Source organism: Panthera tigris, chromosome D2 (genome assembly GCF_018350195.1).
Source record: "Panthera tigris isolate Pti1 chromosome D2, P.tigris_Pti1_mat1.1, whole genome shotgun sequence".
NCBI lineage: Eukaryota > Metazoa > Chordata > Mammalia > Carnivora > Felidae > Panthera > Panthera tigris.
Window position 1 is genome coordinate 83339207 of NC_056670.1, and position 144179 is coordinate 83483385.

Consider the following 144179-nt stretch of genomic DNA (forward strand, 5'->3'; position numbering starts at 1 on the left):
CCTGGAGCCTGCTTCCAATTCTGTGTCTCCCTCCCTCTCTGCCCCTTCCCTGTTCACATTCTGTGTGTCTTTCTCTCTCAAAAATGAACAAACATTAAAATAATAATAATAATAATAAAAGAAAGAAAGAAAGAAGAAAGGAAAGCACAAAGCACAGAGGGGTTGAGTAACTTGTCCGCATCACACAGCTTATACACAGAAGAGCTGGGTGTCTCCAGGACTGTTTCCTATGCCCATAGGCTGCTATCTCCTTTGTGGGTCCATCAGTCCTGCGGGGAGTAATTACTGCTTTCTTCCCTGGCCGCGTAATGTTCTTCTTTGTAACTAGGAGTCTGCGCAGAGCATTTCTTCCTCCCGAACGAACCATGCTTCTGCGGTGGCAGGCCCTCCCTGAGCCCGAGCCCTGTGCACGGCTAACTCTGTCCACCTCTGGGTCCTCTCCAGCCCTAGCTGCCTTCCTGAGCCCGCATCTGGGCAGGCCTGGAAATTGCCAGCTTTGCAGGAGGCGTGTTAATTGCTTATTTACTTGGGTCTCCCGGTACGATAAGCTCCCTGAGGTACCAGCTCTGTCTGTCCTGCTCATTATCATATCCCTGTTGACACGTGGCTCACATGCACGCATGCGTGCACACACACACACACACACACTTCAACTGACCTTGAAAGATATTCTCTATCTTGCAAAAAATCCAACTGATGCCCATATGCCATAAAGTTCATCTCTTTCTTTATGTCATTAATCTCTCCGAACAAATACGGAATTTTTCTCAAACTGATTTTCACAAGGTACTATACCAAAGAGGAGGATAGAGAGGGGCGCGGGTTAGCACCTTTCCCAATGCACATGATCGTGCTCAGTGGTGAAGGCCAGGCCTCCTTGGCATGAACGAGGGTCTTGGTACGAGGGTCCTAGGGCTCACCTCCACCTTGGGGAGCTGGTCAAAAATCAAACCAAAACAGCATTTGGAGATAAAATTGGAATGAGGCTACAAGAACCATAGGATTCTCCTTTATAGAAATGAAGGAAGAGGTGTTCTGAGGTGAGAGCTGGAGTCAATAAATGAGTGAATGAGTGACTAGGTTAATTTAATGTCGTTAGTATGGTTCTATTTACTAAGTTTAATAATTTCTGTGGCATAGCTTCAAAATATCTAAGGCAACCTATAACATCAAATACCATCTGAAATGTGACATTTAAATTAAAAAGTCCAAGTTGATATCGAGCTTAATGAGAGGGTGAGGCTATTGCACCAGAAAGGCAGCGAGAGAACTTTCTGCCTGCCGCAGACCTTATGCTGCTCGGGAACATGGTTGCTTCCTCTCCTTCTCCTTCCAACCACATGGTAGGACCACATGCCCTCTCCCCCTTGAAATGTGAAATGTTAGCAGAATCTTATGAAATATTAACAAAAGGGACATGTCACTTCCAACGAAAGCCTCAAGACTGAGGGCGTGCTTCACCAAGTTCTCTCCTTCCCTCTGCCATGAGAGGAGAGCAGACGGCATCCCAGAGAGAAGCTGCCATGTCAGCCTGGGTCCCCACAAGCCTTGGAGAGGCAAACAACATTAGCAAGAAATACACCTCATGGTGCCTGGGTGGCTCAGTCCATTAAGCGTCTGACTCTTGATCTCACAGTTTGTGAGACTGAGTCCCACGTCAAGCTCTGCACTGACAGTGCGGAGCCTGCTTCGGACGCTCTCTCTCCTTTCTCTCCACCCCTCCCCCTGCTTATGTGCACACATTCTCTCTCTCTCTCCCTCCCTCTCTCTCTCTCTCTCTCTCTCTCTCAAAATAAATAAACATTTTTTAAAAAAGAAATACACCTCAGTTGTTTTAAGGCTTTAAAATTGGGGGGCTGTTTGTTACTGCAGCACAACCAAGCTTATTGTAACTGTTATACTGACACAGAGCAATAAATTTAACTGTGAGATTCCAGCAGCCAAGGAGAGCACATAGCATGCACCTATGCAATTCTTCTCTTTCCTGAGAAAAGGTAATACAAAAGTCCCTTAGGAGCTAGTGCTGAATCTCAGAATTGCTTTACTGGGATTTTTAAACAGGAGACAATAAGGAACCAAATAAATGTTTCACAGTAGGTGGTCTCTTCCCACTCCTCAATATTCGAATTAAGAAGTAGAGATATCACCTCCCTTCCAGAATTGGGATGAGGGACATTCCGAGCCATCTGACTGGCCTTCACTGACCCTGATTACCTGTCTCTGTCATCTGTCTGAGGCCACAGCAGCCTGTCGTGTTGGATGGGGACAACAGCTGTACATAAGTTGTCATCAAGACAGTGGCTAAAGTCTGCAAATGGTGTGATTATTCATACAGACGGGAACATGTTAAAATTATAGCTATTACTCCTCTCAGGGTCTGATATTATCTTGAGAGAAGGGACTGTTGCAACTCAAGTCATGAACACATGTGGTGATATCATGGACCGTGTGTCCCCTGCAGAAGAGAGTGCCGAGGGCCACAGCTCTTACAAGACGAGTGAGTTGAGTACAGCAGGGACCCGAATTTACTATAAATCGCCCAGATTCCGTGACCCAGAATTGGAGTTCACTCATTCGCCTGGACAAAACTGGTTCGCTCATTTCCTGGAGGTGTGAGACGAGGACCACCCAAGTCCTGGCAGACAGCAGGGATATCAGGAGGGTCTCCATCGGATCACTTTTCTATGACAGAAAAAAAATCAAATTAAAACATTCATCCAATTAGTAAAATATATGGGTAGAAATGATGAACCGTTTTTGGATTTTTCTGACTTCCATGATCCCTTCGGAATTCAATTCATCATCTTCAACAACGTCAAATCCACCCACTCAGACCCCGGTGCATAAGTTAATGATATTTCAGCTGGAGAATTTGGGAGAATTGTGAAATTTATAAAAGAGATATTTGAAACTCTTCATAATTATGTCAAGTATGTCTAGATTTATCAGAACCGCCTACATTTTGGGAAGAGAAAATGTAATCTTTAACAGATAAGTTAATTAGCCCGATAGCCTGAGCATTGGCCAGGGAGTCAGAAACTTTAGACTGATTCCTCCTTCCAAAGTCTTCAGGTAGTGCAATGTGACCACAGCCTTGTCACCTTACCCAGGCCTGCATCAGGGATTCTAGAAAATACCTTTTAGGAGCACCTGGGTTGCACAGTGGTTAAGCATCGACTCTTGATTTCAGCTCAGGTCATGGTCTCAGGGCTCGTGAGATCAAGCACCACGCCGGGCTCTGCACTAACAGCACAGAGCCTGCTTGGGATTCTCTCTCTCTCTCTCTCTCTCTCTCTCTCTCTCTTCTCTCTCTCCCTCTGCCCCCTCTCCCACTCACACACTCACACACTCGCTCTCTTGCAATAAATAAATAAACATTAAAAAAATACCTTTTAAAGAATTGCATGTACAACATGGATGATCTTATTAAGGTAAGGCTACCTGCTTCTGGACTGATGGACTCTCCAAGGGACAAGGAGGGAGGGTGCCCTCCTGACAGGTGGACAGGGCAGATCTCAAAGCCTCCATACAGAGCGCAGTCTCCTTCCACATGCTGGGCCTGGGAACTTATCCAGGCAAAGGGCCCCCCTCTGCAGTGAAGGTTTCATGTGCTTTATGAATGAATTACCGAAAGGAAGGAAGGACAGATATCAAAGTGCATCTCCCTACAGAAAGCTATTAATAATAATCTTTATTAAGCTCTATCTGGTGGTGTATTTCCCTATATTCAAAATTTTATCAGACCTACTTTAAGAATTAAAATCCTTGCACATTGGCTATTGTGGGATTATGTTTCAATTTTCGGTTTTTGCCACTCTTCTTTATATGGGATGCTGCAGAGAATGATACATGGTGCTTTAAAGTTATTATTATTGAAATTTAAGGCGGTATGCTTTTGAGCGTGTATAGCATTGCTTTGTTATTTATTTAGAGGTGTTGAAAAATCTGTGTTGAAATTAAAAATGCAATATATAAATCCATCTTTCTTTGTTTATTAAAATGTTTTGCTGCACACCCGATCTGAGACAGTCACCACACTAGTTTTTGGAAACATCAGAAAGAAATACATGTTTTGTTTTGTTTTGTTTTTCAGTTTTCTTGCCTCACACTTCCAAGTTCTTCATACCTTCTTACGTTTGAAAAGTTACAAACAGCTCCAAACACTGTTTCCCGTTCTTTTCCTTCCTGTTTTACTTTTATCCCAACGTGTCAGTTGACACGAGAGACTTCTGTAGTTAATATTCCTAATTAATATCTGTTAGCTGAGAATTGCCAACCTCCTCAAACCATCATCTATAAAGTACCTTTATAGGACTAATTTGTTTTTACTTTCATTTAGGTGCACTAATGCAAATTAAAGACATTAACTGATCAGGCATGAGAATAATTTATAAAGAAAAAGAAAGGGGCATGTCTTTTCCAACATAAAGTATATGGAATTGCTACAGAAATGACCCAAGTGAGCCCTACTGGTTTATTCAATAAGGGTCCTCTCAAATTCCATCTGTGAACATTTGGTCAGTCCTTTTATGGAGAAAAGACATTTCTCCAGGTTCATATTAATTTTTGTGCACATCTGCGCATTCACCTAATCCCTACCCACATACCACTTCAATTAAAATTAACGGAAGTCAAATCCTTGAGTGGTTTTAATTGCAATATGTAGATTATAAATGGCGCCCATCTTTAACCACACAAAAATTATTTTTTTTTCTTGGCTTCTCTCTCAGGAATAATATTGAGGTATAGGGTTAGTTATCGTGAAAGAATTTTCATTTATTGTGTGGCCCCTGCAAATGATACTGAGACCTTACCAGTGGGCAAAAGGCCAATCAAAATTAATGCAAAAGTACAATTAAGAAGTATTTTAAAGAAATGCCTTTTCATTCTATCCAAGGGCATACGGGGATACACATTGCCAGAAAGAGGGTAATGTTGGGCATGCTTTAATGAGGCAAGCATAATTATATGTCAGCTCTATAAATGATGCAGTAAATGGTTTTCTCTCTTAAGTAGGTTAAATATTGTCCTTACATCTGGTTTACAATAGTCTCAAAATACTCCTCTCGCAGATTTTTCAAAGATAGACCTTAGACCAGGCTGCATCCAAATATCTGTCCTTTAAATCAGCAGAATATGATTTCATGTTCTCTTACCTCGCTTTTATGCACACCCCATGTTCTTTTGTGAAATGATTTCAGCCACACGCCAGTCAACCACCTAGAATCTTGTTTATACGCTCAAATTAAAACAAGGGACAAAACCACCATTACGAGCTCCGCCTTTGTTTTTGTTTGTTTGTTGTGTGTTTGTTTCAGCCAGAGCCAAAACTTCTTCCGTGTCCACAGCCCCCCAAAAGCAACAAGTAATTTCCTTTCTGTCCATTACGAGCAGAATCAGTAGTGCATATCGCATCAGCATTTTTTATCTTCAAGCAATTACGGCGTCTGGAATAATAAGCTAAGATAAATAGAATCGGCCATTGAAACAAAATATTATCAGGAAAGAAAAAGTCAAAGATGTCAGCAAGAAATGTCAGCTAGGTTAATCACACTTAATTTGAAAAGATGACTGTAACTTTAAGAATGTAGTTAGCTAGAGTTGGAGCTTAGGTTTTTATTTTACTACTTTATAGCCCGCTTCACAACTACTTGGACAAATACAAAACAAGAATTACAGTGCACCATAAGTTATTTTAATATCCTGTAGTGGTGCATACTTCCAATGAAATCCCAAGACTATTATTACGGTTCTCTGTTTGTGTGAAAATGTCAAGTTGTTTCGAGTGACTACATACTCTAAATTATATATAACTGTTACTTTATAGCTAATAGGCACTAAAATTACTTTAAAACAGAAATGTAAAGTTATATTTTCATCCTTTTTGACAGATAATAAAGCTTATTTATGAGACACAATTTTTCAAGCATTAAAACATCTCATGTTTACAAAAACATTAAAAATATTATTACTTGATATTTAAAGGAATGAAAACAGCAAAACCATTATGAAAATATTTGTCCTGTTCGGCGACGTCTCTATTCCGTCAAGCTGTCGTAACTTCATTTATGAAAGTCACGGGCTTAAATACTTCTAAAATTAAAAATATTTGCAAGTTCAACCAGAGGCCAATGATTTAATGTCTGTCTTGTTCCCGCATCTGCGGGCACGCACACGTGCCCTTCATACGCATGGCAGATGAAAGGTCGACACGTTTGTCTTCATTTTCACCTGCACCCCAAGAAGCAGCTCCACTGACTTCTCCTACAGCTACATCACTGGGTGGAGTTCAGTGTATCTGGGTTTGCTTGCAAACAAAGTTTCTCATTCCCCCTTCTCCCGTGGGACTGACTGCTTGATTATCCCTTGGGGCCTTGTCTTCTCCAATCCGTCCATCTGTCCCCGGTGCCCAGGGAGAAGAGCCAGGGAGGCCAGGCGAGACAGCACCACCTCCTGCCCATGTCAACTGTTCACGTTGTAGAGGAGGAAACAGAAAAAGTTGAACCCTCTCCCAAAGCCACACAGATCCCAGCGGCACGTTCCGCTCTTTGAACAGTAGTAAACGGTGATGCCACTTCCTAGCAAGGAGTGGAAGTCAACCTTCATAGGAGGTTCCAGCCTACAAGAGTGATGCTGGAAAGTTACTCTACCCGGAAATCAATGTCGACCTGCTGTGGCTTCCCAGGCCATGGCTACCTTTCTCCAGCTGAGTCAGCCTGGCTGGGGCAAAGCACGAATAGAGAAGCCAGCCAGCCACAGCATGAGGCCCGTGTTCTTTCAGCAAATCATGTGCTGAGCTAAGCCTCTGAGCCAGCTCCAGGCACTTGCTGGGAACGTGCAACGTGCCATATGGGTGACGGCTTTGTTTCCAGCACTTCAGGCCCTCTGCATCTAAAGCCATCCCTACTGTGTGTCCAAAGCAAAATGCAAAGGGAAAAAATACACCAACAAAGGATTCCAGGAAAAGTAATCCCTTCCAGAGGGACGTGAAGGAAAACCACTTCCAAGGGTCATAGGGTGGATGTTTGGGGCTCTTGGCTGCCCACCGTCCGTGCCCTTCGCAACAGCACCCGGGTTTCCTTCAGAACATCGCTTCCTTCCCGGTGGATAACATCAAACTCTCCTGTCCGGGAACACGAAAATAGAGGCTATGGAGTTTTCCCTAAACACAGAGGCGTCTGCACCATGTCAGACCCCCTGCTTGGAGAATGCCCTTGTGTTTCCTGTTCCTGGTGTTCTGGAGAGAAGGTTCATCCTGGAACCCCCAGGTCCTACCAGGGAACCCGTTTTTCTGCACAAAGGAGCCAGAGCTGCATCAGACCCCCTGTGGCTCTCCTGGCATCTCTCCCGCATCATCAGCTTCCTGGCAAAATGGCAGCCTGGCATTCTTTGCAGCTGAACATCACACAGGGAAAGGAGAGACCCCCTGCTTCTCCCGGGCTCAACTGCCTGGAGACTGAACCGGGTCCTTTGCAGAGCCCATGTCTCAGGGCGTCCACTAACGAAGGAGCACTGAATCCTAGAACGTCCCTCCCAACAGCTAGTGTGAAGGCTACCACACCCACATCCACACCGAATCCTCTCAAGTTGTAAGTTGCAAGTTCAAGGACCTTTCTGTGTTGGTTTTGACACCATACCCTTCACTCCGAGCCTACTGGGGTCTCTGTCTCTGGAAGGTCAATGTTCTCCAAGCTGCCCCGCTACTGTCAGGGTCACTTCCGCCCACCCCCAGGCTCCTCCAGTGACTTTCCATCAGGAAGATGTTTTCATGAACTCCCCATCTCATCTGCCTCTTTTGGGTAGGCCCATGCCCCCCTTTCCCATGGCAGGAAGGCAAAGTGCAGCCCCTGAGAAGGACAGGCCTGGCCACAATCTGATCAGCGGAAGGCTCTAGCACAGGAAGGCTACCCATCCCCAGCACCGTCTGGGTCCACCCAGCCACCAGGAATCTCGGCTCCGCTGCCCAGGGCAGGGGATCTGTGCTCTAACACCACCGTCTCTGCAGGAGGCCCAGCAGGAGGCCAGTGAGCAGCTAAACAGGGACAAAATGTTTAGCTGTGTTTTAAAAGACTAATCTCTGATCACACCCCACAGACTTTGTTCCTCCTCCCAAGGCTTCATTAACTATTAATCCAGCTCACGGGCAGGGGAAGGGAAACCGATCTCTTCTGTATAGCAGGAGGGAAAAAATCATAACGTTGCAGAATTCTGAAACAAACAAAAAATGCTAGGAAGACATAAACATTGTCAAATCCCTTTCGAAGTTCACCAGAACACAGATGCACAAGTCTTTATGTGTGTGTTTCCACATGCACAGGTGTGAGCCCCAGAAGGCAGTGGATTCTGGAAATACCCAGAAACCAAAATAATTCTTAACCAGTGCTAAGGAATCCTTTGATCTGATATCAAGTTAATATTGGGTGAACTGGAGAAGCAGGGAGATTTACCTGTTGAGTTAACCTGGGGTTGTGTTCAGTCTATAATGGCAAACATAACAATTTCACATCCCAAGATTTCATGAGGGAAAACATGATTTTCTCGGGAGTTAGAACATATCCGATTATTATTGGCTAGCTCCAATGAGGGGTTAGTGAATAGGTGCCATCAGCCAAGGTGAAACGTGGTATAATGCAACCAAGTGTGTCTGGAATTTAGGTAAATAAAGGTACTACTCCAAGTCACAAGACACAGAGACATTCAAATAAAAGCTCATGAAATATATCTACTTAATAAAAGAAACAGAGTTGAAATCTTTGTGTTTCCCATGTCTAGCTCTTCAGAGGTATGAAGACTGCGTCTCTCCTGGTCTTTGATGCCTAGAGAGTTGTTTGCACCTCGACTTTTCCCGTCAGCCCAGAGAACAGGACTCCTCATCTGGTGGGATCTGTTCCATGGCCAGTAGGGCTGACCATGCCATCCCAGCACAGGGATGGCCCCCTGCCTGGGCCCAGACCGTCAGGGCTCATCTTGCAGCTGTGTAACTGGTCCTGTGGTGGTCACGGCACACACGTCCCTCAGGTCAGAGCTATCTCTGGGACGTTAGCTGAACGTCCAATTCCTTGACTACGGTATGCATGGCCATGTTTTCTGTTGGGGCAGGGCAGGGGGAAGGAATGACGCTAACACTGTTGAAGAAAACAGAACCCAGAGATGAAAAAAAACAAATAGGTTTTCAGCACTACACATTCAGTCTCTGATGCAGCCATATTCCTGGACCAGTCCTAGCCAAGTCCTGCTTTTGTATAGGGAGTCGTGACAGGGGACTCAGTCACTTGCAACCAAGAGGACCCACGGCAGGTCGTCCTTCGTAAGCCTTTCTTTCTCCCTCTGTGGCTTCTTTCATGATGCCACAAACTGTTCACTGACCCAACAGTTAATGTACCTCCTTTGTTAAACGGCTGCCTCGATTTACAATTTACTGTGATAACCACCAAGAAAACCAAACACACTCCTTTCTTAAGCAGATTAGGGGAGAGCTTAACTATGAATAACAAAAGGTGTTACCCTTCATGACAGTTTATCAAGTTTATGTTCATAAAACATTGAAATTAGACGTCAATCAAATCTTAACAGAATCATCGCTAACTGTGCATCGAGACTGATTCGGGCGGAGAACTTGTACAAGATTGAAATCCAAGAGAGTGTATTAGGAGGTGGGCATTTGCTCCTCGGTGATAGGGAACTCCATTGAACCAGAGTCCAAATTTTTGGAACCGGCAGGGTCCCTGACGGCAGAACTTGTCCCGGGTTCTAGAGCAGAGTCCTGAAGTGATGCTCCAAGCAGTGCCGTGAGCACAGAGGCCGTGCGATGCAGTTTCCCTGTCCGCAGGCTGTGCCGAGGGACCCTGCAGACACGGACGGTGCAGGGGGAGAGAACTGAAGTGAGTCAGAGCTCAGGAGTATGAACAGGAAGACACGTCGGTTAGTTTAATCCTAAACCTTGCCCCTAACAGATGGAGAGTCAGCCCAGGGCTGCTAGCGACTCCGTGTCCGCAAGTCAAACATAGACGGGGGGATGGATGGCCCCCAGCCCAGCGTTTGATTCGCCATCTAACTCAAAGCCCTGAAGCCACAGGGAGTAACACCTTACAGATCGCAGTGCTGGGACGACACTGGGGCCCATGGAACAGTCGTACAGGAAACTTTGGTAAGTGACTGAGTCACGTTTACCCAACGGGATTCCTAACGGACGATGTCAGAGGCACACGTGAGGTCCGTATCTGCCTGGGAGACCTGATTCTTCCTTTAGAGCAAATTAAACCTGAGAAGCACAGAGAAGTGGACCAGAAGGCTTGATGGAGGTTTATGAGCATGTGACGCAGGTTGTTACCCGACGGTGGGGTGGCCTCCGAGCGCGGGCTCCTGAGTCCTATCTGAAGGGAGGAGAGTGAACTACGAGAGGAAACAAATGCACAAGTAATCTTTAGTAGACATCTTTTGGCTACACACTTCTTTTAAAAGCAATATATATCCTTCTTGAAGGATGGCGAAGAAATTATGAAAGCAACACCTAACTTTTCTTAAGAAATTGTTCCAATTTCTGTGAAAAATCTCCTTTCACACATACTCACACGCAAATGCACACACACACATAAACACACGCACGTGTACATGCACGCACGTATGCACATGCACACACACGTGCACACACACACCCCTCCTGTTTGCTCCTGAGCTTCTTCCTGTGTTTGCCTCTCAGCTTTCTTTCCTTCGAGTCACATAAACCCGCTTGCTTCCGCCTGCCTTGGGGCCCCGCTCTCCAGCTACCGTGTCGCACCCACACCTGCTGCCTCGAGTCTGTCCCCTCCTGCATGTCCTGACACTCTGGTCTAAACGCGGTACCAAGTCGGGGCCACAATCAACACCCTGCAACATGGGAGCATGCCTTCACGCCTCCTCCCTTCCACGCTTGCCCACGCGCAGGAGGCTGGTGCACAGATTTGAGCCACACTGTGGCCTCTCTGAAGCGTGGACGGCCCTGCGGTGGCCACCGTCCTTCCCTGCTCTGCTTGCTCGGGGCAGGGGGGTTGGCATCCCTGACCTAACACTCCCTGCTGAAGACCCACCACAAGGAGTGTGCACTCCTGCCCCTAAGAAGAGAAACGGTATGAGGCTGGTGCTCCAGACCCTGAGCACTGACGCTGGTCCTCCTTCTGTGCACCTTCCTGAGCCCAAGTGTGCACCTCGGAAGGCCAGAGGGAACATGGGGACTCGCCCAAGAGTTTTTGAACACACGTGTATTTAGGAGGCAGTGATGTGCAGCCCACACCAGGCCCACGACGGTTCTCACAGCTGCGACACAGAACAAGCCTCCTGGGGGGGCCGAGGCTGCCCTGACTCTTCTTCTAAACGTGTGACAGCCCCGTGTGCCCAGCCTCAACACAGCCTTCCTCTGAACTTGATTCTTTGTGTCAGATGATGAGTTCTGAGATTTAGCAGAATCCCCCAAAACTGATGACATAGGCTTTCAGTGGCTGATTAAATAGATTAAAAGTTTTAAATTTGTTTTTTAATGTTTACGTATTTTTGAGAGACAGAGAGAGAGAGAGAGAGAGAGAGTACTAGTGGGGGAGGCACAGAGAGAGAGAGAGAGGGAGACACAGAATCCGAAGCAGGCTCCAGGCTCCGAGCTGTCAGCACAGAGACCCACGCAGGGCTCGAACTCACAAATCGCGAGATCATGACCTGAGACAAAGTCAGCCGCTCAACCGACTGAGCCACCCAGGCACCCCAAGATTCAAACAGATTTAAAGGAGTTTGTGTCATCCAAGTTTCTTCTGCAAGTTTCCTTGAGAAACAAACCAATGTTTTTGCCTGGGACCAGCTACAATTCCTTCCAAACTTAGTAGGAACCAAAATGCATACAATTATGTGGCAAACACTTACCTGAGAAGGTGTAAGTGTGGGGTCGACAGGCAGACGCAGCCACCTGTCAGTTGACCGTGACCGTGACCGGTCTGGCAGGGAGGTCCATGTGCACCTCACGCTGCCGGTGACACAGGTCCCCCAGGGCTGTGAACCTCAGTCCTACCCAGCCACACCATTGCGCCTTTTCTCCAGGGGGCAGGCCTGAGTTCCTACACCCTACTTCATCTGGCCCTGATAAATCAGCCCCAAATGCAAGCTCCGCGAAGACCGATTTCCTGATGAAATAAGAAATGATGTCAGCACTCAGACAGAGCTTAAATTCAGGCCTTTCAGTGATTTTAAAGATGTATGAATAAAGGGATTCCCAGCAAATCCTGGGCACTTCATTGATTATATGGAAAGCTTTTAAAATAAAGTTACAAATACTTTAAGATGAGAGAATAAAGACTGTACTAGTTTAAGACACTGTTTTTGAAACTTTAAAAGCTTATCCTATTAGCCAAAAATACAGCCTTTCACTGGAGAACCTCCGACAGGTAGGATTGAGGGCATTTGCGTCTTCATGATATTTTGCTGGACTTCGAGAGTTTTCTGTGAAAAGGATGACTTTTCCTTGTAAACAGGGAAAAAAATATTAAATCGCAAAACTGTCGTAAATTATAAACTACTAACAAAGCTAAGACTCACTCAAGTTGGAGGAAAACTTCCAGCAATACTTAGGTGATGATATATACTCGGGACGTGATTTCTAGGGCAACAATTATTTTATTTCTTTCCAAGTTGGTAAAGTTTGGGGAAAGAATATTTCTCTCTAAATATTGCACTTGCCATAGAAACTCACTAACTGTGTCTTTAGAAAGCGTGTTTCTCTTGTCACTTTGGTGTGTAATTGCTCATATTTAAAAATGTGGACTGCAGTCACGGAACGTAGTGTTTAAGATGTATTCAACTCACACCTTGTCCTTGCAAGCGGTAGTTATCTGTCTCTGTCCTCTGAGGAAGCGCATGGTATGCTGAGCAAAACCCGAAGGGTAATAAAGAAGGATGATGTGCAAATCATCACAAAATGAACCCAGCTCCATCCCATCAATTAAATAGACTGGGTACTAACTATCTTATTTGATAGAGAAATTTAAAAAAAGAAAAGAATATGCAACTCAAAACACCTGCTATCCTATGCACGATTGTCTGTCCCTTACAATGACATACTTTAGATGAAAAGTTGATCATGTATTTCAAGGGTTCAAAACATCCATTTCCTGAGCTCTGGAGGCCTGCAGGTGGCAGGGGCCCCTGGGACACAAGTGTCACCCTCCTGGCTGGTGGCTGGTTTTCAGGGAGCTTTGAATGGCTCACACAGGGGAAATATTGTTTTAGATGTCGACAGTGACACTCTCGTGACATCACTGGTAATATTCTTCACATGTACTTGTCTTAGCAATTCTCAGCAAGTTCATGGAGTAAGTCGTCAGACCCCAGTGAGGACATTCAGCCCGGAAATTTCATCACGACCTACTCCAACAGGAGTGCTATTATTCCCACAGAATACTAACTAACGTATGAGATGAAATGCACCACCATGAAGCCACCTTCTCAGTTGGGACCCCACGTAGGGTCCTACAACTGCTAAGGAGACCTCAAGAGTCACCTGTCCTGACAGGGCTTCCAGGGACGGCCTGGGCTGGAGTCACCTTGCCCCTGGACACACTTCTGGTTCCTCCTCCTGCTGGGGATGCCCGTGCAGGAAGAGCCATGTTCCTGAGAATGCCAGAAGGCATTCTCCACCCGGCCCAGGTGGAGACAGGGGAGGCCAGGGAGTGCAAATGAGAGAGGAGAGACAAGGTCCTGACTGTTGGCGCCTTCCAGGCAGTGGGAAGGAATTCCTTCTCAGAGTCGCTTCCAGCTATGACACACACACACACCCATACCACTCCCGCCTTCCTGAGGGAACAGCACAGTTCACATGCCAGGAGGAGGCAAGAGATTCTGAATGAAGCCTAAGGCTGGAAGATTTTACTCCCAATTCTCACAGTCTGGCTTTGCCCCAATCCCCAGCCGAAAGGAGACCTTTGAGAAGCCCCAGGATAAAACCATTTACAGCTTGAATTTCTCTCTAGACTTGAGGGAGCCAGGAGCTCCCACTGGCCAGCGAGGCCGAGGCCGGGTGGGGCTGAAGGAGGTCACCCGGGGAGGCACTGGAATAATGCTTCACCAACTCTTGGTCTGGGGGAACCCTGAGATTGTTCTTTGGGAACAAGCCCCAGGTAGCGCTGCCATTGCTGGCCACCCTTTGAGAACCATCTAGAAGACGATGGATATTTTAGGAACTCTAGAGTTTATAGAACAATTGGTGAGTTTTTTTTCCCTTCTTTTTTCTTTGCTTTTCTTTTCATTCTTTCATTTAACAAATAAATCTTCTAGGGAACCAGTGGGTCAAATGGGTCAAATATGGGATTTTCCTCAAAGACACGGCGTTTAAATTCATTAATTCTAAACCCATGTTCTCTTTACAGAGGACGGTAAAGTACCTATACTATAGCTAAAATCATCAGTATTTGGTAACTATTAACTGTGTGGTGACAGGTGATAATGGGCAGTTAACACTTAGCTTGAATCCCATGAATATATGGTAATATAAATTATCTGGGTCCTGAGCCTAAACAGGACAGGCTTACTGGCAAAGCAGTGACATCAGAAGCAACTGTTTGAGACCATGTGCTCTGTATGCAATTCACACTTGTCACCACAGTGGCCAGTCACACGGAACATTCAGGAAAGGACTTCTCTTAAGGTCACCTCATTAGTCAAAAGGCCATGAGAGCTTCCAGAGTGAGGGAGTTTGGGGGAAGCGGCAAGATCCCTGGGAGGGCCATACAGAGGAGCTATTCATTTGCACATAAAAACTTTTTGGTTCAGAAGCAAAGGAAGAGGCAGAGGGAAAGTCATTTAAAAGAGCTCGGCCGCACAAAATCACCTGCAAGCGAACAAGTGGGCCGGACCACATGAACCCCAGCACAAAAGCTCATCTCCAAAGAACACACACAGCTTCCCCCATCAGGGATTTCTACGCAAGATGGTGAGCGCATACCATTTCTGTGAGTTGAAATTCACGTGGCACGCCTTTTCAATATTGAAAACGAAATCGCTGGCCAGGCTCCCTAAGACAGCCTCTTCTCCTTGACGAGACGGGCAATGGTACTGACATGGAGACTTATGGGATAGGAAGGCATGGCAGCCCCGTCGCTCTCCTCCCTGGAAAATGCCAGGAGCAGAGGGGAGCCCATTTGTTGTCAACCAAAGAACAAGTCATGGGAGACCAATTTGATTGTGCCTCCCTGATAGAATTTCAAGATTCACCAGTGCCGAGTGCAATCCACATATTCCAGTAAAAGTTTAACAAAGCATTTGACAATAAGATCTATTAGATTGCAGAACAGACTTCCAGAAGAAGTTGTGGGAGTGTTCTCTCCAGGGACCTTTCAAATCACACAAGACAACCCATTCGAGGAAGCATATTGCAGAGGACAATTTTTTCTCCCTCCAGGTTCCTTGATTTAACTGGACCACTTAACATATCTTGGGTGGAAATATGATAAGCACCATTGAAACAAGTCCCTTTTCCAAAGGAAAGCATAATCATAAATACAGATTTATTGAAACACATTTTCCCCTCACTTAGACAGAGGAGAGAGGGCTCTTCCTGCAAGGCCCCACTTACGTAAGATACAGAGAGCCAGGGAGCCATCAGCCACACCCGAGGAAGGCACAGGTGAAACTCACCCATGCCACCCCACCGGCATCGCTGGGTGTCCAAAGGGAGCACAGTGCCTCCTACATCCGGCTCCACTGCCAACCCAACCAGCCTGGTGGGGCATCCAGTGACGTCCTCTACCGGAAGATAAACACGGATGGCCGCCATAGGTGGGCATTTTACACAACAAGCACACACAGTAGTTTGAAACCCCTGAAGCCCCTGTGTGTCCGATACAATCAAATTATACAACGGCGTGCCATTTCTATCATACCTTTGCTTTAACCAGTCGTACAAATATTTATAAGCCGGAAAATTCCAAAACCATGTTTGTCTAGGATATAAACACTAATTGCTTCCCTAGCTGCACTGTACTACTTTTGAGGGAGGAAAAAAAAAATGATTCTCTTTAAACCTTGCTACAAAATATATGCAGAATTTGTTTTCCAATGAACGGCTAATAAGGCTACCTCTTAAGTCTAGATATGTAAAAAATTGCCCTTTTCACAGCTGATAAAATACAAATTAATCCTTAGAGGATTTAATATGTGTCTATTTATTACTTTCAATCTGAATATACCATGGCAATTAATATGGCTTCCATTAGCCTGTGAGGAAATCAGTAACTTTGCCTTTGAAACTAGAAATACATGCAAAGTTGACCCTGTTTTAAATGCCTCCTACCTGTGTGCGTGCATGAGCGCGTATTTACTTTCAAATGTGCTGCGAGAGGTGCGATTTGATGCCCTTCAGAAGATCACAATTGCCAAAGCCCCTCTATAGTCACAGCATTGCTTCTAGAATCCATTTGAGTTCCAAAAGCTTTAAATTGCAGTGTCTTCGGGGTATGAAATAATGTTGTTTGCATGCAATTGCAAGTTCAGTTTATTATGAGAAATGAAAACATTTTAAAAATTAAAGAAACATTTTTCTTTGTGTTTACAGTTCATTGTGTTAGTTTAACCCCCACACTTAACCTCCACAGTTCATTTTATAAACGCGCCTTTCATTTATTTTTGCATGCATGCAGACTTAACCCTTGGTTACCTGGCTCCTTTTCAGGTAAATGCAGACGCTTGAAAGCAAATGTGCGTTCCTCCCATGCCCCGTGGGTGTGTGGTCAGTGGGCTGCCCAGCCGCGTCGTTATAGCTGCAGAAATGTGAAAATCCCTCCCTTCCTAACTTAGCTTTCTTAAAGAGCCACTGGTGTCTATTTTCACCCTCGTTTCATTCAGCATTTGTGCTTCGGTTTTCTCAGTTGGGTCCAAAACCTCTGAGGCCATAACAACTTACAACCCAAGCCAGACTGAAGTTTAAATCCAGGTAATAATGGTATCCAGTCACATTTCTTGTTGTTGGTATCGAGTACTTTCCAAAATGAGCTCCACTTTTTTTTTTCATCTTGGGCTCAAAATTTTATTTTTTTTTAAGTTTATTTATTTATTTTGAGAGAGAGAGAGAGAGAGAGAGAGAGTAGGGGAAGGAAAGAGAGAGAGGGAAAGAGAATCCCAAGCAGGTTCTGCACTGTCTGCACAGAGCCCAACGCAGGGCTTGAACCCACGAACCGTGAGATCATGACCTGAGCCAAAATCAACGCTTAACTGACTGAGCCACCCAGGCACCCCTTGGACGCAAAATCCGAGTCGAAAGCTAAAAGGATCACCTCGTTTTCTTTTTCAAAAATGAGCCCTTCTAATTACCCTGGCACTTACACTTTAAGTGCATGGTAATGGGGCAGGTTTTATTAACATTTTTTTAAAGCCAGGATGCCTGTTTAATATTTTGCTTTTGTGTATCCTTCAGCAAAAGCGTATACAATTTCCTGCAGCGGTCGAGGTTTATGTACGGTTCCAGCGGTCGTGGGTGTTCAGGCTTAAGGACACCTCTGCGGAGTTGAGGAGAGCAGCCCTCTTTGCTCTGAGAATTATGTCACCTCCTCTGTCCCATTTCAGCCACGGAGTTCTTTTGACAGACAGCAGGAACAAATCTGCATAAGGAAAAGTAAGTGACAGCTGGGGTCAGACTCTCTCTGTTTAATGACACTGCCAGTTACACATTTTGAATTGTTTAAATATGAGTCTCCCGTCCTCACAATCATCATCTCACTGGTTCCACGCTTCATACCCAACAGCCAGGAAACTGACACGTAATTACACACTTGCTGATGGTATCGCCGGGGCCGATAATTAAAACTGCCACCCGAGGATTACGATTGCTAGTCTGCAGCTGCGTGTTGTCAGGAGGCGGCAACTCCAGCAGCTTTTAACACCACCTCCTTACAGGTGGACCTCGGGTCTCAGCGCTGGAGGGTCCGGCCGGCCTCCGCACATCATTTGCAACGTCTCGCACAAATGAAGAAAATCTATTAACAATCCAATAAGTGAAATACAAACACGATGACCCAAGGGTTAAACTGTCTGCTTGGACTCAGAAGTTGGATCTATTAGGCATTGTTCTTTTTTTCCTTCCTTTTTGCCGCGTTTACCGAAAAGATCACCAAATGCCTTCCCACCTCAAGTTTTCCCTGGTGAAGCAACTAGGATTCAAAGAAACGGACGGCCCGGCGGCATGGTTTCGTGCCTGCGCCTGAGAAAAGAAATAGGGGAGACTCTGGAAAAAGACCAGCAACATGAACAGAAGTTTAAACCCTTCCACGTTTATGGACTACAAGTAGGTTTCATCCTCTGGAAGGAAACGAGATTAGGGTAGAAGAAGGCTGGGGTGGGGACCGTGGGGGTTAAGGAGTCCCCACGCTTCTGCCCAAGGAAGCAGTCACACTGATGGCACAACATCTGGTGACTTCTGACGTCCTGGTTTCTCCTTCATCCACGCAAGGACGCACAGAGGGGGCAGAAGTGTGAAGAGTTGCTAAAATAATCTAAATAGGGCAGGCAGGGAATGCACAAAAGAGAAAGACAGGAGCCATCATGAGTAGGCAAGAGCTGTAGGTTTATGAATGCTAAACATTAAAATATTAGAAAAAGGTAACCGGAAAAGTGAAAGCTGCCGTAGACCAACGATAATCCAAATTTTAATAGGCCCGACAGCATGGCAGAAGCAGCTTGGCCTGGAATGAACTATATTTATTCAACTCAAAAATGAACAATTTATTCCTTGTATTGGGCCCAAACCTATTCATCAGCATGCATTCGTGTGTCTCCCCCGACTACCTGCCTTCCAGACTAGCCTCCCAGCACGTCCCCACTGGGAGATGAAGACAAGACCCCTACCTGAGCTCTGAGCCAAGAGTAAGGGGTAACAGTCGCACAGCACAATTAATTCTACCCCGTACGTGGGGAGGGGCTCTCCTGACACCTGTCGGCTGGGCTGAGCAGCCTCCCTGGTTTTCTGGGACTTGAGACATTTATGCTAACACCCAAAAGTCCCAGACCATCCAGGAAAAGTCGGCCAGCGGCCCATTCCACTCCCATGATATTAAAGATGAAGTTAATTGGTTTTTGTTGCTGATTTTTTTTTTTTACCTTCTTAAACTCTGAGGCAGAATTACAGAATTATGGGTTTGAGGCTACTAGGTCTGTACCCCAGAAATAACTGGCATGACCACAATGCACTTTCTAAAAGCACTCATTTTAATCTGCTGTCATGTAAAATGTCTTAACCTTGAAACCACAAGGATAACTCGCGCACTAGAAAACAAAATCACATGAACTTTTGGAAGAAAGACACATTTTCAGAGGGTTTCTGCTGTCCGGGCGGGATGGACAGCCAAGGTCAACACACACCTGGGGCCTATTCCTGGCTGCATTTGAGCAGTGCTGATCCAGCCCACATTTCCTATCCCCCTCCAGGCTACAGAGGAGAAGGGCAAGCCCAGGGGCACATCGCGACTTTTCTCCTAAGACCCAGGACTCCTTCCTGTGTCTTCCTCTCCAGACCTCTATATCTGCTAAGGATTCTGGGAGCAGGCAACATGTCCAGGCAGGCAACGCTCAGCCCTTCCCTGCCCTGTGATCACCAGCAGGACCGATGGTCCTTATCTATAAATGGTGATGATACTGGCCTTCAAGGAGGTGCCGGGAGGATTGATGAGCTCTAACAAATGTGAAGTCTGTGTTCGTGCTATCCGGCGATATGCTGACAGTCCGTGCTTTAAGAGGAAGAAGTGACTGACCTATTTAATGCACACCCACTTTACAAATTTGAAATGTCATATTGATCATGATCATCACGGAAATCTCGTCAAGTTCTTACCAACTGGTGTTTTCTTAAAGTGCAAGGACGCGAGGAACCTCACTGGTCAGCTCTCTGCTAACACCCAGGGAACGGCAGCACATGTGGCCTGGGATGTTTTCACAATGTCGCTTACGTGTACCACATATATGTTTGTCCTGACAACCAGGCTGTGTGTCTCCCTAAGACTCCAAATGGATCCAGGGCCCAAAAGTTAAATTGTTTTAAAAACTTTTCATAATGAATCACTATTTTTAATATTTAATAAACATAAAATAAAACTGAATTTACTTTGTTTTAAAAAATAAATAGTATTTTTATTAACTAGTCTTTTTTTTTTAATTTTTAATAAGAAATAAAAGCCTGAATCCTCCAACATGAAGATGTTAATGGAGGACAGGACCCCCGTGCAAGTCCAGACGATGATTTGTATCAAGATTCCAAAAGTAGTCGAGCGCTATTAGGAGGAGGAGGAGGATTATCTGAAAACTGACCTTTACCGACCTGCCGATCGCACGTTGCTACATCCAGTGTCTCATGAGGATTCTCAGTTAGTGGCACTGAGGCATCGAAGGAGGAAAACACCAAAACCACAAAAGCAGCATTCGGGATCACAGCTTCCGGCAGAAAGAGGTCAAGTCACCCTCAAAGTAAGGATCCTGTAAATCTGGCCACTGCTTAATGACAGATATCATGGTTGGAGAACGAGAAGAGTGGGCTGTGTGGGAAATTCCTTCACAGTCGCACTCATGGATGTCATGCATGCGGCATCAGTGCACTTACCACCCCCGTGCCCTGCAGCGTCTCACTGCATCTCTCTGGCAGTGCTGGGAGGGAGGCACGCGGGCCCCAGGCTGCGTGCAGACCCCCAGCCCCACAGGCAGCTCAGAGTCAGCAGGGACATCTTGAGAAGAACGTCCATGTGTGTTTAATCATTATCTTGTGAGTGACGATGCAGACAATACAGATTAGTGAGGAAGTATAGAAGTCCACCTTGGTGGGGCAAGTGAGAGGTCACATCAGAAGCCTGCTTCACACAAGTCGCTTCACTCCCGGGGACTCACAGATCTCCGGCCTTGACTCGAGGTTAAAGAAAATAGTAAGATTGTGAATATGATCCAACACAGAGCAGTGGAACAGTGAGGTCCTCGTGGAGGGTTCAAAGTGAAAGATGAAATAAAAGCTTTTCTGACACGCCATTAAAGGCCATCGTCTGCTCATTGAAACAACCTCACTGAGGGATATATTCGGTATTTTGAATGGCTCTAGTCTGTCACTTTAGAACTAGAATGCATGTTCCATATGAAGGAAAGAAATGTTCAAATTCTCAGTAAGACCAAACTGTAGGATAAACAGCTCATTCAACAGAAGTTTGACTCTTTCCAAACAATTGATGCTTTCTTGCACTGTATTGCACAAGAGAAACTAATGACATGCTTTAGGGAGCATGTTTTAAAACCACATGTAGATATAGAAACAGGGTGTGTTAAATTACATTCCGATCCAAAGGCAACCACACATTGGGTTTGGCACTCTTTTCCCAAACTGGAAGATTTGACCTATTTGTAAATGACTGGGGCGCACCAGCCCAGCACATAGGGCCCCCGGAAGTCCTTGGGGAGAAAAGGCACCTTTCCGCAACTGTCGAACCCAACTGGCACCCGGTGACCAGACCGCGTGCAGGTCACAGAGATCTGCAAGCCCAGAGATCACTGGGCTTTCTACAACTGAACCCTAGCCAGAAGCAATGCATGGCCCGTTGCAACAACCTCACTGCAGCACTGTCTAGTTTGGAATTTGCAGGGATGAAAACTGAAAGTGTCCAAAGCTGACCTAACAAAAGTCCCAGCTGCCACTGTTAAGTTGTTAGTTACTGTTAAGACCAGGTCCCTCCGTTAATAATATTGTCAACGGCCTGCAGAGTAAGTGTGCTTGTGGAAAGGAAGACACAACGCTTTGAAATGTGCATTGGGTTTCCATAGTTTTCAGCATACAGATCTTTTACATCCTTGGTTACATTTATTCCTCGGTATTTTATGATTCTTGGTACAATTGTGAATGGGATCAGTTTCTTTATTTGTCTTTCTGTTGCTTCATTATTAGTGTATAAGAATGCAACTGATTTCTTTACATTGATTTTGTATCCTGTGACTTTGCTGAATTCATGTATCATTTCTAGCAGACTTTTAGTGGAGTCTGTCGGGTTTTCCATGTATAATAACATATCATCTGCAAAAAGTGAAAGCTTGACTTCATCTTTGCCAATTTTTATGCCTTATGAAGGAAATTGAAGAAGATATAAAGAAATGGAAAAACATCCCGTGCTCATGGGTTGGAAGAATAAATGTTGTTAAAATGTCAATACTACCCAAAGCTATCTACACATTCAATGCAATCCCAATCAAAATTGCACCAGCATTCTTCTCAAAGCTAGAACAAGCAATCCTAAAATGTGTACGGAACCACAAAAGACCCTGAATAGCCAAAGTAATATTGAAGAAGATGACCAAAGCGGGAGGCATCACAATCCTAGACTTTAACCTCTACTACAAAGCTATAATCATCAAGACAGCATGGTATTGGCACAAAAACAGACACATAGACCAATGGAATAGAATAGAGACTCCAGAATTGGACCCACAAAAGTATGGCCAACTAATCTTTGACAAAGCAGGAAAGAATATCCAATGGAAAAAAGACAGTCTCTTTAACAAATGATGCTGGGAGAACTTAACAGCAACATGCAGAAGAATGAAACTAGACCACTTTCTTACACCACTCATAAAAATAAACTCAAAATGGATAAAGGACCTGAATGTGAGATGGGAAACCATCAAAACCCTAGAGGAGAAAGCAGGAAAAAACCTCTCTGACCTCAGCCACAGCGACTTCTTACTCAACACATCCCCAAAGGCAAGGGAATTAAAAGCAAAAATGAACTCTTGGGACCTCATGAAGATAAAAAGCTTCTGCACTGCAAAGGAAACAATCAACAAAACTAAAAGGCAACCAATGGAATCGGAAAAGGTATTTGCAAATGACATATCGGACAAAGGGCTAGTATCCAAAATCTATAAAGAGCTCACCAAACTCCACACCAAAAAGCAAATAGTCCAGTGAAGAAATGGGCAGAAAACATGAATAGACACTTCCCTAAAGAAGACATCCAGATGGCCAACAGGCACATGAAAAGATGCTCAACGCCACTCCTCATCAGGGAAACACAAATCAAAACTACAATGAGATATCACCTCATGCTGGTCAGAGTGGCTAAAAGGAACAAATCAGGAGACTATAGATGCTGGAGAGGATGTGGAGAAATGGGAACCCTCCTGCACTGTTGGTAGGAATGCAAACTGGTGCAGCCGCTCTGGAAAACAGTGTGGAGGTTCCTCAAAAAATTAAAAATAGATCTACCCTATGACAGCAATAACACTGCTAGGAATTTACCCATGGGGTACAGGAGTGTTGATGCATAGGGGCACTTGTACCCCAATGTTTACAGCAGCACTTTCAACAATAGCCAAATTATGGGAAGAGCCTAAATGCCCATCAACTGATGAATGAATAAAGAAATTGTGGTTTATATACACAAGGGAATACTACTTGGCAATGAGAAAGAATGAAATATGGCTTTTTGTAGCAACGTGGATGGAACTGGAGGGTATTATGTTAAGTGAAATAAGTCAGACAGAGAAAGACAGATACCATATGTTTTCACTCTTATGTGGATCCTGAGAAACTTAACAGAAGACCGTGTTGGGGGGGGGAGGGGAAGGGAGGAAAAAGTTACAGAGAGGGAAGGAGGCAAACCATAAGAGACTCTTAAAAACTGAGAATAAACTGAGGGTTGATGGTGGGGTGGGAGGGAGGGGAAAGTGGGTGATGGGCATTGAGGAGGACACCTGTTGGGATGAGCCCTGGGTGTTGTATGGAAACCAATCTGACAATAAATTTCATTTAAAAAAAATAAATAAATATAAAAAAATAAATAGATAGATAGATAAAAAAAAAATGTACATGGGGATGCATCATTTTCATTAGCCGAAATTCCAGAACCTTTGTTCTATACGTTGAATTGGGACCATTCTGTGCACTGGAAATCTGGGTCTGAGTCTTAAACCATCAAAAACAGAGACAGGCCCCAGTGCCCACATTTAAGTCACTCTCTAGATGCAGCCGAACAAAAACCACACATGTGACTGCGCATTTGTGGATTTTATGGGATTTTTCTTTTTGAATCTGGCAGTCAAAGTAGCCATCCAGCCAAAGAGAAGATCTACAGGGAGAAGAGATACATGCACGTAAGCACAGCGAGTCACGAGAAGCCGTTAACGTCTGTGTCTGCTGCACTTGTGGGATCGTTCATTCACTGACGCCACTACAAACCACCCCCCACCCGCCCACTTTGGGTCCCGTCAGGCCAGCAGGTGCTGTGCAACTCCCCAGGCAGTCACCCAGCCACCTGCCACCTGGATTGCCCTCGGACGGACCGCCCAGAAGAGCAACTTCCCCTGTGAGGACTTAACAATAAACAAGTGAGCAAAACACACAACGACAAGACTCCATCCCATGCAGGAGAGCTGGCAATGAGAAAAGGCAAAATGTAAAGCCTGCACACCTCCATCGATCCCCGTGATCAGAGGCAAAGCATGAATTCAGGGCTTCTGCTCCTGCCAGGGTTCTGGGTGAGATGTGAGCGCCTTTAAAATGGGTGCAGCGGTGCCACATTCTTGGAGACCTTCTTTTATTTTCCTTAAACTGTGACTGGAGGTGTCTGGCCAGGGGGTGAGGTGGGACGGGCTCCTGTTCCTCCTACTCAAGCCCTCTAGGGGCCCCTTTCCTGTGCGGTCCCTGTGCACCCAACCTTCCACCAGGGCCCGCCAGCAGGGGTCACACAGAGGCACAAGGCAGGAGCACCGGGGACCGGAAGGTGTGCCGGAGGCACCACTCTTCCCAGCAAGGCAAAGTCAGAGGCTGCAGGCAAGGAGACTGTTAACGCTGGGGCACGTGTCCACGGTGGCAGGCCTGATGTTTCGCCCAGCTGAGGGCAGCTCGGTCGGCTGGGTGGGTCGTGGAGACCCACTAGCAGCTTGGGGTCTCGGGATGGAGGAGAAAGAACATTGCCTTGGGAGATGCTTTTCCATGGGGACATCAGTCCTGCCCGGGTGCCCCAGCCTCAGCCAGCTGGCCCCGTTAGGAGTCCTACAGCGGAAGTTTCCCCCAACGTGGCGTTCCAAGCGGCATTTCTGCATCATCCAGAACAGTTGGCATATGAGATCAGGTGGTGCCTCCAGAACTAGAGATTTCAGAAGAGCAGGGAGTTTTTCTCAGAAGGAACACATTTTAATTATTATCGGGCACACAGCAGAAGCAGCAGGCCGGACGCAGATAGAGGATGATATTTCAGAGGGTCTGTCTCTTAGGGCCAGGGTTTCTTCCCGTGACTCACCTTTTCCCTCCCTTCAAATGAGCTCTGTAAAAGACTCTCTAAACGTGCACAGTAAATACGCAGTCCCGGCAAGACTGAGAATATTCATAGCATCACCACCACCATGAATAACGCGCCTCCTATTTGCAAACAGCTTAGGATGACGCGTCCTTAATCTGTACACTCTGCCTGCTTCTATCCACCATCATCCCTCTTACCAGAGGTGAGAGAAAACCACAGAAAGCTGAGTTAGGCAGGTCTCACAGAGGAGTTTAGCAATAAGCCAGGCCTGCCCGTGAACACAGCGAGACTGTCCTGTCCTAGATCTGGGCTCATTTCCCAAAACAACCTTGAATCAATCCGAATAGATTAACCGAACCTCCCAGAACAGGAGGCACGGGGACTGGGAAATACGCAGAGATCTCTACAGAGAGGTGAGTTCGTCAGGTGTCAGCTGTCTGTTAAATAATAGTTCTCTGTGGCCCCAGCAGCTTTGCAAATGAAGCAGGGGAGGAAACGCTGTGTTCCAGAGGAGGAACCCCCACTTGGGACAGAGGGCTCAGAAGACGTGAGGTCCACGCACAGCATCCAGAATTACAGGGATCAGGACTGGAGCGGTCATTAGGAAGCTGCTTGGACAGACACTGTGTCCGCAAACACTGGGCCCTGCAGGTTTGGCTTTGATTCTGGTGAGGAAGGGGCTGGCTTGTCCTCTTCTACCTAAGGAAACAGTAACAAAGGTCCCATCGGGACCCCATGCCTGTCTGCGTCCTGTCTCCAGACTCAGCGTCTCCTTCTGCCCGCAGCACCCTCCGCACTGACTCCCTGGGGAAAGGTGTCTACGGGCCGCTCACCCCCACCCGCCAGCTCCTGGGGACCCTGATGTGCATCCTTGTCCAAGACCCCTAAGTCCAAAGTAGGACTTCTGTACCTCGTGACTTCTGTACACTGTTTCGTCTTGTCTATTCCCCCCACCCATTTTTTATTCTGAAAATTTTCGAACATAAAGCAAAGTTAGAAGAGTAGTGCAGCGAACACGCCCTTACTCATACCCAGGTTCGCCAACTTTTAACAGTTTGCATTTGTTAACATTTGTTGAGCTGTTTGAAAGGTGATCACTCTGTCCCTAAAATGGTCCACGTGTCATTAATGGTGATGAGCACTGAGTAATGTATAGAAGTGTTGAATCACTATATTTCACACCTGAGACTAATGTAACACCACGTGTTAACGATACTGGAATTTATCTACACGAATAAGGTATAAAATTCAGAAAATAAAAGGTTTAAAGAGAAAAATAAAAACCTCCTATAATTAAAAAAAAAAGCACTTCAGTGTCTCCTCTAAGAATATGAGGGTTTTTTTTTTTAAGAAATAGAATCTTCCAGGGTTCTATGCCCACCTTTCAAATATACATCATTTTTCTTTTAAGTCGTGGAGGGTGTGGCTTAGATTTCTGTGCCTTCTGTGGAACTGGCGGTCGGGGGGCGGGGGTCCGTGGCTTAGGGACTACTGACATTTGTCCTGGGCACGAAGGCCCCCGATTTCAACAAAACCAGGAACGGTGTCCACAGAATGAGCACCTGGAACTCCTCATAGCAATTTTAGCACCAAATGAACTACAAGGGCAAGTGGATGAGACTGAGACAAGCCATGTCTATCAGTAAAGGTTTCTTCTGAGTTGTTTGCCTGGTGACGAACACCTTCCAGATCAACAAAATAGGCACTTCGAGAAGTAACTCTGGACAGTGATATTTGCAAAGAGAAAACCTGGAGGACGATGCATTGTTGTGTTGGCTGCAAGGGTACTTACTATAGACCTCAAAATTGGAAGGGGCGGGGTTCGATGTCCCTTCTTTTATAAGATAACCAGAGCGGGAAGCAGAGGGTTGTAGACCTGTTCCTTATCCCCTATCCCCTTCTCCCCACAAAGGAATCTTTTTTTTTCTTTAAGGTTTATTTATTTTGTGAGAGAGAGGGCAAGTAGGGGAGGGGCAGAGAGAGAGAGAGAGAGAGAGAGAGAGAGAAACAGAGGACCTGAAGCAGGCTTCGTGCTGACAGCAGAGAGAGCCCAATGTGAGACTTGCACTCGTAAACCATGAGATCGTGACCTGAGCCGAAGTCAGACGCCCAACTGACTGAGCCACCTAGGTGCCCCACAAAGGGGATCTTTCTTAGAGCAAACAAGTAAAGGCCCCTTTTACAAAGATCACACATAGATCCAAACATCTTAAGCTTCCCCTTCCAGGACTCACACCAGCTCCTGACTGATGGGTGAAGTTGGGCAGGGCTCTGCCCAGGAACATGGGCCACACCAGTCGCATCCCACCTGCCCAGCTCTGTGCTCACCCCTTTCCTCCACAGCCTATACCCGCTAAAAACTTCCTTTGGGAAAAGTCTTGGTGCTCATTCATACTATGGTGTAAACAGCTTAGTATAATCTTCCTAAATGATTTACATTTTGGAAGGTATCAAACTCTTAAGCTAAAGAACTATTTCCCTAGGGGGCACCTGGGAGGTTCAGTAGGTTAGGTGTCCAACTTCGGCTCAGATCATGATCTCACAGTTCGGGAGCTCAAGCCATACATCAGGCTCTCTGCCGTCAGCATGGAGCCCTCTTGGGATCCTCTGTCCCCCTCTCTCTGTTCCTCCCTTGCACGTGCACACATGCTCTCCCTTAAAAGTAAACAAATGTTAAGAATTTTTTTTATTTTTTTTTTACAGTTTTTTCCCTAAAAGTCACATGAAGAGTCAGACTATATTCATTTAACCCACCGGCGGAATATGCCCAAGCACCCCAAAAGCTCCCTGGAGAAGTGATACACAAAAGAAAGACGGGGTGGCCATACTGACCCTGGCAGGGACAGAAGGAAAGAGGAACGGGCCAGGGCCTTTGGCTCTGCCCTGGAGCCCCTCTGGAAACCTCACTCACCCCCAGCCGTCCTGCGGGCAGCCAGTTGGCATCCATTCCCTCCGATCCTCTGTGACACTGGAGTCCCGGCTGAAGGATGCCCTTCAGACGCAAGAAGGCAGTGGCGTCTTGCCAGCCACCAGAGCCTGGTTCCCTCAACCAAACGATGAGCAACTGCGGTCACAGGTGGCCACAGCCCATTGGACAAAGGTGACAGGGCATCCGGCTGCACACAGGATGCCTGCGGGGACCGCAGCAAGTGACCAGTGCACGCAAGGCGCGGGATGCTCACAGCCACATCCCAGCACTGCGGACAGTACCCCTTGCCCCCAAGGCAGCATAGTCCCTGCTGCCACCCATCTGGGGCAAAACTGAGCCCACCCAGTGCCCACCCAGCGGGGCTCCGGCAGGAATGGTGGCAGCTTCACAAGAAACAAGGTCAGCGGACCTCCACCCACCTGGCCAGTGCCCAGCGAAGAAAAGGCAAACCTCTCTTGCCTCCCATCTTCCAGGCTCTGGGCTCCTCTGCACAGGAGGCCAGCCCCAGGCTGCCAGGGCACCTGGACCTGCAGGGAAAAAATCGGGGGCTCTCACAGACACTCTGGCCACCAGAGTACTGACAGGGGATCTCCCTCCTCTTTGAACCTCCTCCCCTTTGAATAGGGACATGGTCAGGATGTACCTGCTCCCCTGCTTTTTGTTCCTGCTTCCAGCTCAGGACCAACCAGAGGAAGCCACACACGCCCCCAAGTGAATCACGTAGGATGGGGTGCTTCTAGAAGGCCGCCTCCAGCTTTCTAGGCCGGCAGCTTCCAGGCAGGCCCACCTGACGCCATCCCTTTGTTGCTATAAACTTTCCTGCTCCCCTGGCTGCCTCTGAGTCTCTGACAAATGCAAGTGATGGAGGCTGAGACCCTCGCTGTGGCAAACTCTGAGCAAACACCCTCTGTTTGTTCTCATTTGGGTGATCTTTAGTTTATCTCCAAAAAGGACATGCAAAGACCTCAAATAATACACATTAACTTCTCCTTATCGTAATAGAATAAGAGGATAAACCATCAACTCGGAGAAAATATTTGCAAATTACATACCTGGTAAAGTACTTAGTTCTAGAATATACCAAGAACTCTCAAAATTCAACAATAAGAAAACGAACAACTCAGTAAAAAATGGGCAAAAATTTGAACAGACATCTAACTTAACAAGATACACAAATGCGAGGGGTGGGGGGGCACTGGGTGGTTCGGTTGGTTGAGCATCTGACTCTTAATTTTGGCCCAGGTCATGATCCCAGAGTCGTGGGATTAAGCCCCACATCAGGCTCCATGCTAAGCATAAAGCCTGCTTGGGATTCTCCCAATCTCTCTCTCTCTCTCTCTCTCTCTCTCTCTCTCTCTCTCTCTCCCCTTCTCCCCCATTTACATGCTCTCTCTCTCTAAAAAATATTAAATTAAAGAAAAAGACACACAAGGGCGCCTGGGTGGCTCAGTCAGTTGAGCGTCCGACTTCGGCTCAGGTCATGATCTCACAGTCCCCCCGCGTAGGGCTCTGTCCTGACAGCTCAGATCCTGGAACCTGCTTCGGATTCTGTGTCTCCCTCTCTCTCTGCCCCTCCCCTGCTCATGAGTCTCTCTGTCTCAAAAATAAATTAAAAATACATTAAAAAAATAATTTAACAAAAAGACACAAATGGCTATACCCCTATTAGGATGGCCAAAATCAAAAATACTGGCAATGCCTGGTACTGATGGGGCTGAGGATGCCTGCAGCTCTCATTCATTGCTGGTGGGGGTGCAAAACAAGTCACTTTGGAGAACAGGCTGGCCACTGCTTATACAGTTAACCATAACCCACCATCTGACCTATCTAGCCCAATGCTAGGTTTTTATCCAAGAAAAATGAAAACTTATGTTCACACACACAAAAATCTGTACCTTGAAACCCTGAACGGTTTTATTTATAATCACCCCAACCTGAAAACAGTCCAATGGGAAAGCAAACTGCGGTCCATCCATACAATAAAAAGAAAGCAGGTTCTGATACGTGCCACCATATGGATGCATTGCAAACACCAGTGAAAGAAGCCAGGCCCAGAGTCCCATCGTGTGAGATTCCAGTTACACGGTGTCCCAGGGAAGGCAGGGCTGGGGGGCCAGGAAACAGAGCCATGACCACCAGGGACTGGGAAAGAGAAAGCCATTTGCTACAAAGGCACAGCGCTAGGGACATTTGGGGGGGGGGGTGACGGGACAGATCTGTATGGTCACTGAGGAGGCCTTGTGCCTCCAAGCACTCATCCAAACCTAGAACAGCGTCTCTCTAGTGAGGATCTTACTGCAGGGAGGTTTACAAGGAAATAAGTGACATTTTTAAATTTTTTTTTAACGTTTATTTATTTTTGAGACAGAGAGAGACAGCACGAACGGGGGAGGGGCAGAGAGAGAGGGAGACACAGAATCGGAAGCAAGCTCCAGGCTCTGAGCCATCAGCCCAGAGCCCGACGCAGGGCTCGAACTCGTGGACCGCAAGATCGTGACCTGAGCTGAAGTCGGACGCTTAACCGACTGAGCCACCCAGGCGCCTCAATAGGTGACATTTTTAAAAAATCCTCTCTAGCAATATGGCTTTTAGGATGCTTGTTTCCAGCAAGTTCTGAGGCAATCATGATACCCTGTGGTCAGCACGTTGCACTTTTTATGCTAAAAGGCCATCAGTAATGGAGTCCAACACTGACTGCAAAAACGGAGAAAATAACGGAAGCTTCTGCTTCCCACCAACATTGAATCCCCTCTTTGTGCACCCACACCCAGCACGCCTCCCAGCCTATCGATTTCCTTGGATTTACAACACACTGTTTTCTAACAACCAAGGTAGTATATACTCACAATAGAAAATGTTAAAAAGAGGAAGACTCAGAGGTGCCTGGGTGGCTCCGTAGGTGAAGCATCTGACTCTTGATTTCAACTCAGGTCGTGATCTCAGGGTTCGTGAGATTGAGTCTCTAGTTGGGCTCTGTAGAGCCTACGTGGGATTCCCTCTCTCTCCTTCTCCTGTGGTTGTGTGTATGCTCCCTCTAAAGGAGGGAAGGAAGGAAGGAAGGAAGGAAGGAAGGAAGGAAGGAGGAAAGGAAGGGAGGAGGGAAAGAAGGAAAGAAGGAAGGAAAGGAAGAAGGGGAAGAGGGAAGGAGGGAAGGAAGGAAGGAGGGAAAGAAGGAAAGAAGGAAGGAAAGGAAGAAGGAGAAGAGGGAAGGAGAGAAGGAAGGAAGGAAGGAAGGAAGGAAGGGAGGGAAGGAGGGAGGAGGGAAGGAAGGGGGGAGGGAGGGAGACACAAATAGTACCAACGGTACCACTACAACTTGACCTAACCTGTGGCTTTCTTTTTTGGAATCTTTATTTTGTTTTTCCTTGAATGAAGTTATTGCTACCATTACCGAAACACTGAAGCTCATCACAAACACAAGATATGTGTAAAATGAACATAATGAAAATAAAACAAGTTGACTACCTTGTAAGATTAAGCTTAAAAATAAAAAAAAAATAGGTAGTGCTGCAGCTAAATAATTTCTCTAAAACACGTACTCGAAAATGAGGTCCTCAGTAAAGAGAATGGACCTGGTTGCAATGGGTCACGAGAGAAGGGCTCTCTGGCCGCCCCCGCGGGAGTTGCCGAATCAGCAGGCCGGGGCAAAGTCTGAGAATCTGAGCTTCTGTTAAACTCTCAGGTGTGGCTGCCACTGCTGCTCTGGGGACCCCACTTGGAGAAGCCGTGCTCTAAGATGTATTCCTGTCTTCCAGGCTATTTCAGTTTTCATCCTGAACATAAGTACCGAGAAAATCGATCTCATTTTCACATTCTCAGAAATATTTAACCAATGCACCGTGGTAATGGTGAATACCGAGAATTCTTAACAAAACGGCATAAATAACTTGGGGTTTAAGGCACAACCTTCGGCATCTGCCCCTCTGAATAAATGATGTGGTCGGATCCTGGAGGTGATGACACCACTCCTGTCACGTGGGGAAACATTCATGAATACCTTTTGTCAAGTCTTTCAAGGGTGCCTTCATAATGTTCAAAATATGTCAGTGGGTTCTTCAGACGAGTTCGTAGCCAGGTCGTCTATACAAGGAGAAAAATCCCACCCCCGCCAGTGGCCAGAGCCCTCCCTCTGCCTTCCCGTCCCCACCTTCACTTGTCCCGCACATGGAATACTGATGTCAGCTTAAGCTGCCTTCTCGGGATGAATGTAGGTTGTTCAAATGAGCTAATATGTCTGCAAGATATGCTAATTTGCAAAGCCGGCTGTAATCATGCATACAATCTCCCAGTTTGGAGATTTCATCCAGAAAGCTCTCAAAACACAAATAGAGTGAGGACTTTTTCAGGCCAAGTCCAGGAGGCATCCTTATTAAAGGGGGGCTCTCTCTAGTCCCTGCCTGTCCTGCCTCCTCTTACCATGACAGACCGTTCAAGTCTGTTAGCACCTCTCTTCTGTCCCCAAGTCTATCTGGGGTTTCCCTGTGTGTGCTTCAGGGTGGTGGTGTCATATCCACAGCATCCATTTGGCATCTGTACAGTCAGACAGAGGGCTGGGACCTCCACATTGCCTCCAAAGGGGAACATTAGCCTCAGCCCAAGTGACAGTTGCCAAAACCGTCAGTTAGATATGCTCATTGCACATTTTTTTTACTAAATTCATTATACTACATATCAGTATTAACATATTTTAAAGTTCTTTACATGCTAAAATTCATTTCACACCATCAGTGGTAAGCATTAAGGCCTCATAGTATTACATTAAAAAAATACACCTTCCTGGATAATTTTAAGAAAAAATGTGAGAGTGACCAAGGTCACAGACAAATTAAAGGTAAAAATAATCCCAGGAGAATATAATCTAATCAAGCCATTATAATCTTATAAGAAAGAATTCCTTGAGCCAAGATTCAATAAATATGTTCATTTCCACATTTATTTTTAAAGTATTTGGTCCCTGCATTCTTTCATCCACTTTGAGTAATAAATGATGGTGTATGGAAAGATAGATGGATGGATGGATGGACGGATGGATGGATGGATGGATGCGTGGATGGATGGATGGATGGATGTGGATGGAAGGATGGATGGATGTGGATGGATGGATGGATGGATATACATGGATGGATGATGATGAAGCAGAATTATCATTAGATCTGGAAACAGATCTGCCTCTCCTGCTTGACAGTTGTATAATTTTGGTCAAGTCACTTTAGCCCTCGGTATCCCCGGTTTTAACCAAAAGCACAATAATTGCTGTCCTACTGACATTTTGGGGTTATGGTGAGAACCCATTTTCCCAAAGAAACTAGGACACAGTAAGATTAAGCGACTTGCCCATAATCATGCATCAGAGCCAAGGCGCAGACCCAGCTGCCTGGCCATACGAGCACGTAACCACTATGAGCTCATATTTGGGGTCACACAGACTTGTGTTGGAGGACTGGATCCATGACATACAAGCTGCATAACTTTACTTAGACTCTAACCTACTTCCTCAGTCATCTTTAAAATAGGTATAATATTTGTATTTTACACAATTTTATGGATTAAATGAGATGACACATGTAACTTGTTTAGCACCTCATCCGGCACACAATAAGAACTAAAGGTTGTCTGGGCGCCTGTGTGGCTCAGTCCTGGAGCATCTGACATCGGCTCAGTTCATGATGTCACAGTTCATGAGTTCCAGTCCCACATCGAGTGAGCACAAGTCCCGCTTCAGGTGAGCCCCGCTTCTCAGTCTCTCTGTGTCTTCCCCCCTCTCTCTGCCCCTCACTCACTTGCACCCTCTCCCCCGCCAAAAAAATAATGAGAACTAAAAGTCTGAATTTTTAAAAATATTTAAGACAGGACACTGTTAGTCAACTGAATTACTGAGCACAGTTTCAGCAATACATATCTGAATGCATATCTGAACATCCATCCAGTTCACCTGTTGCTGAACAAAGAGATGGGAAAGTGTTAGAATTCTGTGTGCACACATGCCTATGAACTTGTGTGTGTGTGTGTGTGTGTGTGTGTGTGCACGCGCGCGCATGCATGCATGCACAGGCTCATGGGCTTTCCTTCAGCTGAGTTGCTACCATGATTATCTCATCAAGAAGAAACTTTGGAACCAAAACAAAAACACTAACACACTTCTGCAGCTGTGTCAGGAATTTCAATAAACTGCGTCCCACGTTCAGAGCAGACTTTAAAATGCCTGCAGACTCGCAAATGGGGGACCAAAGGAGGCATTTTCTGAATGCTTATCCAATCGTTGCTTCCTCAAACTCTTCCAAATAGTTTTTGGGTGATTTTTTTGGAGATTAGGTAGTCATAAATGAGCTCACCTGTGTTTCCTCTTCCAGCTTCTCAAAGAGCCCGATGACTGACCCACCCAGGCTGCAGAGCTGATGTTCGCCACCTTCCTCCAGCGAACCCAGATAACTCACTCACAATTCAGGCCAGCAAGAGAAGATGCCAACCGGCCTTTGTTCCAGATGGTGAAGTGGAGGTGGGCAACTCCACGGCAACCCCAGCCTTTCAAACTGTGTTAATTTATGGGTCAGTTTCCCATCGGTGCTCTAATAAATTACACAAACTTAAGGGCCTCGAGCAACACCGACGTATTACTTCACAGCTGTACAGGGCGGAAGTCTGATGTGGGGGTCACTGGGAGACAACCAAGGCAGGCGTTCTTGGCTCCTTCCTCCATCCTCGAGGCGAACAACAGTGAGCTGAGTCCTTCTCACATCACATCACCCTGACTCACTTTCCTGCCTTCCTCTCCCACATTTAAAGACGCGTGATGTCACCGGGCCCACCCAGTTGATCCAGCACAATCCCCCTGCATAAGGGTAAGCCGATGAGCAACCTTCATTCCACAGGCAACCATATTTCCCCTCCGCCACAAAACATAAAATATCCAGTTTCCAGAGATTAGAATGAGGCATTTCACTGCCTCCTAGAATCTACTATCTCCTTCAACTCTTGCACCTCCTGTAACTCTTCCTCAAGTAAAAGAAATTCTCAGCGGGGGGTGGGTAATCTGACACATAAGAAACCATAACAAAGCAGGTTTTAGACATTGGCTTTTCACAGAGTATCTGTTCTTTGCAGAAAGACACGGTACCGCATCTGTGATGGACACTTGGAATAAATCTGAGCAAAAGGGATGAATCTCTAACTGTAGAGTGAAGGGCGGTAGAATTATGAGAGAGTAAGCTGTTCTTCAAGGGTATGTGTGGTGATTTAAAAGCCACTGCCTATCACTCATTCATTCACTCACTCACTCAGACAACATTTACTGAACACCCGTGACCTCTAGCACATGTGTGTATGCTGGGGAGCTGAGCCAGTTAAGATGATCGTGGTCCAAGGTCCCAAAGAGTCCCTGATTCACCCTATGGGGAGACTTGAAAGGGGCTTTAAAAGGTATGAGGTGCCTGTACGCCCCCAGCACAGCACTGTCTGTAGCCCGGCAGCTTTAACCAGGATGAAACAGGTCCATGAGACGCACCACTTGTCTTAACTGCTGTCCTAACCCTTTCCATCCATACTCTCAACCCTTAGATAAGATCACGGGGTAACCTCTGTGTTAACACATTCATAAAGACGAGCACGATGGCAAATCTTTTATTCACGTGGACCCCAGGAAGGGCAAACGCTGCCGAGAAGGGCAAGAAACAGCAATAGAGGCGTGTCAGACCTCAGGGTGCAAGGGAACTAGCAGTTGCTTCAGACAGGATCCCAGTAGGAACGCACCCTCCAGCATGCTTCCTGGTGCACAAAATGGAGACAATCATACCCAGCGAGTAGGGGTGTTGTGACGATTAAATTGAATGATAACAGATGTAAAGCAATCATCACCTAGTAGGTATCCATTAAATGTTGGTTTTCTCTGCCTCCAGCAGTTACTCACAAATTATCAGCATTTGCTGAATCCTGAAACACCAGCAAGTTACTCAAAACAAATCATTATAAACACTATGCTCGTGCTGGCTGTAACTTCTTTCCAATTTTGGCAAAATCATATAAGAACCACTCGGGGACATACGGATCTAGCATGAGGTGTATTTTGACTGGGCACAGTTCCATCATTGGGTCCAACCCAACAGCCAACTGGACTTCCCTCCACTTTGTCAAAGTTGCCCCAGTAAAAAAGGGTGAAGTCAGGTTCCTTGTGGGAAACCCATCAAAAAAGCAAAACTGATGGAAAATAAGTAAGTTTCATGGAAGGTAGGACATGATGGCAACTGCAAGGAATAGATTATGGGTCGGAGAAACCCATGGCCACGTCTGGGCTAGACACTCAAAGTCACCACACCTCCCTGCAGAGCCGGGGCAGCGGTCAGGTGTCACAAAAAGTGAGAGGGTCTGGAACACTCTGGAAAGAAACAGGATGGAAGGAAGGCCGAGCTGAGGATGGGTAATCTGGAAAACACTATTAGCTCTTGAGGGCCGACTTGAGAAGAAGCATGAAGCTGAGGTAGGACCTAGGGGGGAGGGGAAAGTGACAATCAGTTTTGCAGCTACTTACCAGAGATGAGCTGATACTAACTAAATGACAAAAAACAACTATATCTAGATCTAGATATACATATACATATACATATAGATGATATCGATGATATCGATATATAGATATATAGATATAGATATAGATATATAGATATAGATATAGATATAGATATAGATATAGATATAGATATAGATACAATGTGCGCTTAACTGTGTGCATTCCTGGATGCACCGAAGTGAGGAACGGGGCAGATGTAGAAATCCCAGCTCTGGACGAAGAGCATGCACAACAGCCACCAGCTCACTAGCTCGCCTCCGAGGTGCGGCCCCTCTTATCTTTGAGTAGATGGTGGGGCCCCCCAGAACTGTCCTCACTCGAAGGTTTAATGAAGATAGGACCCACATGCAAAATGGAACGTCTAGAAAAAGGCTGACGGAGGTCATGCTTTCAAAGAATTGCTCTAAAACCAGGCGAAAACAGTTGCAGGCACACATTTCTTTACATTCTTGGGTAACCCTAAGAGAGAATGGAATATGGAAGAGAAGAGCTATATGGGGTAAGAGACAGAACATCACAAATAAAGATGAAAATAAAGAATGAGAAGTGGGTACATGTTAAACTAACAGGACTCACTTTTACAGAAGTGAAACCTCTTAAAACAGCATGAATTTGGACAACGTCGAGAACATAGGAACACGGACAAGCCTGTGGAACATTCCAACAAATGAGGTGGGAAAGTAAAGGGTCGTAAGGGAAAGGTGATGGAGACGTAGAACAGATTGAGGATTCCAGTGTAGACCCATCGGATCCAACGTAGATGTGGTTGTTCCACTCACTCATTCCTCCATTCACTAACTCATTGATTCATTCATTTTTCCATCCTAAAGTTCTCTGAGTGAGTCCCGACTACGTGTGGCTGCTGGACATAAGCAGTGGGGAAGCCCCACGCCCACCACAGTCTGGGGACAAGACAGGACAGAAGCAGGAAATGGGGAGCTCAATGCCAATCACTGCCGGGAAGACAACACACACATGAGCCTCTCGTGGGAAACGTGGCTGGATGCAATCTAGGCAAACAAGTCAGGAAATTAGGAGTACAAGTGAACAGAACAGGTAGCAGACAATGAGCGTATCCAGCCATAGAACCAGGAGAAAGCAATTGCAAGAATTGTGAAGAAAAAGCAGAAAGTGTGTATTTTAAAAGAAACAATATTAAAATTAAAATATAACTAGCAAAAATCCAGAGATGGGAAAGGAAAAAAGGTAAGGCCACATATTTCCCCACCTCTCGTCATCTCATAGGTTGGGGCAGATCAGTGTTATTTGACACTGATTGATCAAGAACTAGAAAGGCAAGCAATTTTTTTGTTATAAAAGTGCCCACTAGAAGAACCAAAATGAAATTTAATCTTTGTAAGTACTAGACAGCCTCTGTCTCCTCTCCAGTTTGACCCCCCTCTCTCTCTCCCTCTCTCTGTCTTCTCTCTCTGTCTCTGTTTCTTTCAGTCTCTCTCTCCATCTCTCTCTATCTCCTTCTTTCTGTCTCTCTCTGTCTCTCTTTCACACACACACACACACACACACACACACACACCGAGGAGTGTTTATTCCAGATAAAATACAGAGAAAGCATTCTGTATGCAAAGCCTTGGTCTTTGCTCTCTCTGTGCATTGTTTTAATTCTCTCAACAAATATATGATGTAGGTTTCTTTTACTCCAATTTTACAGATGAGGAAACCGTTTCAGAGAGGCTAAGTAGCGTAGCAAGCGAACAGAAAAGCCAAGATGGGAACGGAGTTTCTTTCACATCATGGCTTATGCTGTAAAGCAGCGTCCTTGTTCTTGCCTTCCTTTTGTTTGCAATAATGGGAGAATGGAAACAGTGTCAACATCTATTAGCGGAGGACAAGTTAGACGACTTGGTTTCTGGAATACTAAGCAGGATTAAGTTTCATCAGCTTCCACTTATGTATAGCAATGAAAAACATGTCTGAGATCTGTTAAGTGAAGGAAACGGAGCCCATGTATATAAAAGGCGACTCTTGTGTACGTGCCCAGCCACTGCCTGGGAGGGGACAGCAGAAAGTCAGACCTGGACCAGAGGAGAGGCCAGGACAAGGGGAAATGGGCCGGTGGCAGGGGTGGGGCTGGTTAACTTTTAGTTTAACATATTTTGTATTCTTTGCTTCCTTGAATAATAAGCGTGTCTTTCTTTTATGCTTTTTAAAAAAAAAAACTAATTTTGAAATAAAGAATAAACATTTCCTGGATACTTCCCCAGGATATGATCTGTTCCAAGAGGTACACACCCAAATCAGGAGGGCTGGCAACATTCTGACAATAGGATTTCTAGAAAGAGAGGAAAAAATGACTTCAAGATGTGATGTTTCCTTATAAACAAGAGGCAGTCACAGCTGAACTCCTGGCTTGATATTTGAATGTCCCCGTGGCATTTTTTCCCCCAACTATTATAAAGAGAGATGTTATGAAGTCCTGCTTGAGGAGGGCTTCAGCTTGGAGCACGGGTCCTTGTTTTCACAGGGTGTCAAGCCTGACTTCCCCTCCGCCGCTCATTTCGACATGAACGAACCCCCAGCTCATGGAGCAAGAGGCGAGCACTTGTCTATACATCTTGTATTTTCCCGCTGGACATGCTCCCCACTCCCTGGGAGGCATTCGACAGCTAAAGGCAGGTCTGTTTATCCCCTTTCGATGAGGACAGCCTCTCAAAGGAAAAACTGCAAAATTACCAGGGATGGTTCTATGTAGTCGGCCACCCCTTTACTCTGGAGGAAGACTTTCAAAAGATTTAACTAGAAGCTTCGTGGAGGAGAAAGGGTAATACTTTGGGTAAACCACCGGGCCCAATCTACGGTGGCATTTTTACAAAAGGAATTAGGATGTCATCACGCAGGGCTTGTGAGAACAGGAGCTGTGTTTCAACACCATGTCCTAAACATAAATACCGGTGATGTGGTCATTTGCCTGTTTGTGAATTTCCATTACGGATAATTAAAGAACAAACCCCACTTCAGTTAGGGAAGATATACAACCTCTTATCGGAGGACTGTAGATGTTCTCTTTAACAGTGTACAGAAACGAAGATTAAATTTCAGAGAGAGATTTATTTTGTGCTATTGTCCCGTTATTCACCAGAGAATTCTGCAATGCAAGTAATCTGATCAGAATAATGCATAGGGACATATTTCAGAAAACCAATAATTGTGGTAACACTGGGCTCTGCAAGGTGCCAAAATAAAGTCCAGAATCACTCTAACCTTCTCCCTCAATTCCTTAATCAAAGCTTCCTGAGATGGTGTGATGTCGTCCATTACAGGCACAAGCTGGCAGAAATCACTATTGGACTCTTAGAGATTTATTTTAATTTGAGATCTATAACACTTCTCTAGACCTAAAATCAAAATGGTATTTTACAGACGAGCCCTACAAAGATTTTACAGCTTTCGTATCTTAAGAATTCTTTCGTCCTTGGTTAGACACTGCAGGTTGCTTTTTTTTTATTATTATTATTATGTTACAAAGCCGTTAAGTCAAACAATAGAAAAATTACTAAAACTGGCTGTATTTAAATTCTGTTTACTTCTTTAACCTTTTGACTTACCTCCATAAAAGGTAATCTTTCAAGAACAAGTCCCAAACAGAATCATTGCCACTTTGCTTTCCTCAAATCCTTACGGAATAAACAGAATCTGTAACAAGATCCCTTTAACCATTTTTTATTCTGCTCCTATTTGCAATGATTTTATAACAGACGGCCGGTTTGCCTCCTCACATTATCACAATCAGTGCATCCTGGGATTAAAAACCATTTAGAGCCCAAGTCTTAAACATACTCCCCACACAGCAGTATAATGAACATTATGCATTGTTTCTTTTTATTGTTGCCAGCTTTACTGGTTCAACCAAGAAGCTGGGGAGGTTGGTCCTCATTTTGAAGCAGGGGAGAAATCCGCTTACCAACATGGAAAGTGGCATCCAATGAGATTGCTAAGGTGGCAGGGAACTAAATGCATGAGCCCTTGATGGCCACCATCCCCATTTTATCATCAAATGGTCACGCACTAGATACCTCTCCAGAGACTTTTCCTGGGAATATTTTCTTTACAAACATGGACTGGTGTCCAAATTGCTCAAGAACAAATACGTTGAGTCCCTGAAAAATTGCATTAAGAAGAGCAAGGCAATCTAACAAGTGGCTCAGAAGCCTAATCAGAGGGGAAGTTGCAGGCAATTCTGGGGAAGTCCATTCAGCTGCCCGTGGATGGATTAGAGGTATGAGTGGGTCCCAGGAGGAGGTGCCACCCCACCCACCTGTGGTGTGCTGGTCCACCCAAAGGGCAGGGCACCTCTCCTTGGGCGTGGCATCTCCAATAATGAAATTACGGAGGAGAGGTCAGCTACATCCACACAGCATCTCCTTCCAGGTTCCCCCAGCATGAAACACGGGTGGGGGGCTGGAGGAACCGGGCCCTGATCAGCCACAATTTCCCAGCCTTAGGTCAAAGATAGAAATGACTCTGCAGGGACTGAGCACCAGGTAAGATCCCAAGTAGCCCCTTTCGTTGTTACTCACCTAAATATACCTCCCAAAGATGGTGAGGCTTGAAATCTAAGGTGAACTTGAATTTAGATGATGAGATCAGAGGATATTTTAGTAAGTCTGTGTTTCTTGCACCGGTTTTCTACGCCTACCTAAGAATGACTCCCTTGCAAACAGTTAACAGAGGAGGAAAGAAACTCCATCTCGAGAGTCAGTATTAATCTTTAGTTTATCCATGAAAATGAGAAGCGAGTGCTTTTTAAGGAAATGAATGCCTTCTGATCCTCACATTAAGAATACTAATTTAGTCTATCTTAGTAATAAATAACATGGCCACCTAATTTCTGTATAGTGTTTTACAGTCATTGTATTACTTCTGTTTCTTAACTATGTGAACCAGGTAGGTATTATAATCTCCATTTTAGATGATAAAAGTGAAGCTATGGACAAATATTAACTTTATTATTGTTAAAATTAGAAATAAAGCAAAGATGTCTATTGTGACTGACTGTTTAAAACGGTTCTATCAGATTTTCCCAATGCAATGACATGTTGAAATGTAAATATGTATACATATATATTTCCCATACATAGAAACCTTAGTATTAATTTGAGGACGAAGTAAAGTAGCCAGAAACAAGTTAAATGTAGAAAAATTAATCTCTAACTTATTGGAAAATAGATTGGGAGAAAATTACTCCTATAATAGCAAACAAGAACATAAAATACAAGGATGAATCCTAACAAAAATTGCACAGAATTTGCAACAGGAAAACCACAAGTATTTCCCGAGAGACAGAAAGACATTTTATAGAAATATATCATGGCCATTGATAGGAAGGCCGAATATGGAAAAGATGAATATTTTTCCCAATTAATTTAAAAGACACAGAAACACAGTCGTAGCCACCTTGGGCTGGGGTGGGGGGAGAGGCAGGGAGGGGGAGGGGGAAGAGGCATTGCGTTGACCCCTCTCAGAATCGTTCCAAAACCTGTATCAGAAATAAATGGGAAGAACTAAGATGTGAGAGGGGAAGAGCCGTATGGGGAAATTTCCCTGTCAAAAAATCCCATTTAACTAATGACTTTTTCACTTACAAGGGAGAATTAAAACTATGGGACAGGAATGTGTGTATAATAGATATATTTAGTAGTTTGGGCAGAAATGTCCATGTGTTAAAAAAAAATGGACATACCTCACATGATATGACAAAATAAATTCCCAATAAAAGTAACCTAGTAAGTAAATAAAAAATAAATATGCAAAGTGTTAATAGCAAAATGTTTTAAATATATTTGTAGACTGTGCATTCAAAGACAAGAGAATCATGTCTGCCTTTCTGAATGAATGCATGAACGAACGAATGAAAAAAAAACCACCAAAATAATGGGGGCAAGATCAGAAAGAATGTAGGAAATGTGATGATTTAAAATATTTTTTTTAAATAAGAGGCAAACCTAGAAAAAGATTGTAACTAATATGGTCATGGATTGATATTCTAAATACTTAGTGATTTTATTAGTCAATACGGAAAGGACAATTTGAGAAAAGTGGAGAACATTTCAAATTGTGGTTTGGGACAGTCAAGAGGGACATAAGCTGTGACATTATGCAGCTCTGAGCCTGGTCAGTGACATAAATTTATCCTGGTCATCATCTTCAGGGTTCTGGGATTTTCTCCATCAGCCTAGACACAGAAACACCAATCCAAACACACTTTCAATACTTTAACATCATTATCTAGAGATGGTGTTGCCTTACCAAGATTCCTTGATAAATACATACTTTCATCCACTTTTTACTAAGCTGAGGTTTTGTAAAATCATCTTTACAAAAAAAAAAAAAAAAAAGCTGGAATTCCATGCTAACTTGGCTCACAAAATTAAGACAGAATAGTTTTTTCTCTTCTGTGAAAATTAATCCATTTATCTTATACATAAATTACAAATTATTATGCAAGAATGATATAAATCTACTATATTGTCAGTTATGTGGTTGAGGTTCCAAAAAAAAAACCTCTATCTTAAAAGTTTCCAAACATATGTGCACATGGAAAATTAAAAATGGAAGGGAGCAGGAAACAATAAAAAAAATAGTAAATTGTCCAATTCACAGGCATAATTCAGGAAAAAGAAATAGAGAAGTATGCAAAAAAATCGTTTTCCTCTAAAAAGATTTAAAAAAATAATACATGACATGATGCATAAGGGCAAGCCTGTCTTACAATTTTGTTTTGTATTTCTGCTTTACTAACAGAATAGACGTTCTTTATTTAAAAATTACCAAACAGGACTCGGATTGTGATGGCAGGCTGAGTCGTATTTTTCTCTCATGGCTCTCCAAACCCTATTGAAATCACTGAATTTTAATCCATTATAATACTGGAAGATAAGTACCCCATCAATAGATAGAAACAGGAAGGAAATTCTGGAAAATTCAGAGCACATGGAAATTGATCACCAATAAGTTGAAGTGCTAGCAACACCAGACAGACAAAAATAAAAAGTGTGGTCATGAAAAGAAGTTTCCCAGGAGAACACCATACGACCCCAAAATAGAATAGTAAGATGATCAAGTCATGGATGGTCAGCCCAGAAATTATTTAAAGGCTACTCTCCCAAGTTGCCCAAATGAGCAGCTCTCCCAGTGTCCACTTCCTCGCAAAGACAGCCTTTCCACAACCAAGGCTTCCAAGATCAGAGTTGGCTTTCACTGCCAAGGTGACGGAGGAAACATAGCACAGTCATCAATAACATCTGGCTTACAGTCTCATCTACGAAACGAATGGTGAAGAATCATCATACATTGAAGGAAAGCAGCCTGGAAGAGCCAGTCAGAGGGTAAAAGAAGAGTAAAAAGGAAAACATGAGAAAATTCTGAAACAAGTCAAGTTAACGAGCTCTGAAATATGAAAGGATACCTGTTGATTCATTTAAAATGGACTCTAATACAATTTTTGAACATTAAAAATATGATTTTCAGGGTGAAAATCTCAACAAAAAGAATAAATAGACAAAGCTGAATAACAAATTAGAAAAGGGGAAGACTGGGGGTCTCCCAAAACTCAATCCAGAAAGACAGAGGCTTGTTATGACAGACTCGTAAGTTCCAATACCCGTCCAACAAAGTTTTCCGGACAAAACAAAGATATTGGTGGGGAGAAAATAAACAAAGCATTACTGAAGCAATTCTCCTTATGTGGAAAAGTGTCTTGAGGGTTTTTTGTTTTGTTTTGTTTTGTCATATTCAAAGGGTTTACTAAGTGCTGTGCAAAAAGAATGAAAAATGACCCATTCCTAGATTCATCCTCAAAGTGTCCAGAGAGGAAAAGGCAGATTATCTACAGGAAACAAAACATCAGCTTGGCATCAGCTCTCTGACCTGCAAAAATAGGCCCTAGAAGATAAGGGAGCAGTGTTTCCAGGACGAGGAAAAGGAATTCTCACCTAGAATTTCATACCTAGCCTAAATATCAGTCATCCGTATGGCAAAATAAGCGTATCAGACATTCGGTGACTCAGGTTTGCTAACCTTGGACATTTACACAGGCAAATTTGAAAAATAAATTAATAAAGAGGAAGTTAGTATATAGAAGAAATAATGGTAAGAAAAATAATCAAAAAGAAATAATTCCTTCTTTAAAAAAAATTACTTTCATAATATAGCCATAGATGGCATGATTGTTTTTAATGGTAAAAGCATAGTGCAAACAATATAATATGGTACCACATCATACATACAGCAACAAAGCATAGAAGAGGGAGAAATAGAAATCACAAGAGAAAGTCTTGTCATATTTGGGGAAGCTGAAGCTTAGAACAAAAACATCAGGACAGAGAGGACATTTAAGACAAGGAATCATATTTTTATATAAAAGTATATCCTTTGACTAATAACATGGAATCCCATACATTGAACAACAGAACACCAGAATATAGAAAGAAATATATATAATAAATAAATACCACAAAATAGAATTTATTAAATATATTTTTAAAAACCAGGAAAAAATAGAAGAAACTAGCTTGTTCACAGACACAAAGTGAGATTTTAAGTGACCTCTTTAAAAATTACAAAGGGGAACGTGAATAAGGAGACAGAAGATGAAAATAACAACTTAAAACCTTGATGAAAAGGCAGAAAGAGAGCTTTTCCCACAATATATGGAGAAGTGGCTGTCAAACATTTGTGGAATATTTATTTTAAAAAATATGCCCAAGTTCTAGTGTGTAAAGAAAATTCAAAAGATTCCACACAAGTATATAGAAATCACAGAGACCAAAGCAATGAAACTGGAAACTAATGACCAAGGGATGGTCCCAAAATGTCAATCCACTCAAAAACGTGGACCAGAACCTCTGGATAACTTATGAATGCAAGAGACAATAAAAACTGAAATTTAAAAATGCTTAAAAATGAGAGCATTCCATGTTAAAAGCTGGGGGCACAGGCAAAGAAGTCCTCAGAGGAAAATTGAGAGCTTTGGTGGACTTCTAGAATATAAGAAAATCTAAAAGTGAATTAACTAAGTATTCCATTTGACAATACTCAAAAATCTCAAGTAAATATGAGGAAATAATTCATGACAGAAATCAGAGCCCCCCCCCATGTCTAAAATCACACACTAAGTTATTTGGAACAAACCTTCCCCTGAAAACAACTTGGAGTGATGAATAATTTTAACACTCCTTTTAACACGCATGAAAAAGCTGTCAATATCATAAGGTAATACCACCCAAAATCTAAGAGAGAGATCTGAAAGAAGTAAACTGAGCCCAAAGAACCAAGTTTACTTTTACCCTAATTGGTTTGACAGTTTGGGTGGCCCTCCAGGTCAAGGGGGACAGAAATCAAGGTCCAAGGCCCACCCATGGTGGGACGTTCTTGGAATTCAATTGAGTGGTATTTGGTAAATTCAGATTTAAGCAATGCCCTATGATCCAGCAATTCTACCCTGAGATGTGTACTCCAGAGAATCGTGCACACCAGGATGTGAGCAAGAATATGCATAGTTTGTGCGATTTTAGTAGCCAAAAGCTGAAACAGCCAAATATTCATCAATAGGAAAAAAGATAAATAACTTGCAAATGTTACAGTGCAAGACTACGTGGTATCAGAGCGAACCAAGAATAGCTCTACACCCCGACATGGGTATATTTCAGATACCTTGCTGAGTGGAAGAGGCCAGAGAGGGAAGAAAGAATATATTCAGTATGATTCCAATCCAACATTTCAAATATCAAAATTAAGAAAAGCTCAACGAGTTTTGCCTAGGAATGAAGACCTAAGCAAGGACATTATTTTCACTAAAGTCAGGGAAGGGACTACCTCTGGAGGGAGGAAGGAGGCGGGTATGTCCTGGTTATTGGTATGTCATAGTGTAAGTCCATTTATATGGGTTTCTTGTTCTCTTTTCTGCCACCAAAAGGAAAAGCTGAGTAATTAGGAAAGTATGAAACATGTCAACACAAAGAGTAACTTTGGACAGAAGCAAGTGTTCTTTGAAAAGGTCATCAAAATTGCCAAGGTTTTGTAAGTCCGGTCAAGCGAAAGGAGAGGAGACATAGAATCATCCAAGGGCATCATCCATGGTACCAACTTTCAAGGTACTACAGTGTATGTAATTTTGCAGCAAAAAAATTTAAACGCTGACAAAATGGTCACTTGTGGGTTTTGTTTTAATTCTGAAAATTTGACAATTGACCAGAGAAATGGAGAAAACCAGAACCCACCATCGTCTACAAAAGTAACTGAAAAGCAACCAAATATACGTAACCCACTTCCCACCAGTCCTGCCAGTGTCCCGGCATGGATATCTCCTGCACTGGGTAAACTGTGCCTGGGAGCAGGAGCTGGACACCTTCTCGGCTCATACACGGGACCGCGTACGCCTTCATGCAATCCTGTCCTTGTCACCTGTGCTGGGCACTCCTGTCCTTGTCACCTGTCCTGGGCATTCCCGTCCATGTCACACCTGGCCAGCTTTTGAGTGGTATCTATAAGCTGTTTATTTTCATCTTTGGCGATAGAGGTACCTCATGATAGAAGTTCCTCCACACCTTAGTTCGGCTAGATCTCATAGACCCTGAATACTGCTTTCCTTCGAATAGTCTTAGAAATTCTGCAATTGTATTTATTTCCCCTTTGACCCAAGAGCTGTTAAATAGACAGTTTTGTTTTTCCAGGTGGAAGTGCCTTTTTGTTTTTTTATTTTCTTATTAATTCCTAGTTTTATTGCATGTAGTCAGGGAGGGTGGTTTATGTTGCTTATATTTTTTTGGAATTTATTGAGGTTTGCTTTACAGCCTAACATATGGCCATTTTTGTGTGTGAATTTGTACTTGAAAAGAAGGCATGCTCTCTATTACAGTGGTATGAAATTTTAAATGTATCCACAAAGCCTACCTTATTCACTCCACTGCGTAAGCCCTCTACTTAAACAAGGTGGACAACAATTATCCATACTGACTGTTGTCTCAGTCTGCCCAGGCCTGAAACGGTCAATTGTCCGACAACCTCGGCCTGTTTCTGCCATTCTAACACATTTTTGTTTATTTCTTCTTTTCTCTCGCATTCTTTCCGTGACGTGAAGCTTGCTTCTGTGTAATCGAATGCATCAATATAATAATTTTTATGTCTTCGTTGTGAACTGTGGCCTTCCACAGTATAAAATATCCTTTCTTTTCCATGTAAGCTCTATTGGCTTGAATTCTACCTTGCCTATCATCAAATTGTAGCATCGGCTTTATTTCGGTCGGTATTTGCGTCCTTACCTGCCTTTTATTGGTCTTTCCCACGTACTTTGTTTTAGGCATCTCTTTTGGATGCAGCTTTGAGTTATACTTTGCTTTGTGAGCCAATCAGACATCTTTCCCTTTTAATGAGTGAGTTTAAAAGCATCCACACGTACTGATGTGACAGTATGCTTTCCTATTGCTTCATGTGATATTATATACATGTATGTTTGAATGTCTGTAGGCACATGCATGTTAAGTGTATTATGATACACACACATGTGCACACAAAGGCTTTCTCTATGGAATCGTTTTCCTCACTATTCTGGTATCATGTACCAGAATTTTGGTAAATTCATTTTGGCACTTAGGAAAACTCACAGTTTTCTTCTAGTGTTTTGTTTGTTGGTGATGTCTGCATGATACCCTAGTCAGTCAATCTCAGTACAGCCTAAATAAATAGACAATGTTGAATATCAGATTTTGTGAGAGAATCGAGCATCTAGCATAGATTTCAAAAACAGACATCTCTAAAGCATCTAAACTGACGCATAGCCAGTACCATCCAAGGGAGAAGGGAGAAAATCAAATAATTTTCAGGCAGGCTACGTTGCTCCCAAAATCCAGATCAAGAATGGTTCTGGGTTATGAAAATAGACACTAACAAGTAACTAGTAACTCTTCCCTTTTCCTGGGCCTCTTCCCCACCACCAAATTATCAGACCCAGGTATCTGTGTTAATCCTTACTCCTCACGTCTGTAAGATTTCACTACTTGATTTACCCATCACAGGTGACACTTCACTTCTAGCAAACAGGTGTGGTGTAGTCAGTGAGGGTCTCCACTTCCCTCGGTCTCCTGGCCATCTCTCCGTCACCGCCCTGGTGCCCTGGTGCCCTGGGTCCATTTGCTCAAGTGTCACTGCCCTTTCTGGTATGTGGACTAAAGTCCCCCTTTATCTCAGGGAACTGGATGGCTCAAGACATGGTATCTGTGTAACCAACCACTCTTCTCCACATTAAGAATATTTCTTCTTCCAGTTCTGGGTTTCCTACGGCCCTACAGGCCTTACTCTCAAGAAGCTTCTCACCTGTAGACTTTGGGTTTGGTTGTTAGACTATCTGCTGGGAGAGGCTCCCCTGGGCTGTCCCTCCATGCTGCAGGAACCTTCTCTTCCCCTTCCCTCATTGCGATGCCCGGCTCCATGCGGCATCTGACTCCATCCCTGCACAAGCAAGCTTCTGCCACCAGCTCGGAGATGCCCCAGGGCCAGCCTGTGCCGCACGTCTGATGCAGCAGAGCCCTGATGGTCATCTCCGCTCTCACCGGCAACTCAGCCTCAGAGAGCCACCAGTCTGGCCATCGTGGCTAGAACTGCATGTTCAGAGTGAGATGCGTGGTTTGGGGGAAAGGTTTAGTTTCCACGAATCACAGAGGCATGACCTCAGCCCCTTCCCCTGTCTGAACAATTAATCCCCCACAGCCTTGGCTGAGGGGAGGGTGGTTTGGCCACACCTGTCCTTGTGCTGGGGTTTCGTAGCAGTCTCCTGGTCACCGAGGTGTTGTTGTCTGTAGTTTTGTAGCCTTCACTACTCCATCTAGTTGATTTGGGTCCCAGAAAGCACCTTAGAGAGATTCAAAACCACAGTGGGGCCATGTCTCCAATGCCACAGTCTGATGGACTTTTAAATATTGATGGAATGAACTGTGCTCTAAAAAATTTTGATATTCCATAACTTACTGAGGAAAATACAAAAAACTAGTGGTGCCTGGGTGGCTCACTTTGTTAAGCGTCTGAGTCTTGATCTCAGGGTCGTGAGTTCAAGCCCCGTGTCAGGTTCCATACTGGGCATGGAGCCTACTTAAAAGAAAAGAGAAAAAGAAAAAGAAAGTACAAAAAACTTGCATATAACAATCACCATATTAAGTCTTTCCATCCAGAACATTCTATGTCTCTTTATTTGTTCAAACCTTATTGTTACCTTTCCTAGCAAAATTTTGTGGGTTTCTTTCTTCGATTCTAATTTATTCTTCCTAATATTTTTCCTAAGTACTTTATATTCTAGGTTGTCTTTGTGAATGGGAACTTCTTTTTCACTAATTGTGCTGATTATGGCTAATATGTAAGATTACTATTGATTGCTACATATAGATGTAAGATCAACACACTTTTATATTTCCTTGGCTGGATAAGATAAAAGATAAAATAGATTTTCAGTACAAAGACAAAGATCAAACATATTTATTCACTGAAATGAAATATCAATGGGGAATTTAGAGAATATGATATTAATGACCAATTTTCAAATCAAGGATCTTTTTTATTTTATGGTTTATGTTCATAATCTTCAGATAAATCACAACTGATTTAATCAGCAGAATTTAATCAGGAGAAATATATAAGGATTTGATCCACTGGTCTAAAATACCTTCGAAAATGGCATAATTCTTTGTAATAACACATTGCTCTTTGAGTAGGATCTTGTAAATGGCCCCTTTGGAGATGTTCTAAGAAATTGTATCTGTTTATAATCTGGTATTGGAATATGAACAGAAGTTTGCATAGCAGAAAAAGAAATTATTTGGAAAATTCATCCTGCATAGTTTTGACTATAAAAATTCTGTGAATCAAATAATGAAAACACGTTGGACCATCGAAGCAACCGCCATCCACTTAAGTAGAAAAGACCCAAAGAAGTATGTGCCTCTTTTGTATCCGACCTGAACCGCAGTCTACCCTGAGAACGCTCCAGGGGGCATGGAAGGTGCCTGTCCTGTAGGCTTGTCCTTGAGCAAGTATAGGCGGCCTGAGGGGGCCTGTTCCCAAGCAAACAGGAAGCTAATCCTGAGTGGAAGGGAGACACAAAATTAAGGTACTTCCAAAAATAAAGAGCAGAAGACAAGAGAGGAGACTCAACAGGGCAGCAGTGGATGCCAACTTTGCGCCCATAAAGTCAGTGGTGAGTACAAGTGAGGCAGGAGCACCCCTAGTCAGCCGAGACCCCGCGCCGTGTCTGTGGGGAGGAGCCGCGGTAAGGAACTGAACCACATGGATGGCACCTAAAATCACAGTTGTCGCTAAATCACCTCTCAGGCTTTGGCTTTAAGGGTTCATCTTGACGCCTCGACTCAGAATATCTCTGCTAGAACCCAGGCCTGCTCTGGGGTTGGAACCACGGTCACCTAACCTTGAATCCCAGACCCTCATTAACCCTCACTGACCGCGTGTGGACCGCTAGTCAGTCTCCTCAACTATAAAATGACAAGTTTAGACTAAATGAGCATCGTTGGCACATTTCATCTCGGACGTCCCGTAAGGCTCTGAAATCCATAAAGAGGTTCATGGACTCACGTTCACTCAGTGGACAATTTCCTACAGAGTACAAGCAACCAGCAAGGCAGGTTGCAAGCCTGTAGCCCGAAGGGTAAATGGGGGTGGGGGTGACTGCAGAGGAACACAAGCTTCCTCTTTGGGCAGATGGAAATGCCCTCCAATTACGAAACGGGGGAGGTTCCGCAACTTTCTAAACGCACTAACAGATAACTGGGCCCTTAGAATGAGTACATTTTATGGTATGTAAATTATGTCTCAAGAAAGCCATTACAAAGAAGGAAAAGAAAAAAGAAAAAACAGGCTTGGCCTTGTCCTACAATGCCTGCAAAAGAAAGGCAGCATGGGTGTCTGTCACAGCAAAGGATGGTCACGGGGACGGATGGTCACGGGGACAGTGACAGACCCGTATCAGCCTGGGAAGCAAAGCAGCCCTCGAGTTAGTGGTGACTTGGTGTCTCTCAAACCATTTTTTTTTTTTAGACCACACTCCCTGCCTGAATGTCAAGGCCTGCACGGACACCGGCTGGTAAAATAAAGGCTGACTTCTGTCTCTGGGGCGAGCCTCCAGCCAGGCTGGCGACCATCCAACAAATTGTTCACGTTGAAAGGCAGTTCGTCTCCTCCGCCTCCTTTTCACGTCCCCCAGGAAAACGATACCAGGAAGGTAAACCTCTGAGGGCAAGCGTACATAAGACTCCTAAAATGGCTACTCATTACAATGTTTGCAATTATTTCAAATTTGGATTTTCATAATAACTCTTCATGGCTGTGTTGACCAGAGGGAAATTTTATTCCCAAATGTGCCCGTGTCAAATTTGCCATTATCTTCCAGGAAAAAAAAAAAAAATCAAATGGAAAGTCTTTTAAAAAGAGATAAAGTTTACTCATTGGAAATTAGAAATGAATATTTATTGTCAGATCTCTGTCTAGATTAAAACCTTTTATTTAACACCAGTTGAAAGTGTAAATTATTCACATGTTTATATTTCAGTGACTTCTGTTCTCTAATGATTCCATTTTCTAGAGTGTATTACTGGTAAGATAATGAAATGCCTCATCAGCCTGGAGTATTAAGCAAACAACGAACTTCAACTTTTTCAACAATGAATAAAAAAGAGTGGTCCCCAACAACTCGCTTTGCCAGTTTAATGCAAAATGCAGCGAACTTCCCAAAATGTAGCAGTACTGAGAGGCCTGCCAACAGCTGTGGAAATGAGTTCCAGTCTCCCGTAGACATGCAATGGGGCCATGATAACAAACACCCTGCTCTCACACAAATCATGACTTTTGGCAAGAGTCGTCTTTGCCAGAAGGGAGGAGAATTTTTGAAAAGAGAGAAAAGCGTGGTGTTCTCTGCTTCTCCAGCCAGCAAAGATGCGCTCTTGCTGTCCGAATGACGTTATATAATTGTTTCACTCTGTCCTTCTCTCTCAGGTTATTACTTAATGTCAGGAAATTTTGTCATGAAGAACAATAATCCCTCATCTGTTTCTGGTGCTTTGAGTTTACAAAACACTTGAACATAGGCTGTCTCGTTTGAGTGATGTCCTCTTTCTGAAATATTGGAAGAATCGTTAAACGCCAAGAGATCAATGAATGTACACACTGAAATGCGAGAATTGTATAAAACAAATCCATTTTCCAGAACTTTCCATGAGAATATTTTACAAGTCCTTTAATAGTGCAGTGTTGTGCTATACATTTAAGTGCTAATAGCCTCTGAGATTTTATACATTCCATATTAAATAAATCTCTATTTCTACGGAAATGACAGTGAATTTCTTTTGTTACGCCAAGCATAGCTGCTGGCCTGGAATAAGTCAGAGAGGTGCTTTTCTTTTTTTTTTTTTTTAGAATTAATAGCCATTGTGGTTAAAGAGTTAAGACGTAACACCTATTCAAAATACTCACAATCTAAACTGGGAAAGTAAAACATTCGTAAAATGAAAACAAAACGTGGTGATGAGGAGGAATGACTGAGTGGCAGAGAAAGTTCCAGAAGGATTCCTCCACAGGGGATGCGCTGGAGGAGTCCTTGCTGACTGCCTGCAAGGTTGGGTGCTGCTCAGAGAAAGTGAGCACAAGGGCATCGGGCAGGACTTGGAGGGGCTCCAGAGCTGCCTGGGTGAGAAGGTACCAGGCACCTGAGGTCGGAGGGCGTGGCCTCATGCAGGTGGATCATTTATTTCAAGCAAAAGGGATAGTAAAGGGTTAAGGTGTTGCATAGACTGCAGCGCTATGTGAAGTACCTTCCATTACAAGCTGCAGTTTTCATTTGATCTCAAAAGTTAATCAGGAGTTCCAAAAAAGAGAGAGAAATTTAAGCAATATTTTAGCACTGTCAATCCGAAAAGGTGAGGGAGATGAATGGAAGGAGAAAGAAGTTTTGTGTGTGTGTGTGGGGGGGGGGGGGGGAGGAACCAACTGTGACAGCCTTGTAATGATTTCAGCATCAGGTGAGCACGACCGACACCGGGTTGCCAGTGATGGGAGGGCAGGAGACGGGTGCTCGTGTTCTGCACTGGACAAGGAGATGGTGAGTGAGGGGAGGAGCTCTTGGACTCCAAAGGTCCCAAGGTAGGTGCCTGGAAATAAATGACGGAGCCGGAGCCGGCCTGACTGAGCAGGGACGGAAGGGGTTTCCAGAAGTCAGTGGTTTCCAAAAACGCCTCGTCTAGTGTCACACCGACCCCAGTTATTCTGTGTGGGGGTGCAGGTGCTGATTTCCATTTTTAGCCCCAAATCGACCTTTTGACCCTTTAAATCAAATATGACATAATGTGTAGAATAAAATTTACCAGATTAAGATATTCTTCTGTCATTTCCTAGGTCATTAACATGCAGCTTTTCATCTAATAGGATATGCAAGACGTTCAGTGTCTTTCCTTTGACCTCCTATGAAATAAATTTAGCCAAACTAGCTCTATCCTGGAACATCTCTTTAATATGCAGAGGAGCCTTTCAACTGCAGAAGGAAAAAATCACCTTTCGAAACAGAGCCTTCTGTGAAAAGTGGTGCTAGAGAGGCTGGTCCGAAATGGTTCTGGTCCGAATGGTCCCCAGCGGGCCACGTGCCATCCGGTACTGGGCGCCCAGCCGTCCTCGGGGAGCCCAGAGCCAGGCGCTGCCTGGGGGCTGCATCCTGGGGTCCCCTAATTGCCTCCCCGCTGGCTGGCTCTCCATGTCCTGACATGGTCCACACCACACTGCTGCCAGGGCCCGTGGACCCGCTCGAGATCCAAGCACAGCGCATCACCACCAAGGGGACTCCCATTTGTCCCTGTGCTCAAGCCATTCTTCTCCTGCAGCCCACCCCCTGCCATCATCGCTGGAATGCTCAAACACAAGCAGGTATGAACCTTGATGATTGATCATTGGTCCCTGTGGTCCCCGTAAAGCTCTGTGGTCTGTCGTCACCTCTGAGTCTCTCTAGACTTCGTGGGGGTTGCAGCCTCCAGACTCCCTGAGCCACTTCCGAGTTTACTGTCCACACAGGCGTGGCGCTCTATCACACTTGTTGTGTTTGTGGTTACTTCCCGCATCTGCCACATTTCCCCCCAAGTGGCCCCTAATGTCTTTGCTGTAAAGATGGTGTCTTACGCTTAGCATTCCAGAACCCCAGCACGTCAGAGTGGGAGGAGCCGGGCCAGGCTCCTGCATTAAAGCCCACTTCATGAAGGACGCAGGGCTAGACAGGATACAGGGCAAGCCGGTGGCAAGAAGGCTGACAATAAGCCAACCCCCACTTCGGGGCTCTTCCCCCTCACGCTGTTCCGTCTCTTGTTTGGGGAGGGGGGGGTGCACAGGGTGTCTTCTTTGAAAATTGCTGCGAGGCTATTTGGAAATCTTTATGAGGGAGTCACGAAGGCAAAACCTCTTGGCGATGTGTGACTCACAGTGAGGGAACTGTTATTTTTGGACGAGAACAATCGCTAAAGATACAACTGGGCCCAGAGGGAATGGTCTTCCATTTCCTGGCACTGACCCTTTAAATCAGCACTGGGGTCGCCCGAAGCAGTCGGCTTGGGAAAAGGAGCCAGAATCCTTTTCCATGGACCTCTTCCCTGTTCATCCCCGTCAGGCCCTTCCTTCAGCCCCAGGCCCGCTTTGCTGGTCCCCCCTGGACAGAAGCTCCCTCACCGCCTCCCTCCTGGCCAGGGCGATCCTGTGCCCCAAGTGTCCAGGATACTTCTGTTTTGTGCCTTCTCCACCATGTCAAAAATGTCTGCTTTGGGTAATAAATTAAAAGCCGACTGTTTATAGCTCATGCAGTCAAGAGTTAAATGTGTATCAGACTAGTTAAGCAAGAAACTCATACTAGATGTTTTCTCCTTTTAATTTTTTTAATGTTTATTTTTGAGAGGGGGGAGGGGCAGAGAGAGAGAGAGAGAGAATCGGAAGCAGCTCCAGGCTCTGAGCTGTGAGCCCAGAGCCCGACACGGGGCTCCAACTCGCAAACCGTGAGATCAGGACCTGAGCCGAAGTCGGACACTCAAATCGACTGAGCCACCGAGGTGCCCCCCAGATGCATCTTTCTCCTGTCAGATCCAGAGCCCACCCTGTGCCCCACTTCTCATGGGAAGCCTAGCGGTTCTCACGGGAACCTGCACCCACCGTGTGGTGGTCATGTGGCCAGAGCTGGGCCTGCTCACGCAAGCCAGCAAACGTCCATTCTGGAAACGAAGCTAGCAGAGGTCGGCTTACCAAAGAGGAGCCTCATAACAGAGAACGCCTGTCATGCTCCACCACGTTTTTCACCACACGTTTGCAGTCTCACCCCGTACCTTCCGTTAGGCTCTGTTTACGCACAGGACTTGAGTTTTTGTTCTTAACTTCGTTAACTCTTCACTTCAAGTTGCTTCCTGAACTTCCTCACAGCCCATCTTCAATGAAAGCATAATTTGCTTCACATGGGGCCCTGGGAGGGTTGCTCCCTTTTGTTGTAGTGGGTGGGCATGTGTACAGGGGAGTCTTTCAAATTGGAAGAAAGAGAGTGGCTGAGTGACAATGGGAAGGATCTAGCAGAGAGGACGGGGACACAGAATAGAAAAGAGGAGATAATTAGGTGCCAGGACTGAGGACGTAGAAAAGACAGAGCCCAGAGCCTTGATGAATGGATGCTCCCTCGTGTTCAGTGGGGAAGAGCCAATCAGAGTCCTTCCCTGGGACTCTCTGAGGCAGTGGGATGGTGGGAAAGAGCCCACTGCAGAGATGCGTACAGGTGTGGGGCTCGCACGCCGAGGGTGGCGGTCACAGCTGCTTCTTAAACGTGTGTACAATTAATCATCACACTTTCTTCAATTGCACTAACCTGGAGGTCGGAGAAGGGAATACGCATTCTTCCACGATCTGCCACGTGGAGCACATCTGAATCTTCCTCTGATGCAAAATGTGAAGGATTTGGATGGAGGCTCACTAGAGATGTGCAAACTACCAGGTCTCATTTTTCTTAGTATCTTATCGATTCTTTAACCTTGTGTATACTTCATAGTGCTACCAATATATATACATATATATATATATATACATACATATATGTGTATATATACATATATATATACACACACACATATATATATACATACATATATGTATATATATATATATACACACACACATATATATACATATTTATATTTATATTTCCTGATGCCTTTTTTATGGAATAGCAAAGGAGAAAGTCTTTAAAGAGTCATTTTCACTGGTTTTCGGCTCTTTGGCCGCTCTGTATGTATTTAGAGCAATTTTACCCCTGACCAAGGCCATCCTGATTACTACACTGTGACTTGCATCACACTTTGTAATAAGAAAAGCATCCCAGGCTTATGGCACCGCCTCCGGTCTTGCCCCTGAGCCTTAGCTTACGGGTTCACACTTGACTGCCACAGGGTGAGAATCAAGACAGAATGAAAATAAGCAGTCTTTGGTTTCTCCGCTCTTCGAGAACTTACTCTCCCTCCACGCGTTTCATTCCAAAGTGATATATATTCATAAGCATGCGTAAATAAATAAATAAAGTGCAGTGATTAGGAGAGGGTTATACGAGATAAACACGGGGGAAATTTTGTTACCAAAGGGACTATCAGTCATAGGGGTCGGGCAATCAGATCAGGGCTCTGGGGAGGGCACGAGGGATTTCAACTTGGCTGCAAACGCATATGGAGGCAAAACAGTCGTTGGCTTCCAAGGATCTGTCACTGGCATTACAGTAAAGCTAAACAAAAGTTATTATTCTTTTCTTTTTGTCTGCACTTTGGAAAATTATTTATACACCATTTTTCTAGACCCAAATGCCATTTGGATATTTGATGCTAATCTGTATCACTGTATAAATCGTATTTCAATTAGGGAACAATGCATAAAGATGCATGTATTGTGTTATATGTTTGTATAAAAGTGCTTTTTTTTTAATGAATAAACTTCTTCTGGAACAAAAAACAGCACTTAGGGTTTTCGGTGTGTTTTTTAATGTTTCTGGGCAAGTATTCATTCTTTTGATCCCGACTGTTCAATTGAACTGCAAAAGATCCGAAACGTCCTTAATTAGGAAGTCACATCACTTTTTCACCATTGCAGTGTTGTGTTTGTGGGTGAGTTAGGTGACTCAGGGGCAGGGGCGGAGGGGGGGTAATCAACTGATAGGACTTGGTGTCGGTTAAAGGTAGCCCCCAAAAGGACAGGCTTTTACATTTGTATGGTTTCTCATTAAATAGAGACAGTGACTTTGGAAGGAGTAAAATAAATTCTTCGGCTCTGCAAAGACGGAACTCATTTGACTGGACATTCACCTCACCACACCACCTTGCCTCTCCTCCTGGAAATAAGCACATTTACTGTGCACAATAACTAAACTGGCATTTTACCCTCATGCATGCACTCGCTTTTTAATTTAAAAGAATCTTGAAAAACACGAAGCAGCGGGATTTTGGCATGCTCTTCAGAATGCACATAAATAAATCTTTTTCAGCAAATCTCCAAGGGTTTTAGGCAAAACTTTGTGAATGCCAGAGCAGAAAGCTAAAAACAATTTTGGGTTTGTTTGTTGAGCCAAAAAAGTGGACATATCATGTCCAAAGTACAATTTAAAGCATTATTTTTTGTGTTAAAGAATTTAGTAGAGTGCACTTCCAACTCAAGAATTTGTCTGCAGAGTTTCCCAGGCACATACTGCTTCTCCAAGTTTTTAACTCTTAACAGAGAAAGGCAAACAGAACGGGCTCTAGTGAATATCAATATTTCTGTGGGAGCCTCTTTGACTGAAGAAGTATCCAAGGGCACTGCGCTCAGGTTTTTCTCTGAGATGACTCAAAACCACGACAGAAACTGCCGTGGGCACAATTTCTCTTTTCCCAGATCCTCATGACCTGTTTTCTTCCTGTTAAAGGGGAATGAGTATCGTCATGTAGGACAGGACACCGCATTTAATACTTGTTTCATAAGTATTTGTTGAACAAAAACATATAAAAACCAGAGATAACAAATTGTGCTTGCCTTTTGTTAATCTTTTTTTTTTTGAGATATGATTGCCATTCAAAAAGCTGTAGTTGTTTAATGCACATGTGTTTGGAGATAACGATACTATATAGTACACTTAACAATGTGCTAAGAGGGTAGATATTATGTTAAGTGTGCTTGCCTTCTATGATTGATCTGTTTTTCATGCTTATAAGAAAACCACAAGTGCGTCGTAAAAAGAATTTTTAAATGTGGAAAGAAAAAAGAGGAAACAGAAATCTCAAGCATCCCTTGAGCTCCGAAGAAATGCTTTTCTTCCTCTGTCCTCCATGGTCCACTTGAACCTCCTCTCTGGCCCTCCCCTTCTCCACACTGCCATGATTGCCTCTTGGGATGTCTGACCTTCCTGCAGAGGGAAGATTCTTTGTCGGAGTCATCTCCAAGTCCTTTTCCGCCACGTCCAAGGTGGCAAGTACAATGGTTACACCTGGAAGGCACTCAGCAAATGTCTGCCGAGTAAATAATCTCATTATTCTAATTTTACACGTGTACTGGCTCACACTGTAAGTAGAAATGCACAAACATGCCCAAGAAATGCATTTAAACTCCTCCCTTCAGTGCCTCTGGAAGAATGGAAGCATTCATACAAATATTTCAAAGTTGCTGATGTTATTTCTACATACCATGAAAGATTTCCATCACATATTTATGTAATGTGCATCGTCCATAGTTGTCCACTTAGGTCTTTATTTGAACATCTGGTTTTCTGCCGGAGCCTCCCTGTGGCTGGATGGAAGCCACTTTGAAACCTGGAAGCAACGCCTGGTGCTCACTAATTACCTATTTTTCCCTCAAATAGAAATAAAATTGAGTGCAAGAAAATTCGGCAATATCTCATTTGTATATTGCTCTGATAATTCTTTTAGCCCAATTTCATCTGTTCTATGTAACTTACATCAAAGAAAGTTTTGATGATTTAAGGACATCGCCCAAAAAACTGCCTGGTTTCATTTCAAATTCATTGCTGTTAGACCTAATCTTAATCACAATGTGAAAAGCCCCTGCACTTTCTGTCCCTGCACTGCCACCCATATGATCTCCATGCCCCATCTTGCTCTCTACACTCCAGCCACACCGTTACACAGCTATCCTGTTTCCAGCATCGAGCACTGGCCCACACTGCTCTGTCTGAACACGACTTCCCACATCCATTGCCTCATTTAACCTACTTTGACTTTAAATCTCAACTCAAGGGCCATTGGCTCTGATAAATTATTTCTTACACCTACACAAGGTCAAGTTCCTCTGTTATACGTTCTTGTAGAATCAATCGTTTCTATTATCTCACAACACTTGTTTCCTAGCTTATAGTCATGTATGTGTCACTGTGATTATTTGACCAATATCTATCAACAGTACAGTCTCATAGCTTCACAGGAGCAGAGATCATGCCTTTTTTGCCCACACAGAAGACACTCAAATATTTGTTGAATCAATGCATGATGAAGGAATGAATGAATGGGCAATCAATATATCCCATAACTTAGTCCTCTAGAATGTTCACTTTCTCACTCATCACAATAAATGTCATATCTTCTCTTTTCTCCTCAAGCTTATGATACTTTTTTTCCTTCACACTCTTCCTCCCCTGACGACCCTACCACACATTTCATGGAGAATATATGAGCTAAACCCATAATCTGTTGTCTTTCCACCACCCAACCTATAATTCAATATACATTTGCTCCCACATTTTCCTCAAAACATATGGAACAAATAGGAAAAGTACAGCAAATGGAAGACCTAAATACAACCTCATACTAGCTACAGTAAATGTAAATGGACTAAAACTCCAACTAAAAAGCTGATACTGTAAGACAGGGAATGAAAAATCACTTAGGCTCAACTATATTATGTCTAGAACAGATGCATTATAAATATGAAGACACAAATAACTGAAATTAAAAATAGGAAAACATAAGCCACACAAACTGTAAACATAAAAAAAATCAACTAACCACATTAGGTAAAAATACCCTTTACTATATATTACTTATTGACATCAGCAAATAGACTTTAAACAAAGTAGCAGTACCAGAGATTAAGGAGGACATTTTATAATGATAAAAAGGTCACTCTGTCAGGAGGACATAACAATTATAAATGTGTATTTCCCAATGACAGACCTTCAAATACATGAAAAAAAATTAACAGAAAAAAGAGAGAAATAGGCAAATCAACCATTATATGGATGTCCACAGCCTCTGACCAGCAATGCATAGAACAACTAAACAAAAATTCAATCAGTAAATTGACCTCATATGTAAAGTCTACAGATTCACATTCTTTTTTTTTTTTTTTTTTGATGTTTATTTATTTTTGAGAGAGAGAAACAGAATGCAAACAGGGGAGAAGCAGAAAGAGAGGGAGACACAGAATTCAAAGCAGGCTGCAGGATCCCAGCTGTCAGCACAGAGCCCGAGGCGGGGCTAAAACCCACAAACCGTGAGATCCTGACTTGATCCGGAGAGTCAGGTTGAGATGCTTAACCAACTGAGCCATCCAGGCGCCCCTACAGATTAACATTTATGATCAGTATACCCAATACAACAGAATTCTTTCAACTGCAGATATAATGTTCAACAAGATAGACCATGTACTGGGGTACAAACAAGGCTTAATAAATCTGAAAAGATGAAAATCACACAGTATATTTTCTCACCACAATGGAATTATATTCAAAACACCCAATAGTAAGATATCTTTTTAAAGCCCCAAATATTTGGAAATTAAACAGTACATTTCTACATAACCTATGGTTCAAGGAAAAAATCAAAAGGGAAATTAGAAAACCTTTCAAATTAAATGATAATGAAAATACAAGAAATCAAATTTATGACTTGTCACCAAAACAGAAATAAGAAGGAGGTTTATACCTTTAAAGGCTGATATTAGAAAGATTTTTTAAAGGGGCTTTAAAATTCTGAGTTTCTATGTTAAAAAGCCACCAAACGTTGAGTAACCTAAAATTAAAGTAAGTTTTAAGAAGAAAATTCTAAAGGTAAGAAAAAAAAATCCCACATATGATATCATATGATTTTACTCATGTGGAATTTGAGAAACACAACAGATGAACATAGGGGAGGGAAGGAAAAATAAAATAGAAACAGAGAGGGAGGTAAACCATAAGAGACTCATAAATTCAGAGAACACACTGATGGTTTCTGGAAGGGAGGTGGGTGGGAAGATGGGTTAAATGAGTGATGGGCATTGAGGAGGGCACTTTTGGGGATGAGCACTGGGTGTTATATAAGAGATGAGTCACTGGGTTCTACTCCTGAAACCAAGACTGCACTGTATGTTAACTTATTTGAATTTAAATAAAAAATAAAATAAAATAAAGCTCTGGATTAACAATAAAATAAAAGATAAGAACAAAGATCAATAAAATGGAAAACAGAAGAAACAAAAGAGAATTAACGAGGTTAAAAATTAGTTCTTAGAGGGGCAACTGGGTGGCTCAGTCGGTTGAGCGTCCGACTTCAGGTCAGGTCATGATCTCGTGGTTCGTGAATTCAAGCCCTGCATCAGGCTCTGTGCTGACAGCTAGGAGCCTGGAGCCTGCTTCAGATTTGGTGTCTTCCTCTCTCTCTGCCTCTCCCTGCTTGTGCTCTCTCTGTTTCTCTCTCAAAAATGAATAAACATTAACAAAAAATTAGTTCTTTGAGAAGGTTAGTAGAATTTATAAACTCATCACAAGACTGATCAAGGAAAAAAGAGAAAACAAAAACAAAAACAACTTACCCTTATCATAAATAAAAGAAGTAACATGATAAAAATCCTATAAATGTTAAGGAAATAATAAAGAAATGTTATAGGTAACTATTTTGCCAATAATGAAACTGACACTGAATGAAATAGAAATTCTGAAGAGTCTATCTCCATGAAAGAAATTGAATTCATACTAATTAAACTCTTAAAAAGAAAACAACACAAAGACATTATGAAGTAAAATATGGGCTAATATTCCCCATTAATAAGGATGAAAAATTCTTAACAAAATGTTAGTAAATTAAATATCATATTACACAAATTAACAATGTATTATGACCTAATGGGGTTTATTCCAGAAGAGGAAGGCTGGTTTAACATTTGGAAATCAGTAAGATGTCATTAACTGTATTAATAGAATGAGAAAGAAAAATTATGGTCCTCTCAAGAATACTGAAAAACATTTGACAAAATCCAATACATATTGTAGATTAAAACTCTCAGCAAACAAGGTATAGAAAGAAAAGGGGTGCCTGGGTGGCTCAGTCGGTTGAGCATCCAACTTCGGCTCAGGTGATAATCTTGCGGTTCATGAGTTTGAGCCCTGCGTCAGGCTCAGAGCCTGGAGCCTGTTTCAGATTCTGTGTCTCCCTCTCTCTCTGCCCCTCCCCCACTTGCTCATGCTCTCTCTCTCTTTCTCTCTCTCTCAAACATAAATAAACATTTAAAAAAAATTAGAAAAAAGAATTATGAGGTTCAGACGTCACCACAATGGTGGTGTACGAGACCCCAACCTCCACCCTTTCACAAAAAATCTGAAAATGTAGAGCTCGTAGAAACAGAGTAGACTGGTGGTTCCCCAGGACTTAGAGAGTTGGGGGAAGAAATTGGGAGATACTGGTCAATTAGTATGAACTTTCACTTATAAGATGATTAAGTTCCAGGGATCTAATGTACAGCATGGTGGCTGTAGTTAGCAATACTGTATTGTGTCCTTGAAAGTTGCCAGGAAAGTAGATCATAAATGTTCTCACCCTAACAACAGCACAGTCGTTGTGAGAGGTAAAGAATGTGCTAACCCCCTCTACTGTGGTAAACTTCTCATACTGTCTACACATATCGGATCATCACATGGTACACCTTGAATTTATACGATATTCTATGTCAGCCATTCCTCATGAAAGCTTAGGGGAGAAGCCGGCTGAGAACAACAATAATAAAGAGGGGTTACAGAGCGAGCAGGGGTTCAGGTGTGACGAGATGGCAGGATGTTCGTGATCGTCAAAACTGGGTCCTGGGTACGTCAAGATCCATTGCACTATCCTATTTATTTTCTATGCATTTGAAATTTTACATAATAATAAAAACTTTTAACTACTGGTAAAAATTCAAGTTGTCTTTCAAAATAATTGCCTTATAACAGGCCAGGGACAACGCTAAAGATGAAAACATATTGGAAACAGTTGAAACTAGTTTATATATCACCCGGCAAAACATCTCTCAGAGCTGATGCTCACACCAGATAGAATGGGTCACGTATGGAGAGACAGCACATGCAGCCACATGCTATAGCAGAGAATGCACATGTGTGCTTGCATGTAGGGAGCATGGGGACCACAGCGAGTCTTGCTGTAGAAGAATGCCCTTCTCAAGAAGAGATCTAAGGGGCGCCTGGGTGGCTCAGTCGATTGAGCTTCCGACTTCAGCTCAGGTCATGATCTTGCAGTTCATGAGTTCAAGCCCTGCATCGGGCTCTGTGCTGACAGCTCAGATCCTGGAGCCTGTTTCAGATTCGGTGTCTCTTTCAGTCTCTCTGCCCTCCCCCACTCACACTCTTTCTCTCTCTCAAAAATAAACATCAAAAAAAATTTTTTTCAGATTGAAAAGAAATAAGGAAGTGTTTGCCTTTGTTTTGTCTAAATACACTTATAGCAATAAGAATCTATTTTATTTTGAAATTCCTGCAGGAAAAAATCATTTTGCTACTGTAAGCTCAAATCTAGCCCCTACCTGCCTTCCCCCATTGAATTATTTATTCCTGGAATGAAAATTTTTATGAAAACAGCTTTTTAGGAAAGTGTAATCATCCTATCATAGCAGAGGAGAATGCACTTAAAATGAAGCAAAACAGAATTCTAACTACTCAATAGAAAGAGTAAACCAGTTGCCCAGGTGATATCAGCAAGTCTTAAATGTAATTGATTCACTGGAAGAAAATTAAACCAGCCGATACAGTTGTTACTATCTGATAATCGGAATCAGGGTGTCTGTGACCTGGACAGAAGCACATTGATTTGTTCTGTCTCTAGTGTGTAGACAGAGGCCACCCTGTGTAGACACTGGGTATTTCTGAGCTGTCCTGCAGGGGAACGCTCATCACATAAACAGAAGTGTTCCCAGGGTCTGGGGGGCAAGAGGGAGTTTAGGACCAAGTGGAACTCAGGCATGTGACCTAACTTGGGCTCTCATGAAAATCAGCAGAAAGGAGGATGCCAGAGCCTGCCTGGGAGAGAGCCCCTTGGAATTGTCCTTACTGATGGATGATAACTGGATTAGATGCTCCCCAATTAAACCAGCTGAGCACCAGCCCTCAGGCTTTGAGCCAGGCAAGACTTGTCTAGAAATTCACTTTTCCAATCTAGCTTTAACAAGAAAAGAAATTTATAAATGGAGATGTCAAAACAATTGTAAAGGAAAATGTCAAACGGAAATTTAGATAATTCTGCTCCTTTAGTGGGAGTTCTAAAGCTGCAGATAACATGTCCAAAGCAAAGGAGGCTGGAGCCGAAACGGACTTCACCAAGATGAGTCATTACTGCAATTTCCAGATCTACCACTCATCCGAGAAAGCTCGTCACCGAAAAGAGTGCCGTGCACACAGCCGGGCCCTTGGGGTCTACATGGCCTCACCCAGAAATACATGCTGTGGTCTGAAGTATCAGGATGTCTGCACATTCCAGGACAGATGACACGTGCCATGATCAAAGACACCGGAAGAAAGGAAGGAGCACAGCAGACAAGGCAAAGAGCCTTCCCAGAAGGCCTGATGGCAATCATGTACTAATGAGAGGGTCCATGTGACTGGGAGTGACACACCGCGAGTGTCCTTCCCGAGGAGAGGTCGGAAATGATGAAATTATAGCCTCGGTGGTTGAAGGGAAGACAAACTGGGAGCTTATTCTTGTTCAAGTGTGTCAAACATAAGTTAATAATCACCATGACCACAGGTACCTTCACCCACCACTGATGATTAAAGTCCTGATGCAGCTGTCATTCACGTTGGGCCCACGGGTGATTATGTTGTTGTGTCTTAGTGAGGTATTGTAGATGAGAAGTTCAACACCAAGTACCCATCAATTTTTATTTATTTATTTTTTTTTTTTTTTACCAGATGCACAAGCAGTAGGTCTACACAGCAGCAGCCGGGATGTCTGGGAGTTGCAAAGACTTGATAGCTGAAAATTACCCTAAAACGTGCAAGCAGAAGATAAACGAGGTGAAGCCCACACTTCTCCATAATTCTCCACTGCTGGTTAACTCTGCAATGGGCAGGTCAGCTGGCTTCTTGGAGTGGCTCACGTGGCTCACTTATAAAAACACACCACTGATACCTGAAGGCAGGGGCTGGAGCAAGTGACCTCCGAGAGTCCTATCGACTACCTCCTTCCTGAGCAGCCATTGTGCCAGGTGTGGGGGGGAGGGGAGGGGATGCATCTGGAACAAGGAGACTTTGTTCCCATCTCCAAGAATCTTACCACCCAACTGGGGAGAACAGATGGTAATAACTATAACAAAGCAGAAAAAGAAATCTAATACAATAGAGACACAAAATACTACAGAAATACAAAGTCAGGGGAGATTAATTCCATCTGGACCACAGGGGACAGTTTCATGAAAGAGGTGGCATGTGAGCTGACGATTATTAGGAAGGAAATAACAAGGACCCTAACTAGGATGAAAGCACTAACACGGAACAGGAGGAATGGATCCATGATGTTCTAGAAAGACAGGGCAGGCAAGCCCTGGTGAAGAAGAGGGTAGACATCACCCCAGCTCCCAGTGCATAAGCAAATTCTTTTTGGCTGAGGGTCTTAACTCCTTATAACCCATGACTCTGAAAACCAGGTTATGGCAGACAAGCTGAATTGAAACTTAACTCAAAGTAAGTAATGTAATTTGTGCTTTATTTCAGATAATTGTAACGTAGCGATATAACTAATGACGATGATTAACTGTATATACACAAATGTAAAGTAATTATAAATAGGTGTGTAAGAATATAACTGGTGAAGGAGGGAGGAATATAAACTCGTGCCATTTATTTGCTCTTAACACTTTAGAAGTTTTGACTGGCGTGTGACGTTTGAGACTGAAATACAGAGGACGATTCTCAAGAGTTAAGTATTAAGTCATCTCACAGATGGTGATGGGTGAAAAAAAAAAAAAACATTGAATTGTTTGATGGTGAAATAATTACCTTGTTCCAACTGCTTACGGTCTTAATTCTAGAGAAAGAAAGCAGCCAATGAGATCGACGATAAAATGAATAAAGAGATTAAGTCCACTGGAGGAACAAACAAACACCCCAAACCCCAGCCGCCACATCGCTGCCCCAAAGCTGCTGTGCCATGAAGCTACCTGAGAGAAAACCAGAGGGCGGCGTGAGGGGGACAGCACATCCTGTCTGCTCCTGTCTGTTCCCACTCCCGAACGACCCTGCAGCCAGCACCATGCTTTGTGACAGATCCAGGCTGGTGGACTTTCAGAATGTCACGCTGGTGGCTAAAGAGAAGCTCTTTATATAAACAAAGGGTTGGCATGGACAGGACCCACTACATTTGTTCTGCAGCCTCACAGAGAACCAGGGTCACTGGGGAGAAAGACAAGGGAGGAGACTTACTTCTGTGGAGTACACAGAGGAGCATCTAGCATCCAAGATTTCCTCTTTCCAGACAGCAGAGTCTGCCAATGGAGACGTCCAAGCAAAGGCCGTACATACTTTGTATTTCCCAAGCACTGCCCTTGGGTGCGTTACAAATATTAATGTATTTAATTTGTATAAAACCATAAGAGGCAGGGACCCTTATGATCCTCATATTACAGACGAGAAAAAATAGGCACAGAGAGGTTACACGACCTTCCTAAAGTCACCCAGCTGGTAGGCCACACAAGCCGTCTGACTCCAGCGACCATGCTGTCAATCATCATGCAGCTATGAGGCGCTTAGCAGAAACACTGCTGCGGAGAGTCAAATCATGGATGGGTGACTGGCACAAATCAAACTTATGACCGCATGAGTCTGCAGAAGTGTCACGATATCGCCACATGATTAAGAAGCATGGCAGACCATTTGGAATCTAAAGACCAAAGCAATCAAGCGTTTTGAAGACGGTGATGATGATAAAAACAATTCTAGGCGTCCCTGAGCTATTCATCACTTATTTTATAAACATCTTCGAATTCTCTGTCCTTTTATTACTTGGTGTGATTTTGAAGAAGGACCATAGAGAAGTCCATCTCTGATTTCAGTCAACCAGAAAATATTAGCAATGATCATGTAGGAAAACAAAGACCACCATCAGAATACAGAAAAAAGCTTGAACACGATAACCTTCCATGGTTTCAAAATAGCACTGCTTATAAGGTCTTAAATGTTTCCTTCATCTCCTATAAAATTAAGGAAGTCTCAGTGTGATAGAGAGACTAATTTCTCAGTACCTTGAACGTCCCTCCAATAGTCACAGCTGAATATTAAGTTTGAGTATGTTTTTCATTTCAAAAAGGAGACAATTATAACTCCCTGGCAACACCTGGGGAAAAAGACCTGGTGCCCGGAAGCTTCCTAACACATTTGTGAACAAGATTCCAGTAGGGCTCAGCACAGAATTTGATTCTCCTGGTCCAGCATGCCAGATACAGGTCAACTCCATCAAAAACCCCCACTGACAGTCCTGATGTGTTGGGGTACGGGGTACAACAGCAGGCACAGAGCAGACACCCCGTAGATTTTCATCAAGGCGATAGCCTCCTTTTATGAAACACTTTCCAACATGCCAAGTTCTGTGCTGGGCAATTTGCATAGATCACTATATTTTATCCTTGAAACCTGAGAGATTGTTATTAGCATCTTCATTTACAGATGAAGAACCAAGCTTAGCACTTAACTCACAGCCTGGGAGATGATTGTCACTTAAAAAGGAGTCAGTATTCTTATAAGCTATTATTGTCAAAGAACACACAATTAGTAACAAGCAAACCTGGGAACTGGTGCCTGGACCACTTGGTAACAAACCCATTAAAGAAATGAATGAATGACTCAGTGCAAGGAGGGAAGAAGGGAGGGAATAAAGACAGTGCAAACAGAGATGTCCCTTTCATAAGAAGACAAGGGGAAAGGGGAGTTGCCAGGACAATAAATGTTGACTGTAATATCCACAGGTGGGGACCAAAGGTTTTAGCATCTGCTTTGTGCCAAGCACTGCACCTGAGCCACAGGAACGCCCAGGAAGGAAAGGATTGTTCCTCCCCCTGTGGGATCTAATGGGACTGGAAAATAAATAAATAAATAAATAAATAAATAAATAAATAAAATTATATATATGTATATATATCAGGTGTTCCATTCTCTGACAAGGACGGTTCCAAGGTAAGCTAAGGCCACCATCAGATGTAACTGTCTGCATTGTTGCAAGCACTGCAGGAGGCACCTGGGTCCCCGAATGAGGAACTTGGACCACATACATGATAAATGCATCCATGTCTCATGCAGGAAGGTCCTTAGCACAGGCTATTTTTTGTTCAAGGGAGGCTTCTGAATGAATTAGACTGCTCTTTGTATGGGATTGAATAATGACCCCCAAATCTCTACTCTGCCCACACAAGATTCCACCATCAGATCTCACTCCTTTGAATCTGGAGAAATTTGAGATCTTTTATTCCATCATCCGTTAAAACACATAACACTGAAGATGCCATATGTTAAAGCATTTAGGTATTTTAAGGGAATTAATTGGTTAGAATCTCCATTGGAACAGCTGGTTGAGAAAAGGGAACTACTAGACGATGGGCCAGAGAAACCCTAAGGGCTCCCATCTTAACCAGGGCTCACCTCAGGGTATCACAGTCCATTCATTCTATAAGACGTCACATTTCAACCTTCCCTTTATATATCATAACAATCACTGGTCACTGGCCAAGCAATAAAGCTTCCTGTTAACACTCAGCCATGACTTTAAGTGGACACTAGGGACCATGGGGTCTTACTCCCCTCGTCTGAAGGCTGTCCTCAAAAGGAGCCCTTCCTCCAGAATCTTTCTCAGTGACAGTGCCACTGATTTTACTGGGAATTTTCTGAAGCAAGAAGGGCAGCCCAATCATCCTTTATCTGATTCCTCCTGCCAATTCCCAAACTCAAAAAGGTGTCAGTACCCTATTCTAGAAGTCAGTCAAGCACTAAGCAGAGTTCGCCTTCAAGATGTCCCTTGTCGAGGCTAATACAACACGTTTGCCACACTCTGTGTTCCCTTTCAGTATTTCCTACTTCTAGAAAGCCTAGGAAACAGATGCAGGATGGCAGCAATGCCGGGTGGTATGGTCAGGTCTTCTCAGATTTCTCAGCCACAGAGTCACCTGAACATATTTACTGAACAGCCACCATGAGCAGGGCCCGGGTTCAATTTTGGGGTGGGGAGACATGCAGACAGCTGCACAGAATATGACAAGGACTGTTATTATTTATTCACAACCTATTCTTGCTTGTAATCTTGACAACTGACAGGATGTTATCTAAATAGAAATTAATTGAGAAACTATGAAACCAAGTGGACTTAGAAAGGAGCCTTAGATAATATATTGGAAAGGGTAGACAGACAGTTGCACATGATATGACAAGGGATTTTATTTATCTATTTATTTATTTATTTGCAACCTAATTTTTTAAATCATAATTGACATAATTTTTTTTTTAAATGAGAACATCTGGGGTGGAAACAGAAAGGAAGGCTTTGTGTAATAGACTGAAATAAGAGAAAGACAATTAAAATTTTGAAAATGCTCTGTCTCCTAAAATGTCCCCCATGGTTCCTTAACCTGGACCTGAGAGCCCTCAGATTCCTGCACAGAGTCTGTGTGGGCCCCATCCATCACATGGACTAGGGCAGCCACACCTCACCCCTCCCTTCCTCACCAATTCCCCCTCCCCTGCAAGACAGTAGTGTGGAACTCCGGGTCGGGCACAGCCCCACCTCATAGGAGCCACACAGAAAGTCTACAGAAACAGGTGGTGAAGTGGGCACCCAGGGCAGACTCCATGCCTCCAGCCAGGAGCAGAATGGCCACTTGATGCATGGCAGCACACACCATTTCAAGTTAAAGGTCAGATCTCCAACTTTAAGGGATAACATGGTGATAACACATGTCCTGCTAATTACCTGAACCAGGAAGCATCCCAGCCCGGATGGAAGGCAGGGGCATACCACCATCAGTGTCTGCCTGACGAACACAGCTACCCAATCAACAACTTCCCTTTCCCTTGCAACCAGGGGGATCCATGAGCCTGGTGGGCCAGGAGTTGTAAGAGGAAGCCTGCTGCTGGGGACAGGGAGAGGGGCACTGAGAATGATTTTGTTTTCAGATAAGAGAGGCGGGTAGTCACTCAGTCCCACCCCAATTCTTCCTACCTTATAAGCAGGAGGGATTCCAACAACCACAGGTTAGCAAGTAATGGAAGACACTATGAATAAGGGCAGAAAGTAAGACAGGTTATGGTCTTTTGGTGGCATTTGGGGGCTAATGAAGCAAAGGAGAGCCCCTCCTCCAACACTCCCTAGTTGGGAGATGAGTACCTTTCTTGCTTAAATGACTCAGCTAACCACTGTCGCTGTTAGTATTCCCAACTGATCTACCATCCACTTTCAGAGCATGAACATACACTTGTTGTCAGGTAACAGGGAAATCTTATTGGCCCTCCATTAATCAAGTACACGATCATCAGTATCTTCCATGAAAGAACAACAAAGAGACAAAGGGAGGCTGTCCTCCAGAAGGAACACTCTCTCACTCAAAACCCCACCCTTTGCTAAAATCCAGTGAGCAAGACCTAGATTTTTAAGCCTGAAGTTTTCTTTTGTGTTTAATTTCCAAGTATATCTAAAAATTTATACTATTATAAGACATCTTAGGTCATATATCATTTGTAGCTTTAGTGTCTTTTCTAGTTTCCCCTGAGTCTGCAGATTTTCAAGACTTACTAACTTGTGGCAGAGCACTGCTGTGATGAATACTCTCACCTTTAAATTATATGGTGCTTTGCTATCTGTAGCACTTCCACATATATTCTACTTTTTAATTGTCTATAAGCTACAAAAAGGTTGATGTTTTTCTGATTGAGGGCAGGACAGAGTATATGAAGAGTGAGGACAACTAGAGTAAAATCATTCACATTCTTCACAGGCAAATACAAGATAAGACAACCGACTAAGAAAGGGAAAACGATGAGAAAAAGGGAAAAGAGCTACATATGAGAATAAAATACTACTAAAAAACTAATAATCCAATAGTCTCATTTAAATACCTTTTAGAAGCTGTAAAAATCACATGGAAAGTGCACAAAATTTGATATAACACATAGGATAAATTAGAGAAGCTCCACACAAAAAGAAATAGAAGGAAAGGATGAAGCCTGACAAGAATCAGGGAGAAAATGATGGGTATAAAGACATAAAACAAAGATCCAATACTCACAACTAAAATTCCAGAAGAGACAAATATAAGCAGCATGGTGATTGGCCATATCCTGGACTATAAAGCAAGTCTCAACAAAGTTACAAGGATTGAAATTATTCAGAGTATATCCTCTGGGCACAGAAGAAATAACTGAGAAATAACAAAAATATAGCCAGGAACTCCTCAATTAATTGGAAAGTCAGAAATACATTTTTAAATACCCAATAGATACAAGAACACATAATAATGGAAATTATCAAATATTTTGCATTAAAGGATAAAAACATGCAATACAATATAATCTTACAGGATGCAGCTAAAGGCATGCTTAGAGGGCAATTAATAGCCTTAAATGCTTATATAAATAAATTAAAAGGCTTAAAATAAAAGATTTAATTATGCATCTCAGGTAGTTAGAAAAAGAAGAATAAGAGAAAAGTAAAAGAAAAAATTAGGAAAAATATTTTTAAATGCAAATCAGCTTGACAGAAGAGAAAAATCAAAGCCAAAAATGGTTCCTTTAAAATCTAAGAAAATTGGCAACTCCTTAAAACCATTGTTCTAGAAAAGAGGGAACACAGATTATCAAAATGAGGAATTAAAAAATGGAACATCACCACACAGACTATAGATGTTAAAAAGATGATGAGGGAACATTATGAATAATTTTATACAAATTAATTTGGAAATTATGATATAGAAATACTCCCAATAAAAATGCAATTTGCTGATAAAAGAAGAAATAGAAATATGAAGAGCCACACATTTACTAAAGAAATTTAATTTGTAATTTAAATTTCCCCTCTCCCCCAAAATCTCCAGGTCAAGATGGTTTCAATAATGAATTCTTCTCACTGTTTTGGGGAGAAGATAACACCAATCTTATAGAAAATTTTCCAGAGACCAGAAAAAGGTAAGACACTTCCCAACTCATCTTATGAGACCATTTTGACCTTCATGCCAAAGCCTGATAGAGATGTTGTAAGAAAGAAAAGCTACTGGCCAACTGCTCCCAAGAGACACAGAAATACTAAAGATATTAGCAAAAATAATGCAGAAAAATGCCAAAAGGAAAATTCATGAAACCTAAGTTGGGTTTATTCTAGGCATGTATGGATTTAAAATCAATGAATGTGTTTCTGCTTCTGCTTTCCCTGCTCCCTTCCTGAATAACTCAGTCCTACACCATTTGGTAGAGCAAGGAAGGTATTTGGTAGAAGGCAGAAGGGGTCCCACAGTGCACTAGAGAAGGACATCAGTGAAGGAGGCATCTGCTGAGACGGATGGCCTGGAGCACCGGCAGGGTAAAGAGTACATTCTGGCAGGGGAGAGAGTGGTGGCAGAGCCAGGAGATCAGTTATGTCCTATGGATTGAGCAAACAAAAAAACATCGAGGGTAGAAACAGCCAAAGTTCTTTCAGGGTTGAAGAAGAGAGTTACAACCATGGGAATGCAGAAAAGTAAGAACACTGTGGTGTTGGTTTAGAAAGGAATATATCAGTGTGAATCAGTGGTTTTGGGTAAAGATTAAATATATAGATAACAGGTGGATAGAGAGATAGATGGGTAGACAGACAGGTAGATGAATGGATTAAATACATATCCAATGAATGTATGTACAAATGCTTGTGTGTATGCATATATAGACGCACACACATGCACATATATACATATGTACCTTCAGTGTATACTTGTCACCTAGCTCTGCTTGAGAGAGCTAGGGGGCAGTGACACCCCAACAGCAACAAGCACATCCAGCAGCAGACCTTAGCCTCTAAATACCACTTTCCACTAAAAGAAATGAGAAGTCCTGAGAAATAGCTCATTCTAGGTCTTGAGCAGGGTAAACACAAGATGAGCCTGAAACTGATATGCCAGAAAGCAAGAAAACGTTCAAAAAAGAGTGGTGTCAAGCCAACAGACACCCAAGTCAGCTTAAATGAGCTCCCACTGGACAGACTGGGGACAATCTGAGCATTGAGGTGAATGATGATCATAACAGACTGAGGTCCATTGAGAGGAGTAGGAAACACGAGTCCTTTCAGAAACTAATTTAAGTAATTAGTGTAAAACTTGATGAGGAACAAGATATAATGGTTTCAAAGTACCTCCCCACAAAAATAATATTAATAACAAAGGAGAATTAGCAAGTTTCCAGTGGATAAATCTGGCAGACACCATCATCATCAAGTAGTCAAAGTAAACATCATTAATAATGAAACAAAGTGGGATCATGTGCCACCTGATATGACAGGGTGAGAACACAGGAGACTCCCACAAAGGAAACAGAACTTCAATCTAATTGCAAGAAAATATTAGGCAAATCCAGATTGGGGGACACTACAAAACAAACGGGCTGTAATCTCCCAAAGTGTCAAAGTCAAGAAGTCGTGGAAAGACTGGGGAATTCTTCCAAAGCAAAAGAAATAGAAAAACATACAACTAAATGTAACAGGTGATCCTGTAAGGACCCTTTTGCTATAAAGATATTGTTGAGACAATTGGGAAAACTTGAATAGGGTCTGAGGATTAGATGGTAGTCTAGATCAATGTTGATATCTTGATTTAGATGGTTTCATAGAAGAATGTCCTTGTTATAGAAATATGTTTGAAAAGTATTTAGGGAAAATGGAGGGAACATGTCAACAATGTATTTGCAAATGCCTTAGAAAAAGCAAGTTCTTTGTACTCCCAATATTTTCTGCAAGTGTGTTATCATTTCAAAATTGTTTCCAAATTTTAAATAAATATACTATATATTTTTTCATGTTATTTTATCCTTTATATTGTTTACATGGTGAATTACACACACACATACGATTACTTCAAGAGATGTAGAAAAACTATTTGACACAATTTACATGCAATCATAATTTAAAGACAAGCCCTTTTGTCAACAACATCCACAGCTTCTGTCCTGAGACACAGAGAGTTGGAAGGAGCATTGTTCCCACACTTTTTAACAAAAAATACAGACTAACTTTAAATCCACAATTTTTTTGAACCCATCAGAGAGCAGAAGTCACAGAACAAGTAACTGAGCCAAAACCTAAGGTGGGATGGTGCCTGCAGGGAGAGAAGAGGTGCCAATATGCACTCCCCAGGCCAGTTAGAATAGACACTGGGGAAAAGGGCTGAGCTAAAGCAGGTGACAATGAGTGAAGGTCTTTCTGTAGATTGGCCAATGACTCCCCAGTAGGACAGTATGGCTCCCCAGGGGCTGCATAGCGCAGATAGGAGTGCACACCCTCTCATGGGCTCTTTCATCACACAACAAAGGACTTAACAAGCTCTTAAAAATGCCATTGTGTGCAAACCTGGGGCAAGAGAACAGCAGAAATGCAAAGGGACAAGAAGCGTCTCCAGGATCATTCTCTTCTGTTTCCACCAAGAATAGGAGTTCTAATTGGTTGGGGAAGGGTACAAGCTGCCACAGTGATGGGGGAAGCAAATGAGAGCAAACCCTCCTCCCTGGGAAGGGGCAGAGTCACACTGAGCCCACACTTTCAGCAGAGAGGGGCCAGAGAATCAAGAAAGGCACATTGCTGAGGCCCAAGGGCATGGTGTGGATCCAAGATTGAGTCTGAATCAGAAAACAGACCCTGAGACTAAAGCCTTCACATGATCATCTCAAAAGATGCCAAAATGCTCTTGGAAAAGACAATATACATTCCTGATAAATAGTTTCAGCAAACTAGGCATAGAAGAGAGAGAGCTTCATTAAAGGAATAAAAAGCATATAAAAAACAAAACAAATAACAAATAATTTTTTTTTCAAAAAACCCTACAGCTGCAACACCTGGGTGGCTCAGCTGGTTGAGCATCTTATTCTTGGTTTCAGCTCAGGTCATGATCTCATGGTAGTGGGATCAAGTCCTGCATTGGGCTCTGAACTGAAAACACAGAGCCTGCTTGGGATTCTCTCTCTCTCTCTCTCTCTCTGCCCCTCCCCTGTTCTCTCATGTTCTCTCTCTCTCTCTGTCTCTCTCTCTCTCTCTCTCCTTCTCTCTCTTTCTCTCTCTCTCTCTCTCACACACACACACACACTAAATAAATAAATAAGTAAATAAATAAATCAATAAATATTTTTTTTAAAAAAACCTACAGCTAACATGGTGAAAAATTGAATGTTTCCCCCTAAGATTGGGAAGAGGGAAAGGATGCTTCCTCTCACCACTCCTGTTCGACATTATACTGGAAGATTTAGTGCGATAAGGCAAGAAAAAGAGATAAAAGGGATATAGATCAGGTGAAAAGGAAAAAACTATCTCCATTCACGGATGACACAATTGTCTATGCAAAAAAAGTAGCAAGGAATCTATGAAAGAAGCTCCTAGAAATAATGAATGAGTTCAGCAAACAATTAAGTTGGCATACAAAACTCAGTCATAATTCTACTATTAATAAACAATTGGAAATCAAAAAAATTTAAATACCATTTATAATAGCAAATTAAATAATTATAAATCTAACAAGATCTTTGCAGGTTCTGTGTGTTGAACAGTACAAAACACTAATAAAAGAAGTCAAAGAAGACCTAAATTAATGAAAAGATATCCCATGTTCATGGATTGGAAGCCTTGATGGTGTTCAAATGTTGGTTCTTCCCAACTTAACCTATAGGTTAAATGCAGTGCTGTCAAATTCCCAACAGGATTATCTACAGATATCTTTCAGTGCTATTTTTTAAGGCTCTCTTTTTCCATTGAACTGCCTTTGCACCTTTGTCAAAAATCAGTTGACTCTATTCATATGGCATTATTTCCAGCCTCTCTATTCTGTTTTGTTGGTCTGCATGGTCTATTCTTTTTCCAATACCACGCTATTTTAATTATAATAATTCTTAAAATCAAGTCCTCCAACTTTGTTCTTTTCCAAATTGTTTTGGCCATTTTAGCTGCTTTGTATTTCTTAATTTTATTTTTTTTTGTTTATTTATATATTGAGAGAGAGAGAGAGAATGAGTGGGGGAGGTGCAGAGAGAGAGGAAGAGAGAGAGAAGGTCTCAAGCAGGTTCTGCTGTCAGCATAGAGACCAACACAGAGCTCAAGCCCACAAACTGCGAGATCATGACCTGAGCCAAAAGTAAGAGTCAAATCCAACTGAGCCACCCAGGCACCCTTGTATTTCTGCATGTTAAAAAGTAGAATTATATTATCAATACTTACCCCAAACAATCCTTCTGTGAGAGAGATTACTGAGAGTATAAAAAAAGAAGCCATGGAGGAGCGCCTGGGTGGCTCAGTCGGTTAAGCGTCCAACTTCAGCTCAGGTCATGATCTCATGGTCCGTGGGTTTGAGCCCCGCATCGGGCTCTTTGCTGACAGCTCAGAGCCTGGAGCCTGCTTCGTATTCTGTGTCTCCCTCTCTCTCTCTGCACCTCCCCTGCTCATACTGTCTCTGTCTCCCAAAAATAAATAAATGTTAAAAAAAAATTAAAAAAAGAAGCCACAGACCAGGAAGGAATATTTCAAGTCACACATCTGGCAAAGGACTTGTATCTCAAATATATTGAGAATGTCCAAAATTTAACAATAAGAAAACAAACAGCTCAGTTTAAAAATAAGCCCAAGGTATGGACACTTCACCCAAGAAAATATAAGGTTGGCAAAAAACACATAATAAGATGCTCAACGTCACCAGGGTGCCTGGGTGGCTCAGTAAATTAAGCAACCAGCTCTTGATTTCAGCTCAGATCGTGATCTTAAGATTCGTGGGTTCAAGCCCCATTATCAGTGTGGAGCCTGCTTGAGATTCTTTCTCCTCTCTCTGCCCTTCCCCACTGCCCCCTCTTTTTCTCTCTCTCAAAATAAATAAAAATTTTTTAAAACATGCTGTTTGGAATAAGTGTCTATTCATGTCTTCTGCCCATTTCTTCATTAGATTATGGGGTGTTGACTTTCGTAAGTTCTTTACAGATTTTTGGATACTGCCTCTTTATTCAATATGTCATTTGCAAATATCTTCTCTCATTCCATCAGTTGCCTTTTAGTTTTGTTGATTGTTTGCTGTGAAGAATCTTTTTATCTTGATGAGTTTCCAATAGCTCATTTTTGCTTTTATTTCCCTTACCTCCAGAGGCACATCAAGTAAGAAGTTGCTGTGGCCAAGGTCAAAAATGTTGCTGCCTGGTTTCTCCTCTAGGATTTGATGGCTTCCTGTCTCACATTTAGGTCTTTCATCCGTTTTGAATTTATTTTTGTGTGTGGTGTAAGAAAGTGGCCCAATTTCATTCTTCTGCATGTCACTGTCCAGTTCTCCCAGCACCATTTGCTAAAGAGATTATCTTTTTCCATTGGATATTCTTTCCTGCTTTGTCAAAGACTAGTTGGCCATATATTTGTGGGTCCATTTCTGGGTTCTCTATTCTATATCCAGATGGCTAACAGACACATGAAAAGATGCTCAACATCACTCATCATCAGGGAAATACAAATCAAAACCACAATGAGATACCAACTCTCACCTATCAGAATGACTAAAATGGCTTGGATCTATAAATAAACTATTAGTATTACTTAAGGATTGGGCAAGGCCAATGTAATAGATTGACTCATATGAAATTGCCATTTTTGAATTGAATATTGGCAATTTTACATGTTTCAACCAATAAAAAATCAAACATATTTCAATATACTCAGAAAACAATTAGAAAACAAATTTTTTTAAGTTTATTTATTTATTTTGAGAGAGAGAGAGTGCATGAGCAGGGGAGGGGCAGAGAGAGAGAGGGACAGAGAGAATCCCAAGCAGGCCCTGTGCTGCCAGCTCTGAGCCTGATGTGGGGCTTGAACCCATGAACCATGAGATCATGACCTGAGCTATAACTAAGAGTTGGAATCTTAATTGAGTGAACCACCCAGGCGCCCCAAGAAAACAAAAATTTTTAAAGATATTTCTTAAAACAGCATGAATTAATATGAAAACATTAAGAAGTAAATCTAACAAAATATGTGCAATATTTGTATACTGAAAATTACAAAACATTCAGAGAAATTTTAAAATACCTACATAAATGAAGAATTTTGACTATTCAGTATGATAAAGTTATAAATTCACCCTAAATTGGCCTATAGATTCAGTATTTTTCCAATCAAAAATCAGAACTTTTTTGTGTGTGAAAACTGACAGGCTAATTCTAATATTTATTTTTTAATTTTTTTTAATGTTTATTTATTTTTGAGAGAGAAAGAGAGACAGAGTGTGAGGGTGTGAGGGGCAGAGAGAGAGGGAGACACAGAATTCAAAGCAGGCCCCAGGCTCCGAGCTGTCAGCACAGAGCCGGATGGGGGGCTCAAACCCAGAGCCATGAGATCATGCCGTGAGCCGAAGTCGGGCACTTAACAGACTGAGCCACCCAGGCGCCCCTCTAATATTTAAATGGAAAGGCAGAAGGTCAAGGAAAGCCAAGACAGTCTTGAGGAGAAAAACTAGACTGGCAAACGTATTCCACCAGCTATCAAGACTTTTCTCAAGCGAACCTCACTTACTCTGGTACACATGGAAAGGCAAGCAGATCAGTGGAACAGAACAGAGTGTGCAGAGACAGAAGCACACGTCTATATTGGCGGGCTTTCTGGCAGAGATGACGCTAAGATAAAATGGGGGAAATGTTCTACTCAATAGATGACACCGTGTCACTTGCATCCAACAAAAGATCTGAAACCATTTCTTGTCTTTAGCCAGCAGGTTTACTTACAGGAATTTGCTTTAAGGAAGTAACTAATTACAAAAAATAACTACACACATGTTCACTGCAGCATTATTTAGGACAGACCAAAGCTGGAAAGATTCCGAAAGCCCAGTAGGGTAGGATGGACACAAAAACTATGCCTGTTCATTCACTGAGATACTGTTTATTCATTAAATGCTATGCAGGCAAAGAATAGTGAGTGATTTGGAAAGATATTCATAATCTTCCTCAGGTGTTTTTTCTTATGTCATTCTATTTAAAGCCAAGTATTTTGCTGCGTTGTAAATATTTCTTTGATCATCAGGATTTATCTGACATCACTCCTAACTTTTCCTCATATTTTTTCCTAAGTTTTATGTTTGTTTCAAACATTTTCATGTGGAATACTTCACTTTAACTTTTTCTCTCTCTAAAAAAACTGTTCTATGCTTTAACTACTAGTAGCTTCTGATTCCTAAAATGACAGTATCCATAATTTATTTTTACATGAAAAAGGAAGGAGGGGCCCCTGGGTGGCTCAGCCGGTTAAGCACCTGACTTCGGCTCAGGTCATGATCTCACGGCTCATGAGTTCAGGCCCCTCATCGGGCTCTATGCTGACAGCTGGGAACCTGCCTCACATCTCTGTCTCCCTCTCTCTGCCCCTCCCCGCACTCTCTCTCCCTGTCTCTCTCTCAAAAATAAATGAACACTTCTAAAAAATGAAAAAAGTAGGACTGCATCACCTAGAAACCAGTTGGGTATAGTACCAATGCATGTTAAGTTTAGTGCTTAGTCAAACATGACACTACAGTTGTATTTTTAAGTTTCAATAATTTACGGTGTTGACAGACTTGAATAAAACACTCATTTCTATAACAAATATACTAATTTTATGATACAAATAATTAAAATATTAGTTTTTTTGCCAACCCCAGCAATACATAACCTCTAAAAGGAAACACACACACACACATTAGTAGATGGATTCAAACAGGGCCTCTGACACATGTATTTTCTTTTAAAGAAAAATGATCTGGTAATAAAATATTCTCCACCGTAAATGGGAGCCAAGTCTATATTTCATATATTTCAAATATGTGACTGCTCCAGCTTCTGGCTCTGTGTCAGTCCTGTCAGAAGCCTTTGCCAGGAGGCACAGTCTTCCCCCACCCCTGCCTGGGAGCGGATCATTCCATCGGCCAGGCTCACACTGGGCTCCTCGTGGGCTCTTGAGACCTACTCTCAGACCAGCCCCTGAACAGTGACACCAGCAGCTGTCCACAGGCTAATGACCGTACGGAGAGCAGGGCAGGATCCCGGGGCTTTGGGTGAGGCGTCTCCACCACCGGCCTAGGGATGTTCAATCCGTGGAATCCTGTGGACTCTGTCCCAGCTCCTCAGCTCTGCTTAGGAGCTCATGAAACCAACAACCTACAGCCTGAATTCATGTCCCCGGCAACATCCTCCGGGTTAAGTTCTAACACAGTCTGCATCACCAAATTCGATGTCATCATAAAGAAACAATAAACGTTTGAGTTGAGGCAGAACATGCTGATGAGTCTTCTCTCTTCCCCTTCACAACATCGTGGGCACGATCACCTTCCTTACATCTCGGGTCTTTCTGAAAACCATGCCAGTGCTGCCTGCCACGGCTCAGTTCTCAGAGATGCTTTCTGGAACTCACACAAGCTCTTCTGCCTCCTTCATCTGCAAATATTTCTGGAGCTTTCATTAGAAACAGATTAAAAACCCCTACGTGTTAGAAGGGACCTTCTCACTTGTCGCCTGCCCACGATGAACTGCACAATTACTGCTTACTGAAGACAAACACACTTGCCCTGAAAATTTAGATGTCAAGACACTTGAGAAACTAAACCAAAGCCACCACCGCGTTCTTCCCATTACCTCCGCTGAGGACCAATGCGCTTTGGCCGTTCTTCGGAGTCACCAAGGCAAAAGCCTCATTTGATTGCATCTCCTATAAAGAAAAATTGAATTAGATCACTAGTCACCTTCCATCATGCACATGAGAAGTGAGGAAACTAAATATTTGTCCAAAAAAAAAAATTAAAAAGAAACGGTATTCTTTCCTGTAACCATGTGCATGCCAGGCACACACTGGGATGTTGTGCCAACTCCTAGCTAGGGTAGGATTTCCAGCACATTCCCTGACATTTCTACATCGCCTCATGGGGCATTTCATGCAATCCTTGGAAAATAAGAAAGCATTGCATTCAGATTTTTTTAAAGGAAATTACACAGCTGTTGTTGATAGAAAGGATACATTCTTAAGCAACTGTTTTCCTTAGTATTTCATTATCAGTATGTGCCTAAGTATACTTAATATTAACACCATGGACACAGCTCCTCCTGGAGACCCCCATTTGTCACTGGCCTCTGGGCAGCTGTGTGACCCCACAACCATAAAGGATGCATAGGATCTGGCTTCCAAGACAAGCTTAACCTAGACAAGAATTTCTTTCTGAAGATGCTCACTTTTGTTTCCGAGATGTTTGGAAATAATACATTTTTTAAGTGTTTATTTTTATTTGGTGGGAGAGCAGAGTCACCTTCCATCATGCACATGAGAAGTGAGGAAACTAAATAGTTGTCCAAAAAAAATTAAAAAGAAACGGTATTCTTTCCTGTAACCATGTGCATGCCAGGCACACACTGAGATGTTGTGCCAACTCCTAGCTAGGGTAGGATTTCCAGCACATTGCCTGACATTTCAGGGAGGATGGGCAGAGAGGGGGACAGGGGGTCCAGAGGAGGCTCTCCGCTGACATTCTTCCAGCACAGAGCCTCACGCAGGGCTCAAACTCACGAACCGTGAGATCATGACCCGAGCCAAAGTCAGACGCTCAACCGACCGAGCCACCCAGGTGCCCTGGAAATAATATTTTTAGAGTAGAGTTTCACTAAGCATTATGCTAAACTTCCTACCACATGAAAAACAAACAAATGCCTTCTTTGGTAGCAGATAGCACGCTCCTGGTGAGATAAGGGGCCTCCACTGGCAGACACAGCAATCTTCAAACCCTCGCTGTGTATGCAGCAGATAAACGCCGTCTTAAAAGTGCTGTATCAGTAGGAATTTCCTCTGTACCCAGCAAAGGAGAATGAAGTAATAGCAACTCAAGAAATGAACAACCGAGGGCCACTGCAAGTCCTGGGTTCACCCCCAAATGCAAGGCCCGAGTGCGATTCCCTTGAAGGAATTAAACAGTAACAATCCTGTAACACCTCCCACAGACATCTCCTTCTGGGAAGTCGTGTGACTTCTCCCAGCCAAGAAAATAATGTCTCTTTATAAATCGTCGCTCTACTTACAATGAGAAAAGTAAGACTTCCTTTTATTTTTTCTAGAAGACAGTAGTACTATACATCATATTAGGCGTGAGGCTTAGATACTTGACAAGACTGGAGAATTCATGTAACCATTAACCTGCAGCTGTCTAGCTACAAACCACAAGCTCAAAGACTTTGAGAAGCCTTGAACTTCACGTAAGTCCTCTGAACACCAATCCTTAGAGCCTTCTTGTTAAAAATTAGAGAGGAAAAAAAAAAGTTGGACTCTTGACTCAACAATAAAAATCTGATCACATCTTAAACTAGAGATCATCTGTGTTTGCATCCCCAGATTCTTTATCAGTAATATGTTGATGCATGTTTGAAAATTTATTAGATGCTGTAAAACAAATCATTAAGCAGGAAGCAGTTCCGAGCCTCGGCGCTCTCTGACCCTTCGTAACCCTATTATAGCGCCGAAGTGTTTCTAACAAACAAAAGAGAAATTAGCTCTTTTGTTCTCAGAACTGTCAAGCAGGTTAGTTCATCTAACATAGTCTTTTATTAATAAATGGCACAGATTTTCATGCTAGCGTAGCTAAAGCAAATCACATCATCGTCTGAAAAAGACATACCTATTATTTTTCAGTGATATATTGCTTTGCAGCTGTAGCCAAAACAATCTAATAAGCACTATTAGATAAAGGAGTCTGAATATGAATGTATTGAATTTGTAGTGGAAGAAAATGAACATATTGCAGCATTTATGTCAGATTGGGTTAAGCTTGGGCATCTCTTTGTCCTTAATAAATGCAGATCAAAAGACTTCTCTTATGTAAAAAATAATAATACAAATTTCAGCAATATGAAATAACACAACCAGTTTGTAATGTTAGGAGGAAATCAGTCAGCCATGTGCTGTACGGAATATAAATTATTTTAGGAGGGCAAACAGATCCTGCGATGCTCTCTCCCATACATTTATATTCATAAAAGGTTCCAAACGCCTAGAACAATAGCAGTGATCTATTTGCCATAAAGCGTTCCGGCCTTCGTGGTGTCTCTTATGACAGCTTTGATAGACATGTACTGTATAAGAAAAATATCTTCTAGCACTTGACTCGCGTAATAAATTGATTAAACTTCTCTTCAACCAATTGTTTTTGTCTTAACTTCTTCTTCAGACATCACCTGAAGGAGACTGCTCGTTTCCAGAAGACTATGTAAAAGGAGACAGTTTAATCGAGGCCCCCACGTTCCAGCACTGTCAGAATTTCCCCACAAATGATAAATGATTGTATAATGCAACAGTCTACTGCTAGGGCTGAATTATATTAGCCATCAGTGTTCAAAACCCATTTGAAACTTAATTGTGCTGTGATAGTGGTATCCCCCAGTCAGCTGAACAGCAGGTTTATAAAAATCATCTCCTATGATTGTTAAACGCTTTCCTAATGAAGCTGATGTTCACCGCACTTTGCAATAAACGCTTCTGTCAAGATGTCACAAATGCGTGATAGTGGCCTCTACAGTGAGCAAGTGCTTCTGTGATTTGGGTTTATCTTCATTGCACGGAATTCAACAGATCAGTCTGCATATGGAAGATAATCTCCATAAAAAGGGAAAGTGCCGTATATTAAAATGGGATTATCAACTAGAACATAATCACGCTACTGTGTAATTATATGGTACACCATACGTAGATGTGAACAATCATACAAGAAAATAATTGAGGGCCATAAAACTTAATTCAGAAAAATCAATAGAATATAAAAGCAATCAGATAAGGCCTCTTAAGAAATCGATCAAGGCTTGTACAAAGTCATAATGTGTTTTCCTAAGAGAAAAGGAGCTAAATGAGGCAGAGAAACCTACATAATATTCTACAAGTAGGTTTCTAGAGGTGCTTGTATATTGAAGAGGGAAGAAGAATGGAAAATGCAATTACTTTTTACATTCTAGAACCACGCGTACCGGGAGCAAAAGGGATATATGTTAAATACTGCAGCCCAAAGGGCTGGTAGAGCAATTATTCCTTTTTGATCATTTATCTATATTTGTGTCTTTTTGTATCTCTCTAGAGTCTAAAAAAGCTATTAGGCTCTGCTCGTTGCAACTTTATGTATCTTTATATGTTGTACGCTCAATCTGAAACACTCAAAGATTTAAATATTGGTACAACGCGGGGACCAGCGGCAGGGTGAAAAGTCTGTAAGGGTGTCCTCTTACCCGCGAGATCCCCGGAGCCCAACGGCGGCTTTGTCTGAATGTCACCCCTCATCATTTCCATGGAATTTGGCCACGTAATTTGACCAGAACAGTGTGCTAAGCCAAAACTGTTTTCATTTTGTAGGGGAAAAAAAAGTTTATAAATGAAACATATTTTCCTAAGGGAATACCCCACTATTGGATTGTATCCCTAAGGACCTGGGGAAATAATCAGGGGAAAATACACACTACTTTTGAAATATTCCCACCAAAACTCTGCACAATTGTACATTAGCAAGAGCTCTGCGGTTTATTTTGTATGAAAACAAATAACAAAAGCTCATGTAACCTATAGGTGAAATGTATCCCTAATCCCCCAAAGCTCACTGGCTGGGCTTCCAGAGGAAACAAATAACTTTTTGTGAAACAGTTAATGTTGCCTTTTTTAAAGGAGAGAGAAGTGGGGGCAGGGGGAGGGGAGAGGAACAACTTGGCTACATTTTTTTTTTTTTGTAGCCCATATTAGGCATTGCACATTTTCAGGCCACGTGATTATATTAGCTAAATACAGCCGGATTTATTGCCTCTATTTTTAAAGAGAAGTATATTTACAATTTATTTGAAAGAATCTGTAATAGGTTCACAGTTTGGAAGAGGGAAGCACAAAAGGGCTTGTGTCAAGATAGCTGAATGGAGAAATTTACATGTTATCACTGTAATTTATGAAAACAGAAACTCAAGATTATTTACTTCAAAGTTTATTTTAATATATTTAGACTTCGAGTAGAACCAGCTGTTTTTTAACTTCTAAAGATCATGTTATTATAACCCTGTTCAAAGGGTGACTGTACTCTATTTCTTTAAACAACTTAAGAGGTATTAATTCCAGGAGGAAGGGAAAATACTGTAAATGACTCTTCTGCCTTAGGAATCAAACTACAAGGTCTGTAATCATATGCATCCTTGAGGGACCCGTGGAACACGCACATACCCTCACAGAGCCACACTCTCCTGGCCGAGAGTCTGCAAATAACACCCAAAAAACCATTGTCAGCAGCAGCATCAGCAGCAATAAATCTCTTGGAACCTGAACACCTAAGAATGCACACATAGGCAGGGGGTAGGTGGGGAGGGTGTGTCAAACATACAGAATCCAGGGGCTAGGGAAAGGCCCTGGCTCGCGGTGGCCTTTATCTCGGATCAAGGCCATATGGTGGGTGCCTCTAGCCTTGCACAAGAAGACCTGACCACTGGTCCTCAGATCCCCAGGACTGGGGCTTCCAATTCCAGTCCCCATTCCTGCGATAACCTGTCTTTTGAATTACAGGCAAGGAGGTTACGTCAGGCCTATTTCATGAAAGGTAAATAAAGAGATGCCAATGAGTTCCACCCCATTGGATGAGAGCAAATTTTTTCCAAACAGCTGAAAATCCATGATCTCGCCTTCTTTGCCGTTAATCCTATGATGGGGGTGGGGTCATGGGAGGTCATCAGGTACACGTGCACCTGTTCTCATCAACTCCTACCTTCAACAGTCAGAGATTATAAAACAGGGAAAATAAGGGGGAGGTGGCTTATTTGGAGGAGATATTCTTCACAGAGAACGGGAGCACAGAGCCCAGGATTCCTCAAAGGAGCTAACTCCCACACAGCGATTGACATGACCTATGAAAATTTGTCCATGACCTCTCAGAAACCCTACATAGGTAGATATGTTTATACCACCAGCCAGGCTAGACCACGTCTTGATCACAAGCAAGCCACTGGTTTGGTGGCCGTTGTCTGCGTGGATAGTGCAGATCACTTCCGCGGGCCACACAGGCTCAGGTTGCTCTCCAGCGGTCATCAGTGCGGCCCCCACCATGGGAAGAAGTGTGCTCCCGAATCCCTCTGAAATCCACGGCTCGGCCTTGGCCTACCTGCTCCTATAGGAGCCATGTCACCAAGAGAGCCAGGGGCTGCCACCAAATGGGCCGCTTCAAGCCCACGGGCATCAGGAATGTTCCCCGGGTGCAAAAGTCTGGCTGCAAAGATGTCCTCATCCCTCAGAGCCCTAATCCTATGTGCTGATCTGGGATGTCAGGGAGCACTTCAGTCACTTTTCTCCAGGAAGGAACACAAACATAAAAGAAATCACAGTTCTTTTTATTTTATCTCATTTTAATTAATCAGTCACATTTGTTTCAAAGCATAAATAATGTGTCAGAGCCATCATACCATGTATAACCATATATAACCGGTAGTTAAAATCAGCAGACCTGTGCTGGACAGCCATGCCCGAACTTTGACGGTGGGTATTCATGATCAAAAAGTGTAGAGGACGTACCCCAGATCTGGGGTTGTGCCTAGTTATCAATAGGTGGCTGACTTAACCTGCCCATAAGCTTGGCATTTTTACGAAGATACTTTTAAGCCAAATGGTCTCTATTTAGAGGAATTTATAGCAGGTAGTAAACATTCCAAGGGCATAGACTCAAGCTGGGCAAAAAAACATATATTGCCCCTTGTGAAGGCCAGAACTGCCCGTGTAGCACACTGAATACTCCGCTACCCTGCCTTCTTACACCACCAGAGAAATAAAGGCGGGGGGTGGGGGGGCGTCTAGATGTTCTCTCCCCAAGGACTGTGCCCTGCTGGCAGCTTCTTAGGAGGGAGCGTCTGCAGCGATGTGGATGCTTCCGCATCTTTTACAAGTTAAGAGTATGTAGGGGGAGGATCGCAGACCCAACGCCAAGTGTGGTGATGCTCTGCTGACTCATGCCAACGGCGGCTACTTCCTGCACCTATCACTGACAAAACCATTTACTTAAATTCTAGGATGTGCGCAGCATTCAGTTCAGTGTTGAGGAAAAATGAGAGTGAGACACAAGCCCTTCCCTGAAGCTCATGTTTGATCCAGAGGCAGACCCAGGCATACACTCAAATTATGAAGGCAAATGAATGGTGTTCCTACGGGCACTGGCAGGATGAGAAGAACACCACGGGAGGCCCCGGCAAGCAAAAGCCAGCTGCAGGCTGCGTCCTGGAACCCAAGTGTCAGCAGAGTCATGCTGGAAAATTCCATCTAATCTTTTCAGTCATGTTTTTCCACCCAGTGAATCCACTTTGTCCCATTATTAGAGGATGTAAACAAACTAGCATATTTGGATTAAAGTTGGGAAATTCAGATACCAAAATCTGATAAAAATTGAGTGACCTGGAGTAGTCAGTCATTTGGAAGATGTAGACTAGGGAAAGATTTTTTGCCCCCCACGGTATTAAACGGTGCTGATCCTATTTTCAAGAAACCAAATGGCTCCCTGAGGCAAAGGAATTAAAGTACCCAAAAATGAAACATACATAGCATGCCCAGAACTCCCTTTGTTCTTAGCATGGGTGAGCATTTCACAAATACGTTATTTTGTGGCTCCAAAGAGAAAGTAAGCGTGAGATTCTCGATGGAAATCGGCCATGAGCATGAGAAGCATTCAGGTCTATGCTGTTGTCCAACTGAGTCACCTTCTCCAGCTACAAAATATGATTTCCTCAAACCAAAATACATAGAAGAATGTCAACATAATGAAAGCAGAGTGCTATGTGGAAACATGGGACTACTGGGGAAAAGAAAGTACACATTGTCCTCATTGCAAATAGGAAGAGGGGAAAAAATCCCAGGAGACAGATGAACATCCACCATGATATCAGTTGTAAACAGTGAGTTCTCTGCTGGCATGAAGGGTGTAGAGTTGCAAGAACGCTGGAACGACTCTACAGGTTTAAAGCCAAGTGCCAATGATTCTCAGTCATCGATTTCCTGATGCCCTGGCACCACTCCCGTCCCACCTCTACCCCACAACATACAAAAATAACTGTATTGTTTTTACTTACTGAGGGGGCACCTTCCAGGCTTCTCTCTTGACCCTATGTATGGGTATAAACAGATAGATTCATTTTATATGAATGGGATTGCCCTACATACACTGACCTACAACCTGCCCTTTTTTATAGCATTTATTAAAGTGGAAAAATACCTAGGTGAAAAAAATCATCATTATGACAGTTCCATAGTATTTCATCCATACATGTTCCAAAATGTAAAATATCTCCTAGGTTACAGTGAAAAGCATTGCATACACATCTTTGCACATGCATGAAATTATCTCCGTAGCACAAAGTTTACATTTTGAGACACATTGCCAAACTCTCCTCTGGAAGCTTCTACCAACTCATATTCCTGCTAGAAGTTTATAAGTCTAGTTTTATCTATTTCCTTACCTACACCATGTATTGTTACGATATCTAATCAGGGCCATGTATACAGATAAAAATTCATCAGCGGTATTCTAGTTTGCACCCTGGAATGTAATCGTTCCGGCTTTGGGGTAGATCACCAGCTCAGATCTATCCAAGTTCTTACTAGCTACGTGACTTGGTCAAGGAACAAAGCGATCTCTGCCCCAGCTTCCTCATATGAGAAATAGGAATAATAATAGTATTTGTACCAAATAGAGTTGGCATAAAATTAAATGGAATAATAAATGTAAACACTTGTGTCAGAAAGATAACACAACATAACAAATTGGGGTTTATCCCATGAATGCAAGGTTGATTTTTAACACTTGAAAATAAATGCCATTCACCATATGGACAAAGTAAAAAGGGGAAAACCATGAGATCATCTGACAAAAATTTTCAGCAAAAACGGAATAGAAAGAATTTCCTAAACCTGAAAAAGAATATCTATGAATCCCCTGGAGCTGACTTCACACCTGGTGAAAGATTGCCTTCTTTCCCCTCCTGACTGGCAACGAAACAAGGACGTCTATGCCCAGCATCTTCATTCAACATCGCACTCAGGGTTCCACCCAGGGCAGCAAGGCAAGGAAAAAATTAACAATTAAAAGTCTTCCAGATTGGGGCACCTGGGTAGTTCAGTCAGTTAAGCGTCCGACTTCGGCTCAGGTCATGATCTCGCGGTCCGTGAGTTCGAGCCCCGCGTCGGGCTCTGTGCTGACAGCTCAGAGCCTGGAACCTGCTTCGGATTCTGTGTCTCCCTCTCTCTTTGCTCCTCACCTGCTCACGCTCTGTCTGTATCTCTCTTTCTCTCTCTCAAAAATAAAGAAATGTTAAAAACTTAAAATTTTTAAAAAAAGTCTTCCAGATTGAAAAGGAAGAGGCAGGGGTGCCTGGGTGACTCCACCAGTTGAGAATCCAACTCTTGATTTTGGCTCAGGTCATGATCTCACGGTTCATGAGACTGAGTCCCTTGTTGGGCTCTGCACTAACAGCAGGGAGCCTGCTTGGGATTCTCTCTCTCTCTCTCTGTCTCTCTCTCTCTCTCTCTCTCTCTCTGTCCCTCCCCAGTTCACACTCATGCACTTGCTCACTCTCTCTCTCAAAATAAATAAATAACTGTTCTTTAAAAAGAAAAGGCAAGAAGCAAAACTGTCTATCTGCAGAGTGCCTACCTAGACGATCTGGTATATTCCACCAAGCACTCTTCAAATGAATATGGCAGAATTTACGAGGTTGCAGGATGCAAAACAAGAAACAGAACTCGGTTGTGGTTCCATGTTCTATCAACAGTCAGAGTTTGAAACAAAAACAGTAGCATCATGTACCTTAGTGCCAAAATATATGAAATATTTAGGGAGACATCTGAGAAAAGATGCACGAGACCAGCACGCTGCGAACTACAGAATATGGCCGAGAGAAATGAGGGAAGACCCAACCAAATGTGGAGACGCACCATGCTCGGGGCTCAGAAGACTTGGTGTGGCTGAATACTGATGGGCTATCTGCAAACTGAACAATGAGTTCAGCACAAACTCAACCCAAATTCCCATGGGTGTTTTTGTGGGAATGAGCAAGCTAAACGGACGATGCTAAAGTTTGTATGGAAATGCTAAAGACCTAAGAGAGCCAAAACAACTTTGAAAAATAGCAAAGGTCAAAGACTAATTGATGTCAAGGGTTATTTTAAAAGTGTGGTACTCAGGATAGTGTAGTGTTGACATGAAGATTGACAAGGAGATTTACCGATGCCACAGAGTCCCGAAACAGACCCACCCACAAATGGACAATTAATTGTTTACAAATGTGCAGAGACAGTTCCATGGAGGGAGGGCAGCCATATGCACTATATACAAAAATTGCCTCTAAACGGAGAAAAAGCTGAAATGTAAAAAACCAAAACCAGGAAATTTCTGGAATAAAACCCTGGAGAAAATTGGATGGACCTTGAGTGATACAAAAGATTTCCTAGAGACTACACCAAAAGTATGATCCATGGAAAGCAACTGATAAAATACACTTGGTAATAATTAAAAGTCTCTCTTCTGCAGCAGACACTGCCAAGTGAATGAAAAGAGAAGCCATGGACTGGGAGACAATATTTGCAAAGTATATATCTGATGAAGAACTTTATCCAGGTAGAGCTGGAAAACATACAGAACTCTCAAAACTCAATAATAAGGGGGAGAAACTCAATTTTTAAAACTAGGCAAAAGATTTGAAAAGACACGTCACTCACGATATGCTTTTGAAAATAAGCTCGTGAAAAGGTGCTCACACAATGACAGCCACAATAATTCACGGCTATGTGCGCGTCGGTGTGTTTAAATTTTTAAAGGCTGACTACTGCGAGCCAGGATTCTGGACGAACTGGACATCTCATGCCCTGCTCGTGGAGATGGAAAACGATACAAACATTTCAGAAAACAGTTGGGCAACTTCTCCAAAAACCACGCCCACCGTACAACCTGGTCATTACACCCCCACAGATTTACCCAGAAGAAAAGCATGTGTTCATATAAGACTTGTACACAAATGTTCACAGCAGCTATTGATAATAGCTAAAAACCTGAAGCAACCCAAATTTCCATCCTCAGGTGAGTAGATAAATCGTAACACATCCATCCAATGACATACTAGTCGGCAACAAAATGAATAAATCATTCCTTTCAATGAAATGAAGGAACTGTTGATGCACAATATGGAAGAATCCCAAAATAATTACACTGAGTAAAAGAAGACCGAGAAGCAAAAGGTACATATGGTATAATACCATGTACAGAAAACTCTAGCAAATGCAACCGACATACCGTGACAGAGAGCAGATCAGTGATTGCCCGGGGATGGTGGTACCATGGACAAGTAACAGAGAAGAATCACAGGGGGTCCTTTTGGGGAGAGGGTGATATATTTGGGGGTGACAGATATATTCATTATCTTGACTATAGTGATGGTTTCACAAGAATATATATGTCAAAGCTTATCGTATTTTACACTTTAAATATGTACAACTTATTATGTCAATTATATTTCAATTAAAAATATGAAACATTTCAAATAGTGTCAGGACAGTAAGTGCTCAACAAATGTTAGTTAATGTTATTTTTTCCAACAGATGGTTTTTCCGTGAAGTGAATGGCCTAATCTGATGGTTTTCTACTGATTTAACTCTTTTTTTGTAAGACTACTTTTAAAATGGAGATAATTAATGAATCATAGCTTAAAATCATTTCCTCCAGCCCTTCCTGTGTCTTCTAACTTCATCATAGCACCATAGATAAGTTTAGACACACCATCAGTCTTTCCCAGGATGGCTTCTGGCTTTCAAGTCATATTTTTAAAGAGAGGAATTTGATTTTAAATAATCAGTCTTGTCTACTTTTACCAGCCTTGCTGAGGAATGATTTATGTGTAAGGGAATCCACCCATTCTAATTGGAAGTTGGATGATCTTGGGCAGGTTTCCACAGTCCTGTTGTTACATTTCCATCAGCCCAGAAAGTTCCCTCCTGCCTGTCTGCAGCCTCACACCCCTCTATCCCTGCTCCTGGCAACCACATACCGGCTTTCTGACAATGTTCCATTCCTAGAATTGCATGGAAGTGACGTCGTATTAGTGATGATGCCATGTATCTTCCTTCTTTTGTATCTGGCCTCTTTCACTTTCCCTGGCTTCTCGAGATTCTTTCACGTTGTTTTGTGCATCAGCACTTCCTTCCTGGTATGTATGGACGTACCACATGAGTGTGTTGATCCACTCACGTCCTGATGAACATTTGGTTGTTTCCAGTGTTTCATGTGTGTGCGTTTGCTATTATGAATGACACTGCCATGAACAGCCATGTACAAGTCATTGGTGTGGAGATGTGTTTCCATTTTCTTTCCTGGGAGTGTGGTTCCTGGGCTGTATCTTTAACCTGATAAGACATCACCAAGCTGTACCGTTTCTGTCTTCCACCGGCAACGCAAGTGTTCTAGCTGTTCCGTGTCTTTGTTGACACTTGCCCTTGTCAGTTTGTAAGATTTTAGCCATTTCAGTGGCTGAGTAGTGGTTCTGTCTTGTCCCTTGTCAGAATTTATTCATGATCAAAGTGTCTTCCCAAAGACAAGGTGATCGCAAAGTGAAAACATGCCTCCTCACACACCTGTCATAGTTTTAATGAAAGATTTAGGGTATAAATTTAGCTTTTATAAAGATTGGTTCATTAATTAGAGCTTTTATAATAAACATTATGACGAGTGTTGTTAGCTATGAAGCAAATAAGGAATTCATCATTAAATGAAAAACATTTCACGCATTTTATCCTACAGACGTTTGCGTCACTAATATCAAAATAAAGATGGGAGAAAAAGATGGCCAAGATTAAAATTGCATTGAATACTTCTGTAATCCACTGCATGGTACATTTTATTAAACTCAAATCCATAGTCGATGGGGCACCTGGGTGGTTCAGTCGGTTAAGTGTCCAGCTCTTGATTTTGGCTCACATCATGATTTCACGGTTTGTGAGATCAAGCCCCGCATCAGTCTCTGTGCTGGAAACAGAACCTGCTTGAAATTCTCTCTCCTCCTCTGTCTGCCCCCCTCTCTCTCTCTCTCTCTCTCTCTCTCTCTCTCTCAAAAATAAATAAATAAACTTAAAAAAAAAACTAAAATCCATAGTTGAGTGAGAAGGGTGTGTAGAAAAGGACACCTGCAGTTCAGTCACAGGCCTTCTGAAAATAGAGAGCCCACAGGTACCTCTCATGGGAATCAGGCATCCCAGGCCCATCTGTGGTGAGATTGGGGGCTTGGAGAATATATCCTTTATATATAAATACTCATGCACACATGCACATATGCACTCAGGAATGAGTAATTGGATTTGGATTAGAATAGATTGGGGTATTAATTTAGTACTCAACATCATTATAGAGATACTCTGCCAAAGAGGAAAATGTTATCAAACAGTATCATTAGAAGTCCATCTTTTTTTGTTTGTTTGTTTAAGTAGGCTTCATGCCCAGTGTGGAGCCCAACGCGGGGCTTGAACTCACAACCCTGAGATCAAGACCTGAGCTGAGATCAAGATTCAGCCACTTAACTGACTGAACCACCCAGATGTCCAGAAGCCCATTTTAACAGCCCTTTCAGGTGTGCTCCGTGCCCCGAGGCATGTCTGTGCGTGAAAGCTGTGGCTTCCATCCGTGGCCTTTGCTGGCACGGCCACTGTGAAGTGACAGCCGTGGCAGCCGGAGGTGCCGGCCAGGGTCCCTCCAGCCCACTCATCAGCAGCACCTGCAGCCCATGGTTTAGGTCCAAAGCCAGACCAAGGCTGGGTTCCCAGCGTCCTTCACATCTCCCTCTTTGGACCATCAGCTCTGCTTACCTGCTTTCTGCCCGTCCAGTGAAAAGACTCTCCCTAGCATCTGTAATCCATATCCTTTCACATTCCTAACATGATAGAGAGTTTCCAAAAATGATAACCCCGCACAGGGACTTGGGGCCATGATCTTAGCCCAAGGTCCCCCACATGGTCATCTTTCCTGGAAAATATCTTGAAATTCCTCATCTCTGTGACTGTTTGGAGATGCACACCCAAACCAAGAGGCTAAGAGGCTTATAAGAAAGAACCAAACTATGTGGTGACCTTTATTTCTCCAAAAGATGGTGGAAATATTCTACCACAGGCCCCAGATATGCAATAGAAACTTCTTTCCACTATAACTCAAAAACCAGGGATCCTTTATATGTTTCCTAAAAATCCATACTTTTACTGGCAGTCACCCATAAACAGCATGGGTTTTTTTCTTTTTTTTTGTCTCTTTTACACTTGATAAGATGTATATAGTGCCACGTAGTCATTGCTTTTGGTGTATTATTTCAAGAACGAGGGGTGGGCTTTATTTCCCAGACTGTGGAAGCATATCCAGGGTCTTACTGTTTGAAGATTAGGGTGGGGGCCGAGGGGATGAATCCCCTCACTGCTTCCTTTCACTGCCACTATTTCTGCATTGGACACAATCAACAAAAAAATATTAATCACAGAGTCTTCTGCATCAATTAGCACCAATTAGTGCATTTGGCTATGTATTTTATAAGATGCCCCAAAATAACTTGGGAAAAAATGGCGTCCCCTTAAAGAACTACCTGAGCAGAGTCGACATACAGGCATTGTTTGCAGAAACGGGGGGAAATAGCCAAGATCTTACCTCTCCCCAATGAGGCCCTCTATTAATATATACCTGTGCACATTTTTATCAGAGGAACTAATAAGAAGATAGTGAGGAAGAAAAGTTAGCTATTAGATAACAATTCTCCTGCCAAGAGCTATAATCTGACACAGATTGAGCTGGGCATAGAAGTCCATTAATGGTTCACGGCTCATACAATAATGACCTACTAACCTGACGTGGTGTAGCTCTCACATTTTGCCGTCCCCTGGGATGCTACTGTCACTGTGTTATCTATTGCCTGCTTCCCTATCAAAGAAAAAAGCAGAGCTGAAATGTATGTACGCATCCAGCTCTGTAGGTCATTGCACACCAACCCCGGCAAGCGGAGGAACAATAGATTTATAAGTTTATCCTACATTAAGCCAAACATGCCTGACTGCACTGTAAATTACTAAATAATAAACCAGGTGGTGTAAGATCCTGACTTGGACAGAATATAAAAATCTATCAACCTGTAAAATACAATAACCATAAATGTGCTATGTAGCTGATGGCTCAGGTAAACCATCCACCACCAGGACCCAAGGTTTCCGCAAGAAAACTGTAACAAAGGCATGCTAAATTGTGAACTTGGCGCCTTTTCTTTTGTGCTCCCTGCTGGCGGAGGAAAGATCACGGAGTTAAAACACTTGACTGCCCGTTTTGTTTGTTCAATTTCTTTGTCTGGAATTGGCCACTTCCCTGGAATTCTGTGATTGCTCTCGAGCTGTGGCCACACAGCTTGGGGCTGGTGTCTTCCAGGCTGACGTGCGGCTCCACTGAGGGTTCTCCGGTGCCCAAACTTCACATTCAGATGAGCCTTGAAACATTCTGCACCAGCTGGAGAAAGTGGAAAACACGGAGAAAAATGCAGCCTTCGGATGATATATACCTTCCTCTCGAGAAAAATAGCTTAAAACCGAGCTAACTCAGTAAACCCCTGTCCCTAAATGCCACACTCCCCGGCCATCCCAGAGACAGAATGAAGATTAAGGAAACTGCCATATCATCCCCTGCAGCCCCCGCAAGCGAGATTCCATTTGTACGAATCGCAAGGAAAAAAAATTAATTTATTTCAGTGAAAGATTCCAAAATGATCCCATAAATTGCAATTCCAAAACATACAAAGCTAATTAATTCCTTTTTAGGAGATTTTCAATAAGCAAACCAGGTTAAGTTTATATGATTTACAAACAGTGTTTACATTCATAGAGGTACAGCTAATTGCTACACGGTTTGACATCATTACAGGAAAATGCTTGGGGATGCAGACAGTTTAATTAGGGGTGGTTTCAAGTTCACTACATGATTACCATCACAGAGCTTTTCTAATACGCTTATGCAGTACAGTAATGCTGAAAAGTGATTACATTTTGCCCGCTGTCTGCCGAAATTTTGAATGAAAAATGTTAATCCTTATACCAAGGGTTGCGTTCACACAGTTTGGATTTCGTTCTGAATCACACTCACCTGCTTTTCCTCGGGCCCCATCCCTTCTTGTTTTGCACATCAGCTATACGGTGACTGCGTACAAGCATTCGGACACATCGTCAGCCCCCTTGGAGTGTTTCCAAATGATGCTGGAAACCTCCATGTTTTGCAAGACATTTTAGACACAGATTTTTACCATCTGCATAGTTCAGGTACCACAGCAGCAACGTTTATAGATAATTGAGTTCCAAATTCCAACTCACTCTCCGTTTCAGTCAATAGCAATTGTTTTGCCAATTTTAACTTTTAAAGTTTCATTATGTTAAGTTTGTTGTCATCTGCAATCAACTCAAGTTCCTAATGACAATGTTGTCACTTTTGGAAGTGCCGGGAACTTGAGCGAGGCTGGAAGTCAGGGTATTCAGGTCCTGGGACACCTGGGTGATAATAAATCCTGTCACCATCACACAAGGGCCAGCAACTTGTGTTTGAGATGTTGAACTCCACATTTATTCTTTAACCAACGCATCACTAAGAACCAAACGTATAGCAAATTCTAGAATCCATAGGAATACGCAAAAAGCCCATGATCTTCTCCTGCCCTAAAGACACTTATAATTTAGTCCTGGAGAAAAGTCAAATTAGCTGGGATTATTTTCTTCAGGGATTAAAAAAAAATTCAAGCAATCCTGCGACAACGATTTAAACTTCAGAAATCTGACAACTCCATGCTTTTTATCGGACACACGCATATTTCTAAGCTTCAGATGAAATACAAAATGCTTTACATTCAACTGTTATCTACTCTGGATTCTGGCAATTCAGTTCAGAAAGGTGAATAAGTAAACTAAGACTCCCCAAAGCAAATGATTTTACAGTGTAAGTAACACCTCGAGGGGTACACTGGGTTTTCTCAGGAATTTCAACACACAGGCATCAAAGAAAACAATCTTCAACAAATCTTAAATTATTGGTGCCTGAGCTTAATGAAAGAGGTCTCCCCAGCTGACCGCTTCCCACAGGCCAACACCTCCGAGGATGAGGAAGGGCAACCTCTAGAAGGTGAAGCATGACCATATAGTCTCGGTGTCGGGGCCCAACAGGAAGCAAAAATTCTCCTGGTGATTGGGTGCCCCGTGGGGAATCTGTGCTTTGGAGAGCTGCTTTGACTCTTCAAGGAAAAGATTTACCTTTATCAGACACGACTGCTAATTTTTCTGTTCACAATCAAATAACCGATTTCTAACTAATTGTAATTAACTTGGGCATCGTACCAAAGCATTACATATCTGTGTTAATAAGCAAATTGAGAAATTCCAGATGTAAAACTCTGAAGTCAACACAAATGATTGAAGCATTAAGAACTCGCTGTAAAAAACCAAGCCCCCTGTCTCTGGCAGACCACAGAGAAACATTTTTCAACACATCTCGTTGGCTTTGGGCGTCCCTCTAAAGGCTCTTCAGTCTAGACTCTTCCACACCCCCCACCTTCTGGAAGCGCCCTCTTCCAATGCCCGGCACTCTCCCACCAGCTGTTCACCCCTCTGAAACAGATACCCGCACTACAGGTATGGCTCCAAATAGTACGTCACCTCCAGTAACGCAGAGCCCTGGTGTCTGTCCTGCGCTCGGAGGCAGACTCAGCACTGACTAGCGCCTAGGTGCATAGCGAAGTGCACAGTAGGTGTGCAACGCTCAGCCATGGCTCCAGCGCTGGCCGGAGCTCCGCCTCCAGAATTTGGTCCACATCTTCAGTCTACACGCTTGTCGGCAAAGGATTCACTTCCCCTCTTGCTGCCTCTGATTCCTGTGTGTCTTCGAACCCGCCAAGCACCTCACGCTGTAGGCACTTAATAAACTGTGAACTGATGGAGGGAGGTGGGTGGGGGGATGGGCTAGACGGGTGATGGGCATGAAGGAGGGCACTTGTTGGGATGAGCACTGGGTGTTGTATGAACCACTGAATTCTACTTCTCAAACCAATATTGCCCTGCATGCTAACTGAAATAGAAACTAAATCAATCAATCAATCAATCAACCAATCAATAAATAAAATTTAAAAATAAAAAAAATTATTGTTTAATTCACTGACCCCATGGAAATTGATATACCCAGCACCCAGTCCCTGAGCAAAGATGAGTCACAGGAGACCAAGTGGAAAGTCTATACAAGCCCACGAGGATGCACATTACACAAGACTGTTGCAAATGAAATGATCACTGTAACTTCACAACAATGAGGGATTTGCATCTCCTATAAAGCAGAGCGTCTTCCACCGTCTATATCCACATGCTGCACATTAGAAACCCCTGACATTCACGGAGGACAGTCCAAGACCTTCACAAGCCCACATCTAGGGACCCAATTCCAACAAGCTCACCTGGAATCCGTGCCCAATCAGAGATGGTTCCCCCAACTTCTGCTGATGCTCAGGCCCCTTCAGTGAGTAGCCTCGTCACGGGGTGGGGTGCTCCCACAATTTTCTAGGACATTCTTTCTCATCCCCATGTAAGTTCTGAAAGGAATTCCTTCTTGGCCTGGGCTTGGGCCCCTAACCCCTGCCTTTCACTCTTGACTTTGTCCGGAACTCAGTCCCTTAGCTGTTCCTCCCTCCTTTCTTCACTGCCTCTTCATTTCCAGCATCAACAAAGAGCACTGTGAGTGAGGACAGTGTGGGGACGGTGGTGGGTACATAACGCTTTATCATGAGAAAATGAGTTTGAGTCGTTTTTCAAGAATTAATGAGTCCACGAAGGAGGGAGGAACACCACAAAGCTACATCATAAAGCTGCTGCGTGTCACCCTGGCTCATCAGTCAAGAATTCACGGCACACCAAATCCATTTCATGGCATACAAAGTCCAAACGTGAGGCTCAGCAAAATTATAAATGACTGAATGTCTGGGACCTTCCGGGTCACCTACAAGACAGCCAAAACCACAAAGGTCAAATCGCAAATTCCAGTGGTCGGTGGAGTCAGACCAGCCGCGTGGGTCACTAAAGCCACAAATGCTCAGTCGACTTAACAGGACACAAAAGGCTTCCAAGTCCGCCTGATTGTTTTAATTGGACAACACTAATCCATTAACATCCCTTACCACAGAGTCTAGCTCAGATTCGTTGATTCCTGGACACTGTGAGGAAGTATATTGGTTAGGAACCTCTTCATTGCAGGTAACAGAAAACTCCAGTTGAACTGGCTTAAACAACGGGGTGGGGGGGCGTTTATCTCAAGACACAAGTTCCTAAAATGCTTGGCAGAGCACTGATGGATACAGCAACACAGTCGAGGATCCGTCCGGGCTGCCTTTCTTCTTCCCCTCTGCCGTCCTCGACCTAGCTCCTTCCTTGGCCTGTCTCCACCTCACGGTCACACGTGAGCAGCCCAACATCCGGCAGAAGGAACAGTCTCTTCATCATTAGTTGAAATCTTTCATGGGAGCCCCCCAGCTTCTCATTGACCAGAATTGTTATCACATGTCTTCACCTAAAACAATCACTAGGGGGGTGAATGGAACAAGTGTGACTGGCTTAGACCTTGCATCAAAAACTGAAAGTAACGAAACCGATGGAGAAGGTCCCAACTCTTTATTTTTTTTAATGAAATTTGAGTTCAGATGTACATATAAATATCTCCATACGCATTTCTACTTACATGTGTGTTGAGCTGTGGTGTAGGAGTTCTTACAACGAATGATGGTCCAGTTTAAGAAGTGGTGGCTAGGCCAATGCGAAGCTACCCCTGGGAAAGGAGATACAGGCTGCCTCCCCTGAAGCACCTCACCAAGGACAACAAAAAGAAGACCTGGACCAAACAGGGTTCTGTTAGGAAGAAAGAAGTAGGGGGTAGAGATTGGTAGTGACCTAAAGCAGTGAGTGAAAAGGGGGACGTGGTAGTCTGAGGGAGACAACGGTCCCAGGTCCAGAGACAGAAGGATTCAGGTAAACACACACCAGTGCCAACAGACTGCCTGTGGGGCCACGTAGGTCCTACGTCAGGGGACATAGACACGTTTCCAACCAAAAGCATAAAGCAGATATGGCAGGGTGTGGATTACAGGCAAAGAAAGGAACAGCTGACTTAATTTAAAAACTAGAAGCAGCATCTACGATGATCTTCACCATCTGATGAACAACTGAGCAGATCTTCGCTAACGGCATACTGGATTTATTGATTTCCTATGATGTGCTTTATGATACTGCTGAAATCATTATGTGGCTTTTAACGCGGTGTGACTCAGGAGACAGACATGTTGAGGGCTGTCATCACCGAGATGCCTTCTGCCGTGGTACTGCCTTCTTAACCTGACGCAAGGAAATTCATATTTCGTGAAGAAGGAAATTACTTTGGGTATGTATCATTCAAATCCTTAAGGATTATTGGCTAATTAGGAGCACAGTAATGTAAATTTGCCTTGTGTCAGGTTTTCAGGAACAGTAAAATAACATAATTAAGCAGTGAACAAAGCAGATCATTTAAGCCACTCTTCACTGAAAATGTATATGATGGCAAGATGTATGCATTGGCCTGGAAACGAGGAAAATCTGATCCACACCTTAGGGGCCAAAAATGGTTTCTAACAACACAGGAGAAACGGTGTAATTGATTTAAATATATTGCCATTTCTTATATGAAGGTTTTCATCGAAGAATTCCATCAGACAATTAAACAATTCATTTAAAGGAAACAGAAGTTGCCCTTTTTGGGAAAGCACACTAAATTACATTTAAATAAGCAGAGCGAAAAGCCAAATAAAAACTTCCTAGAACTGGCAACCCTAATAAAATGAGAAAATAAAATTTTAAACGGCATTTCCCCACTCTGACTCCTCCCCAGACTTGTGGTTGCGTGTACACAATCACACATAAAAATGGAAAGCTTCAGCTGAAACCGTCTACTCCAAATGGCCCAGGTAACCCTGATTCTGACATTAGAAGCCCATAATGTGGGGTGCTGACGGTCTTACTGTTCGCTGCTAAAAAGAGGGCTACCTCTGTACTCAAAACGCTAGAGACGGCACTTGTGAAAACAACACACTTGGAAGGGGCTCAAAATCAATTGAAAAGTGTGTCTTCTCTGCAGAACGTCCTGCTTCTCCACAGAACGGGAAAGCCGTGTCTGGTTTGGCCCGGACGACTGGGGGCACAGAGGAGTTGCCTCCACCTCAGGGAGTCCCCGGGCCAGGAGGGCACCCAGATCCCCCACACCCACAACCTCCAGGAGGGTGCCCAGATCCCCCCATCACCACCCCCAGGAGGGCGCCCAGATTCCCCCCCATGACCTCCAGGAGGGCGCCCAGATCCAAGCCCAAAGATCCCCCCTTGCTCCAGAGAAGTGAGGGACAGGAATTGAAACAGTAAGAGAAGGCAGAGAAGGAAGGGAAATGAATGGGGTGAATGAAGGTAGACCAAGGAAAGGAAGTCAGAGAGGAGGATGCGGGGAGACAGTTAGACAGGAGGCATTTGGAGGACAGTGAGCAGAGCCGGAACAGGGGCGTGAGGTCAGCAGGCGGAGAAAGAAAAGACTATGTGGATAGTCGGCACAAGCGGATGTGTTGAATGAAACAGTTTTGAAACATGGTCTGCACAAGTCAGTGAGCGCACCAACCAGCCAAGCAGCCAGAAGCACTCAGACCCCCAGTCTTGATCAAACACCGGGGGTCATCGCTTCACCGACGCAGGCGTTGCCAGGTAGAAAGCTGCTGGGATCGCTTCAGTGCCAAAGAGAAAAACAGGAAAGAAGAAAATCCAGGCCATCTTGATGCCAAGTAGGGTTCGTTTCAGCTGGCAAGTCAGGGCAAGGGCCAGGAAACCGCGGACCCCGAGCAAAGGCTGGAGCCGCCATAGCATGCTGTTTGCACAGATGGCCTGCTTTATAACTGCTGTTTTCCCTTCTAATTCAAGTACCTTCAAGAACTTTTCCAGGACTAACGAAAGATTACAAAGTACTGCACTCCCTACCTTCTTTCCTCCCGAATCAAACCCAGTGCTTATAAGTTGGGAATGTGTCCTCATATAGGGCCCAGTGTCTACACTTGTCTGTTGATGGCCGATAATCTGTTCTCCTGGAAACACAATTCTACATGTACTACACTTGATGTGACTCCTTCAAAGAAATAATAAAGAGCCTCACGTGAGCCGGTATGTCACCTCTCTGCTCTGGCAACTCACTGTGTTTCTTGGGATCCAATGACCCCACCTTTTAGAGGGTGCCACGCTGAGGGTCACGTTCATAAATCGCAGAAAGCAGAACAGCTGGAGAACCCCTCGGCTGGTTGAACCGCTAACTCCACGTTCTCCAGAATAAACAACAGATGAGCTACAGAAATTTCAGCGCGGGGCTAAAATATGAATCTCACTGCACTGACTTTTAAGCCCCAAAGATTAACACGCCGTGGAGGTAATGCGGCATAACTCCAATACCGAGTGATTCTTAGGAGTTCAGATTGAGTATCTGGTCCTTAGACTTTTTAACATGAATTTTGCCTTCAACGGTATTTACCATCCTTTGAAAAGTGGGTCACTATATTCTCCTGCCACAGAGTGATCAGAAGAACCAAAGAAAACACTCATTAAGTTGACAAAATGTCCCATACATCCATGTCAGTTAAAAGGAAAAAAAATAACCAAGATCTTCCTTCTGCCACTTTTCAGGATTCCTGACATCTGTCATAAAACTCAGACCATATGTCTTTTCCTTCCATTAAGGGGAGTCATCACATAACCGGGGCTAAGTTTCTGTCAAAAAGAATTATTGACTTATAAGCATATCTTCCCCCACCCTGCTAATGATTTCCACAAACACACCCACTGATCATCTTTTTTTATGTGCTTTACAGAAATTACTGGGAGGCCCAGGGGGCCATTTGGGGTCCTGTGCTCAGGGATTTGACAGGTAATGTTAATGAGACGCACACCCGTATTTATTTCAGGATTTATTTATTTAGAGCGGAGTGTTCTGGTCGCATGAGCCTTGCTGAGCCGGCGGTGGGGAGAGAAGGGCAGGAGGGAAGGCGAGTGAAGGGGCGAAGCCAGAAGCCCCCTATCAAGCCGCGGCCCGAGCACCGTTTACGGCCTCCGCTGCAGGGACTGCATCCGTCTGCCCTCATATTGTCAGGTTGACAAGAGGAGAAAAAAAATTAACCAAAAGCCAAATCAAATAAATGTGCAACTCATAAATTCTGCAGCTAAAAATTTACCCCTGAGGGATCACGGCGATACACAGCGGCCGGCTCCCCTCCTGCCCTCGTACGGGGATGATAAGTGAAGCCGGGCTCTGGCACTGAGGAGCCAGGAGGCCGCACAAGAGCAGCACCAGGCCCCCTTCTGCTGGCTCTCCGGGGTCATTCCCTCCCATCCTGCTGGGCCGAGCCCCATGCTTCAGGCTGGCCAGCCGCAGGGACCCCTGTGGGCTCAGGGGCTGGGGGGCTGAGGGGCTGGGATTCTGGGGGCAAGACTGAGGCCAGCAGGCCCAGACCACCCGCTCCAAAGTGTGCCACACCATGTCCCTTTCGGCTCCAATCTAATGAGCACCACTCTTGCTCGCAACAATTCAACCAAAAGTCAGGAGGAAGCAGTCTTCGGAGAAAGCCAGCCCGCCGCCTTCCACCCGGAGGCAGACGGCAAGGGTTTCATGGCGAATCTGTTCATCACCCCTCTCAAAGCAGGTGCCCCTGGCGTGTCTGTAGAGCGTATCTGACTTGCATTCGTGTTTGGGAACATTAGGCAGTACAGCCAGAGGCCCCGGACACAGAACATCCACAAGAAAGACTTGCAAAATAACGGGCGATCCCATGCCACCCTGGTTGTCCCAGAAGAGTGCCTTCTGATTCGGAAAAACTGGCAACCCCTTACCTGCAGAGCTGCATCTCCTGGCGGGATGGTGCCGCTCCCCACACCCCTGCTCTCCAACGCATGGTAAGGGCAGGAAGTCACAGCGCATCCTTCACGACTTGGGCTGGTTCAACCTGAGAGCAGAAGAGATAAAAAGCTATCAGAGCGGTTACAAATCAAAGAGCTGGACAAGGGGTCTGATGTGCTTCCAGATGATTCATACGAACTCAAACTTGATTAACAGATTAGTGAAAATGTGCCGTACAGAGATTTGCCAAACCTTCCGTCACAGACGGAAAATGGAAAAGAGAACCGTCAGAAACAGCTCCAATCAGAAGCGTCAGTAGAGCTTTTTCTCCCAAATTGCCAAGACGTATTAGCGTGCTTTTGCCCTCCACATAATTTGTGGTGGTATTTCACACAAGGCATTTGTAAACTAACCTCAATAAGTAAATGTGTGAAGGGGGTGCCGGGGGGCTCAGTCGGTTGAGCGTCCGACTTCGGTTCAGGTCATGATCTCACGGTTCATGGGTTCGAGCCCCGCATTGGGCTCTGTGCTGACAGCTCAGAGCCTGGAGCCCGCTTCGGATTCTGTGTCTCCCTCTCTCTCTGTCCCTCCTCCACTCACACTCTATCTCTCTGTATCTCTCTCTCTCTCTCAAAAATAAATACCCATTAAAAAAAATTTTAATAAGTAAATGTGTATACACACACACACACAAACACATCTATATGCATTTTTAGTGAGAAACATTTAAATATATTTCCACTAATGCAAAGTTTTTTGCAGCTTCTTCGAGATAAAAGCACAGTGCTGGCATCATAATACTTCTCTATTAACTGGAACTAGGAATTCAATACATCTGTTTGTCTATTCAGGCTCACATATGTAACATTGCTTTCCATCAGCAAATGTTTTCAACTTACAAAGTCCTTACTTTTAAAGCATGCATTCAAGAGGATAGCCAAGGAAATTTTCAACATGCCCTAACGGAGACTGCTGGGTTTTGTAACAGAAAAGTAAACAGCGGCTGCTGTACCAAACTAGGTTGGACTGCAGATTGTAATAAAACTCAATCTTAAATGATGCAGTAGGAACCCTTGAACGTGACAACAGGTTTTAAGAAACAGAGCATGGTTTTATGTTTTTAAAATAGGAACAAATGAGTCACTGTCAAAAATGTTTCTTGTTAATAATTATTTGCCATCAACACTCTGTTAAATTAGGATTTTCTCCTTCTGCATGGGCAATAAAAGAATTGATTAGCTGTCACTTTTAGGTGCTGAGTGACACCTATCTGAGTTGGAAGGGCCTCTTTCTGCCGTTTTGTTTCCACAACTGTAGGCATTTTGACTAAAGTTCTATTCTGAGTCTTTTTGGCTTTGTCCCTGAAATTCTGAGCCTGCGTTCTGGAAAATGCACACACAGGAACTGTTCTCTCCAAAAGGAGGCACCCTGAGATCTGCAGGTCCTTATTTCCTATCACAAAAGAGAAGGCCAATAAATCAACTAAAGGTAAAAGTAAAATCTGTAATAACCCGTTGCCACTTCTTCCCCTCCCACATCGCAGCACATAAAACTTTGTGTCAAAAGGTCTCACGTCATGAGAATTAATCAGAAAACTCTTAAAATACTCTATGCACCTACTTCTGATGGCTAATTTGGCTTCCCTATGGCGAAGCACTAATTTTTTATCTCAATCAATTGGTACAATATCCTTTTCCATCAATCACAGGGGGTGGGGAACAGTAAAACCGCACTCTTTTGTGAGTATAAAGCAAAATTAAGCCGAAAAGGAAAAATGGTTTTCTACCCAGGAAAGCCTGCCATAACAATGGCAAACAAAGAGAGTGCAGGAAGGAGAGTGGAGAAGGGGGAAGAGAGCAGACGCTTCAGAGGACCCAGGGGAAACCTTACAAATAGCTCCACCAGAGCAGAAGGAATCTCAAAAGCATCAGAAGGCCAAATGCAGCTGAGAGGAAGAGCCAATAAGAAAGTCAACAAGGTGCCTGGACCAGATGGATCTGACGGGTGGATGTGAACAAGTCACAGCTCGACAGGGAGGATTACCGCGGCCGGGAGAAGACAGATTGAGCTTTCCTTTCCCAGGAAATGAAAGGGAAGTGCCCAGAATGGCTGAGAAAACACAAGCCTTGGTGGAGAGGAAAAGAGAGGAATTGTAAAAGTTAACTCCGGCTTTTGAAGAAGCCAGGAAAAGACCGGAGCGTGTCAGGTGGTAGGGACATGCCCAAGTGAGGAGAGAGGGCAGAGGGCGGCCACCCCCACACCCCCAGTGCAGAACCCACAGGTGGGGAGCACCAGCCGCCCCCAGCCTCGCCCCAGACCACATCTGCCCTGCTTCCAGCCCTTCCTGCTACGCCTGCCGCCATCTTGCCTGGTTGGCTCCTGGCCCAATCAGCCCTCCGGCGGCTGCTACTGAACACACAGCCAGAGCTGGATGTCTCCCACCCGCAGGTCCCCTGCCGCCATCTCCTAGAAGTGATGATGGCGTGCTTCGTTGCTTTTGAGGAGGAGTAAGACACTGTGACAGCCAGGGACGGGTGGCTCTGACTGGCTTTTCTAGGTGCCAGGCCCACAAACCGTGCGCTGCTTTGCGCAGGCATAAGGGGCCGGGCACCTTTGTGACTGCTCCCAAAATGGAACCAGAAACTCAGCTCTTGTAAGCCGCAGACAAAGCAAATAAAAACACTTTTCTGATCATGCGTGTGAAGCCGATGTAAGAAAATCTTAAATCGGGGGGAAATAGGTTGTATCAGTGTTTTCTGTTGGAAAAGATGCCTGAGCGAGCCACCCTCTTATTGCACCTGGCCACCCATCCCTAAAACAGAGATGAAATAGACAGCTGTGCATCCCAGAGCAAGGCACGCAGAGGTACTGCTGTGCTAGATGCTTTAAGCTTCCCCAACACTTACGTCAGCTTGTTGGGCCCTCACTGCAGCCTTGTGCAGTGAGTGCCAATGTCCATCTTAAAGCTAAAACTTAGCTCAACAGGGTCAAGCGACTTGCTGGACACCCAGGTAGAAAAACCACACGCTAATGTGGATCCATACATAGCCATAGCCATAGCTGAACACCTGACTTCTGACTTCAAGTGCCACCCCTTCCTGTGCCACAGCCAATGGCTGGGTTCTTGGGTCCTGCTGGGACACCTAGAGAGAAGGGAAGGCTTTGTAGAGCAAAGGCAAGAAGGTTGCCAGACTTAGCCACTGAAAATATTGGATTCCCAGTTAAATCTGAAACGCAGATCAAATATTTTTTTAGTATAAGTATACCCCATGCAATATGTAGGACATACTTATACAAACAATTTTTATCTGTTGTTTACCTGAAAGGCAAATTTAACTGGATGCTTGGCATATTATCTTGCAGTCCGATAATTTCTTCCAATCTGGGGGAGAAAGTGCTGGAACAGGTGGAAAGTCCGCAGTGACATGCCCTTCCAAGTGGCCGGGCGACTGTTGAACATTTCATTCTTTTTGAACCACTTTCTCCTATTATTTCATCAGCTTCCCCCTACAGAACTAGGACATGGGCATCATTAGCCCCACATCATGGACAAAGGAAACTGTCACTGAGCTTGAAGTGACTTAGGAAAGTTAGTGACAGAGCCAGGGCACAGGCTCCCTGAGGGTGAGTCCAGGGATCTCTATTTAAAGTGAGAAATTATGCCCTGACCAATCTTCAACCATTGAACTGATACCATCCAGTGCTCTTAAGAGCCATGGATGCAGTTTCCTTTTCCTATTTTGAATCCAACAGCATGGAAATGTAAACCACATAGGTGAGATCAACATCCTTGGTCAACACATAGTCTACAATGCAGAAGGGGATCGGTATAGCAAAGGCACGCTGAAATAGCATGGAGAGTATGGGACCCAAACTCTTCTGAAGGCCCAAAAGCTTAGAATAGAAATGATTTGAAAAAAAAAAAAAATTTTAGAACGAGGTAGATTCATTATTCTCATTTCCATGTTCCAGATCTATTAATTTAGCCTCTAAAGTAATCTTTGTCCAGGGTGCATAACGGTCTCAAATACTCCTGATATCAAAGCTTTCTTTCCTTAAAAGGCAAAGATAATATGGGCTGGGTATTCTTTCCCTACACATAATTCATTTAAGTCAGAAATGTTCTCAGATGGCTTCTTTTTTTCCCACTCTCCAAGTTTACGTGCACCATGATCCTGGAAGATATAAATTACCAGTGGGAGAAGGGGGCAAGATTGCTCCCTCCCAAGACACAAACACTGCGATTTCATTTTCCTGATACTTTTATTTTGCTGCTAATAAAATTGGGTGGTTAAACCTCCATGGTAGAGTATGAGTATAACACCAGAGTTAAGCTTTAACACCAGCAAAAACTCTATTAAAATGTTGCCCCAGAGACTGTAAATTTGAATTCTGGCACTGCTGGTCAGGTTGGGCCTGAAAACTAAGGAGAGGAAGTTCCTAAAGTCTTGCTGAACAGGCCACACAGATGGATTTTTTTTTTCCCTTAGACTAATTTCCTCACGGAGAAGAAAAATATAACGAGGTAAGGCCTCAAAATTCTGAGCTGACTTATGAGAAGAAATGAGCCATAAAGAAGCAGAGAAAGGGTCTCCTGCCACACGTGTGCTTGGCCTGGCTGGGGAAGCCCCAACAGATGAGGGCAAGAAGGAAAGAGTTCAGAAGTACACATGATATCCTGTGATGTGGGTTAAAACCTAGTTCATGGGAAGAGCTGTTTTCAGAAAGACAACACGAAAAACCAATCCAGCTGGGGGAGAAAGAAGCCTCGTTCTGCACCGTCGGGATGTGCAGTGTGACGTTTCTGGGTTCTAGAACAAGCTCTCCCCTAGACATGCCACCCATTGACCATCCGACCCAGAATCTCCTTGTCAGCCAAATGCAAGCTATAGTCCAAGGTGACTGAGAGGGTCACAGCTTCAAAAAATACATATATACTAAAGTCCTTGGAGACTCAGAAAAGAGAAAGTCGTTTCAGAACATGGCAAATGGTTTAAATTCAACGTTTGTTGGAACTCTCTTGCTTAATGCTAAAAATCTCCTTTAAAGTGAACTAAGGAGAAAAAGTCAGTTGCTGACTTCTATCGATCAGCAAGAAGGAGTTTAAAACATTATTTGAAAAAGCAATATTCATAATATCAACAAAATGTCAAGAATTATAAAAACAAACATAAACACTTTCAAGTGGGCTTACATTTTATACGGCATAACCGGTAGCATGAAAATCAGTAAAATTCTATTCGAACTGGTGAAAAAATTCGAAGAAATTCCGCAACAGACATGGAAACTAATAGTCTATCCGAGAGTAAGAACAAATTAAAAGGCAGGTGATAATTGACAGCCAGGTTATCAAAACTTGTTGCGGTCTTTGAGCGAAGGCATTAGCAATATTCACAGTACAGCATGCTTGCAGGGCGGCCGTTCAATATACATTTTACTAACACAATCAATGAATTTAGCAAAGACGTGTTTAAGAAGAGAGTATTTGAGGATTAGGAGCAGGTTTCAGAAATGAAATGGAGAATAAGCTAACAAATCTATCAGAAATAAGATCAACAACTTAAAATTTAAACCAATCTTGAGCATATATTTGAACTTGGATATGCAGAAATGGTACACAAGTCCCTACGGTTCAGCGATACACTCAGAGGATCAGCAGCCCTATAGACGGTTAAATTACTCAGAAAGCCAGGGAATTTATCAAACATGAATTTCAAAGTGGATTCTGGCCTCCAGGAAAAATGGAAGTGCCCATTAATGTACATACAAAATAAATGTTGTCTGCCAGCTTTTTACACTATTTATTTTTTGGGCCACAAATTGGCTAAAGGTTTTTAATTTACATAAAGTGGGACAAAGAGCCTACTCCCTTTAATAGAAGTAATCTGGGTCCAAGTTGTTCAAAACTAGTCACAAATACTAAAAATGTAACCGTTGCCCTGACAGGTACAACACAAAGAAATAATTTGCCCCATTTCACATCTCTTGGTGCATTATTTATAACCAACTCCAATTTGAGAATGTTAACATTAAATAGGTTTCACACATGGAAGAAATTCGTACAAACCCATCATATATTATGAATGATAATTATTACAGCTCTGCAAAATTTGTTAAAGCAGATGGGCTGGAGTTGAATGAACATCGAAGTATGCAGTAGTCTTTAGAAATTTAGATAGCATTTAGCTCGTAACCTCAATATTTGTTTTATTGATCAAAAGAAATGTTAACTTCATCTGCTGTTGACAGATAATTTATCAAAAAAATGTTTTAAATAAGAGAATATTTCATAGCTAAGATGGCTCGGAAAATTGGTGACTGGCCTTTAGGTCTGAGCTGCCCCCCAGGAGACAGGTGGGGCATCATCTGTGAGGTGACCAGACCCCGGCCCAAGGGAAGGAAGGAAAGTAGACTGGGGGTGGGGGTGAAGGGGTTGGCCGAAAGTGGATGCAGGTCAAGCTTTATTCCACGGGGTAACTCCACATGACCCCCCACCTCCTCGCCCAAGAAAACTTGACATACAGAATAAGATTCCTCTTTCTAAAGATAACCCTTCTAGGTCCACATGTGCCAAGCACTTGGAAATGCATCCCCCACAAATACCCAGCCGTCACAGCCTTCGGTCCACTATTAGAGTAAGTCTTGCTGACTTTCCTCTTTTGTTGAGTGATTGCCATGGCAAGTGCTTCTAACGGAACATTATTGTTTTCCCCCTAATCCCACAGCAACTGCCCGATAGCTAACTGGCTGGCAAAGCCACACACACCATGGGTCCAAACAGTCAAGCCCCCTGCCATTCATATCTAATGGCATCCAGTAGTGGGAAGTCATGTGACCTGACATCGAAATTCACATTGCCTGCTTTTCCAGGTGACTGTAAGTTCTCCTCACGTGTCCTTATGACATCACCCTCCTACACGCAGATGGGTGAGAGGAGCAGATCACCTCTTGGCGCATCTCGACAAGGCATGGTGCTCTGGAATATTCCTTCTGACCTGAAAGTCCCAGAAATTGTATGTTTTTTAATGTGCATGCCCATCTCCTGCTGGTGCACGAATGCACAAAGTGCCTCCCCTTTGCAAAGATGGGGAGACACTCCCACAAGATACGCATCTGTCATCACACAAGAGACAGCACCAGTCAGGCTGCAGGTTGGACCATGTGCTTGTGATACACCTTTCGACTGTGACTGTGGTCATTCCTCATCAGCTCTGCTGCTGCACATCAGAGTTTGGAAGTCCTGCTTTGCTCTCATTGACTACAAAACTTTCACGTGAATCCCTTTTCTGGGCTGCCTGGACCTGAAGGACTATGGGCATTTTGCAGAGATGAGCAGGAACTGAAAACACATTCCATGCTCAGTGTTGATCAGAGCTACCGCCTCCAACACCGGCACACAAAGTGCGCCAAGTATCAAACATCTAGACTGTATTTGCCCCAGACACCGACTTTGGCCTCACCCATGATGGCCAGCCTGACCCAGGACACAGCCACCCTTTGCCAATCCACCTCTTTATCAACAGGATCTCAAGCAAGAGCCAAAGGTTTGGGTCTCCTCATGATCTGTGTTGGGGGAGTGACAAAAAGACCGCTTGGTCCTTTGCCCGGAGCGGGGGCCAGGAAGTAGTCTTATCCCTTCCCCTCCAAGCCCCACTGTACCATCACTGGATGCTTAGGAGAACCCGTGAGGCCACATTCTCTGCCCCTCCCCACTGGCAGGACCAAAAGGTGTTCACTCTGGTCTGGCTAGTCCTTTTGTGCCAAGAAAGCCAAACAAGGCAACGCTGTGTCCAGACCCTGGAGTGAGAGGGCACCTCAGCCCTTGGGTAGTTCTCCACACACATGTCTCTCTCGGTCTTCTAGGGCTCCCATCATGTAGTGTTAACTCAAGGTTGGCTTCTCTCATTGGCGTGTAGACGGGCACCTCCTCCCTGTGTCCTCACATAGTCTTTGTTCTGTGTGTGCCTGTGTCCAAATCTCCTCTCTTCCAAGGACCCCCGCCATGCCGGATTAGTAGTACTAGATTATGGCCCACCCGTACAACCTCATTTTACCTTAACCACCCCTTTAAGTGCCCTATATCCCAATGCAGTCAACACTCTGAGGCCCTGGTAGGACTTTAAGATGTGAATTTGGTTGGGGGACAGTGCACAATTCAGCCCCTAACAGGCACCCACCTGGTTTCCCTCCCCCTTCCGAGAAGCTTGCTTAGGCCACAAAGAGTTCATTACCAAAAAGGCCGCTCTCAATTGGAAACAACGTCTGCCCAGAAATGACAAGTGATAACGCCATGGCTGCAAGAGGAATTGGAGGGGGTCCTACCCAAATGCACAGGACAGCCTGGGGTGGCATATTTCACAGCACAAAGCCTGCTCACATGCCTGCAATCTTTGATCCTTCAGCCCACTCAGTGAGGGAGGCTGGGGAGGTATTAATCAATGAACACAGATTAATTTATGAGATGACGATATGCAGAGTAAGTTGCCCAAGGTCACACAGCTAATTACGGTCCAAGTCTTGAGACGCCAGGAACATGCTCCTTCGACTACCCCTCGTGGTCCCCTGTGCAATAAAGGGACGCCTGGAATACGATTTCACAGCAGTTCCTTCAAGTTAAAATGTGTTTATCATCTTGCATAAGTTATGACCCCAACCTTCCCACAAGAAGATCGTATCACAATAAAAAACACACATGGTGCAGGTGGCTAACATGATTTATTAAATTTTCTCAATTTCATGTATAGGAAGTTCCTCCACACAGGAAAATTTTCTAAATATTGAAAACATATGTACATAGGACAAAGCTCAGAGAAAAAAAGGTTTATTATAATACATCACACATAATAAATGTTTTTTTAACAAAGTCTGTATGAACTTTCCACATTAATCAAAAGTGAATGCTGCATGATTCTGTATAATTAACCAGGAAGTCATATTACAAGTGATAAATATCACAGACAATAAAGTGAAGCGAACGAATATTGACCTTAAGTGCTCATTAATAATGCGGGGTTTTTGATGGTCCACAATGCAATTATTACTTAGTTAATTGCAGGGTCAAGTTTCCCAAAGATTAATAATTAGACTTACAGTGGCCTGTTCATCAGAGGTTTAATAAATGCTAAAAGAGGCCCCTTTAGGCTCCCCTCATATCTGAATCAGAACCTCAGCCCTTTGATTTCCTGCTGTCCTTGCAAAGCTAGGGACTTGAGAGAAGGAAACATATTCCATGCTAGGAGGGAGCCCCTGAGATGTTCTGACTGTCACTAGAAAAAGATGTGCTTGAGACCCATGCCAACAACTTGAACCTTGGCTTTGGGAATAAGGGGCTATCTCAATCACATTAGCAGGGGGACAACAGGCCTCAGCAGAGTCCGTGACCTCCAGGATGAGTGCTGCCCCCAGCCGTGGTGAATGTGACACAACTAGGACAGAGGCTAATGGTGCCTAGAGAAATTCACACAATGACTTTGTGTTCACCAGATGTGGGAACGAGGAGACAAAATATACCCTGGCCAGTCAAAACATTCCATCCCCTTTTCTGTACCTTTTTGGCCAACAGGCTCCTTCGTAACCCAAATCAGGATGCCCCTACCTCTTCAGCAGTCTCCTGTCCCCACCATGGCAATGAAAACCCTACTGATGAGTAGGTCCCAGTGCCATTTGTACTTCTTCGGCAGACAACACGGCCCATGAGTCTGAGTATCCCAGCCTTTGAGCTTGCCCCCTGAGCTCTCCCGCTTCCTTCTGCTCTCATGACACCTGACCCTCATCCATTCCTCAAAATTCAGTTGAACTACCACCTGGTCCAAAACACCTTCCCACTCAATCTCAAAATCCAAGTAGCCTCTTCATCTGCACCCAATAGCACATGACTCACCTCTCCTTTATGGCAGTCAGTTTGGATGGTAGACATGGGTCTTGTCTTCCTTCTGCCCCCCTATACACCGGAAGCTACTTATGGCCTGGGCTGGGTGATCCTCACTCCATCCTGCACATGCTCAGCCAGCTGTCCTGCTCATGGTAGGTGTGAAGAAAAGCTTGGTGAATTGGATGTGTAGGTGAGGAGTGAGGACTCCATTCCGAGTTGCAGGGGCAGGTTGAGTAGAGTGCAGATGAATGGGGGACCCCCATTCCACGATGGGCGTGTCACAGATGGGCTCCCCAGGGAAACCCAGGAGACTGAGATGCCCACCTTGATAAGTCAAAGACAGCTGGGGACTTTAGGACGGCACAACATTGGAAACAGCTAAATGTCCAACGATAGATCAGTTTCATAAATATGGCACATACACTCAACAAAAGATTGAAGAATCATGTTCTAATAAGTATAAAGCAGCATGTATGGTAGAACACAAGTGTATGAGAAACACCGCCAGAGGAAAGACTGATGCACAAAAATGCGAATGGCGGTTGTGACCAGGCCGTGGGATCGCCGCTGACATTTTCTATTTTACAATTTCTGCTTCTCTGTATGTTCCGAGTTTTCTGAAATGAATATCTGACATATGAGGGGGAGGGAAGTGTGGTGGGATTCACCCTTGGCTCCGTGAGGGCGACAGGAATCTCTATAAAAATTCAACAAACTGGTCATGTGCTCTGAGCCAAAGCGCATGTAGCAGCTGAGGACCCACTGGAAAGGCCAAGCCAGGAGTGTCCCTGGGCTTCTTGAACAATGTGGAACTGCCCCTCTTTGAGCAAGTGAAATACAGAGGCATTTCGGAAAAGCCAGAGCAAAGTGCTAGGAGTCCAGATCTCCAGGCCTTCCTCCTTCCTCCTTTGTCCTCCTCCATGGCCCCGCGCCCACTTGTCCAGAGCCAGACCCAAGCCAGAGGCCATGGGCTAGTACCAGGGCCATCCTTCCACTGTCACCCACCTCTGGGCCTGTCCACCTTCTCTCCGGGACACCCGCATTCCTCATGCCGGAGGCAGACCCAAGCTGAGAGTCCCCACTCCTTCCCCACTCGCTCCTCCCCGCACTCAAGAACTGAAAGTCTCTGTCGTGGTGTGTTGGAAGCAGTGACCCAGAGGTGAAAATTCCTTGTCCCGTGACCAATCCCTTGGGCCAGCCAGTCACCTTTATTTACGGTTCCTGTGAAAAGACCGTGCTGTGAATTTCCACTCTGCCCTCATATGCCCACTAATGAGATCTCATTTCATACAGACTTATCTCCACCTTTTGGGGACCTGCAACTTCTCAGCGCCCACAAAAGGCTGCAGCCCTCCCCAGAAGCCTTCACGGGCCAAAGGGGCCTGGCTTATCTGTGAGACGCAAACTCAGACCCCTCTCTGGTGGCACTAACTATGCCCGTGCCCATGAAGAGCGTCAGATTTCAAGCCGAAACCAAAATAAAAGAAATGGCATCCTGACAGCACTGTATTTTATGTCTTATTTTTATTTCCTTAACTTGTCTTTCAGCGTAAACCGTCGATGTTGTTCTAAGAGGTCACTTTTATACGCGGGAACACCACCAAACTATTTAGGCTTAAAATGACACTACTGTTTAAGACCCAGTAATTTTCAGAACACGTGATTTACTGTGGTGGTGCTCCAGAAGACTCATTTCATACCTCCAAGAAGGACTAGTCAAAGTGTTAAATAAACATGAAGCCTGTGCCTTGTTTTCTTTCCAAAAGTGCAAACACTGTGTTACTCTAATGATTAAATACCGCTCAACACACAACCAAGTAACTATTTCACAGTTGTCTCTTTCCCGTGGCTTCATTTTATGTATTAATTATTTTCTGTTCAGACAAAGACTTTAATTAGGAGTCATAAAGGGTTTCTGAAGAGTGAATAAGTAGTTTCATCCACATTAAACTGATAATAAACAGACATTTCTAAAACAAGGAGGTGCCCATGTGCAAGCCTTAACTAAGCCTGAATCTATTAACCACAAACTAAACTCAGCCTCATAAAATATTGTTTGGGGATGTTACATGACAGTAAAAATGATTCAGATTGCCTTTAGGTCCTTAAAGAGGAAATAAATTAATTGAAGTTTGGTGGGTATTAAAGGTTGAAACTTGCCTTTGAATGTGAAAAATTCAACCAATATTATCTTAAGCTCTTAACGCTGATTATTAAAAATTGTTTGATTCTTTGAAATGACAGTACAAAAGCAAAAAAAAAATTTTAAATGTAACAGCTTTTTAAGGACAAGAGGCAAATATATGTACACTTGATTACGATGAATCTGGGGGGGAAAGGAAAGAGAAATGAATTCTGCCCATTAGGCTGCAAGGTCCAGTCTCCATTCTCTGAGACGGAAACTATGTCATCAACAACGTCCGGCCAGCGGAGCTCCAAGAAGCAATGCATCATGCCTTTCTTAGCTATTTGTGGGGAAGGTTTGACTTCAGACACTAGAGCAGCTCCCTTCTCCAGATGCCGCCTGGAGACCATGTCTGGTGTCCCCACCATCAGTCAGCAGCGTTTGGGGTCAGGGGGACCCACAGGTGAATGCGTATCCACCTTAATTCTTGGTGTTCTTCTGCACATTCATTTGGAGCTTGGTGCCATCGACTTTGTTGGTGCTGGTCAGGTGCTGTTGGCTGGTGCCCTAAGTTCTCAGAACCCAACAATCCTTCTAAGGAGCGTCTTGTCAGGGACTCCAGTGTTGGGAGAGGCGGGCTGTCTCCTATTTAAGCTTTGAGAGCGAGCACACCTTGGGATCATCTGCCCGGGAAGACTGCCCACCCTCTGGGCCAATTCGATGCCCTCCTGGCCTCCGTGGGGCCCACATGAGCCCCACACACATTCTCTTGCAGACTGCTCAGGTGGAGGTCTTGCCTTACTGACCTGCACGACCCCAGCCTCACCCACAGTTGGCACAGATAAAAACTAGTAAAGTGAATGGAGATGAGTCTCCTTCAGCCCCTGGCACCTGAGGCTATTTCGGCTGAATGCGGAGCAGGGAGGGCGCCCGGCTACTGGCATTGCCCTAAGTGGCTCCTGTCAGCATCACCCACATCAACATACCACCTCGTCCTGGGCTGGCTTCCCAGTGGACAGTTTCTTCTTCACAAAGGTATCCGCCCAGCCACCAGGGGCCAAAGCTGAGTGAGGCAAATCACAGTGCTCTGAAGGGCTGGCCGTTCCAGTGACCGTCCCTGGCCTAAGCCACTGACCAGTTGAGGGCTCCAAGTCAGGTGGGGACAGCCACCCTCCTCAGACCTCGTCACCTGAGAATGCTGACTGTGGGGCACAGGCCGAGAAGGAGAACTGGTCACCCAAATGGGGCAGCAGGTCCCCGGGGATGCCGGTGGTGGGACGGAGGGCACTGTCTGCATCTCCTTGCTGCCAGGGCACCCTGAGTGTCTTACACCGGGAGCAGCCTGTCGATCTTTCATTGTCCTCAATCTCGTCTTTAAGGAGAAATGCTCTGAAGGACTTTGTTTCCACTGCGGGAATCCCAGAAGGAGTATAAGGGTGGCAGAACCGGCCGGGAGGGGCAGGGGCGGGAAGTTTCCTGACTCTGGAATCCTCCTAAGCCGGAGGCTGGCCTTAAAGGTGTGGCCATGGTCACGTTAGAGGGAGGTGCCCACACCCGCCTGTCCCTCACACCACCTCCCTGGAGCAGGCATGAGACCTCTCCTCCACCAGCACATTTCTGGTGCCAAGCCTGCCTGTCCTGCAATGTTTCCTTGCTCCCTTCATCCCAAGCCCCCCACCCACTCTAAACCCAAAACTCCCACTGCCTCAATCTCCAAGTCACCCAGGATACCAGACCTCAGCCGGAGAGGAAAGGGCCTCTCTGACCAGAAGAACTGTGATGTGTGTGAGCTCCACCTGGATGAGCACGGAGCGCCCAGGGCCTGGGACCCCAGCCCTCAGGAGGTCGGGGACAGGACCAGTCTCCATGTGCACATGTCATTAAGACAAACCTAAGTGGGGCGCCTGGGTGGCTCAGTCTGTTGAGCATCCAACTTCGGCTCAGGTCGTGATCTCATAGCTTGTGGGTTCAAGCTCCGCGTCGGGCTCTGTGCTGACAGCTCAGAGCCTGGAGCCTGCTTCGGATTCTGTGTCTCCCTCTCCCTCTGCCCCTCCCCTGCTAATGGTCTGTCTCTGTCTCTCAATAACAAATAAAAATGTTTAAAAAAGACAAACCTAAGCTACAAAGGATGTAAGCAGAAGGAGTGATGGCCGAATGTGGTCATCCCCTGGATGAGAGCTTCCAAGGAGCTGCTGCTCAGGACGTTACCCTTGTCAGGTGACCATGGTCGGCTGTTGCAGGTGATTAAACCAGAACGTCACTTAAATACACCCGGCTGTCAGCAAAGACGGGCTTTGTGGGAGGACGAGCTCCGGATGGGACCCAAAGAGCCGGTGCCTGACACAAGCTGTTGAGCATCAGCCCCACTGTCACACTCTGCCTACGTGGGACCACGGCGAGGACTATGTGAGATGGTTCCAATTCAACTAACGTCCGTCTCCTCAAACGCACAGGGCAGGTTGTCCGCTCCCAATTTTATTCCTCATGGGACACTGGTTTACATGCCTCCCTGACCTCTACCCTGTTCGCATAAACACGTCCTACAGAAATCATCTCACAAACGCACCCAGATCATGAGCATCGATGCCCATGGCAGCAGCTTTCCAGAAGCACAGGGCTAGAAATAACCTGAGTGTCATCAGGAGGGGCTGAAAGAGAGACAATCACGCCACGGCCCTGCTGTGCACACGGTGCAGCCGGCAGAGAAATGGGCTCACAGGACGAGTGCCCAGGGGAGGGGGTGCCAGCTTTCACAGCCGTATGTACGGTAAAACCCCGTCTGTGCAGAAACACAAAAAGAGGCAGGCGGGCAGACAGAATGGCAGAGAGCAAAGCACTCGTTGACGCGCACATGTGTACAGAAAATAAGATTACCTCTCATTTGACTCCCTTCGCTGTTCATAAGACACAGTAGAGCCAAAAGAGAACTTTCCTACAGTCAGAGCAAAGACCTTTGCCTCCTGTCCTCATCGAACAGAGAGAGAACAGGTTGAGCGTATGAAATGTGGTGGTGACCTACCCAGGAGAGAGAGAGAAGAGGGAGAGAGAGGGAGAGAAAGGAGGGGGGTGTAGCGAGCGCAGGAATGAGGAGACTACAGACAAAACAGCCAGGTCGGGATGTAAGACACGCTTAATTCGCGGCACTGTCTTCCTTGTGTCCGCGAGGCGTTCAGGCTGTGGCTAAGCCCCAATGACACGTAGCGCACACAAGTACAAAGGAGCCAAGCACGAAACAGGCCTAATTGGGAACTCAGAGTGGAGATCCAAAAACAAGAAAAAAACTAAACAAACACAAAAATAAAAGCAAAAGTGTAGCACAATGGTGAATGTGTTCAGAAGATGTCAGCTGCCAAATGTTTGCACTTAGAATTCCATCTTCAGTTGGGTGGAAATATCCATGGATCCCAGAACGCTGGAATAAAACTCCATGTGGTTCCATTTTTATGGGTGAATCTGAAACCAGGTGGTTCTGGAAAGAGAGTTCCCACAGCCCTTGCCCTCTCGTGGTTTCTCCGGATGCTTAGAATGGTTTCCTAAAATGAAATTACAAACATGAATCTCTTCTATGCAAGCAAACTTTCATACCAAGTACGCCAATTACAGGCTTGTCGTTTTCCCTTTGTAAACCCCGATTTTTAGCCATAAAAAATGTGCTTATGATACAACTTTTTGAGCTCAAAAGAATCAATTGGGAGGGGTTGGGGGGGTGGGGGAGGATGGGGGAAGGGACTTGCAAATGTCTTCTTAACTCCCTTAAGGGGAAACAGTCATATACAAGTTAGTCATTCCTAGTTTTGATCATAATTCAGGGATTCTCTATCAAATTGTTTCTAAATTAAAAAAAAAATGTTAAGTCATAAGATAACCTTTTCTAAATTATTAGTAGAGGGTCTCCTGGAGACGGAGAGGAAAAGAATGGGTTCATGCAGAGGGAAGCAAGGGTTTTATAAGACAGGGTAGACAAGGAAGTATGTGAAATGTCTCACACTGTTTGAGAATGAGCATATGCGTGTACTTATAGGTGCCCCCTGCCAGATGTGTCTCTGATACCTGGGCACCATGGCGGGGGCGGAGGGGGGGGGGAGGGACAACAGGCTTTGAAACCCAAGTTGGAATGGTCCGTCATTAGGGGCATTAAGCTATATTCTTCACATTATTGCAATGGAGCTTCTTTCGTGTGGTTTAATATAGCTATACCTTTTCCTAACAGCCACATACTCTAACTCTGACACATTTAAAGACAGAAGATCTACAGGGAAATGTAGAATCAAGAGCCATAAGACACTGGGTTACAGTTCATGAGAATTTGCAATTTAAGTGTATGATGACTAAAAAAGAGCTGTAGATGCAACGAGAAATGTATCTTTCAGCCGCTACATCTACACGTGGGTTAATTAAGTCACCAACGTTCTGCAGAGAAAAGTGTAAAACACCGCGATCAAGTGAACTCTTCTGCAGGGTTACACAATTTATAACCCGCACCATCCTTGGAGGAGACGTGGGGGAGCAGCTCTCCCTGCCAGCCTTGCAAAGAGCCTGCTCGAAGGCGCTCAGACTCCCTGTGAAGGAGGACAGAGCTGGCCTGGCAAAGCCCCCATGCCCTGCCCACAGCCCACCCTGTCCTCAGGCTGCCTCCGGCCCTGTGCTCAGCCCCCTGGGTGGCCAGGGACGGGGGCCTGTGCTCAGAAAGCACAGAGAACAGCCACGCAGGGTATGCATCTCCAGAAGGAAGGCAAGGGCACAGGGGCGCCCCCTGGCTGGCATGCCCCATGGGGTCACAGACAGTAGCGGCTGCTTTTTGCCCCAACAGAGCGAACATCCCCAACTTTCGTCCCGTGCCCACGCAGCCTGTTTAACATGCCAAAACCTGGAATCTGAATTCAATACACACAGCCTGGGGTGCCCGGGTGGCTCAGTCGATTAGGCGTCCGACTCTTGATTTCAGCTCAGGTTCCTGAGATCAAGCCCGCATCGGGCTCCTTGCTTACAGCACAGGGCCCGCGTGGGTTCTCTCTCTCCCTCTCTCTCTGCCTCTCCCCTGCTCGTGTGCATGCACAAATAAATAAACATTTATTTATACATAAACTCTCTCAAAATAAATAGACACTTTTTTAAAGTCTTGGAAAATAATAATACATGCAGCCTAAAGCCTAGGCCACCCTAAGATTTTCTGTTTTAAATTAAACCGCAGAATTCAGCTTTGGTCTTCACCTGGTACACCTGGAATAATGAAGGTGACATTGCCTTTCTTGAGCCTCACACATGCAAGTACCCTTGAGGGACACACCCACACCACATCCCCCAAATGCAGCCTTCCCAATGCCCCTCAGTTTGATCTGCCCCCATTTCTGCTCTCGGGGGTCTCAGTGAATCCCCATAAGCCAGAGACAACAGAAGCAGAGATCCCCCCACAGTCCTTACATCCTAAAAGGGGGATGAGGGTGAAATGTAAAACTGTCAAGACTGGGCAACCCTCCATGGAGACCAAAAAGACAGAAACGGCTCCATGACCACAGCAGGTGAGAACGGGAATCTGTGGGCCCAGGGCACACCCCGTCCAGGGTACCCCTCAATGCCCCAGAAGGCTTTGGCTCCTTACAAGCGAAGGCACCTTCAGATGGGCGCCCAGAACAAAACCCTCAGTTCACAGAGGACAACAACCAAACAAGGGAAAGAGAGGCTCGTACAAGACCCCACACCAGCCCTTTCACCCATGGGGGTCCTGAATCCCAATCCCAGCTTCCAGTCCGGCTTTTCCATTATGCACACAGTCCTTTCCGCCCTCCACAGTCTGCCAGACAAAACCATTTTCCTTTCCTAGCTGAGCCTACTGGGAATGGCCCTGGCTGAGAATCCACTCTGCCACACCAACCTCTCACAGGATAAAATGGACAAGTCACTGAGCTGCCTGCACCTCCTCAGCTGAGATGAGCTCCAGGCACAAAATAGGGGCTCAACAAGGGCTAATGAAGAGTCTCCATGAATAGAACAGGGGTCAGTCCCAAAATACTCAACAATCCTTTTGTTTTAGACAAATGTCTTGGGGCACCTGGGTGGCTCAGGTCATGGTCTCATAGTTGGTGAGTTCAAGCCCCCCGTCAGGCTTGCTGCTGTCAGTGCAGAGCCTGCTTCGGTTGGTTCCTCTGTCCCCCTCTCTCACTGCCCCCTCTTTCTCTCTCTCTTTCTCTCAAAAACAAAGAGACATTTAAAAAAATAAATAAAGGGGCACCCGGGTGGCTCAGTCGGTTAAGCGTCCGACTTCGACTCAGGTCATGATCTCACGGTTTGTGGGTTCGAGCCCCACTTCGGGCTCTGTGCTGACAGCTCCGAGCCTGGAGCCTGCTTCGGATTCTGTGTCGCCCCCTCTCTCTGCCCCTCCCCCACTCGTGCTCTGTCTCTCTCTGAAAAATAAATAAGCATTAAAAAAAATAAAAAAGAGAGAAAGAAAAGAAGAAACTCAAGAGAGCGAGTTGAGCAAATAGAGTGTCCACTGTTGAAGAGTTGCTTCTGCTGCAAAGAACTAAATAAACTGGCGTGTTAATACTCCAAACAGAACCGAGATGACATAGCCAGGCTGGAATGCAAGAGAAACCCTGGACAGACACAGAACGGAATAGACACTCGAGACGGCACGGGCAGTGGCGTTGGCAGCCCACAGGGCCCCCCACCTGGAAGCAGGCAGCAACTCCAATAGGGTGAAAGGGACCACAGAGCTTTCTCAACAACAGCAGAAGCAAACAGCAAAAATCGCTGCTATTGAAGGTGAGAGGGTGGTGGGGAGAGTGACTCCACCTCTCCCCCCACCCACAAAAGGAGACTAAAAAGAGGTCAAAGCCAAATCCTGCCCCTCACTGGCTTTGTGACTGTATCGGCAATATGCCCAGTATCGGAGCAGAGCAAAAGTTGCTATCTGCATTGAAGGCACAATGAGCTGTGCACAGGCATCAGATGAAACCTCGCAGGGAGGACAGACGAGAAACAGAGAGGCTGTGAATAGAATGGAATCCACAGAAACAATTAATTCTCTCACTCAAAAGGAGCCCGCACACAAAAATTTCAAAGCAAATAAAACAAAGCTTAAAGGAAGACATGTAATAAAGACAACGGTGTGAATTCATTCCAGATAGAACTAAGTTTATAGAAAAGCCTAGCAAAAACTTTAAGACAAGCATGTTTAAAATTTTAAAGGAATAAGTAAAGCATCCAATATCTCCATAAATAATTTTAAATTAGGAATAAAAAGTAAATAAGTGATATAAGAATAGATCCATATGAAAGAGAATCAGTTATAACCATCTCAGAAATGAAATATACAGGCACTAAAAACGTTTTAAATGCACAAGATGGGATAAACTCTAACAGGAACACAGTCCAGAGCAAAGAGTCAAACGGATGACAGAACTGAAGGCCACACAAGTAAGTGCAAAGTATGCCACTGATATTTTTTTAATTTTTTTAATGTTTATTTATTTTTGAAAGAGAGAGAGAAACACAGCATGAGCAGGGGAGGGGCAGAGAAAGAGGGAGACACGGAGTCCAAAGCAAGCTCCAGACTCCGAGCTGTCAGCACAGAACCCGACACGGGGCTGGAACTCACGAATCGTGAGATCATGACCTGAGCCAGTCAGACACTCAAGCGACTGAGCCACCCAGGCGCCCAGCCACTGATTTTTTTAATGTATGAAAATCCTAATGAAAGTAAGAGGATACTGTGGAGATCACTCTGTAATGTATAAAGATATCAAATTGTTATGATGTATACCTGATACTAATAGGCTATTGTATATCAATTGTACTTGATGTATATTTTTTTTAAAGAGGCAGGAATAGGAGATTGAGAGAATCTAAGATTTGTCAAATTGAAGTTCTAACTGGGAACTTCAATGGACATCGAACTTCAGTGGACATTCTAACTGGGAATAGCAGAGAATTGATATTTGAGAACCTAAAATAAAGAATACCTAAGCATTTTAGAAAACTGGAGAAAGACTTTAGATCACAAGAGTGGCCCAGAAGAATAAATTTTAAAATTTATGCCTAAGTAGCATAATGATATGCATAACATGGAAAATAAGAAAATTAACCTCAAAAGCTTCCAGAAAAAAAAAAAAAGCAATTGCCTATAAAGGAATGATAATTAAAATGGCAATAGATTTCTCATCAGCAACAAGAGATTCCAGAAGGTAATGAAGTAATATCTTTAAAGTGATGGAAAAAAATTAAAAAATAAATAACCTTAACCAAGGATTTCAAATCAGTTGAACTATCAATCAAGAGTGAAGCAATCAACAACAAAAACAAAATTATCTGATTAAAAAATAAGCAAAATACCTTAAAACACATTTCTCCAAAGAAGATGCACAAATGGCTAATAAACGAAAAGATGTTCAACATCACTAATCACTAGGGAAATGCGAATCAAAATCACAATGAGAGAGCTCTTTACACTCATTAGGATGGCTATATTTAAAAAACAAACAAGTGTTGGTGGGAAGTTAGAGAAATTGGAACACTTGTGCATTGCTGGTGGGAATCTAAAATGATAAAGCCACTAGGAAAAACAGCGTGGTGGTTCCCTCCTCAAAAAACAAATACACAATTACCACATGATCCAGGAATTCCATTTCTGGGTTCTGCCCAAAAGAACTGAAAGCAGGGATTTGAATAGATATTTGCACACCTATGATCATAGCAGCATTATTCACAATAGGCAAAAGGTAGAAGCCGCCCAAATGTCCATTGTTGAATGAATGTATAAACAAAATGTGGTCTATGCTTTGATGGAATATTAGCTCTAAAAGGGACTGAAATTCTGACACCTGCTACAATGTGGATGACCTTGAAGACATTATGCTAAAGTGGAACAGACACAGAGGGGACAAATACCGCATGGTTCCACTTATACAGGGTACCTAGAGTAGTCAAGTTCATGGAGAGAGAAAGTGGAATGGTGGTTGCCAGGAGCTGGGAGTTAGTGTTTAAAGGGGGAAGAGTTTTAGTTTGGGAAGATGAAAAGGTTCTGAAGACAATAGTTGTGGCTACACAACTGTGTGAGTGTAAGTATGCCATCGGACTGCACACTTCAATGTGCTTAAAGTAGTAAATTTTACCTTAGGTATTTTCATCACAATGTAAAAGGGCAACCATGAAAAAAAAATAGTGAAAGCAAAATAATGACATATTCCTCTGTATACAAAGATTTAAAGAATTTTACAACCCACAGACCCCAATGAGAAATCTATGGCAGCATGCATTCAGGGGGAGAAAAGGAAATGCAAAAGGAATTATGGGAGAAGAGAAGAAAAGGAAACACTGCAACTGATCAAAGGTCATAGTAAATTTAACTATTACTTTAGAAAAGAGCTTTCTGTATTAAGAAGTAGTGGTCAAACAAACTCTAACAACAGTGCACAAGATGGAAACTTGTTCACATATACCAAGGTCCTTACCGGGGTCAGAAGAAAGGAATATTATGTTACAATATAATTATAATAATTATATTATATTTTCTATAATGCTATTTAATAGCATTTTAATAATATAACAAATACATTATATAATAATTAATATATATTAATAGATTAAATTTACCTATTAGAAGAAGATGTTATCTGACTGGACTTTTAAGAAATCCAGGTATATGTGACTTATAAGGAACACACATGAGGCAACTCCACACAGATAAAGGGAAAATAAAGAAAAATATGTAACATACACATATTATCCAAAAGTAAAGGGGGGTGCACTATAGTAATATAAAATGAAATGCAATTTAAGCCAAAAAGTTGTAGTTACTATAAAAAGTGACACTATATCATAGGAAAAACCTTCATCAGGAAGGTATCAACAATTATAAACTATGTACACTTCTAAAAACATAGCTCCAAAATGCAACATCAAGCCCAAACTGGCAACATTATAAGGATACAGTAACAAATCCCCAATTGCAACATTTGTTAAGTATAAACTACAAATAATAAGGAAGTCCCTTAACCTGACAAAGGATACTTATTCAACACCTACTCAATACATCACACAACCACCACATGAGACGTTAAGTTCTCCTTAAAAGAAGGACAAGAGAAGGATGCTTATTATTAGTTATATTTAATATTGTTCTGGAGGCTCCAGACAATGTGATAAGAAAAGAAAAATAAGTTAATGCGTTAGAAATAGCAAAGGAAGAGATGATATAATACTCCATTCTTAAACTCAAGGAAATCTATCGATAAATACTAGAAATAGTGAGAGTTCGGCATGGTTACTAGATACCAAATTGTGGTAGGAATAGTAATGGCCCCCAAATATGTCTACATCCTAATTCCCAAAACGTATGAATATGCTACCTTACATGGCAAAATGGACTTTGTATATATGATGAAGGTATGGACCTAGAGATGGAGAGATCATCTGGATTATCCAAGGTAAGCGCAGTCTGATCCCATGAGTCCTTTATTTTTTAAAAAAATTTTTTAACGTTTATTTATTTTTGAGACAGAGAGAGACAGAGCATGAACGGGGGAGGGGCAGAGAGAGAGGGAGACACAGAATCGGAAGCAGACTCCAGGCTCCGAGCCATCAGCCCAGAGCCCGATGCGGGGCTCGAACTCACGGACTGCGAGATCGTGACCTGAGTCGAAGTCGGACACTTAACTGACAGAGCCACCCATGAGTCCTTTAAAGTAGAGCCATGGCAATGGACAGACTGAAAGAGTCTGACAGACGCAATATTAGTTGCTTTGAAGATGGAGGAAGACGACCAAGGAATGGCCAAGGAACATAAGTGGCCTCCAGAAAGTGGAAAAAAGGCAAGGAAGCAGATTCTCCCCAGAGCATCCAGAAAGGAATTCGTCCCTGCTACCTCTTAATTTTACCCCAGTGAGACATCTGACCTACAAAACTGTATAACAGTAAGTTTGGGTGTTTTTTTTTATGTTTATTTATTTATTTCTGAGAGACAGAGAAAGAGAGAGGGAGGGGCAGAGAGAGAATCCTGAGCAGGCCCGACACAGGGCTCGAACTCATGAATTGTGAGATCATGACCTGAGCTGAAATCAAGAGTCAAACGCTTAACTGACAGAGCAACCCAGATGCCCCAAGTTTGTGTTGTCTTAAGCTGCTAAGTTTATGATGCTTTTTTATGGCAGCAATAGATAATAACTACACACAAATAAACAAATAAAAGTCAACAGTACATCCATCACCAAACATTTTAGTATACGATATAGATGTTAGAGTTCTCATTCACAGTGACAACAAAATGTGAAAAGTCCTTAGAGAGATAAACCTGAAAAAAATACATGTATGAAAACAGCACAAAATATTATCAAAGGATATAAAACAAGACCTAAATAAAGGAGAAGACACATCTTGGACACAAGTTAGAGGCTTTTTATCATAAATATGTAAACTCTGCCAAAATTAAACTCTAAAGTCAATGTAATCACAAGTATAGTGCTAACAGGGTCTTTCATGGAACATTACAAGCTTATCTTAAAATTCAAAGGAAAGAGCAAAGGGTCATGAATAGTCCCAAGAATGCCGAAGGAGATAAGCAAGGTGAGGAGAATTGCCCTCCCAGGTACCAAGGCTATTTTTAAATTATATTAGACAACACAAAAAGTTCTTGCCACAGGGAAAGATAGAAGACCAATGGAACAGAAGAACAATACATACAGTATATTTCCATCTACATAAAGTTGAAAGAAAGGCAAAGCACTAGAATATATTGTGTCAGGATATACGTACGTATGGAAAACAGTAAAGGAAACCAAGGGAGCAATTATGAAAAAGTGGAGAGAGGGGGGAAGAGGATAGGATCAGACAGCGGCCGCAGAAACATTCTAAGATACTGGAAACGTCACGTCATGTTGTTGCCAACGAACGGTTTGTCATTTTGCTTTGTTGTTTCACTATAATCCTTAATTATGCGTTTGTGTCCCTCTCCCTCATGCATGGTAAGTCTCACAATTAAAATGTTTTAATGACAATAGTGAGATGATGAGCTATTCAATAAATAGAGCTGTGACAACCAGTCGTCCATAACAACAATGTAAAATTCGATCGCTCCCTCACACCATACATTCAAATGCATCACAAATGGACTTAAGATGCAAATGTAAAAATCACAGGTTATCATGTTTAGGGTAACATTCAGCAGAATAGTTTGCTCTTACGGCAAAGAAAGTTTTCTTAAACATAAAAAGCATAAGATGTAAGTTAAAAGATTAATAATTTTGACAATACTGACATTATAGTAGCTGCCCATCAAAAGACGGTGTGGGAAAAAAAGCAAAAAAAAAAAAAAAAAAATCCATAGATGGGGAGAAAATATTTGCAGTGAGCCTAATAAATAATTATACCCAGATACACACATTTTATTTTTTAAAACCTCTTTCAAATCAGTAAGAAAAGGACATTCCGACAGAAAAATGACCACATAATATGAACAGGCAGTTTGTAGAAAAGGACGATAAATGGCCAGTAAATACAGACAGAACAAGAGCCTATATTTATATTTGTCGTGGACTCAGGAGTAATTAAGGAAGGGCACATTGCAACAGTGAGCTACCAATTCACACCCATCAAATGGGGAAACACACTAAAATCTGGCAATTACAACTGTTGGTCAAGAATGAAGGGGAAAAAAAGGAAACTTTATACTCACTACTAGGAAATGCTCTATGGTTTCTAATTTTGTAAAGTAATTTGGGAATATCTACCAAAGCTGAAAGCACTCGTATCCTATAACTTAGCAACAGGACTTCTTGGTCTCTCTTGCTCACATGCACAAGAGTCTGAATGAGACGTGCACCGGAATGTCTAAGACCGCATGACTGCTCATAGGGATCGGTGGGAAACAAGCTAATAGCCCTCAATCGGAGAATGGATACATTGTGTTAATTCCTACAATGAGAGAACATAGGGCAGATAAAATAAATGTACTAGAGTTACATAGGCAACCTCAAAATATGTTGAGTGGGGAAAAAAGGGATACAGACAGTATAATACTCTTTTAATCTATAAACCATTATCATAGGTAACATTTATTGATATATAAATATGTTGTGAAAGTGTAAATATATACACAGGAATGATAAATTCACATTAGGGTCCCTTTAGCATGGAGGGAGGGATTGGCATCACAGAGAAGCACACGGGGTCCTCCGTTTCATCTGTCACGTTAAGATTTGATAAAGATTGTCGGTACGTGGGTATTTGTCTACTATTCTCTATTTTTTCAGAATGCTTGAAATATTCCCTAATTTTAAAGAACATATCTTCAGGGGTGCCTGGGTGGCTCAGTCCGTTAAGTGTCCAACTTCGGCTCAGGTCATGATCTCGCGGTTCGTGGGTTCAAGCCCCACGTCGGGCTCTGTGCTGACAGCTCAGAGCCTGAAGCCTGCTTTGGATTCTGTGTCCCCTTCTCTCTCTGCCCCTCCTCTGCTCAGTCCCTGTCTCTCTCTCTCTCTCTCGCTCTTAAAAATAAACATTTTTCAAAAACAACGAGTTTTCATAAGGAAAACGGCAGCCCCTCTGGAGGGAATATCTCTCCGTGGCTGGGAGCACCAGCCAGCCCCCAGTTCTAGGGACTCACACGGGTGTCTTGTAACCACTAAGGCACAACTTGCCATGGAGAATGGGGCCCAGGTTTTTGATAAGACATCAACTTGCTTTATGCCACAGCCAGGCCTGACAAGCAGGCAAGATGATACAAATTTTTCTCTAAAAACAGAAGGAAATGTTACTGTTTATAAAGCAGTCCAAATGTAATGAATATTTATAGGTAACGAAATCCAACCTGCCAAAACGATCTGATTAATAATAGAGTGGGCTAGCTAAACCTGGTAACCTTTTATGATAAATTATAGGCTCTGTGTCAGTGGTCCTGGGGCTGGAAGAGGGGGACTCATTGTTCCCGGCCCCTCCTTCCGGAGGACTTCATATCAGAATGGCAGGCTCAGACAGGGGTGGGAAAGGGGGTGTAGCCACCTGAACTTGTCAGGGGTCAGGGAGAGTGTAGGAAGTTCCAAAACTCAGGAGCTGTCAGCTGGAAAAATAGAAGGATTTGGGGGAAGTCAGCCGGGGATAAAGATGGGGTCAGTGTGAAGAAATCTGCAACGAAATCACCTGTGCCCTTAGTGGTGTGAAATGTCATGGCAGACAGCCCTGGGTCCGTGCCCTGCCCATCTTCCACAGAAGAGAGCCCACATCAGACTTGGAAATAAATGGTCTGCGGTTGATATGCGTGTTTTAACCCCTGTGAACGTTAATGGGAGTTTTGTGCACGTATTGATTGCCAAAGAAGCCTAAAGTGTAAAGGCATTAATTCTGGATTCTGAGATGTTTGCCAATTCCTCCTGGACCCTTAGTCCTCATCAGCACTTGGTATTTTGAACTCCTTTTTCTCTGCATATTTTAAAAGAAGAAATTTAGGGGCTTATCTAATCTGATCTTGTGTCTCCGAAGCCGGAGTCATTTAATGGGTACGTCGATATACACCCACATTTAGGCTGAGATGAATGAGCATGGCCGCGCATCCGCCTTGGCAACGGGACCGGGCATCAATCACCAAGATGGCTCGTGCAGACACATCAGCCATTGGCATCCTGGTCCCCGCGCCCCCCTCCTGATACGGCTGAAGACACTTCCAATATATCAATAATGATCTGTGTCCAAAAACTTCTCCGGGGGATCACATGAGCCAGGAGGGAGAGATATTTACCCAAGCCCACATTACATTCCAGCTGCCTCTGCTTTGCGGAACCCCAGATGTGACCTCCCAAGCTCTCAGCTATTGACGAATTTAGCCGGAGTCTACATGTCACTGGCCGAAATGGTTCTCCGGCAGAGTGAAGGTTCGGGGCCAGTTTCAGAAGGGGTGGACCTCAACAGCTCTGGTTTCAGGGTGCACTGCAGAGAAGCTTTCTCTGACCCCTTTGTCCGTTGTTAAAATCACCTGCTGGCAAAGCTGTGACTCCCACGTTCCTGCCAACCTCTTCGCTGCTTCGCAGACTTGTCGCTATTTTCCCTTCCAGATGCCTTCCTGGCAGCTCTCAGCATCACAGCTCTTCTCCGTGTGTGTGGTCTGTGCAGAGCTCACTCTGATTCCTCCACGGCCGGACCCCCCCCCCCCCCGGTGGGGACCCCACCACCGCCACCTGCTTCCCACCTTCGCGGGTCACAGAGAGCACCACCCTGGAAGGACCACTCTGGCCTCCACACAGCACTTCCCCTACTTCTACCCAAGCGCCTTGGGTGGTCGGGGGACCCTCTCAGAGACCCAGTTGTTATCCCCCCAAATAAGGATTAAACCACCCACCTTAAGTGGAAGCCCAGGGACAACCGGATCGGCAAGACGGAAGTCCGTGCATCAGCACGCGAACGCTTTTCCACACGGCCAGTACTCGGGCGCGTGGGTTTTTCCTTCTAGCATCCTCAAAGAGCCTAAGAGCAGGGAAATGGGGAACCCAAAGAGAAAGAGAACAGACTAGAAATCAACAAGAGGCTTTTGAATTACACAGAACTGTGAAGGTGGTGTGCATAAGGGGGCTGTACCTGTTCACGAGCGACTTTCACATCCTTGCAAAGGGCGGCGGGGGGGGGGGGGGGGCACTTGCTCAGTTGGACTGGAATTTCAGGGAAACAATGAATAATGACTTAGTTCAAAAAAAGTTTTGAGTCTACTAAAAATATTATTATTTTTCCAGGATTTTCTAACTTAACTCGTGGTGGGAGGGCGGGAGGCAGGGAAAAGTCACGGCAGTCTTCCTTCACAGGTGAGGGGGGGAACCAGGGATGGGTGGGGCCCTTATTCAGCTCCACCTTGTCTGGTGTGGCAAGCTGGCTTTGGGGAGACACGTGACTCTCAGGGACCGGGGTCCCCGAGCTCGCCCCACACGTGATCCCTCCAGATGCCACCCTGCCTCGCTCAGGAGGGGACCCAAAGCAGGTGAAGTCGCTGTTCTGCATATGCACGGAAAGGTCCAGGCAGAAAGACGAAAATTTTATTTTATACGTATACGTATGGGTGGGGGGGGGGGGGGCCTGGAGAGAAGAGTTTTGTCTCCTACTGAGGAACATACCCGAACTTAATTACTTGGAACCCAATTAATATTGGAAAAGAAGCCCTGATTCTCAGAGGAAGTTACATCGTGGTTTATGCTGACGCAGCTCACCCTCCCCGGTGGACCCCCAAGAAGGCCAGGAAGAAACTACCTTCAGATAAAGGAATCTTACCAATGGGGACACTCTGCAAATGAAAATGTAAAGGCTTAAACCGGTCCCTCCCCATCCTTTCACTCATCATTGGGCTAGGGCCAGCAACCGCCACCCAGAGGTCACAGAACAGCCCCTTAGGTGGACTGCCCAGGCAGGCTGCCACAGTGCCACCCACACGCCAAACCCAGCCACTGCCTGCGTCGTCTGTGCATTTTACATCTTTAAATGGCTGAAAACTTCCAAAGAAGAATATTTTGTGGTGTAAAAATTATATGAAATTCAAATTTCTGCATCCGCAGTAAACGGTTTTTGTTTTTAAGTTTATTTATTTATTCTGAGAAAGAGAGAGAGAGCGTGAGCAAGGGAGGGACAGAGAGAGAAAGAGAATCTCAAGTAGGATCCGTGCTGTCAGTGCAGAGCTTGACACGGGGCTCGATCTGGCGAACTGAGATCACGACCTGGGTGGAAATCAAAAGCCTGACGCTCAACCGAGTGAGCCACCCAGGCGCCCCATAAAGACCCTTTTCGGAGAATTATTCCTTCTCCTTCTGTCTAACTTCCCACTAGATTCTTTCTCTGATGAGTCTATAAAACCCCCCAACACCCTGGACCCACACACCCTTCCAGACCTCCCATCATGCCCTTCACCTCAACATCAACCTCCTCCCAAAGCCACATGTGTGTGCTGTCTGCCCTTGCCGCCTCCCTCACCCTCCAGCCCGGCTCTGTTCCTGCACCACCTCTCTGGGCACAGTCCCCGAGGACCTCCCCACTTCTGCCTGCAAACAGGCACCACAACATCCGTCTCTTCCACAACTTCTCCCCTCCGCCCGACACCGCTAAGCTCTGCTTCCTTCCTGCGGGACGTTCTTGACCATCCCCCTCTGGTTCTCCTTCCTTCCTCATGGCTTCTTCTTCTGCTCCCAATTTCTCAGGACGCATCCAGTTCTCCCCTTGCTCTCTCTCCCTAGATGACCTTACCCTGCCTTTGGCTACAAGTGTCACACAAGCTGTTGCCATTGACTACAATATCAGCTCAGGAGAAAGACTTTCCTTGTCCACGAAGCATCAGCCAGACTTTTCTCAGACCTCACCGAAGGAATCAGATGACTGTCCTCTCCTGCAAACCTCCAAGAATTCCTTCCTGCACGCAAACACTCACTCTTCCATCAGTGGCCTCCCCATCCTGCTGGGGCTAGACCATCTATGCTGTGGCGGCCAAGGAAGGTTCCACAGTAGACGCTCAAATGTAAATGTTTATAGACTCAAGCCAGGGTCTCGACGATAAAGTACACTTGGTTCATGATTAGAAAGCATAAGGGCTCATCCATTCAAACTTCAACTTCCAAAGCAAGACTTCTGCCATCTCCCTGTGTCTACTTAAAACCCCTAGACTTTTTTGTACAAAGTAATTCTGACATGTTAGACCGCAGAGCTAAGTGTGTAGGGTGCATCTGTGGGTTGGAATTGGCGGGTCTTCCATTTATTGGCTGTGTGACTCTAGGAAAGTGTCTCAACTTGTCTGAGCATCAGGTTCTTGAACCACCAGAGGGCGACAGTAAAAGTTGTCTCTCTGAGTTATTGAGGAAACCAAATCACATAGATCACGTCCAGTGCACGGAATAAATGGTAGTTCAAACTCATTCCCCGGGAAAAGTACAATAAAGACACGGCACAGAAGGAAGAAAGGGGACACTCGACAGAGACACAGCCGTATGCCCAGAGGAGGACAAGAGCAGCGTCATAAAATATAGGAAATGCCAAAAGGCTTTCTTAATTCCCGCTAAGTAGTGATGGCTCACCCCACCTCCACGCTGACCCAACGATAAAACCAGGAGACAGACTAATGCTGTGTTATAACCTAACAATATTATATCAGGCTTTCATTATATGTGGTGTTCCAGGGGACACGTGGCTTAACCTGTGGTAAATTTAAATCTGTTTAATGACTTGTATTAGAACAAGCTCCTACCATAAATAAAAGTTCCCAGGAGAGGAGGTAGGCTCGTGTCCCATTACTATGTCATTCATGCTGATAACTCGCAACACAAATGGATGAACCACATCAGTGGCGTATTTATCAAACAAGCACGTGTGTGTCGCGCAGTGCTGGATGCTGACCAAGGATGTCAAGGCCTTGTCCCACTGACGACGGACAAATCCCCATTAATCTAGGCCAAGCAAGCCTCCCATGCTACAAGCATTTGCCCACAGAGCAGAAAACACCATCTCCCAGAGCCCCCAGGCTCCGGGTTTGCCTAAATCCAGGGCAGGCCTAGAGGAGAGACACCCCAGCCGCCCCTGCTCACAGATCAGTGGGACATGTCGAGACGCAGAAGTTCGGGCCCAGCCGCTGGCCAGGCCCCGGGACCCCTGCGGCACCAGTAATTTTAAGCATAAATCTCCCAGGGACTCATGACAGACAAGCCCCGTGACAGCTATGCAATTACTGCTGATGGCCGACCTTCCAACGAGGCTCCGTTGAATTATAGGAATCTTATTAGAAGCCTCTGACCTCTTGAATTTGCGGGGTAGAAATGGCCTGAAAATCCAATACTCTTATTTATGCTAACTCTGCAAAAAGGAAAAAAGTGACCATATGCAGACAGACAGACATGTATATGCATTTCTGCACACATTTCTGAGTCCAGGGACGTAGGACCCCGCTTACCGAGGAGGGCTCTTTTCACACCAAGACTGGCTGCCAGCACAAAGTGAACCACACTTCCCGGCCCCGGTGCAGGCTCTGCGGAGAAAGTTCTCGTCCTCCTTAATCACAGAGGAGGAGAGGACATGCACAGGAAAGCAAACAGGGCTCAGCTGTACCTGCTTGGCTCCCCTGTGCCCGCGGCGTGGGAGCAACCACACCCATGGGGGAAAGCGGGTCTGGAACCGGCAGCAGCTGCCGCTAAAGGAAGGTAAGGCGGGGGCGGGGCTTTGCTCACGGGGCGGGGCTGTCCGTGGAGGGTGGGGCTAGTGATAAGAGCTTCATAGAAGGGGCGTGGCTGCCGGGGAGGGGAGGGGCTAGAAAGGGGCGGGTCTGGCGTCGGGGGAGGAGCAGGGCAGAGGAGGTATTTTACAATTTATCCTGGAAGGGTGGGGCACCAGGTGAGCCTGTGATCTTCCCCGGGGCTTCTACCTCTTCTAATTTATTTTCATGGTTATGTTAAAAAAAAAGGCAACCCCCACCCTTCCCTATGCCCCTGAATTCCTTTTCCTGGGGCTGATTCATTCAGAGTTCCTGCCTCCTGCAGCCCTAAGTCAGGCGTCTCAGGAACTGGTGTCTCAGCCGAATGTATCGCCTCGCTCATCTGCATCCAGTCAGTTTCTGTGATGTAAGCTGTTTGGGTTCAAGGGTGTCTTACCAGCACAGCTTACTGGGGACTGCATTTTCTCTGGGGTGCGCAGTGAGCTCTACATCAAAGCCTGATTGAGCAGAAAATATGTGCTAATGTTCACAGCAGTACTCTATTATAGTATAAGTGTGCTTGTAAATATTCACTACATGTTATTACGCCATTTGAACCAAGAATATTGGGAGGTGAAAGGTCGGCCTAATGCTCTCTCCGGAGGCAGCAGTTTTGAATATAACCAAATGGGATAATGGTCAGGAATACCCAGAGGGGGCAATGTAACACGTCGTAAAGAATTGTGCTGTGAGTTTTAAGTTTTCAGGACAACAAAGATGCCAAGGAGATGGCTCATAAGCAGTCATTATTAATGGAATGACAAGGCTAATGTTAAGCAGGATGTCTTTGCGACAATAAATCTTGTCCCTATGCCATTAGTACTTCTTACAACCGCAAATAGCAGTTAGGTTATAACCTAACATGGCAGAATTTTATCCTCCCCATCGCTAATGTATTTTATAATGCTGTTAAAGTCGGGACTAGCCACTGTTTAAGCTCACTTAATCTAGGAGAAGTTTAAACACGAATTTTCAATGCAAAAAACTGCTTTGATATTAGTTTCTCTTAATTAAATAGATCTTTTTAAGAAGTAGATCTTTTTAAACATGCATCAGCCTGTGGTAGATGAGCATTGTTGAATTTTAAATGCCACACACTTCTATGCCGGCTCAACTCTGCCTGTTGTAATGAGTCTTTTTTTTTTTTTTTTTTTTAAGGAAAAGAATTATCTTGATGGGAGAGCCAGGTTGCATGCTTATTTGTTCAACATTCGAGCTTCTGCTGGAGACTCGGTCAACCTTTTAAAATAACTTCTTTGTATACTTTCAACATAGTTTCCTTTGAAAACTGTTAGCTCCTCCTGCCATCTTATTTGACTTCCTTTAAATATGACAACACTTTGGAGAAAAGATGAGCATTACACCCTCCTTTTTCTTCTTCCAAAATGACGACGAGGATACTAAGAGGAGGGCAGCACGGGACCAGAGCGCACCCCTGATGGGAACAGCAGCTAGTGCAGCGGGGTCTGAGCCGCTCCCTCAGACCACCCGCCCCGGGGCTCCCTGGGCTGATGGTCCAGGAGAAGACCAGTCCAGAGGGCAGGTGCGGCCTCGAGAAGATGTGTGATGGAGACTCCTGCTGGGGGCTGGGGCCGACTGTCCCTGCAGTTCTCTAAGAGGAAGACCCCAGTTCTGAGTTCCCACCTGCCCACAACCATACATCTAATCTCTGAGTACCTGGGACACCAGATCACGCCAGGGAGGCAGGTCCCCGAGTGACCTGTAGAATTTCTAACACATTCACCAAGAGTGCTCTGAACCAGCAAAGGTGCTCCACGGTGCTGCTCCTTCCGGCTGACCGATCCTCCCTTCCTTAGGAAGGCCTCTCGCCTCCCTTGGAACAGGGTCACCAACAGCGGACAGGTGTGACCTCTTGGAACTTTCAGCATAGGAAGACAGGCAGGTGGCTGAAGGTGGAAACCCCTCAAAGTTTCTGCAGCAGCTCCTTTTGGGGAAATTGTGGATCGCTGGTCAGTTTCAGCACAGGAATATAAAGATTACCCTCAAGCTTCCCCCTCACCAAACACGTCATGTCAAACGCCACCTGTACAGTAATAATTGCCAACACGTGTAGATCTTTTAGTTTACACACACCCTCACACATGTGACTTCTTTCTCCTGTCACAACCGTGGGAGACCGACCGTCCCATCACACAGATGAGCACACGGAGGCTGGGAGTGGCCGGGACAAAGTCCGCCTGGGCAGTAAGTGGGGGTCCTCTGAGTCTGCCTGCTTCTGGGCCCACATGCTCCCCATCATGTGCCATGAAGTGTCACTGATTCCTGGGTCATAAAGTCACTTTCAGATACCTGCAGTCTTTCATATTACCCATGTTAGCCAAACGGTACATTATGATTGTGGTCATTCTTATGTTTTGTTTTGTTTTTGTAAAGAATAAACAGAAAAATATTTTAGATCCCTCTGACAAATTTTCTAAGTATCTCTTGACTCTTCTATCAGAAAACTGTTTCTGAGCTAGGACCGCACAGCTAGAAGGAGCATTAGGGTCATTGCAGAAGTAGGGAAATGAAAATGCAAAAGGCAAGGGGTGAACTTCCATTGTGGGAGTTTAGTGTCCGGGTCAGCGCAGGGCCCCGTGCTCTGGGGTTGCTGAAGTGTGTTCCTGCACACCTGACCTGGCCTAATTCCCGCACGAGTCGCACCAGGAGACAGGTCAGAAGTGCTGACAGGAGAAGGTGCCCATCGGGTTCAGAGAAAAGAGCACGTTACAGAATGTGCAGCGTGCATCCCCATCTCACACACACGTGTGCACAGACACACACGTGCGCACATGCATAAGGCACGCGTATGCACACATGCACACGCACACATACGTTGCCTCACCAGGCGTGTGTACCTGCACGTGCAGGCATGGCAGAGTGTCTAAGGAGGCACACAGAGAACGGACACCAGTAAGTCCTCATAGGAGGGACGCTGGGGCAGGGGCAGGGGAGACAGAGGGTCCAAGGGGATCTGACTCTACTTACTCGTTGAAAGTTCTTAAGTTCAGGGACTTTAAAAAAAAAATTTAACATTTTATGTATTTTTGAGAGACAGAGACAAAGCATGAGTGGGGTGGGGGCAGAGAAAGAGGGAGACACAGAATCCGAAGCGAGCTCCAGGCTCCAAGCTGTCAGCCCAGAGCCTGACGCGGGGCTCGAACTCACGGACCACGAGATCGTGACCTGAGTCAAAGTGAGACGTTTCACCCACTGAGCCACCCAGGTGTCCCTTAAGTTCAGAGACTTTTTAAAAAATTGTTATGCAGATAAGCCTGTGTCTTTCCGGATCACTGTGGCCAAAAACAATGAGCAAAGGGCCTAGATGGACCTGTGTTTTGCAGGAAGTGGCCAAGCATCACTGGGCCTCACCATCTCTCCCCGGAAGGTCTATTTTCATGAAGCTCAGAGCCTCGTGCTGAGCTGACCAACGCTGAGGCTGCCAGGTCAGAAGGAGAGAGCCCTCCCTCGGTTTTCAAAGGTTCTGGCCGGGCCCTACGAGGTTGCGTGTCAGCACAGCCGAGGGCCCTCTGCCCAGGCCGTGGCTCCACGGACGGCAGCAACCGGCCGCTGAGAGGCGACCAGGCAACCCCACCACCCAGGGGCCTGCATTCTAACTTAAAACGTATGCTTGAGAAGTCCCCTGTTTCATGTGCCATCAGAGAGCAGGTTCCTCTCAGATTTGTAATGGGGACAAGAAGGGTAGCTAGCGTCGCATGTTTAGTTTTTGAGAGACGGAAGTTTCATATTTAATTCATACAAGGATCCCGTGGCCAGGAAAGAAAGATTTCTCAAAGCCAGGCTCACCTGGATATTTCATTGTGCAGATTTCTGTTCTGGTGGCTCCTGTCCTTCTAAACGTGGTGTTCAATGGAAGGGATTAGAAAGGCTTCATTGTCCCCAAATCATTTCAGAATCACTGTAGGCTTGAAAGCCAACTTCAAAATCAGTGCCATTAAATTAAAAAAAAAAAAAAAGTGCAGAAATACAATTAAGGTTAATGTCGTTAGGATATAAATAGCTCATCTAAATGGGTAAGAAAAACGTAAATAGGAAAAGGACAGAAACAAGCAATTCGAAGAGGAGAGAATTCAGATTTTAACACGAAGAAAAATATTTTGAGTGTGTGGTTAATCAAAAACTGAATATTAAGCATGACACAATTCTTCTCCCACCCAATGAGCAGACGTTTTCATGGTGATATCCCAAGCACAGATGAAACATCAGTGAAACAGGAAGTGTCATATATTGTTAGGTGAGAGATAAACTGGGGCAACGCTTCTGTAAAACAATTTGGAGATAAGTGATAAGAGCCGTAAAATATTCACCCCCTTTGACCTCGTAATTTTGTTCTGGGAATCTCACCAAAGAAGACCATCTAAATATGTAAAAGTTTCTATAAAGATGTTCACAGATGTGTTCTTTATAACAATGAAAATTTTACAACAGCATGTAAAATAATATGTGTGGCAAAAAATAGGGAAGTGGCAAAGCAAATCACCTTTCGTACCTTTGATGGAATATTACGTAATCGTCAAAAACCCTATTTACAAGGACGATCATATGAGATTTTTCAATTTCGGTTATCATCCAAGGCAAAACTAAAACAAACTGAAATTTTATCTCCTGATTGGTTACAACTAAAAAACACACCTACAGAGAAAAACAAACCTGAAAGAAAATCTGCCCGCATAATCATCACATTGGGAAACAATGGATGACTCCAGTGTCGTTGTCGTTGTTGTTGTTGTTGTTGTTGTTGTTTTAGTTTACATTTAAAGTAAATTTAAAATAAGCACGGAAACAAATGTTAATCATGTTTTTCCATCGACAAGACACTGGCACGATAGGTGCTAGGGGAAAGTTCCAGACCGACCCCTCCGTACTGGTCAGGACACGGGAGCTGAGGGGGTGTGCACAGCTCCAAGGCACAGCACTCATTACAGAAGCGCCTCTGTAGGATTTGTCGCTCAGTGTTTGTTAATTGTATCGACTCCTATTAATTAATTAATTCTAGAGGGATATTATTTTCTAACCAGGAGCATGTCCTGGGGAAAATCACCACTCCTTGCTTTCACCCAACAAACACGCTGTAGGGCTCCAGCTGCAAAAAAAACAAGACAAGAAATGATTACGCTGCCAGTGTAATAAGTGTGTGATACCCCACGCGCAAGATACTCCCAGCGAATACTTTTTCAAAGGAAAAGTAGCTTACCTGTTAAAAACTAAGGGCCCTCCGTATGCCAGGGAAGAATGCATTCATTTGGTGAAACAAATACGTCCGCTGCTGTCACCAGGACATTTCACTGGCGGACCCGCTACGACAGAAGCGCGTCTTCAGAATGGCCCAAAATACAGTAAGTCTGTCGACCCGGGCATGAATGAATCAGCGCCTTAGCCAGGCCTTCCTGGCGCAAGAGGAGCGCCTCGAGCTGTGGCCGCACCAGGGTGCCGGGAACCTCTCCCTTGGGGTCCATTTCTCTGCCCCATCCCCTGGGAGGCTGGGTGGAGCCAGAGGCGGGAGCCCCAGACAGGAAGTCTGCAGTGCAGGGCCCCGATCCTTCCACCAACTGCACGGCAGATCCCGGACAAGCACCTGAGCCCTCCTCTGCGTCAGTTTCCCCGTCTGTAACACGACGGCAGATCATCACGAATATGCTCTCTTTAATTCCCCGCTTCTGTGGCTTTTTTAAAGCTTAAACAACGAGAATAATTCCACTAGATCCTGTCAACTCAACCTAAATCACTCGCTGGTATAAAGATAAATTAGAAATACTAATGCTTAGCGAACACATTACTCTGTACTTCTTTTACTTAGTGAAACATTTAATTAGTATTTACTAGAAAATTACTATCAATTACTAAAAATGACTACAAATTACTAGCAAAATGGATAAATTTTCTCTCTACCACTAAAATAAATTCAATTACTAACTTTAAGTAATTGCGGGTAATTTATTTCTTGGAGGGCAGAGAGCTATAGACAAAGTGGAAGGGGATGATTAAGATGCTCGGGGTGGCTGATTTATGAGGGAAACTTAAGTAGCTATGTCTGGGTGGCTGAGCCACGCCAGGAGAGACACGCACCGCAAGGCATCCACAAATAGCTCGAGCAACATGCAGATTGCTTCTGTGGCCTCGCACAGAGAGGGGGAGGCCACGGTGCTCGGGAGATCGGCTTAATCAGGGGTTTCCTGCTAAAACACACAGAGGTTTTCTTGATGCTGAAATCTGAGACCCTGGTACGGTCTCCCAAAGGAAGTGGGCAACACCCAGTTCCCACACAAGACAGAGGGATGGAGAATGCTCCACAGAAGCGTTCCAGAGGCTTCTAGAGGGGAAAGCAAAGAGTTAGATGCCACATTTCAAATGATTCACTCCTCCTCAGGTTTCGCCAAGAGGAAGTCATCTGGCCCCATGCCATGTCACTGCTCCTCGGGTGTCTGGGGTGGCATTGCACTCCTCCTTCGGGCAAACATCTTCCACCCTGGTCAGATTGGCCCCACGCCATATTCACAGCCCCCAGGTGGCTGCCCAGAGAGCCGCAGCACCTGACCGTGTTAAGAGAGCCTGGGTGGCTCAGTCGGTTAAACATCTGACTCTTGATTTCGGCTCAGGTCATGATCTCGTGGTTCGTGAGAGCGAGCCCCACATCGGGATCTGCACGTGACAGCACGGAGCCTGCTTGGGATTCTCTGTCTCCCTCTCTCTCTGCCTCCCAATTTCCCTCTTTTAAAAATAAATAAACAAACATTTTTTAAAAAAAAAGAAAGCGATGTGAAAGGGCATGTCGATGACCAGCCACCACTGACACAGAACATAAGTAACAGTGATGACTGAGATTTCCCCAGCCCGGGGAGGGCTACAACAGCATAGTGGATTTGGAGTCAAAACACCCTGGGTTGGATTCAAATCCTGTTGCGATATCCCCAGAATGGTGTGGCCTGAAGCAAAACACTTACCCACTCTCTATAGACAATGGAATATTATTTAGCGATGAAAAGAAATGAGCCATCAAGCTAGGAAAAGACATGGTAGAATCTTACATGCATGTTGCTTAAAGAGGGCAATTGGAAACTGTACTTACTGTGTCACTCCAGCCACATGACATTCTGGAAAAGGCCAAACTATAGACTAAAATGATCGGTGGTTGTCCAGGGTCTGCACTGGGGGGATGAGTAGGCAGAGCACAGAGGATCTTCAGGGCAGTGAAATGACCCTGGATGGTACCATGATGATGGATACATGCCATTGGGCATATGTCAAAACCCGCAGGATATACAGCACAAAGAGGGCCCTGAAGGTAACCCGTGTGTGATACTTAACAGAAATGTATCATCGCTGAGTCATCAGTTCTAACAAATGTACCACACCGATGCAAGAGGTAAATAGCAGGAGAAACCGGGGTGAGGGAGAGAGAAGGTAAATCTGATCTCTGCATACTTTCCGCTCCGCATTCTGTAAACCTAAAAGTGCCCTACGAAGTAAAGTCTCAAAAACAAATAGCCACTTCACATGGTTCCAGCGAGGACCCAATGAGGGAGAGCCTTCCCACTAGGAAGTCACCAGCTTGGAGAGGGGCAGGCAGATGACAGAGATTGAGTGTGGCCAGGTGCTTTGCAGCACTCCTGCTCACTCCACGTGGGTCTGGGCCATCCGGTATGGGGCTGGTAGGCAGGACACACAGACTATGACCCCAGGACATGTGGCCTTGACTGCTGCGTGCACACGGCTGAGAGGCCAGTGGGATGGTGGGCAGCGAAGCTGGCGGAGTACGAGGAGCCTGGGG

General features: G+C 44.1%; 1 long non-coding RNA gene across 1 annotated transcript; it reads right to left on the bottom strand.

Moving 5' to 3' along the window:
• Positions 1-17405: 17405 nt before the first annotated feature.
• Positions 17406-89351, bottom strand: LOC122232029. The gene is made up of 3 exons (XR_006209348.1): positions 89316-89351; positions 81855-81927; positions 17406-17606 (listed from the first exon to the last, which is right to left on the bottom strand). It is a non-coding gene; the product is annotated as an uncharacterized LOC122232029 (long non-coding RNA).
• Between the last annotated feature and the right edge of the window lie 54828 nt (positions 89352-144179).